Here is a 123,139-nt window from a genome sequence, read left to right as displayed (position 1 = left end):
GCATAATAGATTTACTCTATTATTTGTAGGAACCGTACAGTCTTTTGTGTATGTATGTACTATAATAACACATTTATCTAGCCCTTTTTCATAGGTTATTTCCAGTTATTGCCATGAAAAACAATGCTGAGTGCAGAAAGGGGTTATGGGAAGCTGTAGAAACATGACTCCTTTCTGCTGTGCTCCTAACTCCAATCATTCTGCCTCTCCTGAGACAAATAGCTTTATGAGGCTCTAGATACCTAGCCTCTTTATGAGGCTCTGTAGAAGTTCCAGCAAAGAGAATTTTGTGCTCTGTGGACTGGGGAAGCCAGCTGGAGAATCCCTACTACCCACAGTCCCCATCCCTGGGACTTTGCATAAAGCAAGGAATCCTGTGAAAACCTTTGTCTCGGAGATCAGTGGCCCTCAATCCCACATGAGTGTGCCACGTCTTCCTGGCTCCTGGGAGACCTAGAGGAAGTTGGCCCAGGGGGCAGAGTCCTCCCTGATCCCAAGACTGGGAGAGTACAGGATGATGGGAGCACAGGTGACCCCGAGGGGTCTGCAGCCTGCTGGCTTCTTCACTGCAGCCTCTCGGGAGAAAGAGCTGCACCATCTTCCAACACCTGTGGGAATGCTGTCTTGAAAACACTGCAGCAGCCAGTCATGAGCCAAGGAAGCAGACAAGAGCAACGAACACAGGCGTAAGATGGTCTGACAAAGAAAGGAAGACCACTCAGGTCAACCAGAACACATGCCCAGTAAAATCAAACTGAGGAGACACATACAAAATTGATCAAAGGAGTACTCAAGGAGATGTAAGTAATCAGACACACACACACACACACACACACTCTCTCTCTCTCTCTCTCTCTCTCTTTCTCTCTTTCTAGAGCTAAAAATGTGATTTTCCATCTAAACAATTCAGTAGATAAATTGAAGGAGATTTACTAATTGTCTGGTAAATCAAATTGGAGAATCATCTCAAAATATAGATAAAAAATTAAAGAGAAGAAAATCCTTGGGGAAGGGGTAAAAGACTTGGAGGGTGCATCAAGGGTATCAAACTAACAAATAATAGAAGTTCCAGAGGAGCTAAAGGAACAGATGGAGGAGAGGCAATAATTAAACAAATTAGAAGAACATTTCCCTGCAAAGAAGAAAAATCTGAGTCTGCAAATTGTAAAGGCTCACCAAGCTCCAGGGATGATTGATGAGAAAACATACACATTTAGGCATGCTAAAATTCTTGAATTCTAAAGATAAAGAGAAAATCTTACATGCTTCTAGAACAGAGGGAAAAATACTACCTACAAAAGAAAAAGAATAATATTCATATTAGCCATATAGATGACTAACAGAAAGAGCAGCAGCCCAAGAACCCTATGCTTGCCAAGCTCTCATTCATCTGACTGAGCCGGCAAAGCTGTTGATGGACATGCCAGAATTCAGAGTGCATATATTTCATGTAACCCACAACCCCCAGTATGGCATAAAACAGCATTTCTCAACTTTCATGTGCATTTAATCACCTGAGGATCTTGTTAAAATGCGGATTCCAATTCAGCAGGTCTAGGGTGAAGATCAGAGATCCTGCATTTCTAATAAATTCCCAGGTGCTGGTCCCTGCTGCTGGTGAATGGACCACTGGCGTGGACTCTCAGGGTGATCCTTTGGGTTCCAATCTTGGCTCTACCTCTTCCTGGACATGTGAACTTGTTCTTTAAGTTTTCTATGCTTCAGTTTCTTCATCTGCCTCACAGAGTTGTAAAGATTAAATAACACACGTAAACTTCTTCAACTGTGCCTGGCACAAAGTAAGGATTCGATAAATATTGGCTGTTAACCTAATGGCAGACTCTCTGGGAATTTGTAATACAGGTGTTAAACAACAAGGGGTTTTAGAACAGAAGCAGCATGCTGCAAAGGCAATTGTACTATTGTAAATCAAAGTATTAAATGATCTCTGCAAATCTCAGACAATGAGGAGGGGAGAGGGGCTGGGCACCAGTGCTGCCGAGGCCTCATCTGGGAAATACTGAGGGGAGAGGGAGGAAACAAATGTATTCAGAGCTATTTTAGAATTCGTCTACTGGGAATAATTACTGGCTTATTTTCAGATAGTAGAGAAAAATGTCTATGAGCATAGGAGTTGAGAAGGTGTCTGTTGACAGGATATAAAAGAATATTAGAATTTCCATATTACCACAAGAAAATAAAACGGACTGAACAGAAAATTTGTCAAACCAGCAAGAAAAGCTAAAGAGTAAAGTCAAATATTAATCTTCAGAATCTTGCAAGAAAATCTAAGAAATTGAAAGTCCACTCTAGGGTCAAAGGAGACCTTCTTGACTAATCTTGATAACACAGACACTGCCCCCACCCCACAGGCCTATTTGACTACACAGAAACGGCAAATTGGGGAAAATATTCATAAACTTATATAATAATGAGAGAGATTGGTTTGCTGATCACTAAATATATTTCCTTTCCTCAAGATATGCACTCCTTTTTCCCAAATCACATTTTTATAGCTTTACTGATGTACAATCAATATACAACAAACAACACATATTTAAATTGTACAATTTGATGAGTGTTGTCATATAACACACCTATGAAACCACTACCACAATCAAGATAAAGAACATAACTATCACCCCCCAAAGGTTTCTTGGTGCCCCTGTGTAATCCATTCTTCTCTCTCCACCGCATCCCCATGGGGCTCACATATAGATTACACTTTTTCACCTTCCCATAGGCTATGGCCAAGCACCTAGGTGCTGCGTAAAGGAATGCGAGTGAAAGTAAGAGCATTCCTCCAGATCTGGCCCAAGAAACCTTTCTGTATTCCCTTATGTGCTGGTTGCATGACGACAGCCCAAGGTGAACTAAGGAGCCACTGTTGAAGACGGCAGAGCCCCCAACAGCCTGGGTCTTTGAACAACTGGGTAGAGCAGAGTATCCCTATCTCATTGTCAATAAACCTCTATTCTGTTAAATCACTGAGATTTTGGGTATTTGTTATGGCAATGTAGTACTACCTTAGCTAATACAATAATAGTCACAGAGCTCTTACAAACGGATAAGAAATGACCAAACAACCCAACGGAAAAAGATTAAGAAGAGTCAACTCATAGAAGAGCAAATCCAAATTATAAACACATGAAACATATGAAAAATGCTCACATACTAGGAAGTATGAAAATTCAGTAAAGTAACATAGACTAGTATCCATTAAAGAGACTAACAAGACTTATTGGCAGGGGTAAAAGGGAAAGGATATTCAAACATTGGTGATGAAAATGTGAGTTGCTACAGACTTTTTGAAAAATTAATCTGGCAATATATAGTAAAATGAAAAACATAAATACTCTGCTTTAGTAATTCTACTCCTGGAAACCTAACCCATGGAAGTAAAGGATGAAGGATAAAAAATATCTTTGCAAGACAATGTTTATTACAGATGTGTGCACAACAAAAACAATTAAAACACAGCTGGAAACAAAACGAATACATATTAGTAAAGGAATGGTTGAATAAATGGTAAAATATCCTCTTCAAGGAAAGTTATGCTGCAAATTTGAAAAAAATAAATTAGAATTAAATCAGATAACAAGGATTTCCATGAAGTTTTGTTGAATAAGGAAAGGAAAATGCAGAAAAGTACATATAACACAAATGCATTTCCATTTAACAATGACCGGCCGGGCGCGGTGGCTCACGCTTGTAATCCCAGCACTTTGGGAGGCCAAGGCGGGCGGATCACGAGGTCAGGAGATCGAGACCACGGTGAAACCCCGTCTCTACTAAAAAAAAAATACACAAAATTAGCTGGGCGTGGTGGCGGTCGCCTGTAGTCCCAGCTACTCGGAGAGGCTGAGGCAGGAGAATGGCGTGAACCCGGGAGGCGGAGCTTGCAGTGAGCCGAGATTGTGCCACTGCACTCCAGCCTGGGCGACAGAGCGAGACTCCATCTCAAAAAAAAAAAAAAAAAAAAATGACCAAAACCTTCCCGTATATGTATATGTATATGCATATGCATATGTGTTCATGTATATGTGTTTGTGTGTGTGTATTTAAGAGTAACAGAAGACATTAAAACACGATTTTACCTAGTATGGTTGGGGGCAGGTAAAGTGGGATGAATTTTGGTTCCTTATAATGTCTACATCCAAATCCCCAAGACCTGTGATATTATATTGCAAAAGGGACTTTGCAGTGTGATTATGTTAAGGATCTCAAATAGGGGGATCACCTGAATTATCCAGGAGGCCCAGAACTGCAAGAAAATAAATTTCTGTTTTAAGCCACTACATTTGTGGCAGCTTTTTAAAGCATCAAAAGGAACAGGGGTGATATTGGTAGAGGATGTGTTAGGCACAAATCCAAGATGACTCTCCAACCTCGTACAATCCTCACCCCTTGAGTGTGGGTGGAACTTGTGAATATGATGAGATCTCACGCCTGTGATTATCTTACGTGGCAACAGTACATTTTTGCAGATGTAATTAAGGTTTGACTTTGAGATCATCAAAAGGGAGATTATCCTGAGTGAACCAAGTCTAATCAAGTGATCCTTGAGATCAGATCTGAGAAGTGGCAGAGACTTTTACTCCTGCTGGCATTGAAGAAGCTAGTCACCATGAGTTCTCCAGCCACTAGGGAGTGAATTCTGCCAATGATCACATGAGTTTAGAAGAGGACCCCCGAGCCTCGGATGAGCCTGCAGCCTTGTGAGACCCTGAGCAGACGACATAGCTAAGCCATGCCCAGACACTCGACCCAAGGAAACTGTGAGATAATAAATGGATATTGTTTTCAGCTACTGAGCTAATAGAGAGAGTGAAAAGATAAAACAATGGGAAGATCAAGGGAGGAAAGGAAACACAGCACTAAAAAGTAAGATTAATTATAGTTATATAAGACTGTATAGATGTGTATGAAGTAAAAATTAATATTTTAAAAGTGAAAAAGAAATCTAATATACATTTGAAAATCGAAAGAACAATTGTAGACTGAATTTAGAAGACTTTGGAGGAGTTGTGTATGAGAAAGAGAAGGTAAATATATTCATGCTGCTGTAATATGCGATATGGGGAAAGACAGAAGGGGAAAGGATTTTCAGAAGTTTAACTGCGGGTCGTAGGTAGAATTCCCTTTGGTGCATATTTTGGAGGTTTCCGTGGAGTTTTCATCGTATTAAATGATTTGGGGATTCACTGGTATTTCTTGTGGATATAAGACAATGCTGCGACTGCCCGGGAAGTAGCTCTTTATTCTACAGATTATACGTGGAGCCATCTTATGCGAGTGTATCAATAGAATAGATTCTCTTTTTTTTTTTTGAGATGGAGTCTCACTCTGTTGCCCAGGCTGGAGTGCAGCGGCGCAATCTTGGCTCACTGCAACCTCTGACTCCTGAGTTCAAGCGATTCTCCTGCCTCAGCATCCCAGGTAGCTGGGACCACAGGCGCCCGCCACCATGCCCCGCTAATTGTTTCTTGTGTTTTTAGTAGAGACGGGGTTTCACCGTGTTAGCCAGGATGGTCTCTATCTCCTGACCTCATGATCCGCGCGCCTCGGCCTCCCAAAGTTTTGGAATTACAGGCCTGAGCCACTGCGCCCCGCCGGATAGATTCTTACAAGTAGAATTGCTGAGTCCAAGAATATGTGCATTAAATTTTGATTAAATCTTTATATTTTCATCTTGGTCTTCATAAAAAGCCTGTACCAATCTATAGTCCCCTTCACATAGGGAATGAGAGAGCCCATTTTTCTATGGCTTGCTGCAGTATTATAAATATTTATAATATTGCTTATTATAAACATTAAAGATTTTTGCCTATAAGGCAAAAAAATGGTAGGAATACATTTTTCTGATAAGCACCAGCCATTTGTACTATTTCTCTAAATTGCCTGTTCATAGCCTTCCAGCCTGAAATGGTTGTTGTCAAACTAAAGGCAAATCATCCACTGTGGGACACAGCAATAGAAAAACCTTCCCCTTCCAGCAGTATCACTGTGGAGCAGTGAAGGACTAAGTATCACATCATCTAAGCTATTCTGTTACTCTCAGAAAGCTGCTTTGGGAAAAAATTGTGGTGAGTAAAACAGTAAAAATATTCCTGCCTACTAATATATGTGATGCAACACAAATGAATCATTAAAATCATTGTAAGAATAGCTCTCATTTAAATATATAAAAGTCAGCAGGGAATTTTTTTCAGGGTTTGCTATAATAATCTACATTGACTTAATGTCTTGTCTCTTGCAAGGTTCTAAAAGCTTTGCCAAATTTATATTGTTCACCTGCCTTGCTCTGCCAACTTTAGAAGGAGCTGGATCTACAGTGTCGAAACTTCATAGGGTAATATTTAGTTATCTTTTTCTTAAGAATCACTGGATAAACCAACATGGATGGCTCGTTCACTCGTTCAAAAAATATTTAGCACTGATTATGCACTAGGCATCCTGTAAGATTGAGGACACAGTGTTGGACATAAATGACATACGTCCTGCCTTCATGGATTTACAATTTACTGGGAGAAGTCAGTTAGGTAAACAGACCATTATTATATGGCGTAACAGTTGAGGAAATTCATTAAAACCCGAAAGATAATTGGAGGTGTCTGGTTTGGGGTGGCTACAGAGAAGCATGCTCCAAGCAGAGGAAACCACATGCCTTTTATTAAAGAATTATGACATGATCACATAATATTTCCTAAGCATGCACATCCTGGCATGGAATCGGTGACAAATTCTTGTGGACATTTTAAGAACCTCAATATAAAAGTCTCAGGATTGTTTTCAAAGTTTCTATTTCACCAGAATCTCTGCCCTGTCAGCCAGAAAAGGGTTTTACTAGGGCAGCTGGAAGTTCTTGCCTGCCCTATAATCATTCATTTGACATTTATAGAGCATCTTCTCCGTGCCTGTTTATGTGCTGGACATTGTGAATACCTAGCTGAATCAGACACCATTGCTGCCCTCAAGGGTCAATAGTCTCATCAGCAAGTAGGGAGGAGACAGACAAATAAATAACTATAATTCAACATAAGTACTATAGAAGAGGAGGTATATATATTATGAGGTGAGAATAAAAGGACAGAATGAACTCACTCCTCCAGGGAGTTCTTAGGAAAGAACTCACAGATCTTGATGAGTAGCTCTCTACCAAGACATCAAATTGGGAAAGGGTTTGTGTTTAGTTTTTTGACAGAAGGGACACAAAGGCTGAAAAATGAAAAATGTGTGCAGGAAAAGTTAACGATGTGGCTGTGGCTGGAGAATAAGGTGCATGGTAGGCAGTAGAGAGAAACAGAAAGATAAGCAGTAACCTCTTGGTAAGCATCCTGACTGGGTTTGTGATGATGGAGCAATAATGTTCTAACTGTTATCACCAAGAGGAGATGGTTAATGTGTTACCCAGGATGTGTCATGGCAACCAGGCATCTATGCAAAGGGCACATATTTTCAGAGCCCACTCCAAAGAAAAAGTAATAATTCAAGCCAAAAGATGTTTAATCCACTCTTCCCTCCCCACTCTTCAATTGTAGCTCCAAACAATGCAGATCCAAGAGGGATACTGCATACCCCAGAAGTTAATTAGATTTGCCCAAGACCAGTCATTCCTGAGGCTAAATTTCAGAAGCTAAGGATTATTTGCAAAAGTCATAAAAATCAGAGGTGAAAGTGAGCATTGCTGCACAGGAGCCTAAGAATCAAATAGTGAGAAATACGCAGAAGAAGGCTGGTAAATTTTACTACCAGTTTCTTAATGAGGCTCAACTAGAGACAAATATAGCAAGCTATTATATATCCCCTTGACGGGTAGCTGGATGTAACCATATATATAATAAACTTTGTAGAGTTCTCAGTTCAAAGTGTGGCTTTAGTCATCATCTTTGCCATCTTCATGAATTCCCTAGCTAAACAACTCCTCTGGATATTGTTTTGTATGTAGATGTCTGTCCTGAGCAGACAGCCAAGAGTCTAGTGCTCGGAGTGAAGAAAACCAGGTAACAAGGCCCCCGTCCAGACTGTTGTCTGGATGTGTTGCCTGCCATACCAGTTTGAGGTGCTTGGACTTTATCCTGCAGGCCAGAAATTCCTTATCTCTACAGTAAATGCTCTACACAGATATTGACCTCTCAGATCTTGGGATAACCAGGTAGGACTTGGGACCGTCACAGCCCTGGAGTGTTATTTTTCAGTCACAAATAAACTCTTTCATTTAGCTCAGTGTGTGCCTAAAAATATTACTGTTTCCTGTGTGTTGAGAGGTGAAAAGACCAGGAAGCACTCCTGCAATGGTGAGCTGTCACAAACTCTGACAATTCCCTCTATCACCCTGAAACATAGGTACCCCCAAATTTAAAGCTTTGGATGTCCCTTCAGACCAGGGAAATATTCATGTAGAAGAGAAGATCTGGGACCTCCACACTGGTATAATGAAGGCAGATTATCAGGAGGATTGAGAGCAGAGAGGTGAAGTCATCATTAAATTATCCTTTGAGATGCAATTACATGAAAGATAGTGAATAGCTGCTATCCATCTCTTCTCAGAAATGAAATGGAACTGTGTTTAAACTGCAGCCTAAGGAATTAATGTTAGATACAAAGATGCAACAGAACCAATTCCATGCTCCCAAGACACATGTGTTTATAGTATGTGAGGCCTACTTCTGTACCTATCATGGTCTGCTTTGATTTGAATTCATTGTGTATTCATTTGCCATGCTTATTAATGCTTGTAGCCACAGTGCCTAACTCAGTGCCTCACACGGAGTAGGTTCTCAATAAATATTTGTTGCATTGCATTAACTTGTTTTTTTTTTTTTTTTTTTCTTGAGACGGAGTCTTGCTCTGTCGCCCAGGCTGGAGTGCAGTGGCCCAATCTCGGCTCACTGCAAGCTCCGCCTCCCGGGTTCACGCCATTCTCCTGCCTCAGCCTCTCCGAGTAGCTGGGACTACAGGCGCCCGCCACCACGCCCGGCTAATTTTTTGTATTTTTAGTAGAGACGGGGTTTCACCGTGGTCTCGATCTCCTGACCTTGTGATCCGCCCGCCTCGCCCTCCCAAAGTGCTGGGATTACAAGCGTGAGCCACCGCGCCCGGCGCATTAACTTGTTAAGTGATGGTGATCAGGAAAGACAGGCTGGTGTTCTCTGAAAGTCATTAAGTACAGAACAGGTTTTCTCACTTGAAATGTCTTAGGAATCATGGACCACAGAACCATGATGTATTCTTTTACTCATTTTTATTTCTCACATCTCTGTCTCCCAAGTTCTAAACTAAGAAATTTATATTTCCTTCCATGGAGATGGTTGACTTGCTGAATTTTCAAGAGCAAAATGGTATCTATTATGTTCCTTTGAGCTTAAATCTATGAGATGTCCTTTAGTATAGATACATTCATAGTTGAAGATTCCCCATTCTGTTTGCTACATGTTTTGAGTACATTATGCTGTTCCTGATGATTCAGTTGCAAGTTTTTCACATTCTTGTGCTGCCATCTTGCCCCCTTCCTGACTACACACTCCACCTGAGTTGGACAAGGGACAAATTAATGTGTTGTTTTATCTATTATATGTACTTTCCTTATCTTGAAATAGGAAAAGAAAAATGGGAAAACATTGTCTTTGCTACTTACATGAATTTAAACAATCTTATAACTTTACTAAGACTTAAAAAAAAACCAAATCATTGGTGATCAATAAAACTGTAATCTGTATTATAATGCCACAAGTCTTAAAACCCGCTATATCAGTCAGGGTCCTGGCCGGGAGCAGATGACACACTCCAGGAATAACTGAGGAGAGTTTAATGAGGGGGTAGTTTCACAGAAATGGGGCAGAGTCATGGGAGCCAACAAGCAACAGTGAAGCACTCAGGAATGAGCCCCACTGGGGAGCTGTACCATCCATAGAATTGGAAGGGCAAAATGAAGGACCTGATGGAAGCTAAGCTCTGAGAGACGGGCTTCCTGGCAGGGGCTGTGGTCTTAAGTAGAGGAACACAATGGCCAAAGCCTGGCAGGAGGTAAATAACCCATTCCTCTCTCCTCGCACCCTCTAATCTTCTGACGGTGGCACCCATTGGCCAAACCCAGTAGGAGGCCTGCAGATACCTACCTCCTAGGATATAGAAAATGGGGGGAAAGGGTAGAGACTATTTCTAGAGGGTCCAAAATTACACAGCCAGTCACTGTATCTGTCATAGTACGGTGACAACCCCTACATGGCAAACCCCCACTTAGAATAACTCAAGAGGTCACCTGCAAAGCATCTATTTACAATACTGTGCATTATATAAGGAAACACAAGGGATAGGGCAGTAACCTGGAGTTAGTAGAATTGAGGCTGTTATCACTACAGCCCCAAAGAGACAAAGGGAGAATGCTGTTACCAGAACTTGGAAAGAGAGTATGTAGGGGAAGCTGCCTTGAGAGAAAACACCAAGCTTTGTCACCAGCCTAAGGGAGGGGCCAGGTGCATGGACACCCTGACCTACTCCTCATGTCTTCTAGGCTCCCACAAGGGATTCCTATTGGTCAAAGCAAACTGGAGGCCAGAAGGCAAGGGAGTCCTTGTGACCTGTCCATATAAGTCAGCACCCTCCTCCCCTGCCCCAGTGAAGAACATAGTGGAGAAGAGTGACCAGTGAATCTGGAGGAACCAAAGACATCTGGCATGCCAGCTTACATCCCTTCTTCCTACCCTTTCTTTCCTTTCTTCCAACAAACTTTATTAATCTTTGTGCCAAGCACTGTGCTAGATGCTCTCACAGCAATTATTTTTTTAACTCTTAAAACCTCCTTCGAAGGCAGGGGATGTTATTTTTCCCTAAACAAGCATCCTCTATTATGTTGATCTCTCAGTGGTTTTCAACTGTTTTAATACAAGAGCTCTTAAAAAAATAAAACCTCACGCCTGTAATCCCGGCATTTTGGGAGGCCGAGGCGGGCGGATCACGAGGTCAGGGACCATTCTGGCTAACACGGTGAAACCCCGTCTCTACTAAAAATACAAAAAAAAATTAGCCGGGCATAGTGGCGGGCGCCTGTAGTGCCAGCTACTCGGGAGGCTGAAGCAGGAGAATGGCGTGAACCCGGGAGGCGGAGCTTGCAGTGAGCCGAGATTGCGCCACTGCACTCCAGCCGGGGCGACAGAGCAAGAATCGGTCTCAAAAATAAATAAATAAATAAATAAATAAATAAATAAATAAATAGATAGATAGATAAATAAATAAATAAAACCTCACTGGAAACCTAATGTATGAAACCGATAAACCAATATTCCTTAGCAGAAATTTTAAAAGATAAATTTACATTTCCTTATTATTAGGTTTACCAAGGAGAATAGTAACAATATTTTTGATAAACACAAGTTTGAAATCTATTTTACTGCCCTAGGTTGGCATCAGCAACCACAAACATTGACAGTCTCCCTGAAACAGACTTTGACAATCACTGATACAAGTGACTGAGAAAACATGAAGCTTTAACTTTTCAAATCTGTAACTCCTCAGCAAAGCCTCTTTTTTTTTTTTTAATCAAAATCTGATTACTAAAACACATGAGATGCAACTGACAGCTATACTTTTCTGGTCACCTGTTCAGGAAATATCTCATCCCTTTGAAAACTCAGCCTTTACGCCTCAGTTATCGAACACTTTGGAGCAGATTAGCCCAGGAAATGAAGGCTCTTGTTAAAAACATAGAGATTTAGGAAGCCAGGACGTGATTAACCATGTGGCGTTTTGCCAAATGAGCAGTTAACAACCAGGGCCAGGAAAACAAGTGCTGATTAGTAATCCCTGAGCTTACAAAAGTGGTTTAGACCCAATCCTAACAATCTACTGTGACAGGCCAGAAAATTCCTAGCCTATTGTAGCTGGAACTGTGCTGACTTTAAAAAAGTATTAGTCTAATCAAAATGTATTCATCAGGGATTCTACGTGTTTTTTTAAAAAACTGTATGATTATTTACATTTAAATTTAGCACACTAGAAATCTCATAGGTGTTCTCTAAGAAACATAAAATTAAACTTTGGACCTACTCTATTTTTTATTTTTATAGATTTGAAAGGTAGACGTGCAGGTTTGTTACATGGATATATTGTGTAATGGTGAGGTTTGGGCTTCTAGTGTATCCATCATCCAAACAGTGAACACTGTACCCAATAGGTAATTTTTCAACCCTCACCCTCCTCCCACCTTCACTTTTGGAGTCCCCGGTTTTCCCAGTTTTATCATTTCCCTCTGTATGTCCATGTGTATCCATTGTTTGGCTCCTGCTTATAAGTGAGAAAATGCAGTATTTGATTTTCTGTTTCTGAGTTATTTCACTTAGGATAATGGCCTCAACCTCCATCCATGTTGCTGGAAAGGACATGACTTCATTCCTTTTTATGGCTGCATAGTATTTCATTTTATATATATCACATTTTCTTTATTCAGTCAACTGCTGATGGACACTTAGATTGGTTCCATGACTTTGCTATTGTGAATAGAATCTACTCATGATGTTTTTAATGGTTAATATTTTTTAATGCTTTGATGTTGAATTTATTCATTCATTTACTCATTTAACATATATTTGAGTGTCGGCCATGTACCAAGAAGTGTTCTAAATACTGGTAATAAGTCTCAATGGCCTAAACCAGGAAAAACACAGCCTCTGAAGTTGATCAGAATCGGGATACCAGTTTTGAATACATTTGAGTGCAAGTAACAGAATGCCAAGCTTACACTGGCTCAAATTATCCTTTTTACTTCTGTCCAATCAGTAGAAGTCTGGAGGAAAGTCGTTGCTGACTGTGATTCAGGGGCTTGGCCATGAGGGGCCACATCTCTGCAGTGCTCTTAACCTTTCCCTCATATTCATCACTTCATGGTGACCAGATAGCTGTGAAGGAAGCAGGGCCACCAGGAACGAGTTGGTGGTGGTGGCAGTGTTGGGAAGAGGAGTTATGCATGTTTTAGTTGGGTCATATTGAGTCAAGAGACTCCATGATGTGATGACACACGGCACATGTGTTCTGTGGACAATGAGAGATACAGAACTGTATTTAAGGACAGAAGTCAGAGTTGATGAGGCAAGGTAATGTGATCCCCAGTGTTGGAGGTGGGCCTGGTGGGAGGTGTTTGGGTCATGGGGCGGATTCCTCATGAATAGCTTGGGGCCATCCCCATGGTAATGAGTGACTTCTTCCTCTAGGTTCACCAAGACAGCTCGTTGTTTAAAAGGGTGTGGCACCTCCCCCCTCTCTCGCCATGCGAAGTGCCTGTTCTCCCCTCACCTTCTGCCATGATTGTAAGCTTCCTGAGGCCCTCACCAGAAGCCAAACAGATGTTGGCACCATGCTTCTTGTACAGCCTGCACAACTGTAAGCCACAATAAACTTCTTTTCTTTATAAATTACCCAGCCTCAGTCATTCCTTTATAGCAATGCAAAATGGCCAAACACATTCCCTCCTACCTAGTTCCAACGATAGAGGCAAAGGATGGCCATTTACACTTCTGTGGCCTTCCAAAGTCATCTCTGTCCACAGAGTAATGGGAAGTTCCTTACACTACTGCAGCACCAAAGGAAGTGGGGTGGTGGGGAAAAACCAGGCAAATTAACAGTGACTGAATGATTGTAGATAGAGGTTAGAGTTCAAGGAAAGTAGGAGATTGTGATTGAGAACACCATGAAGGTCAAACATGGTCTTTCAAGTGGAAAGAACAGAGCCAAAACATTGCTAAGATGATGAAATCAAATGAAAGCTCTCTGTCTCCCTGTATCTTCACTTGAGAGGAGAACTTTAACCTTTTCCTTAGGAAAAAAAAAAAAAACAGAGGTGGTTTCTCTAATCCCACAGAATTCTACGCTCTTAACATTGGAAAGTCACCTACTGGTCACCTAGTCCAGGCTGTCACCCCTTCCAAAACTGCCTTGGCAGCTGGCTGTTTGGCATCTCCCCGAGCACTCATGGGGTTGGATGCTCATCACTTGGTGAAGCAGTTCATTACTTTCTGGGCAGGCCTGATTTTTAGACAATTGTCCTTGACATGCAATTGTCACTTGCTTCCCTGTAGCTTTAATTTACTGGTCCCAGTTTTATTTTCAGGTGCTTCATGAGTACATACTTTCCTTTTCTCAAATGAAGGGCCTTCCAATGCTTTAATGCTCTTTTCAGATTTCCACTAAGCATTTCTTTTTATTTGAGATTAAATATCCTAGCTCTTCAACCTTCCCTTCAGTGACATGGCTTTGGAACTCCTCACCATGCTGGTCTCTATCTCTCAGTTGGTCATGCAAGCCTGAGGCACCCAGAGTGGGAGACAGCATTCTGTCTATAGGCTGAGCAGCATGGGGAACACTGGGACAACTCCCTCTCCGGAGTTGGACGCGGATGCTTCAACCACTATAGCCCAAGACTGCATTTGTCTGTCTAGCATGATGAGGCTATAACCCCATCTTCTGGGATTTTAGTGTACTACCACTTAGCTCTGTTTTCTTCTTGTGGCTTTGCATGGTACACATGAAATTTATCCTGAATTCTCCTTGTTTCATGACCTGAGTTAAATTCCACCCCAGTTTCTTACCCCTGGGAAATTTCTCATTACCAAGAACCATGATTTCTGCTTCTATTTACCTAACTGAAGTGTTAGTTCAGTTTAGTTTGGTGACATTTATTGCATCATGTGTCAGGAATTGTATTATTGCTAAGATGGAGTGAGGGGATACGGATGAATTAGAGCACAATTACTACCCTAGGGCAGATTGCTGGCTAGAGGGAGAAGACACCCACATACACACACTGTTACAATATGACATAGGAAGAGCTGTGCCACATAAGCATAGTGACTATGGGGGCCCAGATGGGGAACTCTTGGCCCAAAGTAGAAATTCAGGGAGAGAGTTCCAGAAATGGAAGCATTTTGAACAGTAAGAATTAAGGGGTATCGAGAAGAATGTGGAAAGACAGAAAAAAAGGAAAGAAAAAAGTCAAGGAGGCAGGAAGCACAATGGTATGTGTGAGAAGCTACAGGCTATTTGGCAGTGCCAGAGCATGAAGTACTAGAAAAGGAGGGGCAAAATCATGAAAACCTTACTTTCAAGCTAGGGCTTGACTCTGTAGGCAATGGGGAACCTTGAGATGTTTCAAGAAGATGTAGCGGGGGGAAGGGAGAGTAATCAGGTTTGCATTTATCACTCTGGTCTCTGTAGAAAGAATATGTTTTGATGTGGCTTACCTGGAGGTAGGCAAATGGGTTGGGGATACTTAGGAGTCTAATGTGTTATTTCAAGTAAGAGATGTTGAGGACCTTAATGAAGACAGTGGTAGTAGTACACACAGTATAACAGATGCAGTTGGAGGCCTTGGTTGTGGAAAGCTGTGAATGGCAGAGAGCAACAATAATAGCCAAAGTCCAGATTAATTCCTAGAGATCTAGATCAAATGGCTAGGAGGATGGTGATAAAACTAGCTGAGAGGGTGGAAGAGATGTTTGGAAATCATGAGTTCAAGTTTAGACATGTAGAACTTGAATTGCTCACTGAACATCCAAGTATAACATCCAGCAAATAATTGGATTTATAAATCTGACTGTCACAGGAGAAACCAGGCTGAGAGATGGGGATCTTCAGTTCCTCAGTAGAAGTTAAGATCATGAGAAGAGATGAGCTGGTACAAGGAGAATACGTAGAGGAATAGCCAAAGGGCCAGTGTGTACCCATTAGGCATACAGTTATTTAAGACAGATTTTACAAATAAGTTCAGCATGATTTCCTTGGTTGACAGAGCCAAATTAGACTTTGTCCCCAACATTTAAAAATCAGGGAATTTTACCTTAAAATGAAGATTTCCAGATTCTCTTAAGACCAGGAGCTCTGCCCACTGGGCTTGCATTTTCATGTAGCAACATTCTACCAGAGCTGAGTAGTAGTTTCCTTCTTTGAATGAGATACCTGTTCTTCAATTCTTTACTGTCTCCACTGTCTTTATAACACCAAGGCCAATGTCAACTTCTATTAATCCTTACATTGGTGCTGCTACTTATTATAGCTGTTTCATTTTTTAAAAATATCGCTTGCCTGGCCTGATAGGCATTTGAGTTTTTAATTCCTGGCATAAAAGATGAGCAAAGTTAAAAGGATCACGTTAGGGAGATGAAGAAGTATGGTCAGAGAAATGGGAAGAAATCAGGAAAGAAATGTTCTAGTTGTCAAGAAATTACAAGAATGAAAAGTTCAATAGTGTCAAGTACTAGAGAGAGGTTGAACAAGGTAAGAATCGAAGTGCCTGGATTCCTCAAGGATCTAGAACTAGAAATACCATTTGACCCAGCAATCCCATTACTGGGCATATACCCAAAGGATTATAAATCATTCTATGATAAAGACACATGCACACATATGTTTTTTGCAGCACTATTCACAATAGCAAAGACTTGGAACCAGCCCAAATGTCCACCAATGATAGACTGGATTAAGAAAATGTGGCACATATACACCATGGAATACTATGCAGCCATAAAAATGGATGAGTTCATGTCCTTTGTAGGGACATGGATGAAGCTGGAAACCATCATTCTTAGCAAACTAACACAGGGACAGAAAACCAAACACTGCATGTTCTCACTCATAAGTGGGAGTTGAACAATTAGAACACATGGACACAAGGAGGGGAACATCACACACCAGGGCCTGTGGCAGGGAGGGGGCTATGAAAGGGATAACATTAGAAGAAATACCTAATGTAGGTGATGGGTTGATGGGTGCAGAAAACCACCATGGCATGTGTATACCTACGTAACAAAACTGCACATTCTGTACATGTAACCCAGAACTTAAAGTACAATTAAAAAAAAAAAAAGAACTGAAGTGCCTGTTGGGTTTATCAATATGAACAACACTGGAGATCTTTAGAGAATCATTTTTAGCACAGGGATGGATGATGGAAGTGAGATCTCAGGGATGTGAGGAGTGAATGGGAGATGAGCAAATGGAGACAAGTTAATTTTCCTCTCCAGAAATTTTGACTGGAAAGGGAGGAACAGGGCCAGGTGCAGTGGCTCATGCTTGTAATCCCAGCACTTTGGGAAGCCGAAGTGGGAGGATGACGAGGTCAGGAGTTCAAGACCAGCCTGGCCAACACAGTGAAACCCCGTCTCTACCAAAAATACAAAAATTAGCTGGGCGTGGTGGCAGGCACCTGTAATCCCAGCTACTCAGGAGGCTGAGGCAGGAGAGTCACTTGAACCTGGGAGGCAGAGGTTGCAGTGAGCCAAGATCATGCCACTGCACTCCAGTCTGGGTGACAGAGCCAGATTCCATAAAAAAAAAAAAGGAAGAAAGAAAGAAAGAGAGAAAGAAAGAAAGAAAGAAAGAAAAAAAGAAAGGGAGGAACAGATCTTGGCAGTAGCCCAAGACATTGGAAAGTAAACAGGAACAAAAGAGATTGTCATTTTCTAAAAGGAAGGTTTTGAACATATTTATGGATTGCATGCAAAGAGCCAATAGAAAGGAAAAATGGATGATATATGAGAGAAGTGATAATTTATAAAGGAGGGTGTCAGAGATGGGAGGGAATGAGATCAAGGGTACAGATGAAGTGGCTGGATTTGACCAAAAGAGAGGAACTCTTTATCCCCATAAATGGTGGAGAAGAGAAAACCATGGGAAGAGGTGAGTTTGTAGGATCAAGTAGTTTATGTCCAGTCACTTTTCTTGATAAAGTAGAGGAAGAGTCATCTACTGAATGTGGGAACTGTGGATTGGAGTTAAAGATTTCAGGGAGAATGAAGGAGGGTTGGCAGGTTTCCTGGGTGGGAAAGGGAGTGGAGGCTCATGGAGGACCATCATCAGGATTGTTGAATGGCCCCAAAGACCCAGCTGAGGCTGGAGGTTGGGAATTCTTAGTGACACCAATCTGCATGGTTGAGTGATTTTCTCTAGCTCCATATACCTGAGAAACATACTCAGGTATGTAGCATATATTATAGCACATGGCAATACTCTCATTATGGCTGGCAAATATAATGGCTAAAAATACATAGTGGAAAAGCATGCATCAGTGTTCTCCACCCTTTAAGGTTGTGTCTACCATAACCTTAAATGTGTTAGCGTGTTAGAGACCTTAGCTTAACTCTTGGTGTCATCTTTTGTACATTCCTCAAGTTTTAGCAGCAGGAGGAAAATGATACTTGGTCAAGTAGCTCTCAGCAGTTTTCTAGGTTTCAGCTGACTAAAAGTGCTAATTCTGGTCCAGGATAAGTTAGTCATGCCTCAGGCAGTCCACAGCATAAGGCAGAGGTAGAGTCCAAAGCCTATCCCAGCCTTGAATTGAGAAGGTCCTATCAAGAAAGTCAGAGAAGAGACAACAGTAAGAATTAAGAGATAAGACTGGGGTGGGGTAGAAGCCAGGGTGAACAAAAAGAAAAAATACTACTATGTAGAAAAGACTGGGAGAAAATAAGAGAGGACAGAAAGAAGAGGGAGGGAGAGATTTGCAAGTACAGAGACAGAAAGAGAAGGAACCATGAAAAAAGAAAAAAAGTGAGGAATAAAGTGAGAAAGAGAAGGAACTGAGAATCCTGGCTGGGAATCAGAGGCCTCCCCTCCATCTGCCTTGAGAGCTAGGTCTGGGGTCCCACCTATTTCTCTCTGTTGGGGGACACACATATTCACTCCTTTCCTCCAACATGCTGCTGAAAGTCCAGGCCCTTTATTTTAAAGAATCTATGCCAATTAAATGAAAAGTGGTATCCAACAGAAGCCACAAGAATTCTTATTCTTTCTTCTTCTTCTTCTTCTTTTTTTTTTCTTTTTTTTTGTTTTGAGACAGAGTCTCTCTCTGTCACCCAGGCTGGAGTGCAGTGGTACGATCTCAGCTCACTGCAACCTCCGTCTCCCAGGTTCAAGCGATTCTTCTGCCTCAGCCTCCTGAGTAGCTGGGACTACAGGCATGCGCCACCATGCCTGGCCAATTTTTGTGTTTTTAGTAGAGACAGGGTTTCACCATGTTGGCCAAGATGGTCTCAATCTCGTGACCTTTTGATCTGCCCATCTCGGCCTCCCAAAGTGCTGGGATTACAGGTGTGAGCCACTGCGCCTGGCCTTATTCCTTCTTTTTAAAATGATTTAACCTTCATGTGAAAGACTAGGCCTAGCATCAAGACTTTGCTGACAAAACAAAAGGGAAAACAAACTGAGAGGTTTAAAACTTTCTTCAACCAGTGATCATGGGCCCCCCACCTATGCTGTGTTCTTGAAAATTAAGAAAAAATATGTAAACAAAGTTTCATTTAAATCATCATTCGACAAAATAACCTTCTCTGAGTATGAAAGTACCAAGACCTTGCAACACACTCCCCTTCCTCAAGGAGCACACTGACAAGGACACTGAGAACACGGGCGTGGCCACGAGGTTTTCGGTTATGCTGACATCAGCATGTTCCTTAGCTGGGGGCTGTTATCGCCCCCTAAATATCCCCCAGGTGTTCCTCCAGGGGTTTTTTGTTTTGTCTTTTGTTCTTGTTGTTGTTGTTGTTTAAATGGCAGCTTCATTGAGACCCACCCCAGTTTTTGTGTAGTACTCTAAGCCACCCCACCACCATCTGCCAACTGGATTGCCTCCTTAATTCCTTTGATTGTAGAAGTCCTAGAGTCCCAAACTGTGTCATGGGTCCCCAAGACCATCCCAGGTTTGGTGTTCACTAGAAGGACTCACAGGACTCAGCTAATAGTCACACGCCTGTGACTCATTGCAGTGAAATGATACAAAGAAAAGTCAGCAAAGGAAAAAGGCACACAAGGTGAAGTCAGGAGGAAACGAGGCACACGCTTCCAAGAGTCTTTTCCCAGCAGACTCACACAAGACATGTTGAATTCTTCCTGCCATGAATTGTGACAACACATGTGAAAATACTGTCTACCATGGAGGCTCATTAATGATTCAGCACCCAAGTTTTGCTGGTAGCTGGTCACACTGGCACCTTCTGCCCAGCACATACTGAATTTCAGACTCCTAGAAGGAAAGCAGGTGTTTGACAGAAACCATATTGTTTGCATAGACAGTTTAGTTACAGTGAACCATTCTTATCGCTTATGGAAAGTTTTGTGTCGGTCTAGGGAACTGTTTACTATTCAAGTTTCCAGATACCAGCCAAGGGTCAACATTGCAAGCAGCCAGTCTAAGCATTGCAGCCTCAGGCCTGCTATTGTTCATTCTTTTCTGCATACCAACATTAATAAGATATTGATTGATTACAACAAATTTACCTTGCATTACTGCCTCAGAGCTCTTACCACTAATTAAAATTATAAGGTATTATATGTATATATGCATTTAATTACCTACTTGTTTATTTTCTTTTTTTTTTTTTGGTGATTTATTTTTATTATGTTAAAGGTGACAGATCTTGGCTTAAGAAAAACCAGATTTGTGACTAAAGGAAACATTTTCTTGTAGCTTTTCATTGTTCTGGCTTAAATTTCCTTTTAAAAAGTAACTTTCCATAAGTTAGCACTTTCACGAATACTAGCAGAGTCACTAAATGAAATATTAACATCAAAACAAAAAAACATGATTAACGAAGAAGTATTTTATTATTTTGCTGCAAAGCTGTTGCTTCGCTGTATAAAAATAGCACCAGCAAATGCAGTGTACTGCAAAATTAAGATAGTGGTGTTCCTCATCTGACACTGTACAAGCAACAAAAACCTCTTCACTTCCAGTTATTTCCAATGGAAAGATCATTAAGTATTTCATCCCAAATCCAGGTATAGATACATGCAAGTTACAATATTATATAAGGCTTAAGAATAACAACCGTTATCTTTGAATTATGTAATTTTTATAACTAGTTTTTACCACGGATAATTTCATGAATTCTGAACACTACAGCCTAGTCTAAAAATCAGAGGATATTGTGAAAAAGATGCGTTATTATATTTATCTATAACCATTAGAAAGTTAAAGGGTATTTTCTTTCATTAGCAATGTTAACAGTAGTTTTTTTTTCCCCGTCGATAACGCTAAAAGTTGCTATTCTAAGTCTTCTGTCCACCACTAATTTAAGACAACTCTGCTGGGATGCATTATTTCATACTAGTTTATTTAGGAGTTCCATTTTCACTCCTCAATAGATTTTATGTATTTCTCATATGCTTCTTCACTCCTAAGTTCATCTAGTTCTGAAGGGTTACTCAGTGTCATCTTGATCAGCCAACCATCTTCATAACAAGATTTGTTTACAAGTCCTGGATTTTCTGCAAGAGCTTCATTCATTTCAGTTACTTCTCCTGATAAAGGAGAATAGAGTTCACTAGCAGCTTTCACACTTTCCAAAGCACCAAACTCATCTTATTTGTTCAATTTTGTCCCAGCTTCAGGCAGACTACAGTAAACAACATCTCCCAATGCTTCCTGTGCAAAATTGCTGATTCCCACTGTTGCAATGCCATTTTCTGTTGTTACCCATTCATGTTTCTCTGTGAATTTACGCACCGAGAGGAGAGCGGGTCCAGTGCACAGCGTACGGATGGCGCCCACCCCCAGCTGCCAGGGCCTCGGCGGGCAGGGCGCGGGGGGTGACGGGACCGCGCGCAGGGTGCAGAGCAGGGACCGCACGCTCCGCACCACTCGCAGCGCCATGTTCGCAAGCTACTTGTTTATTTTCTGCCTCTACCACTAGAATGTAAGCTCATGAGGGCGAGGACTTTGTCATATTCACAACTGTATCTTTAGCACTTCAAACAAGGCCTCCTCCATTATGGGCACTCAACAAATACTGATTGAAGGGATGGAAGAACAGATTAACAGTTCAGCCTAGGATAGAGTCAGATGTGAGATTTTTTGGAATACTCGGCAAATACAAGTCCTTCATGGGTGGCCATGACTATCAGATCAAACAAGCCCTGAGCTATGCTCTTCACAGGCAGTATTGCTACAGAGATTCCTGGCCTGGTGCACTTCTAAAGTCAGAGTCTCTGGAGATCTCACCTGCAGCTGTATGAAGAAGAAAACATAAGAATGTTCTCTATCTGCACATTCCTTTCCCTTTCTCTTATTAAAAATAAACATTGTGCTGGTGAGTTTTTCCTGCGTTCCTCCCCACTCTCAGAAACAGTTCTAATGTCCAGATTAAGTATTTCCTAAGGGGAGAAAAAACTGTATTTCTTTTGAAGAATGACCATCTGTGCAGCTTTGGAGAAACCCTAGAGGACTCATGAATGGAAAAGGATCTCCAGGCCAAAAATCAGTTCTTGCTTAATGTCTTCTCTGGCTATTGCTCTGGCAGTTGAATGGAGTCAGATTTTCATCTTATGTAATATGACAGGACAATTCAACTTCCATTGAGTGTAGCAAATATGCCTAGAGCGACATAGGACAGAACTAAGTGGTTACATAAACACATATGGAAACGTAAAAATTTTAAAGACAGGCTAAGCACTCCGAGGGACATGTTACGCCCAGGGGAAATTAACAGTTAGATCAACAAGCAGAGCTCTCCTCTAAGTCACACATGGATTTCATACAGTTTATGGCCATACTACTGGAGGGGAAAATGACTTTATGTACACATTTTTCATGACTTACTCTGAGAAGGAGAAAATAGGCAACACCTTTTATCTCAGGATATCAGGAGACAGAAAAAGGATGACCATGGGGCATACTAGTTGGGGTCAGAACAAACAATGTATTAATCAGGGATTCTGCAGGAAACAGCACACTCAAAAGAACTTATTGAAAGGGATTTCACTAATCGACTAGTTACAAAGGTATGGACAGGTTAAGGGAACCAACAAAGGATGGTGAGGCCTCCAGGGACTAACAGCAGCAGGAAACCTGTTCTACTTTAAGGCCTGAAGGGAGCAAAGGGCGGAAGTTGTGTTATCAAAACCAGCACAATCTATAGTCTTTGGAGAGAATTCACCCAATAGGAGCTACAGCTATGTGCAGACAGAGCCCGAACCATGAGGAAATTGGAGGGAGAGCATATGGAGATGGGGGGAACGAATATAAGTAGCCCAAACTCTCTTTCTTCCTACCTACCAGTTTCTTGCTGATGCTTCTCACTGGCCACAGGAAAGCACCAGGGGCAAGGAAGTCTGTGTAAGAAAGAGCACAGGGGTCAGCTTCCTGAGGCACAGCAGGTTACAGAAGGGCCAAGAATGGGCAGACAAGGAGGAGAGGGCATGTGGACAAAAATCAACACAAATAATGCCTACTAGCCCTACTAGTACTCGACTGCAGACAAGGGTTGACATTTGTTGGATGTGCTAGGCACAGTCCTATGCCCTTTACGTGAATCATCCCACTTAATACTTGTGATGCGATTTACTGTGAAATCAACTAAGTTGAAGCTTCAGGCGCCTCTATTGCACAGATACCTTTTAGGGACCTCAGAGGGACCCTAGCCATAAATTTACACGTGCTTATGGAAATTTTGCAAATGTAAGATATGTTTACCTTAATTAATTAAAGTTACTATCTCTTTCCAATCAGACTTTGCTGCTGTTATGTTTCCCTTCCCATCAGGTGGCAGAGTGTGGGAATTTTTTGGATATGGCTAATGGGATGTTGAGGTGGGATTACACTTAAGTTGGGTTTAGTAAGAGATTTTTAGGTGGTTTTCAATCACACCAGTGTAGAAACGGTGTCCAGGAATACTCCTTCTATCTACTGTGCTGATTCGTCATGGAACCAAGCTTCACGGCCAGGGATCGGGGTACGAAAGTGAGATACAGCACGTAATACTGGACATACGGCTACGGAGGAGACACGAGATTTGAAAAACTCGAGTCAGAAGCTAGCCTCTGTGGAATTCTTCTAATCATAGTACGTGTAAAATTGTAAGGGGAGGGTGGAATTCTCATTGATAACTAGACAATATGGAAGTTTTTTTCTTGGCAAAAATATACTGTAAAATTCAGTGCATACAATTGTAACAGCACTGTGCTTTTTTCTCCTTCTTTGATGAGAATTGTGTGAAGTAGAAGAGTAGAATTTCTGTGCCTGGAGGGCATATACCAATATCAGCACCACTTATATGCAAATCTTCACAAATTCTACATTTTATCATGTATTTTGTAAAATTGAGAAAAAGATATATGTAAGTATATTCTAAAGTAATGTAATAATAGCGAATATTTACTAGCATGTACTATATCTGGCATTGTGCTAAGCATTTTATAGGTATTAACTCATTTAATCTTCACAGCAACCCTTTGAAGTAGGTGCTATTGTTATCCTCTTCCTGGCTTTTCTTTTTTTTTGTTTTTTGTTTTGTTTTGTTTTGTTTTGAGACTGAGTCTCGCTCTATTGCCCAGGATGGAGTGAAGTGGCACGATATTGGCTCACTGCAATCTCCGCCCCCCCAGGTTCAAGCAATTCTCCTGCTGCAGCTTCCCAAGTAGCTGAGATTACAAGTGTCCGCCACCATGCCCAGCTAATTTTTGTATTTTTAGTAGAGATGGGGTTTCACCATATTGGTCAGGCTGGTCTCAAACTCCTGACCTCAAATGATCCACCCACCTTGGCCTCCCAAAGTGCTGGGATTGCAGGCGTTAGCTGCCGCACCCATCCCTGTCTTTTACTTTCAAAAGCCTAAACTTATTATTGGGATCAGAATTTGAGGTGAGAGAGGAGTACTTCTGGGGCGGTGTGATCAAACAAGACTTTTCTCAAGATGACGTCCCAGGGACTGGAACAGACCTCAGTGGCTGGGCCCAAGGGCGGCGCCATGGCATGCCAAGGATGACCAAAGATAAAACATAGTGTGGAAATAGCTGACTGCAGACTTCAAGGAAACACTTGGGCTGAGACAGTGGGGCATTTCAGCAATTAGTAGACTATTTAGCAGGGTGGCGGCCTGAAATTATCATTAAATTGATTTATGAAAATTAAAGAAATTAATTTTGTTTACAGAGTTTGAAGAATAAGACTTATATTTGCTATTTAATTTGAACTCTGTGAAAATAGAAACAAAGGAATTATACACCTTGGCTTCATCTCCTTCAAAAACTGAAATACCTAATAAAAAGAATATTGGTTTGGGGACCATAAATAACTGGCTTTGAATTCCAGCTGTGCTATTTATTAGCTAAGTGACCTTGAAAAATGCATAAAATTTCTATGAGCCTCAGTTTCATCAACCGTAAAAATGGGAATAATAGTGTTATTGTAGGAATTATCTTAGTGCATTTAAAATTCCTGACCTGCTACTTCATAACAGGCATTTAAATAATTGGTTTTCATTATAAAAGAAAATAAAATCTAAACACATTTTCTGGAAGAAAGCATTGCAGAAGCACAAATTACATACTACCCTTTCAATACCACCCAGCTAATATGCTTTATGAAGAAACCCAGCTGTAATTAAAAAAAAATTTTGAACTCACCCAACGTTTTTTTCCCCTGCTTCTAAAACTGGAAACCAAGGAGGTAACGTGTACCCATCTGTGCACCCACACCCTTTTGAATATGAAATTTAAATAAAAGTCTTCTCAGTCTGTTTATACAGTACTTCTTGGCTTTGAGGCAGATAGATCTGCTTCAATTAGAACCTAATCCTCCTCTCCTCATATTTGCCATGCTCTCACTAAAACTAGTGAGAGAGAAACAATAGTCCATTTAATTAAATTATGCTGAAGCCTGAATTCAATCCATCTGTGTATTGAGAAGTAAGATTTTGAATATCGATTATTCTTCCCTGCATGAAAACTTCACTATCTGCTCCGCATTCTCTCCCCAATAAGGAATGATGCTTTCCCTACCACAGCAGATTTATTTTAAAACAAATTAAATAGGCCCAGTTCTAGAAAAAAAAACAATGTTATTGTTTCCCCTTTTCCCTTCAGCTCTCCATTTCGGGCTTCTGGAACTTTTCTCTCTGTCCTTACCCCACCCATCTTGTCTCAGGTGGCCACTTTCCTCCAGCTGCCCATTGTGGCTTTCCATTCCTTGGCAGCACCCTGGGCTACTAGTGTCTCTCTCTTTCCTCCCTGCCAGCCATCTTTTTTCTCCTAACAATCCCTTAGGAAGGGTCTCGCTGTGTCTGGGACCTCACCCTGAGCAACACTAGGGATCTCCTCTTTTTTGCCTGCCCAGAAATTATACAAAAGGTGTGTATGGAAATCTGAGCGAACTGATGTCCTGCTTCTAACCTATTTGGGTTGATTTGGTGACCCATATAGAATCTGAACCCCAATCCAGCTCTCAATGAAGGTGTTCAATAAACGGACTACTTTCTACTCTGTGCAAAAGGGTAAGGGCCTACCCCTTGCCGTAATCAGCCAAGGAAGAAGAGTTGGGTCGATAAATTCAATTCATGATTAAGTGATTAAGGCAGTCACTTGCAACGCTGACTTTACCATAAAATAATTCAGAAAGCTTTTAATAATATTGAAGCCCTAGCCCCACTCCATCTGATTTAATTGATCTGGTGTTGGGCTCAGGATGTGTATTTTTTTGTGTGGTAAAAACATACCCCCCAGAAAACTTACCATCTTCCCTATTTTTAATTGCACAATTCAGTAGTGTTAAATATATTCACATGGTCATGAAACAAATTTCCAGAACTTTTTCATCTTGCAAACCTGAAACTCTGTACCCATTAAACCACAATTCCTCATTTCCCCCTCCTTTCAGCCCGTGGTAAGCACCATTCTACTTTCTATTTCTATAAATTTGACTACTTTAGATATTCGTATAAGTGGAATTGTATAGTATTTGTCTTTTTTGTCACTGGCTTATTTCACTTAGCATAATATCCTCAAGGTTCATCCATACTGTAGCATGTGACAGAATTTCCTTCCTTTTAAAAGCTGAGTGATATTCCATTGTATGTATATACCACATTTTGTTTATCCGTTTACCTGTCAGTGGACAGTTAGGTTGCTTCCATCTTTTGGCTACAGTGAATAGTGGTGCCGCTATGAACATTGGTATGCACCCTTGTTGGACATCTTTTGCCTAGATATGCAAGGGTTAATTTCTGAGCTCTCTATTCTATTCCATTGGTCTACACGTCTGTTTTTATGCCAATTTCACATTGTTTTGAGTACTGTAACTTTGTGATATGTTTTGAAATAGCATATTACAAAGTGTGTGTCCTTTAGAGTGTGATTCCACTAATTTTGTTTCTTTTCAAAATTTGGGGCCTCTGGAGATGCCATATGAATTTTCAGATGAATTTTTCTGTTTCTGCAAAAAATGCTATGGGAATTTTGATAGGAATTGCATTGAATTTGTAGATAGCTTTGAGTAATATGGACATCTTAACAATATTAAGTCCTCCAGTCTATGAACATGAGATGTCTTTTCATTTATTTGTATCTTCTTTAATTTATTTCAGCAATGATTTGTTTTTAGTATACAAGTCTTTCATGTCTTTGGTTAGGTTTATTGCTGAGAATTTTTATTCTTTTTGATTTCATTATAAATAGAATTGTTTTCTTAATTTTCTTTTCAGATTATACATTGTTGGTGTACAGAAATGTAGTCAATTTTTTCCATGCTGATTTTGTATCCTGCAACTTAGCTGAATTCATTTATTCGTTCTAACAGACCTTTTTGTGTGTGAATGGAATTTTTAGGGTTTTTATATATGAAATCGTGTCATCTGTGAACAGATAATTTTACTTCTTTCTTTCCTATTTGGATGACCTTTCTATCTTTTTCTTGTCCAATTGCTCTGGCTTGGACTTCAGTACTATGTTAAATAGAAGGAGTAAGAGCAGCTGTGCTTGCCTTGATCCTGATCCTGATCTTAGAGGCATGAGAATTTTTAAAATTTTCTTATTTCTGATCTTAGAGGAATGAGAATTTTTAAAAAGCTTTTCAAGTGATTCTAATTTGAATCCAGGCTTGAGAATTACTGGGTTAGGGATTCATTTCCCTCATCCCAGAAAAGCTGGAGCAGTGAAAATCAGGAAGGCACCTTAGGCCCCAAAGTGAAAGCTATGAAGGTAGGCTTCAATAGAATGCTTTTACTAGACCTGGTCATTGTCTCAAACCATTGGGCCTAGAGCATACAAGAAAGTTTCTGATACTGGTGACTAAGTGTTCATTGATTCTCGACAGGGCTGGAGAGGATAAACTTGAGCATCAGGGGTTAACTCTTTTGATAGCCACAGTTGGTGAGGGGATGGAAACATCAAGGGTGGGTTTTCAGAATCAAAAAGACACAAATACTAGAAGAGGTAATGGACCAAAAAAAAAAAATACTCCCCAGCATTCATTCTACTTCTGATAACCAGCTCTGATTCCTGTTTGTAGAGCTAATCTTTCCCCATCTGCTGCCCAAGTAGCTCTGATAGAATTGCCTCCAGCCTCTGTACCGAGGGTGGCCTGAGACTGAGGAATGGCTCATCAGAGCTTGTGTTTCCCTTGGCCACAGTAATTTCTTCAGAGACAGGCACATGGCTCCTTCAGAGCCACTGGGACACAAGGAAGCTTTTTCTTCAGATATCTGAAGCAAAGGCAGACTCTCTTTCTCTGTGCCTTGAACCTGAGGGGATGAAGAGTCTGAAGCTACTGTCACCATCAAGCCATGAAGTTTGAGGTAGAGATGAACACAGTGAAAGGCTGAGAAAAGGTGGAGTAATACTGAACCTGGATGGCTTCTTTTGAACCCTGACACCAGCACTACCCCCAATCTTTTCAGTTATGTAAGCACGAACAATTCCCTTCATGCCTAAGTCAGTTTAGGTTGGCGTTTCTGTTACTTGCAACCAAAAATCCTAGCTAACTGAGAAAATATGACAGATATAAAAAGAAAATAAGAGTAAATGGTCAGACAGCCAGAACCCAGGCTAGCAGTCCTGGGCATGAGCTTTCAGCAACCAGAGCATGGCCCCTTGATATTGCAGCAATGCTGCCCTTGAACAGAACCTAATCCCTGGCTGAGGTCAGCCAGCAACTGAAAAAGTTGGCCCACTCTGCTGACCTTGCAAGAATTGCTGCAGTCCCCACACCCTTCACACTTGACAGTCTTGCAGATTACTCTTCCTTCCTCTTCCACCACCCCTCAGGCTCTTAGCACCAACTCTTTTGCTCCCATCAACACTGCTTTGAGGAAAAGAACTAGTTAATTCGTTCACTCTAAGGTTTATATGACTCATATGTTCCTATTTGTTAAAATATCTACATTTCCAAAGGGTGCAAAGTATCCTTTAAATTGCCTTAGTTCATTGCACAGTCCTTGAAGTCTAATTCATTGCAAACAAATGAATTTGTCCACGCCTATATAGCTCTATATGACCCAATGATACAGTACTTTATTAATCATTAGAGAATACGGGAAGCCTCAGAGTTTACTTTCCTCCTATGCAGAAAAGTGCCCTAAAAAACATCAAGGAAACATCATCACCATCATCAATATTTATTAAACATTTATTATGTGTTTAGTATCGTAGGCATTGTTTTAAGCACTTTACATACATTATCTGATCGAATCCTCACTGCTACTCTATGAAGTAGCCACATCATGAATCACATGTTGCAGCTGAAGAAATTAAGGTGTAGAGAAGTTAAGCAAATTGTTCAAGGTGACACAGATGCTAAGTTGAAGAAAACGATGGAGCAAAAAAAACTATTAGAGGAACCAAGGTGGAGCTGGCTTCTAGGGCTCTTCATAGGTCTTAGGAGTTACAGCCAGGTATCTAATGAAATCATTGGCTGAAAATTTATTATATTTAACTTATATAATTTAAGAGCCAACTGGAATGTCCAGTGTTCAATTAAGATGAGAGAAAAAAGAGAACCAGTCAGAGTATCAGAAATAAAAATAGATCACATATCTGCTACTTTCCAGTCTGAGCTCTTTGCATTCATTTATTCATTCGTTCTATCATTCATTTGTCATAAGCATTCATGAACATAGAGAATGTTCTTTCACTACATATGGAAAATGTTGGGGCTGCCTACATTAAAAAAAATACAGGCATGCCTCATTTTATTGTGCTTTGCTTTGTTGTGCTTCACTGATATTTCATTGTTTACAAATTGAAGGTTTGTGGCAACCTTGCCTTGAGAAAGCCTACTGGTGCCATTTTTCCAACAACGTGTGCTCACACACAAATGATAAGAAAGTGAAACAGCCTTATTGCTGTTTAGTGGTCTTGATAGAAGATCAAACCAGCCACAACATTCCCTTTAAGCCAAAACCTAATCCAGAGCAAAATCCTAACTCTATTTAATTCTATAGAAGCTGAGAGAGGTGAGGAAGTTGCAGAAGAAAAGCTGAAAGCTAGCAGAGGCTGGTTCATGAGGTTTAAGGAAAGAAGCCATTTCCAGAACATAAAAGTACAATGTGAAGCAGGAAGTGCTAATGTGGAAGCTACAGCAAGTTATCCAGAAGATCTAGCTACAATCATTGATGAAGGTAACTACACTAAATAACAGATTTTTAGTGAAAATGAAACAGCCTTCTGTTGGAAAAAAAAAATGCCACGTAGGGCTTTCATAGCTAGAGAGGAGAAGTCAAGGCCTGGCTTCAAAGCTTCAAAGGGCAGGCCGGGGGTGGTAGCTCACGCCTGTAATCCCAACACTTTGGGAGGCTGAGGCAGGTGAACCACTTGAGGTCAGGAGCTTGAGACAAGACTGGCCAACATGGTGAAACCCCATCTGTACTAAAAAAACAAAAAATTAGCTGGGCATGGTGGCATGTGCCCGTAATCCCAGCTACTCAAGGAGGCTGAGGCAGGAGAATCACTTGAACCTGGGAGGCAGAGGTTGCAGTGAGGTGAGATCATGACACTGCACTCCAGCCTGAGCAAGAGTGAGACTCCATCTAAAAAAAAAAAAAAAAAAAGCTTTTCTTCCAAGGGCAGGCCGACTCTTTTGTAAAGGGCTAATGTAGCCAGTGACTTTAAGTTGAAGCTTGTGCTCATTTACCATTTTGAAAATCCTAAGGCCCTTAAGAATTATGCAAAATCCAGTCTGCCTGTGCTATATAAATGGAACAACAAAGCCAGGATGACAGCACATCTGTTTACTGCGTGGTTTACTGAATATTTTAAGCCCACTGTTCAGACCTACTGCTCAGAAAAAAAGATTTCTTTCAAAATACTACTGCTCATTTGTAATGGGCCTAGTCATCCAAGAGCTCTGATAGAGATGTAGAGGAGATGAATATTCTCATGCCTGCTAACACAGTATCCAATCCGCCACCCATAGATCAAGGAGTAATTTTGACTCTCAAGTCATACTATTTAAGAAAAATATTTCATAAGGCTATAGCTGCCACAGTGATTCCTCTGATGAATGTGGGCAAAGAAAATTGAAACCCTTCTGGAAAGGAATTGCCATTCTAGATTCCATTAAAAACATTCATGATTCATGGGAGGAGGTCAAAATATTAATATAGAAGTTTGGAAGAAGTTGATTCCCAACCTCATGGATGACTTTGAGAGGTTTAAGACTTTCATGGAGGAAATAACTGCAGATGTGATGAAAACAGCAAGAAAGCTAGAATTAGAAGTAGAGCCTGAAGATGCAGCTGAATTGCAGCAATCTCCTGATAAAACTTTAAGGATGGGATGAGTAGTTGCTTCTTATGAATGCGCAAGGAAAGTGGTTTCTTGAGGCAGAATCTACTCCTCATGAAGATGCTGCAAACACTGTTGAAATGACAACAAAGGATTTAGAATATTCCATAAGCTTAGTTCATAAAGCAGTGGCTGGATTTGAGAGGACTGATGGCAGTTTTGAAGGAGAGTAAAATGCTGTCAAACAACATTGCATGCTACAGAGAAATCTTTTGTAAAAGGAAGAGTCAACTGATGTGGCAAATTTCATTACTGTCTTATTTTAAGAAATTGCCGCAGCCACCCCACCTTCAGCAACACCACCCTGATCAATCAGCAGCCATCAACATTGAAGCAAGCGCCGCTACCAGCAAAAAGATTATGACTTGCTGAAGGCTGTAATGATTGTTACCATTTTTTTTTTAGCAATAAAGTGTTTTTATTTATGGTTTGAACTTTTTTTAGACATAATGCTATTGCATACTTTATAGACTACAATATAGCATAAACATAACTGTTATATGCACTGGGAAGCCAAAAAATTTGTGTGACCTGCTGTATTGTGATATTTGCTTTATTGTGGTGTTCTGGAATCAAACTTGCAATATCTCCAAGGTATGCCTCTATAAATATATAGGCAAAATAAATAAAGCTCTTTGTTCTCAAAAAACAATAGTGTAGGAGGAAAGGAGTTAAATCATTACCGTAATGCATGATAATGGGCTAATCAGCCATTTAGAAAGGGTGGAATCATCTGTCTAGAGGTGCCAGGAAGACTTCAAAGAGAAGAAAGAGCAAAAGCTTTCAAAGGAAACCAAAGCAGGGACGGGTAAATCTGGGAAGAAACTACACAGATGAGGACACAGGGGTATGAGAAGGTGAAGCTAGGAAGATGGACAGTTTTGATCATGAGGATTTTTTATGCCAGACTGAGGAATGATGCTTTCTATGGGTCTTGGGTGTTCTTGGTCAGATTTGCAATTATGAACAAATCAAATTTTTTAAAGTCTGTAGAGAAGAGGTTAGAGCTGGGTAGGAGTGCTAGGTGGGGTATTTTTCTTAATAGACTTTATTTTTTAAGAGCAATTTTAGGTTCACCGCAAAACTCAGAGGAAAGTACAGAGATTCCCCACCTACCCTCCTTCCCAACACATGTATAGCCTCCCCAGTTGTCAGTATCTGGGTGGGGGATTTTCAGCATGGCAGTGACCAGGTCAGGTTTGCTCTGGGTCAGAGTAGGAGTTGCAGTGGGGAAGGTGGGGGAGTAAGGGGAGGTGGTGGTGGTGATGCCTCTCAGAAGCTGATGGGAGATGGGTGGAGTTGCAGGGAGTCAGGTTCAGAGGCTCTTTTTGTTAGTCAGAGGAGTGCTCCTGAGTGCCTGAGCTGAGGCACAGCTGTGAAGATGGGGAACAGAGACGCATTAGAGAGATATTTAGGAAGAAAACTCACAGAGCCCAATTACTGATCAGGCATGAGGAGTGAAGAAAAAAGAAATGGTGTGTCTACTTCCCTGGTTTCTGAGCTGGGAGACCAGGTGGCTGGTAAAGGCTGCTGCCTTTTTTTCTGCAATTAATACATTCAGGTTATAAACAGTTCAATAATACAGAAGCAGATGAAATAATCAGCGAAAGTTCCCTTCTGGTTTTTCTCCTTCACATTCAATGCCATTCCCCAAGGTATAGCCACTGTTAACATTTTGGCATATTCCTCCAAATGTTTTTCCATGCCTATACTGAACTTGATTAGTTTCTCAAACACAAAGAGTACTTCTACTGCGAAGACATCCTGCCAAATCTTTGAAATTTCTAAAGAAGATGTTTGCACTTGACCATGTGTATCACAATGTTGGGCAAAGTTTTGGGCAAGGGGATAGTTTCAGCAATGAGACTTCTTCCAGGAACCACACCTCTGAGAGTTCATTGTGGGCTACATCATAGATTCAGCCCTGTTCAGCACAGTTATTTGTAGGACCAAAAAATTGCTACACGGTGCCCAAGTGTAACACACCAGTAATTAAATTGATAAATCTTCTTTATTACCAATTCTCCTATAATATAGGTACATTCATGTCCCAAAGATAATCACAAAATATATTTTCTTTGGTATTCAATGCCCTGGAAATGCCAACAGAATTGTGTCTGTATGTACATCAGCTTTTAGTTGGAAAATTAGCTATGGAAAATTTACTCTCTCCTCTGACCTGGAAAATATTACTCCTACAAATTAAAAATAAGGCAAATGTCATAAGGATGTGAGGAGATAACTTTGATGAGATAAGAAACTGCAGTTGAATGAGATCCTACATGCATATTCACAATACATTAAAGCCGCTCAAATTTTCAAAGAAAAAATGTCTGCCTTTTTTCTGGAGCTAAAATTAATCATATTGCATACACTAAATTGTGAGTATTCCTACAGGGAATTCATTGGTTGGAAGTTACTGCCAAGGACTAAAATGGAATAAAATAGCCCCACTTAAGAACTCTAAATCTTTCTAAAGTTATGTATTTCAGAGAGAACCTGTATGAAAAGATATATTAGAATGGTAACTAAGCATACTAGGATATTGAGCAAGAAATTGTCAAAAATTTAAGTCTTATGTTTAATGTTTTAAAATTTGGTATAAAAATAGGAACAAATATGTAGCAAGTGTTAATTCTTGGTCCAGCGGTTTTCTTAAAACATCCTTGATATTTTAACTGTTTCTGGTGAGGCATCTCCCCAGTTCAGAAAGTAATTATAATTTAAATAAAAATTATTATAATAAAGAATAGCTAACATTTATTAAGCATTTATTATATGCTAAGCACTATTTCAAGGTATTTATATTATTCCATTTCATCCTCACAGCACATTATTATCACTCATTTTAAACATATGGCTACTCCTGACTTTTAGAATTACTGGAGACTAAAGATCTGCTTATTTAGGGTGTTGTTTGGAGGTGACAAAAGATTCAATGGTTTCAAAACCTTTTGTGCAAGGAGGGAATTCTGGGAAGATGGCAAAGTAGGAAGCAACAGGAATTTGTCTGCCCACCTAGAAACCATTTCACTGGCAAAATCTGTCGGATGTAGCTATTTAGGAACTCTGGAGTCTGTTGAAAATTTGCAATGTCTAGGGAAGGCTTAGTAAATTGTGGTTAACTGTGGTCAGTTTCAGCTCTTAGTGCAGTAGCAGCTATCCATCCTTCACCCCCAGCCCCATGGTATGCAGGTGTGTACTTGTTCCCGAAGCAGCTTTTACACAGTTTGTGGGAGCCAGGGGACCCTCACCTCCAAACGCTGGGGATTTGTGCATTTGTGCTCTGCTTGCTGATTGCAGCTTCTTCTTCTGTTTTTTGTTTGTTTTGTTTTGAATAACCTGTGTGTGGATTTTTTTTTTTTTTAAACCAGGTCTTGCTCCATCACCCAGGCTGGAGTGCAGTCATGCGATCATAACTCACTGCAGCCTGGAACCTCTGGGCTCAGGAAATTCTCCCACTTCAGCCTCCCAAGTAGCTAGGACTACAGGCATGCACCAACACACCCAGCTAATTTTTAAAATTCTTTTAGAGACAAGGTCTCACTATGTTGCCTAGGCTGGTCTTGAACTACTGGCCCCAACGGATCCTCCCATCTCAGCTTCCCAAAGTACTCAGATTACAGGCATGAGCCACTGTGCCCAGCCATCACTGATTGCAGCTTCTGATCACAGAGGTGCAGACAAACATAGTTGGCCATTGTTGCTGCACCTCTCCCACTGTGGCAAGCCCCTCCCTGTCCAGTTGAAGTGACTTCCAAAGGAGTAAATGGCTGGCACCACTCTCCACATCCTTAGTTTTCTCTTTTTTCCCTTTTGGGAGGCAGACATTGAAGACTAGGACATTCAAAAGCAACTGCATATACATTGGCAATTAGAACAACTGTTCATGCCCAGAGAAAGACAGGCTCAGAAAAGACCTGAGAAGACCTTAATTTTACACCTCAGGCTTATTCTTGCACATAAACAACCTACCTAAAACAATTTTTTAGAAAATAAAAAAATAATGAAAATAGTATAACCTGGGAAAGGGAAAGAATATGATTTCCAGAGTTACTGCATTATTAGATTTAAATGTCTGGTTTTTGATAAAAAAATTATAAGGCATACACAAAGAAACAGGAAAATATAGTCCATTCAAAGGAAAAATAAATAAACAAAACAGCCCCTGAAAAAGATCTGATGGTGTCTGGGCACAGTGCCTCACACCAATGCCTCACGCCAGCACTTTGGGAGGCCGAGGCAGGCAGATCACTTGAGGCCAGGAGTTTGAGACCAGCCTGGTCAACATGGTGAAACCCCATCTCTACTAAAAATACAAAACTTAGCCAGGTGTGCTGGTGCACACCTCTAGTCCCAGCTACTTGGGAGGCTGAAACACGAGAATCCCTTGAACCCAGGAGGTGGAGGTTGCAGTGAGCCAAGATCATGCCACTGTACTCCAGCCTGGGTGACAGAGTGAGACTCTGTCTCTAAATAAATAAATAAATCTGATGGTAGATCTAGTTGACAAAAACCTTTAAAATTACTGTCTTAAAGATGCTTAAATAACTAAAGGGAGATATGGAGAAAGTCAAGAAGATAATATTTGAACAAAGTGGAAATAGCCATAAAGAAATAGAAAACCTACAAAGAAACCAATAAGAAATTCTGGAGCTGAAATGTACAATAAGTGAAATAAAAAATTCACTGGAAGGATTCAAAGGCAGATTTGAGCAGGTTAAAGAAAGAGTCTATGAACCTGAACATAGAACAATGGAAATGACCATGTCTGAGAAACAGAAAGAAAAAAGATTAACAAAAAGTGAGCAGAGCCTAAGGGGCCTGTTGAACACCACCAACATACATACTGTGAGAAAAGGAGAAAGGGGCAGAGGAAACAGTTAAAGAAATAATGGTGGAAACTTTACAAATATGATGAAGAATAGAAATGTAAATGCCAAGGAGTTCAAATAACTCCAAGTAAAATAAACTGAAAGAGACTCACACAGAGACAGATTATAATCAAACTTTCAAAAGACAAAGAGGGACTCATGAAAGCAGAAAGAGAGAAATAATTCATCATATGCAAGAAATCTTCAATAACATTATCAGCAGATTTCTCATCAGAAGCTTTGGAGGCTAAAAGGCTGATATATCCAAAGTTCTAAAAGAAAAGAAAAAAAAACTGTCAACCAAGATTCCTATATCTGGCAAAACTGTCCTTCAAAGTGAAGGAGAAATTAAGATATTCCCAGATAAAACAAAAGCTGAGGGAGTTTGTCATCACCAGCCCTGCCCTGTAAGACACGTTCAAGGGAGTCAGCCACGGTAAAATAAAAGGACACTAGACAGTAACTCACAATCTTATAAATAAATAAGAATCTCAATAAAGATACACACACAAGCAATTATAAAAGTCAATATTATCATAACAACAGTTTGTAACACTACCTTTTGTTTTCTACATGGTTTAAGAGACCAACACATTGAAAAAAACAATTATTAGTTTAAAAGCTAGGATTTTTGTAACTTTGGTTTGTAACTCCACATTCCATTATCTATGTAATTTAAGAAACTAATGTATTTAAAATGTTACTGGCATATATTTTGGCATATGCAATAGAAAAAGATGTAATTTTGTGACATCAGCAACTAAAAGAGGTAGGGATGAGGCTGTAAAAAAGTAGATTTTTTCTTTATTATTCAAGTTAAGCTGGTATAAGTACAAATTAGAGTATTATAACTTTACTGTGTTAAATGTAATTCCCATAGTAACTACAAGGAATATAGTTATAGAATATACACAAAAGAAAATGAGAAAATAATTTAAACATTTAACTACAAAAAAACCCAATGAAACATAACAGAAGACAATAACGCAGGAAATGAGGGACAAAAATCTTACAAGGTATGTTGAAAACAAATAGTCAAATGACACAACTAAGTTCTTTCTTAGCAGTGATTAATATAAATATAAATAGATTAAACTCTCCAATCAAAAGAAAGATTGGCAGACTAGATAAAAAAACACATAATTAAACTATATGCTGTTTACAAGAGACTCACTTTAGATCAAATAGATTGAAAAAGACATGGATTGAAAGTGAACAGATGGAAAAAGATATTTCATGCAAATAGCAACTAAAAGAGAGCAGAAGCAGTGATAGTAATATCAGACAGAATAGGCTTTAAATACAAAAACATTACAAGAGTCAAAGAAGGACATAACATTTTAATAAAAGGTTCAATACAGCAAGGAAAGATAACAATTATAAACCTTTATACATATCTAATAATAGACTGTCAAAATATATGAAGCAAAAACTAATCCAACTGAATGGAGAAATAGACAGTTCTACAATAATAGTCAGAGACTTCAATATCCCACTCTCAGTAATGGATAGAACAACCAGGCAGAAAATAAGTAAGGAAGTAGAGGACTTAAACAACACAATACACCAACTAGATGAAACAGACATATATAGAACACTTTACTCCCCAAATACGAGCATACATATTCTTCTCAAGTGCACATGTGACATTGCCCGGGATAGAATATAGAATAGGCCACAAGTTAAGTCTCAAGTCTCAATAGAATTAAACAGGTAGATGTCATGCAAAGTATCTTCATTGACTACAAGGGATAAAGTTAGAAATCAATAATTTAAAAAAGGTGGAAACTTCAAATATTTGTGGAAATTAAACACAATACTCTTAATCAATAGATCAAAGATGAAATCACAAGGGAAATTAGAAAGTACTTAGAGACAAATGAAAATAAAATACAACATATCAAAACTTACGGGACACATTGAAAAGAGGAAAATTTATAGCTAAATATTAGTCTTCCCTTATTCATGGAGGGTATATCCCAAGGTCCCCAGTGAATGCCTGAAACCTCAGCTACTATCCTATATGTATGATGTTTTTTCCTATACATATATAGCTATGATAGTTTAATTTGTAAATTAGGCATAGTAAGAGATAAACAATAATAAAATAGAACAATTAAGCAATATATTGCAATGAAAGTTATGCAAATGTGTCTCTCTCTCAAAATATCTTATTGTCCTATACTCACCTATTTTTAGACCATAGTTGACTGTGGGTAATTGAAATTAAAGAAAGTAAAACCACAGATGAGAGGGCACTACCATAAATGCTTATATTAAAAACAAAGAACAATCTCAAATCAGCAATCTCACTTTACAAGTTAAGGAACTAGTAAAAGAGGAAGTAACTACACCCAAAGCTAGCCGAAGGATGGTAATAATAAAGATTAGAGCAGAGGTAAATGAAAAAGAATAGAAAACAATAGAGAAAATCAGTAAAACCTATGTTGGTTCTTTGAAGAGATCAACAAAATTGACAAAACTTTAGTCAGACGAACTAAGAAAAAAATAAGAACACTTAAATTACTAAAATCAGAAATGAAAATGGGGACATTACTACTGATTCTACAGAAATAAAAAGGATGATGAATATAGTACTATGAATTAGTGTATGCCAACAAATTAGATAACCTAGAAGAAAGAAATAGATAAGCTCCTAGAAACACAAAACCTACTGTATTAGTCAAGATTATCTAGAGGGATGGGACTAATGGAATAGATGTATATATAAAGGGGAGTTTATTTTTTATTTTTATTTATTTATTTTTAAACATATTTGATGCATTTTATTTATTTTATTTTTAATTATACTTTAAGTTCTAGGGTACATGTGCACGACTGCAGGTTTGTTACATAGGTATACATGTGCCATGTTGGTTTGCTGCACCCATCAGTTCGTCATTTACATTAGGTATTTCTCCTAATGCTATCCCTCCCCCAGCCCCCACCCTCCAACATGCCCAGTGTGTGATGTTGCCCTCCCTGTGTCCATGTGTTCCCATTGTTCAACTCCCACTTATGATTGAGAACATGCAGTGTTTGGTTTTCTGTCATAAAGGGGAGTTTATTAAGGAGTATTGACTCACACAATCACAAGGTGAAGTCCCACAATAGGCCGCCTGCAAGCTGAGGAGCAAGGAAGCCAGTCTGAGACCCAAAACCTCAAAACCAGGGAAGGTGACAGTGCAGCCTTCACTTTGTGGCTAAAGGCTTGACAGCTCCTGGCAAACTACTGGTGTAAGTCCAAGAATCTAAAAGCTGAAGAACTTGGAGTCTGATGTTTGAGGGCAGGAAGCATCCAGCATGGGAGAAAGATAAAAGCTGGAAGACTTAGCCAGTCTAGTTCTTCCATGTTCCTCTGCCTGCTTTTATCCCAGTCGTGGTGGCAGCTGATTAGATGGTGCCCATCCACATTGAGAGTGGGTCTGCCTCTCCCAGTCCACTGACTCAAATGTTAACCTCCTTTGGCAACAACCTCACAGACACACCCAGGAATAGTACTTTGCATCCTTCAATCCAATCAAGTTGACACTCAGTATTAACCATCGCGCCTACCAAGACTAAATCATAAAAAAATAGAGAAAATTTGAATAGACTTATGACCAGTAAGGAGATTAAATCAGTCATCAAAAATCTCCTGACAAAGAAAAGTCCTGGACCTGATGGTTTCACTGCTAAATTCTACCAAACACTTAGAGAACTAGTATTCTTCTCAAACTTTTTCCAGAAAATGGAGAGGAAGGAACACATCCTAACTCATTCTATGAAGCCAGCAAGCACTCTGTTACAAAAGCCAGGCAAAGACACTGCAAGAAATTACAGACCAATATCCCTTATGAATACTGATGCAAAATTTCTTAACAAATAGTAGAAGACTGAATTCAGCAGCATATTAAAAGGATTATACATCATGACCAAATGAGATTTATTCCTGGAATGCAAGGATGATCCAATGTATGAAAATCACCAAATGCAATACACCCTATTAACAGAATGAAAGAAAAACCTACATGATCATCTCAATTGATGCAGAAAAAGCATTTGACAAAATTCAACATCCTTTCATAAAAAAAACCTCAGTAAACTAGGAAGAAAAAGCAACCACTTCAACATAATAAAAGCCATATTTTAAAATCACAGCAAACATCATATTCAATGGTGAAAATTTGAAAGTCTTTCCTCTAATGAAGCAGGATGCCAGCTTTCACCACTTACATTTAACATAATACTGCAAGTTCTAGCAAGAGCAATTAGGCAAGAAAAAGAAATAAAAGGCATCCATATTGGGAAGAAAGAAGAAAAAAAGTATGTGTAAGGAGGTCCTGTCCAAATCAAATATTTGGAACTGTTCCCTGGCTGAGAGTAAATTGCCCAGGTTGGGTACTGTATAAAATCGAACTTTAGCATTTGGTTCCACCCCTGACACACAGAGAATCTAAACTCAGAAACACTACCCTGGTACATCTTGGACTAGTCATTTCTAGCATAGGGTGGCAAATGTGGATGCCACTGAGAATTGCTTCCAGATCGCAAATTAAGGAAAGGGTGTGTATTAATATTTCCTGGGGAGTTGCAGTGAGTGGATGTGGATGCATGCATGAACAACAGCACGTGTATCTTCAGTGACCTCCTACACAATAGTTATTAAAAGTTGAATTTGTTGCTGTCAAAACAATCAGACAGACTAAACAACCAAAACAACCATGTATGTGTATCCATTGGAATCCTCACAAAGGCATTTTATTAAGTGAAAAATCCTAGATGCAGAAGGGTTTGCATGGCATATTGCCGTTGGCTTAGAAGGCAAGTGGTAGAAGGAGGATGTATTTACATCTATGCTAAGATGATCAGAAAATATAACAGGAAAGTTTCATAAGAAATTATCTTGGCAGAAGAGTGCCTGGGAGACTGAAGGTCACAGGTAAAAGAAGACTTTGTTTTCACTGTTTACTCTTTTACAATTTTTGAATTTCTAAAACCATGTGTATGTATTAACTATTTCGGATAAGACAGGTGACAGATAGACGGATAGATAAATAGCAATAGCTAGTAGGATTTCTTACATCTGCCCCTTCCATATCTATTTTGTTAACCTTGCTTATGTCTTGAGAGGCTGACGTCTGGTTTCCTGTTGGGTTTGGTCAACGGGAGCACCAGCAGCAGATCAGAGGAGAGAAAAGGAAAAGAGTCAGGTCGAGCTGTCTATTCTGTCATCTTCCTCCCTGTGGGGTTATGGTGCACTCCAGAAGTCAACAGAAGGGCATAGTTCTTGTCAGGTGGCCCTCTCCACACAGGCTTCTCTATCTGTAGGTTCAAGGACTATGCCCTCCCCAGCCCCCTTCAGTTCTGATAGGGACTCTATCATCCCTGGTAGTTTCCCTAAACCCCTCCCACATCTTTGTAAATTGTCCCTGTATTAAACTGTCCCTTTCAGATTATATTTGAGTGAGCCAAAGGTTCCTATTGGGATCCTAAGAGACAAACAACCAGAGAAATGAGAGAGATGAGGGGTGGGGAAGTGGGAAAGAGGTAACAAAAAGAAAAGAAACTGGAAGGGGATAGTGTAGAAGTGTTGCTTGACCAGAGGCACCACATTCCAGAGTCGAGCCCTCAGCGTTACAAGTTCATCGACTTGTTTTTGCTAGGGCTCTGAAAATGGGTCTCTTCCTACTAAGGTCACAAGAGACTGAAGAATTATGATGATGATGATGATTATTATTATTATTATTTTAGAGACGGGGTCACACTATGTTGCCCAAACCTCAAATTATCCTCCTGCCTCAGCCTCCTAGGTTGCTGGGATACCAGGCAAGAGCCACCGCATCTGACTGAAGAATTAATCAGAATACCAGTTTACTTATTTAAAGCGAAAACTAGAACTTCCAAAGGGAGTATTATTAGAGTGTCTTCTGCATCATCACAAAAATAAAAACATAGTGTGGCATGAAATTAGTAGTAGGTAGACATTGCCTTATACATATTATGCCCTCGGCAGAATCCCGGAATGCACCAAGTTGCCTCGTGGAGATTATTTAATCTAATAATTTTTCAAACAAGTAGGAGATAACTCCCCCCAAGAATTTCAGAAGTGCGAAGCCTTTAAAAATATCTCTACATCCCCAAAAGATATTAAAATAATCCCTTAGGAGTTATTTCCTCCCTTGGCTGCTTTCCTTAACCCGCTGAAAATCACCGTCTGTGATAAGAACTGTTCCTGGTGACAGTGTTCCTTATCTGTACCTGTATAGGCAGAGAAAAGGTCCAGAAGCACAAATCATGTCAACCTACTCATCTGAAGAAGGAAAAAAATGAAAGCCAAGGAGGAAGGTTAACTTGAATGTGGTCATGGTAAGTTAGCACTAGGAAGTACCTCTATTGAACCCAGGTATCTTGATGATACTGCTTCTTCCAAAACATACTGAATGTTTACAATAGAACAATTTTTGAAGGAAGCATTTCTTAAATTATAATTCTTTTGCAAACAATGCTCCCTGTATGTAATAGTATATATAACACCTATGTTAAACAAAATATTAAATTGACTTGAATATCCTGTTTTTCTATTCTAAGAAAAAGGTTAATTCATATTGAAAGAGGTTATTCATTTGCATGAGAAAATAACTAGAGAGTTATATGCTGAGTGGTGACATTTGAAGATATTCTAATTGTTTTATTTAGATATAAGTCACATATAGTAAAATTCTCCTTTTTTAGGTGTACAGTTCAAGAACTTTTGACAAATGTTTTCAGGCACATAATCCTGCCACAGTCATCGCTGAACAAAATTCCCTCCTGCCCCTCGGTAGGCAATACCCTCCCCCAACTTTCAGCCCTTGCCAACCTTTGATCTAATTTTTGTCCTTGATCTAAGCTTTGCCTTTTTCAGATGTCATATAAATGAAATCACTTATGATCTTTTGAGTCTGGCTTATTCCACTTGGCAAAAACCATTTAAGATTTATTCATTTTGGTGCATGTGTTAGTTTGTTCCTTTTTTCTCCCGAGTAGTGTGCCATTGCATAGATGTACCACTGTTTGTTTATCCATTCACCAGTTGATGAACATTTGGGTTGTTTGCATTTTGGGGTAATTATGAATAAAACCACTATAAACATTTATGTACAAATATTTATGTGGACTTTGCTTTCATTTCTCTTGGATAAATATCTGGAGTAGGATTACTAGGTCATATTTAAGTATGTGTTTAACTTTTAAAGAAACTGTTAAACTGTATCCCAAAGGGGCTGTGCCATCTGGCATTCCCACCAATATTCTAAAGGATTCCAGTTGCTCTGCATCCTCGCCAGAATTTGGTGTTGTCAGTTGTTTGTTTGTTTTCTAAATTTTAGTCATTTTAACAAGTAGGCTGTGGTATCCCATTGCAGTTCTAACTAATGATACGGAGCATCCTTTCATGGGCTTCTTTGCTACCCATGTCTCTTCTTTGAAGAAGTATCTTTCAAATATTTTGCCCATTTTAAATTGGGGTATTCATTTTCTTATTGTTAAATTTAGAGATTTCTTTATGTAATCTGTATACAAGTCCTTTATCATGTATATATTTTTTGCATACTTTTGCCCAGTGTGTGGCTTGTTTTTTTTTCATCGTTTAGTGTTTTTCAAAGAACAGAAAATTTTATCAACTTGTTTTTAATTTTATGGCTCATACTCTTTTTATCTATGAAATCTGTACCAGAGGAAACAAAGACCTTAGTCTATGTTTTCTTCTAGAAGCTTTACATTTTAGGCTTTATTCTTAGATCTATAATACATATCTAATAAACTTTGCATATGATATGGTTTTCCTTTTAAAATCTTTAAAATAATCTTTTTCATAATGATAAAATATTTCTTGTATAATTAATATGACAATGTCATCAGCTAGCTTAGCTTTCATTCCAGTAGAAGTGAAGGCACAGGGTGAAGCTTAGTTCTCCTCCATAAGGACTTCAGGTTTGTTGAATTTACATCTATTCTCAGTAGTGCCCATGGCTTGGTGCCCAGGCATTATACATCATTTAAAGACACAATGCCATGTCTGATCTAGCTTGCTGGTGATTGTCAGTACATGACAAGTCAAAGAGTTTTGGCTCCCAACTATGGTAATTGCATAGACAGTTCCCACTCCAGCTTAGGGTTCCCAGTGCTCACCACCTCCTTACCTAGCTGTTGCTGCTTATCTTGGAAAGAAACTTTATAGGTAAGGCATTCATAATCCCCTCTGGGGTTTCTTTGTCTACAACTGCCTTCACATAATTTTTTCAAATAAGGACTGCACATATAAAATATACACAGAGAAGTAAAAATTAATAATGATCTTATATTCCTTTCAATCTGAATTTCCTGGAAAATGACTCAACCTAGAAATTTTGTCTTGCTTTATTAGTGCTTAATAAAACTGTCTTGGCCATCAGGTTTAAAATATTTAGTTTTAATACTTCACTGCCCTAGTGACTGGCCTATATTTTACCAAAGGAACAGTATTATTTTTCGAAGGTACACAGATATGCACTTCATTAAGGATTTTCATCTTCTCAGAGATGGGCAAAGTATTTGTGCTTTATAATCAGACTAAAGGAGGAGAAAGTGTGCACATCTAGAACAGTTATGGTAGAAGATATTTGAAATATTAATTCATATGTGTTCTCTCCTCTCTACATGTCTGATTCCTTTATCTCTCCCCTGAGGGTTGGAGGCAGAAAGAGTCAGATCTAAGCAGGACACACATTGCTGCCTGCCAATTTGCTAAAGGTTACTGTAGCCTGGGAAAGTAAAAAGGAGGAAAGCACCCAGTAGTCAGAAGGGAGTGTATTGGGAAACTAAGCTGGAGCTAGAGTGGAAGTCAAGTCCAAGATGATTTTACCCAGTTGTGCTGCTATCCAGTCCTTCTCGTGGCCAGCTAGTGAGGCCTGCCCCCAGACAGCAGTCTTGACCAACAGCAACCCAGCTTGGGCTGTGCTCCAGGACCCAGTTCAGCCCTCCCTACTCCTTCTGCTTCTCTCCATGAAGTCAATCCCAGGAAGTTCAGCAGCCCAGGACTCTTATGGTTCCTCCAGGATAAGAGGGTGGGGCCCTGAACACCTGTAGTGACAGTATGAAAGGGCAATACCCATCCCTGATGAAGGAAGGACCAGACAAGGCCAGCTTGATTGAAAGCTCCCACTAAGCTAGGGCAGTGTTGGCCACAGAGGCCTTGTGACTGGGGACGGTTGATACCAACACATATATGTACCTCACATAGGGTCTGAGTAGCTACCACCTGTCCCTTCACTAGGCAGCCATCACAGTTGGTTTCACCCAGTTCCCTGGACCAAGAGCCAGATGGTGGGGAGAGCTGAAAATCAGTGCCTCCCAGCTTTCTTTAGAATGCACACAAATAGGAAGAAGACAAAACAAGTAAAAGACAAAGAAAACTTTGAAAACAGAGAACTGCACTTGACTGCTGGGAAGGAGAATGGCGACAGCTGGAGAAAAATTGAACAATAAATTTGGGCACTATAGGGCAGTTTAAGGCTTTATTGGTGGGGAAAAAAATTGCTTCCTTCTCAATTTTTGCAGACTGGCTTCCAGTGATTTGACTTGCGTCTCTCGATATTACTTTTACATTTTCAGGAGACACAATCTGGTTGATTTAGATGTCTAATCCTAATCAAAGTAGGCTAGAGAGGGTGGGTCACATTGTTCAAATGTGGCTGCCAAAGAGTTTATATCTGTGGTGTGTGCCTGTAGTCCCAGCTACTTGACAGGCTGAGGCAGGAGAATCACTTAAGCCCAGGAGTTCAAGACTAGCCCGAAAATATAGTGAGATCCTGTCTTAAAACAAACAAACAAACAAACAAAAGTTGGTAATCACCAAATCAAACTACCCCAAAATGTACTATTTTAGCACATCTATCCTAAGTTATATCAATGAGGAAAATTATTAACTGTTTCCCTGTGCTAGGAATGTGGTTTGCCTATTATCGTTAAAGGATGTGTCTTAAACTATGCCTTCTTTCTTCACCTCTTTAGGTTAAGTAACTTTTTCCTCCTTTCTGTAATAGCTCAGACATTCTGCTGGGTGAAGGTTAAGTATCAACATAGCCTTAATGTGAGATACCAACAAGAAACCCAGACAAATCCAAAGGTGTCACACTGGCTCTTTTTTTTTTTTTTTTTTTTTTTTTGAAATGGAGTCTTGCTCTGTCGCCCAGGCTGGAGTGCAGTGGTGCGATCTTGGCTCACTGTAAGCTCTGCCTCCCGGGTTCATGCCATTCTCCTGCCTCAGCCTCCCGAGTAGCTGGGACTACAGGCATCTGCCACCACGCCCGGCTAATTTTTTTTTTTTGTATTTTTAGTAGAAACGGGGTTTCACCATATTAGCCAGGATTGTCTCCATCTCCTGACCTCGTGATCGACCCCCCTCGGCCTCCCAAAGTGCTAGGATTACAGGTGTCAGCCACCGTGCCATGAGATCTTATTTAACAGACAGCATGGGCAGCAACTTTACTCCACTCCCTGGTTCCTCTCTGTGGCTTTTGTGTCAGAAGCACAATTCTTCCACTTATTCTAAATGTCTCCACAACCATCATCAGCCCCAAAAATCCCTGTACTGAATTCTCCCTCTCAGTCCAAATCCACTGCGGGTTCATCTGTATTCCAAGAGAACTTTGTTTTCTTTTTCTTCCTTTCCCTCAATCCTTTTAATCCTCTAGTTCAAGCAATTAGCTCTACAAATATTAGCTGCAATCAAGGTCTAGCACATGTGGTAATTTTCTCTCTAATAAATCAATCAATTCTTTCCATGGAGTGTTTTTTTCCCTTACAGTCATTAGAAAATTACAATGCTACTTGAGGATCACCAGCAACTTGAATTAGTCAAGGCACGTCAATCAAATTTGCCAGATTTTGCTTTAAAGATGAGAAAAATGGGGTAGATTTACAAAGGCCTCTTGTCTTAGAATAGGAAGCTTGATAGACCCTTGTTGAATCTCTCTTAGAGAGGCCTTGGAGTATAATGATCCATTTGGAGGAAAATCAAAATCAGTACTACCAGTGACAAATCAGACAAAACATAGAAGCTCTCATTAAATAATCTAAAAATTAATAATTGGAATAATCAGCCATGCAGTGTCCCTGGGCAATGCAATATTCTGTAATAGCTGACAGGTTAGCACAGCAAAGAAAAAAGAGACATAATCTATCAAATGGCGAAATTGTAGTTCTACGGCTTATTAAATTTTTTTTTCTTTAGTTAAAAAGAACCTGTGCTTCTCGAAGCTGTCTTTCGCGTTGGGAATAGGACACTGTAGGGATTAGGGAGCTGGGGAGCCCAGTGACAACTCCTTGACCACCCACCCTCCCAGTATAGCAGCTCAATTTTTGTTTTATTTCACACAAGAGTTGTGTTGAGGGAATGGTTTTTCTTCTTAAAAATGATTTCAGAATCACCTATGCAGCCCAGACCACTCTTCATAAACATGTAAAATTAATGCCAGAGAAGGAATTCTTAACTTAGTGATAGAGCTGGAAATAGACCCTGGACAGGATCTTCCCATGTCATGCCATACTGTCTCTTACACTTGGCGAACAAACCAGGTGAGAATTTGCATGCCTTTGGAATGTGGCTGCTTTTTTTTTTCTTTGGTTTTCAAATGGTTATAAGGAAAAACTGATGCAGCCAAGTTAGTGTGAGAAGAGGCACAAATGCTACACCGGAAGCGAAAACAGAGTCTGCAATTGTGCTCCTTTCTCTACAGAATCTCTAGTCACTCTGAAGAATTATATCATTATCCAGCACCTGGAAGGGGTCCGAGGAGGGGGAGGCCTAGTTCCATTTTCTTATGTCACCAAATGTATTCCCATTAAGATTGAGAGAAGTAAAGATTTCAGCAGGATACTTGGTGAAAACTTGCTGACATTAATGACTCAAATTCTCAGAGAGACTGCAAAGAAAATGGTGTCATCACTGTCATTCAAGACATTTAAGATGAAATTTCAAAAGAAGGCTGTCAGGCATAATGACTGCCAGGTTCCATTATATCATTCTCAGAGGGTGGATCACACACACTACTACGCAGCCTGTGGGTGGCTGATGCTGAAGTTTGAAAGGAAGCTGCATGGAGAAGAGGTGAGGGGGTGCTGCCTCACATGAACAGGATACAGCACCATTGATATTCACTTGGTGATTTGGGGGTAAATCTATGAATCGGGGCCTGGTCTTTAGTTGTGGATATGCTGAAACCTAGTGCTGAAAAAATGTAGGAAAGTTTGAGCTGTAAATGATAGTGCCTATTTATTAATTTGCTATGAGCATATTCCTCTCGAGCGACCCAGATGCTCATGTCTGTGTGCATTCCAGCACTGAGATGCCTGCAAAGCCTGGTTTGTAATCAGTAGATAGCTATGTGAAAAGGAGATAAGGGCAGTGGCTTCCAACCTTGGCTGCACAATGCAATCACCTGGGGTGATTCGACGCTAAGGCCATACTCTAAAATCAAATAAATCTGAATCTCAGGGATGAGGACACAGACATCAGTACTTTTAAAATCTTCTCAAGTGATTCTAATGAGCAGCAAAACTGAGAACCACTGTGTCAGAGCAAAGGGTGGGGTTTTAGGCCTCAAAGGGTGAGTCTCACCCTTTCCACTCAGGGCTCTTTTATGTCATAGACCAGTGTTTGACTTGGTTTTGTTTTAAATCAGGAGTAGACATAGGTTTGCCAGTTTCTAAATTTGTCAAATAAAATCATTAAAAATTCAACTACCATTATCTCATTAAAGAAAGAAAATTTTAACAATAAAAATTAGGAATGGCCTAATTTCAGGATATAAAAGTAACTCAGTATGTTGTATTTATTTTTCCCATGTCTCTACAGACAAGTGAACATGTCACTACAGACTGATGCAAACTGATGCAGCTGATGTGATCTAATTGCTCTCTACACCCATAATCAAGGCTTTCCTCCTTGGACAGCTTTAGATATAGTTGGCTGAGTTTGGGTTAATTAAACCACCGTCCTATGCTAACTATCCTTCTCTTGCCATATCCTTTAGTAGAGGTTATTAATAGTATTGATTAAGTTGTAGGTGATTTCTTCTCCCAGGCTTTGGAAATGTTCTGTCTCTTCCAATTACAGAATATGTTGATTTAGTAAGCTCAGCTCTGCTTAGACATCTTAAACTAAGTTTTCTGGGGTGACTGTGGCACATCTATGCCCAAATAACCACTTATTGGGGGCACTGGCACCCACTTGTTTTGCTAGTGGATCATGATAGCAATTATTCTAAATCCAGTGGAGAATTCATTGGAGGGTCAAATAAACTGCGATGAGTTGCTTATTCTGTGTTAAGTTATACAAAATAAAAAAGACTTACTAATATTGTAAACTTTATTTTAAGTGCCTCTTTGGAATCTTCTATATGCCCAGTTCTTCTGTGGCCATGTTTTATATTGCCCCTCTTCTCCCCGAAGGTACGCTGGCATTCTAGAATGACTTCTATACTTAGTTGTCTGTCCTCAACGAGACTGGCTATTGCAACTCCTAGGAGAGGCGAGCTGTGAGAGAAGTTTATCAGTACTCTGAGTCTATACCTCAAAATTTCCTTCAAAGTGTGCATAACGTAGAGACTTATTTATAGTGAAAATGGTGTGAAATACGTCTTCATTTCTTAATTTCCTCTAAGATGTCATGCTTAAAGGTGGATCAAAAGAATAGAAGCTAGCATACACATGTGCTTTTGGCCAACTGAAAATTTTCTATTTATTGATGTCTGTGTTCTTCAAACACTCAAGATGTGTAACTAATAATGGGCTAGTCTGCCCCTGTTACTCCCAGACGAACCCAACCCAAACTGAAATGTTTGCCATCTTTTCAAGGTCGGGGGCTTTGCTTGGAATAGAACATGAACCTCAGAAGTAGAAGACCTGGATTTGAATCCCGCTCCACTGCTCTCTTCAGCAAGTTGCTTAAACTCTCTGAGCCTCAATTTCCTTATATGTAAGATAGGAATAATTTCTTTTTCTTCTTCTTTCTTCTTTCCTATTCTTCTTCCTTCTTCCCTCCTCCTCCTCCTCCTTCTCCTCCTCCTCCCTCCTCTTCTTCTTCCTCTTCTTCATTACTTTATATGCTAATTATGAGAATTACATAAGATAATTTAGGTAGAATACTTCACATGTTGCCAGACATAAGTTCTTACTAAACATTAACTTTGTAGGTCAGCGCTCAGGACAATAACATGGCATATAATAAACATTCACTAGACACTTACACACACACACACACACACACACACACACAAACACACACACACAGAGTCCTGTGTCTGTAGAAGGAGGAATCTCATTGGAAATGCAAAGTTAAAAAGCTGTTACTGAATTCTGAACTTTAGTTTCCAGGTCTTGACCATTTAACCAGACCTACCTGCTGCTTAATCTTTGCTCATAACTGTCTCTAGTCTCCCAAATAGATTACCTTTGCTGAGACCTGTGCATTTTTATGATGAATCCATAGAGTCACCTATCTGACCACTATCCCTCTTTCCATCAATATGCCCTTATCTTTACAGATCCTGGTATTCCTTGGACCCAGAAACACATTCCCTTGCTATTATCCTAAAGCAGCTAAGCTTCTTAAAGGAAAGCATTTAGAAATCTAGATATTTGCTCCTGCATTTTCATATTTCTGTATGCCAAGAAAAATTTGAATCAAATTCTCTGTTGATACATTAGGTATAAACCATGGATCTGGGAGAAATTAAGTTGGAAGGACAAGGACCCATGGTTGATCTAGAGCACTTAATATTCATGTAGGACCCAATTCTGTTTAATATTTTTATCCTGCTGTAATTAAAAATTTTTGACATCAACTATCAATACAGGTACATACGTTCTCCCTACCTCTGCTAAAGCTCCTTCCCCCACCACTAAAAACAATAACAAACAAAAATAAAAACATCGATAAATGAACTTCTCAAGTTGCTGAAAATTTACCATCAGATTCAAGCCTGTTTCTGAAAGTTTCAACTCACCCAGTCAGACAAAAGGCTAAGGAAGGGAAACATTTATCAAGTTACACTGAGGACTCCATCTGTTATCTTAGACCTTTGTTACCAGGTGACACAGAGGAGATACTTGAAGGCAGTTTGAAAGACTTTTATTTTACAGATTCTTAGTCCAAAGATTTCCAATTAGGGAGAAGAAGCCGCAGAAAAGGAGAAAAGCCAAGTATGAGTGATGATGAGGCCTTCATCTACTGACATTTAACCTGGCAAGAACCGTCGATGGTGAAGTTGCCTTTTCAGCTGGGAGCTGTCTGTTCAGCTTCTGTAATAAACGCAGTCAAAGGGGCAGTCCCTTCCCATTGCTCACAAAGGTCTTGTTTTTGAACCTCGCCCTCAGAGAGGCCGCTTCTCATCATGCCAAGCCAACAGAAGAAAATCATTTTTTGCATGGCTGGAGTGTTAAGTTTTGCATGTGCCCTCGGAGTTGTGACAGCCTTGGGGACACCGTTGTGGATCAAAGTCACTATCCTCTGCAAAACAGGAGCTCTGCTCGTCAATGCCTCAGGGCAGGAGTTGGACAAGTTTATGGGTGAAATGCAGTACGGGCTTTTCCACGGAGAGGGTGTGAGGCAGTGTGGGTTAGGAGCAAGGCCCTTTCGGTTCTCATGTAAGTAGCAATTGCATTTGAATTATTTAATACTTTAGGCAGACCCTTCCCAGTGTTGCGAGGAATTATATTTGAGAATTTTGCCATGTTTACTGCAGAACTTTTTAAATCGGTGTGAACCATATGAAAAACCTATGATTCTGAGCAATTTCTTCTTCCTAGTTTTTATTATTTTATACTTGCTCTTTTTATTATAGAGTTAATTCATTGTTACATAATTAAGGTTTTTGGAAATATTAGCAATTAAGATGCTTAAGTATTAATATTTATGTAAAAAATTATGGAGTCTTTTTAAAAAACTAAACTTGGGGAAATAGGAAAGCTGTAAAGAATGATCTTTATGACTTTTGTTCTTTATAAAAAGAACCAAGGTCATGGGCTCCTTATTTAACCCTACCTGCTTTGCCACCTTTTTCGTGATTTTGTTTCCTGCTCCCCACTCCCTTCCATTATTCCTGCTAAGACCTTTCCTGCTGCTAAATGTTCAGTTTTCATTTTTAACTAATTTGGAATCATTTGGCTGTAGAAATTTTAAAAGATCTGCTGTGCTACCTGGGAAAGAAATGGATGCCTATTTAGTATAGAACATTTTAAACTGATTGACCTGCAAATCATGTAGAGAATATGAGAGAGATTTTCTTGTTGTGATTTTTGTGAAATGGAAGTGTAATCCACAGTATTTATAACCTGTTTATCTTAAGAAGAGAATTTTTAAAAATTACCATGTGAATAGGCAACTCATTAAATGAAAATTAATAGGAAGTCATTTGTTATATCTCTTACAACACACATTCAGAAGTTATTATTATTTCAGAAGGGCTGGTTTGCAACAATCTTATGAAGACACAGTCAGTAAATTACTGCATAAATCACTCTTCAGGAAAGGAGGTTACCAATTGAAGCATTTAAAATGAATTATTATTTTGCCCAGGTGTTTTTTTCTTTCTAGTATAGGTAGAAGGCTAAATTAATTGAATTTATTATTAACATATGCAGTGCCTAATTAAATTTCAGTGCTGGTCTATTTATATTTCTGCAACATTCCTTATATCTTCTTAGCAGTCATTGGACACCAACCTTCAGCTCACATAGGTTACTAAGTGATATGAATTTTCATAGGGCTCCAGAAAATTTCCAAGAATTAGTTGTTAGCTTTTTAATTGTTGAAGTGGATACCAGTTCTTTTCACTGAATGGCTTTTATTCATTAAGGTAATGGGGCTGTTAGAGTTGCTTAGTTTTCCTGGGGAAGGGGAAGGAAGAAAACAAAGCAGAATGTCATGTGATATGCAACTGTATTAAAAAACTGAAAAGGAAAAAAGATGAGAGAGATGATTTAACTATGAGTCACCGGCAGCCAAAGCATTGAGTAAAGCTTCTCACAAATGAATTTAGACAAAAGCGGAGAGGGTACTAGTAAATTTTCTGGAGCCTTTACATTTTCTGCAGTGAAATGGAGATAAACTTCACTCATGCTATACGACATGTTTCAAAATAATAATAAGATGTTTTCTGAATGCTTACTACATAGTAAGCACTTTATATGCTTTGTCTCATTTAATCCTTATACAGCCACATTCTTCTGGGGTTCAGCGAATGATTTTTATGGTTGTGTCCTATGCTGGTCCTGTCTAAGGATGAAGTTGTTCTAATTGGGTGCCTCTCCTTTTGCTTTCTGTGAGGACTCGCAGAACTGGTGGGGTTTAAACAGTACCCTCACTTATCTCACAGAATTGCATTAGTTCCCAGATACCCCTAACATTCTGCCCCTAGCCTAGTGAAGAAAATCTTCCATTTACTTGTTTGTTCTGCAGTGACAGCTCCATCTATATACAATAGACTATACATATTAAGTGTATTGTATATACCATACATGTTAAAATCTCATTCATTTTGGTGATGCCCAGCAAAGAATACTTACAGTAGAGCTTTTTTTTTTTTTCTAAGCATAAAAGTATCTTTTTCAATGCAGCATGAGAGAGAGTTGGGAAAACCAAAATAAATAGATCCAATGGACTCCCCAGAGAGGATAATATTCATTTAAATAAACATCCCTCTCAGCATTAAAACTTTCTAATCAACATGGCTTTGGGACCCGTTGCACCCTCAAAGTTTACACACCCATTGCAACGCAGCTTCATGGTTCACATTTTTTCCATTCAAAATGTCATTACCCTGTCAATGATGTTTCATCAACGTTTGCTTGGATGAGAATCCTCTGATATTCTTCCTGATAGAAATGTATAAGCTCTGTTCATATAAATGAATAAAAGGTCTAACCTTATTTTCTCAGTAGTGGCTTCCTTGGAGCAAAAATCAGGGACCTCCACAGAGCTCAGGTGGATGACTCTTTTCTGTTTCTTCCAGAGCTCAACTTATAATTAGTGCACAATTCATTTCCCAGAATGTCTTCTTTCTTATTGTGCTTTTAGAAAGTTATTAAGCAAACATTTGAATTTGCAGAATCTTACCAGCGTAGGAGGAATGGAAAAGGTAACTTATCAAGGTAAAAATCACTTCGTGGCCAGTTTTCTTGGCTCACTGCAACCTACCCCTCCTGGGTTCAAGCGATTCTCCTGCCTCAGCCGCCCAAGTAGCTGGGACTACAGGCGTGCACCACCACACCCAGCTAATTTTTTTTTTGTATTTTTAGTAGAGACAGGGTTTCACCATGTGGGCCAGGCTGGTCTCAGTTTTCTTTGTGTTGCTCTGCTATCATCAATTAATAGGAATTTATATTTCAGCTCTGTTAGGTGGATAAACACTATTTTGCATACCTAAACATTTCACTTATATCAGCACTGGCCAATAAAAATATACTACGAGCAGGCTGGGCGCAGTGGCTCATGCCTGTAATCTCAACACTTTGGGAGGCCGAGATGGGTGGATCACAAGGTCAGGAGATCGAGACCATCCTGGCTAACCTGGTGAAATCCCCTCTCTACTAAAAATACAAAAAATTAGCCGGGCGTGATGGCGAGTGCCTGTAGTCCCAGCTGCTCAGGAGGCTGAGGCAGGAGAATGGCGTGAACCCGGGAGGCTGAGGTTGCAGTGAGCCGAGATCTCGCCACTGCACTCCAGCCTGGGCGACAGAGTGAGACTCCATCTCAAAAAAAAAAAAAAAAAAAAAAAAAAAAAAATATATATATATATATATATATATATATATATATATATATATTACAAGCCACAAATGCAAGCCACAAGCCACATATGTACTTTTAAATGTCCTAGCAGCCATATTAGAAAACAAAAGTAAAAAGGAACAGATGAAATTAATTTGAATGATTTTTTTAAACGCAAGATATCCAAAATATTATCATTTTAACATACAATTAAAAATTTATTGAGATGTTTTACATTTTTTTTTCTTGACACTGTCTTGGAAATCTAAAGTGTATTTTACATTTACATTACATCTAATTCAGTCTAGCCACATTTCACATGCTCATTTTTGTGTGTGTGGTTTTAAGGAGCAGAGAGTTTAATAGGCAAGAAAGAAAAGAGAAGGCAGAAGGAAGAGGCTCCCCTGTACAGAGACAGAGGGAGGGGGGCTCCAAAGCCAAAAGAAGAGGTCCCTAAGTGTGGTAGACACCAGCCAGGAATATATGCAGAGTCTGGAGGAGGGGATGTCTGATTTGCATAGGGTCACATGCTCATTTTTATGGCTACTGTATTGGTCAGTATAGATTTAGATGGGGATTTGCTCTGAACAAGTTGGTCATTGATGGTGTTCATATTTTAATTGAATTTTTCCTGGGTTCTGCTGTACAAGTCCATGTGTGTTATTTTCACGTGCAATGCTCGTGTCACTTTTAAAACCCACATATATGGCATAACATGAGAATGAAAAATGGACCAGAAAAATAGTTTGGCAATGTAGTCATGTTTGCTCCTATTAAATGTTCTCTATCGACCACTCTATCTCTTTTAATTATAACAAGAATCTGCCCTGCCAGCATGCACAGTTATGCTGGGAAAACTTCTGCCTCATTTACTCTGGCTGATTCTCATCCACTTATGGGTCAGTGGTTCATTTTCTAGAGGTCACCAGCATTCATACCTAGCCTGCAATTTCATTCATTATAATGAAGGAATGTTTTCCCTTCAAAGAGACACAACTAGTGGGCTTAATTTTTCTTGATATGTCACCTGTAAAATTTTAATGATGATGTTTAAACTCTAAATGTAGCCATCAAGACAAAAACTGCACATTTTGAGCTCAGTGTGTGTGGGTGGGTTTCTGTTTCGGTAATTTGAAACATTGCAGAATATCATCAAAATATGATACCCAAGAATCATATGGTATCAATCATTCCTAGATATACTGATCTATTCATCGCCAAGATAGTTCAATGAGCTGGCAAAAACATATGGAATTATTTTCTTAAAATGTGAAAAATAAAATTTAACCAATCATGTATCACAGCTCGCAACTTAGTCATACTTTGAAAAGCATTTTAATTTGGACCTCATGATTGAAAATTTATAAAAAGCTGAACAGAAATTAGTTCACTTCATATTTTAGAAAAGCAGAGTTTCTTTACTAAATGAGGCATTTGACCCAGATTGGAGAGAAAATGTTGAAACTACTTCTGTGAGCAAGCAGGTGGCTTCTCAAACACATGTTGGGATGAAATGGTTGGGCCTCAGGGTCTCGGTGCCTGTCACTGAGAGTTGGCACTCTCTATCTCCATGGTTTCCTCCAAGTGTGACTCTTGTCTCTTGCTGACCTGACCTGCCCCAGGTGACTCACTGGTCATGACCCTGCACACCTTGCATCTCTCCTAACACCCTGCCAATGGCAGAGCTACAAAGGTCTTTGATGTAGCTCTGTCTGATATCCTGTGTCTCCTCCTACGGTCTGTGTGGAAGTAGGTATAGGGGTATGCAGAGGGGAAGCCTATGAAGTTCATCTGCAAAGACTGCCTGGTTAGGGGAAGAGAGGAAGAAGCCATATGCACCATTTCACCAGCAAGCATGGGCTCTTCTGCCTTTTAGCTTACGGGTCCTGTTGTCTAGTCTCACTCACCTATTAAAACAGTCCAGCAAATAGAGGTTTTGTTTACCTCCCATTAAAAAAGCAATTAATGGAATATAAGATAATAATGTATGAGAAGCACTATTGTGAAAGAAAAACCTTCAACTTCTCTCAGCCGAATAATTGCTTCCTCCTCTGTCCTTCCCAGACCTTGATGTTTGCTCTGTTACTTCAAAACAACTATATTATAAATATTTGAGAATGTGTATTTCTCTGCAAGGAGATCTTAATCCTCAAGAAGGCAGGAGCTGTGCATTATTCATCCCAGTGCTCCTTCAAACCAGGGCCTCAGACAGTGCATGGCCCAAAGAGGTATTTAATAAATGTTTGGTAAACTGACACTATTGAAATTAAGCAACCTGGATTTGAGGTGGGTCTCTGCCACTCACAAGAGATTACACTTTGAGAAAATTCCATCACTTCATTGATTTTCAGTTCTTGCATCTGTATATGGGAGACGATACTAGGTGATTTCTGACATCTCCTACCATTTAAATGCTCTGTGATCTATATAATGAGGGGCTGGCTGTTCTAGACAAGTTCCTTCCAGCTTTACAGTTGCATAACCCTTCTAATCTTAGTCACATGACGACTCCACTGACAGATTTTTGGCCACCATCATTGAACGTGCTGAGTTACGTGTGCCTTTGCTCTGATCCTCAAAACTCATGATTTTTAAAGTATTCTGAAATATCTACCATTTATCAGGATCCAGATGGATTTCATGACCAAAGTGGATGTTTCTTTTCTCTCTCATTACAATCTTTTACTTTTTGTGTGGGAAATTGCATGTTAAAGAAAGGGAAATTGAAGAATGGGATGCTTTGGAATTCTGGCAAGATGGATTAGTGGGTTCCAGAAAGTAGGGGCAGCCACAAATACCGAAACAAATGAGATGGTATTATTGAGAAAGCACAAATGGAAGAAGGTCAAAAGCAAGAGGAAGCTGACATCCTGCTTCCTCCAATTTTTGCTTTCTCTGTTTTTCCAAGAAACTCCTCTTCCAGCCTCACTGAAAAGCTCCACTTTCTTAAATCTAATTTCTTAAACTGATAATGGCAAGAAGTTAGGAATGACCAATATGTTTAACACTCCAAGAGTATTTGTTTTGTTTTGTTTTGAGACTGGGTCTCACTCTGTCATCCAGCCTGGAGTGCAGTGGTACAATCACAGCTCACTGCAGCCTTGACCTCTCCTGCCCAAGGGATCCTCCCACTTCAGCCTCCTGAGTAGATGGGACCACACGCATGTGCCACCACACCTGGCTAACTTTTAAAAAAGTTTTTTGTAGAGATGGGGTTGCCCAGGCAGGTCTCAAACTGCTGGGCTCAAGCAATCCCCCTGCATTGGCCTCCCAAAGTGCTAGGATTATGGGCATAAGCCACTACGCCTGACCTCTCCAAGGGCATTCTTTACCCAGAAGAGGAACTTGGCAGAAATTATCCTCCAATTGGTGAGGAATATGGAGAAAATGACTTGAGCAAAGGAACTTCTGGTTCTGCCAACCTAATCCAGAAAAAGAAGTTTTGTTTCTCCCTTCCCCTAGTAACTACCTTCCCATATTCATATAAAAAAAGTGCAGAATCAACATTGTTCAAGAATTATAATTTTACATGTAAGCACATGTGCACATGCACACCCATATATCTTCCTCCCCTTTAAATCATCCCACACCCTAATAGTAGTAAAGTCATTGACCCGAGCATACCTGGGAGAGGAAGAGGAGTCTGACAGGGGCAGGTACTAAGTGGCACTTCTGGAATGTAACCCTGGTGTATATGAACTTCACCTGTTGAAGGACGACTCCTCAACTGTTCTCACAATTTGCTGCTCTGCTTTCTTTTCTAATTTCTGAAGGTGACTCATCTTCCCCAAGGACTTTCAGACATCTCAGAAGAAAAAAATACTGGGTGGGTCTCTGCCACTCGCAAAAGATTAGACTTTTAGAATGATAAAAGTATATCAGTATATACTCATTAATATTGAATTACTTTAATTAATATTATGATATTGATATAATGATAGAATGATATTGATAAAACCAATATTCAATAATGAATATTATTTCAGCTGCCCATTTATTGGATGCCTCATAGGTGCCAGGCATTTTGTATGTATTATCTATAACCCTTACATGGGACAGGTTATGATGCTGTTTCTCTTGAAGAAATATGGAAACTGGAAACAGAGAGGTCACCACAACTTTCCAAAGTCACATAGCTAATAGGTGGAAGACTTGGGATTCAAATTCATATGCATATGGTAGATCATGCTCTTCCTCTGCTACATTTTGCCTCCTTAGAATATGAAAAAGGAATACAAAGAGATGAAGAAAATATGTAAGATTATCCTTCAATTTCACTATCTATTTTTTTAAAGTTTTTTAAATTGTACTTTAAGTTCTGAAATACATGTGCAAAACATGCAGGTTTGTTACATAGGTATACATGTGCCATGATGGTTTGTTGCACCCATCAACCCTCCATCTACATTAGGTATTTCTCCTAATGCTATCCCTCCCCTAGCCCCCCACCCACCAACAAGCCCCAGTGTGTGATATTCCCCTCCCTGTGTCCATGTGTTCTCATTGTTCAACTCTCACTTATGAGTGAGAACATGCGGTGTTTGGTTTTCTGTTCCTGTGTTAGTTTGCTGAGAATGATGGTTTCCAGCTTCATTCATATTCCTGCAAAAGACATGAACTCATCCTTTTTATGGCTGCATACCATTCTATGGTATACATGTGCCACATTTTCTTAATCTAGTCCATCATTGATGGGCATTTGGCTTAGTTCCAAGTCTTTGCTATTGTGAACAGTGCTGCAATAAACATATGTGGGCATATGTCTTTATAGTAGAATGATTTATAATCCTTTGGGTATATACCCAGTAATGGGATTGCTGGGTCAAATGGTATTTCTGGTTCTAGGTCCTTCAGGAATCGCCACACTGTCTTCCACAATAGCTGAACTAATTTACACTCCCACCAACGGTGTAAAAGCGTTCCTATTTCTCCACATCCTCTCCAACATCTGTTGCTTTCTGACTTTTTAATGATCGCCATTCTAACTGGCATGAGATGATATCTCAGTGTGGTTTTGATTTCATTTCTTTAATGACCAGTGATGATGAGCTTTTTTTCATATGTTTGTGGCCTCATAAATGTCTTCTTTAGAGAAGTGTCTGTTCATATCCTTTGCCCACTTTTTGACGGGGTTTTTTCTTATAAATTTGTTTAACTTCCTTGTAGATTCTGGATATTAGTCCTTTGTCAGATGGGTAGATTGCAAACATTTTCTTACATTCTGCGGGTTGCCTGTTCACTCTGATAATAGTTTCTTTTGCTGTGCAGAAGTTCTTTTAGTTTAATTCGATCCCATTTGTCAATTTTGGCTTTTGTTGCCATTGCTTTTGGTGTTTAGTCATGAAGTCTTTGCTCATGCCCATGTCCTGAATGGTACTGCCTAGGTTTTCTTCTAGGATTTTTATGGTTTTAGGTCTTATGTTTAAATCTTTAATCCATCTTGAGTTAATTTTTGTATAAGGTGTAAGGAAGGAGTCCAGTTTAGTTTTCTGCGTATGGCTAGCCAGTTTTCCCAACACCATTTATTAAATAGGGAACCTTTCCCTGTTGCTTGTTTTTGTCAGGTTTGTCAAAGATCATCAGATGGTTGTAGATGTGTGGCATTATTTCTGAGGCCTCTGTTCTGTTTCATTGGTCTCTAGATCTTTTTTGATACCAGTACCATGCTGTTTTGGTTACTGTAGACTTGTAGTATAGTTTGAAGTCAGGTAGCGTAATACCTCCAGTTTTGTTCTTTTTGCTTAGGATTGTCTTGGCTATTCAGGCTCTTTTTTGGTTCCATATGAAATTTAAAGTAGTTTTTTCTAATTCTGTGAAGAAAGTCAATGGTAGCTTGATGGGAATAGCATTGAATCTATAAGTTACTTTGGGCAGTATGGCCATATTCATGATATTAATTCTTCCTATCCATGAGCATGGAATGTTTTTCCATTTGTTTGTGTCCTTTCTTATTTCCTTGAGCAGTAGTTTGTAGTTCTCCTTGAAGAAGTCCATCACATCCCTTGTAAGTTGTATTCCTAGGTATTTTATTCTCTTTGTAGCAATTGTGAATGGAAGTTCACTCATAAGTTTGCTCTCTGTTTGTCTGTTATTGGTGTATAGGAATGCTTGTGATTTTTGCACATTGATTTTGTATCCTGAGACTTTGCTGAAGTTGCTTATCAGCTTAAGGAGATTTTGGGCTGAGACGATGGGGTTTTCTAAATATACAATCATCTCATCTGCAAACAGAGACAATTTGACTTCCTCTCTTCCTATTTGAATACCATTTATTTCTTTCTCTTGCCTGATTGCCCTGGCCAGAACTTCCAATACTGTGTTGAATAGGAGTGTTCACAATCTATTTTAAGAATAGTATTGAAGCCTCACAAAAGCTGGTTCTCATGTAACCATCTGACAGTATTTGGCCTTATGACTTGAATTCATTCATTGCCTTTTTATTTCACATTTTAGTGATCCTGATGTCTAAATCTTAATCTTTCATCCTTGCAAGGTAAAATAGCCAAGTCAAGCCTGTTTAATAATATTGGTTGAGGAAGTTACATGCTTATGATCAATCTTTGGGTTATGTAATTATATTACCTTAATGTTGGCAGTTTAGGTGTAAGGCAGAGATATCTGATCACATGTGTGGTTAGCTAATTTAAGATCACTGCCAACTAAAATCTTCATGGTATGATCTTCAAAGTTAGCTACTTTGACCACAGCAATGATTTCACCACAGCAATTAACAAAATGGCAGACTCTTTGCTGAGGTGGCATGAACAGTTTTAAAACAAAGTCAAGGACCAAAAGAAAAGCAGGCACACAGCATTTGATTCATTTCAAAAACTAGTATTGTATTAAGAGCCAAGGGGATAGAATTGTAGCATCAATTAAAATCTGTTTGAAAAAAATAAAAACAAACGTCCATTTTTATCTCTGAAATATATTAGGGATTTCATAAAGTTGTAGGGGTATTTTTAAAAAAACAAAACTCATATACGTTAAACTGACAAATTTGCCTGTCATCTCGTCGTGCAGCTGAATGCAATTGTCTATGGTGAGATACACTCTTATTAGAGGTATGATAGAACTGACTAATAGCAAACTTTGTACCTGGTAGTCTAATTTATGCAGGGTTCATATTTCGCTCCCTCTCAGCATGTTATAACTGTGGCAAAGCCATTCTCAGGAGATTACCCCAACATAATCATACCCCTGTGGATGAGGAGCAGTTAAACGGGTCCCGTTATCAGAGACACATATGTGCCACAGCAGCTGTCATCCCTAAGCCACCATGGGTGATTAAGACTCACTGATGGGGCTGCCTCTGAATAGGCTTGAGTGAGGTGGATACACTTCAGCTGAGAGAAATTCAGGTAAGGAGGTGAGAAAATCAGATTTTGAATGGTTTTATCATACCATCAGGTCTCCTTTTAAGTGCTGGGGTCATGGATTTCATTCAACCTGACCACATAGCCTTTGGAAGCTTGGCTCAATACCTGAGTGTGAGATTATGGGTGATATTAAAGGAGATGAATGCATTGAGCTGATGTCAGAGAATGTCTTTTACTGGATTTTCATAATGACTGGCTGCAGATGGGCTGAGGGGAAAGTCAGATCAAGAGCATTTCTGTAAGAAGAAAGAAATCTTCCCTCTTATTCTCTTTCAAGAAAATGAATAGCTGAGCACCAAGAGGCCAAATACTTTTTTAAAAAACACATCCTTTTATGTAGAGAAGGACAAGTTGAGACGAAAAACAGGACCTCTGAAACTGCCTTTATAGCTTTAATCTAGGAAGAAATTGCTGCACCGTTGCTGACATCATTATCAGAGGCTGCCTTAGTTCTGAGAGCTTCACAGATGGCCTTTTCTGTATTTTACATCTGGCCAGATGAAGGCAAAAAGGTTGATGAAATCAAAACTATTAGATCAGTGGTCCATAACTCTGGCTGCACTTTAGAATCATCTGGGGAGTCCTTAAAACTACTGATCCTGAGGCTCCATCCCAGACCAATTGAATCAGGATCTCTGCGGGTGGGACCTGAGCATTGGAATGCTTTAAAAGTTCCTCAGGGACTCTAATGTGCAGCCAAGGCTGAGGATGACTGAGGTGGATGGTGGCCAAGACAGGTGAGGCCAAGAGTTAGAAGCCCTTACTCTTAGGGAAGGCAGAAGCCACAAGGAGGAGGGGAGGGGGAAGGAGCAGTATTTAGCACTTCTTCCACACAGTTGGGGGGTTTTCTGATCAAAATTAAGCTGGGATCTTTTGCTTCCATTTTTCATGAAGGTCTTATACTTTGTCCACAGCCACCTGGCCTCAGGGCAGTGAGCAATCTGATTGATGAATTTGCAGTAAGAAACTGAGCATACTTGGCTGTCGGCCCCAGTGGCTTCCCCTGTTTCCAAATCTGCCCACCAGTTACAGGAGCCTGCTCACCAACTGGTTGGGTTAAAGGAGTGGGCTCTGTCCTTGGCAGGGAGGCCTTCAGCTGTCTGGCCCTGTCTGTGACTGCGTGGGTGAAGCTGCCTAATTTGGGGAACTTGATGGAAGATCTAAGCTATGTTCTCTAACAGTTTTATCAAAAATAAAGTTAACTTTTGACCTCCATCTCCCTGTCTCCTGTGGAAGGGCTCTGCTCCTTCCAAAGAGACTCTCAGGGGTTCTCCTTAGAGGTGTGTTATCAGTCCAAAGATCATTTTAGGCCAGACATTACAGAGGATGTCCAAGAAATTGCTCAAGGGAAATAGAAGCAAGAATGAGAGCAATTTATCAGACAGTAAGGAAAGTATGTGACTGGTTTCAAATAAGTAATTAACCATAAATCCAAAATTCCTGCATTATTTATAGCAATAGTCACCCACCTGGTCAGGAAAAAAAAGTAAAAGACTGAGCTGCAAGATAGAAAGTTTGCCTGAATTCACTCAAAACCGCTCAACTACATGGAAACTGAACAACCTGCTCCTGAATGACTATTGGGTACGTAATGAAATGAAGGCAGAAATAAAGATGTTCTTTGAAGCCAACGAGAACAAAGACACAACATACCAGAATCTCTGGGACACGTTCAAAGCAGTGTGTAGAGGGAAATTTATAGCACTAAATGCCCACAACAGAAAGCAGGAAAGATCCAAAATTGACACCTTAACATCACAATTAAAAGAACTAGAAAAGCAAGAGCAAACACATTCAAAAGCTAGTAGAAGGCTAGAAATAACTAAAATCAGAGCAGAACTGAAGGAAACAGAGACACAAAAAACCCTTCAAAAAATTAATGAATCCAGGAGCCGGTTTTTTGAAAAGATCAACAAAATTGATGGACCACTAGCAAGACTAATAAAGAAGAAAAGAGAGAAGAATCAAATAGATGCAATAAAAAACGAAAAAGGGGATATCACCACCGATCCCACAGAAATACAATCTACCATCAGAGAATACTACAAACACCTCTATGCAAATAAACTAGAAAATCTAGAAGAAATGGATAAATTCCTCGACAAATACACCTTCCCAAGACTAAACCAGGAAGAAGTTGAATCTCTGAATAGACCAATAACAGGTTCTGAAATTGTGGCAATAATCAATAGCTTACCAACCAAAAAGAGTCCAGGACCTGATGGATTCACAGCTGAATTCTACCAGAGGTACAAGGAGGAACTGGTACCATTCCTTCTGAAACTATTCCAATCGATAGAAAAAGAGGGAATCCTCCCTAACACATTTTACGAAGCCAGCATCGTCCTGATACCAAAACCTGGCAGAGACATAACCAAAAAAGAGAATTTCAGACCAATACTCTTGATGAACATTGATGCAAAAATCCTCAATAAAATACTGGCAAACCGAATCCAGCAGCACATCAAAAAGCTTATCCACCATGATCAAGTGGGCTTCATCCCTGGGATGCAAGGCTGGTTCAACATACGCAAATCAATAAATGTAATCCAGCATATAAACAGAACCAAAGACAAAAACCACATGATTATCTCAATAGATGCAGAAAAGGCCTTTGACAAAATTCAACAACCCTTCATGCTAAAAACTCTCAATAAATTAGGTATTGATGGGACGTATCTCAAAATAATAAGAGCTATCTACGTCAAACCCACAGCCAATATCATACTGAATGGGCAAAAACTGGAAGCATTCCCTCTGAAAACTGGCACAAGACAGGGATGCCCTCTCTCACCGCTTCTATTCAACATAGTGCTGGAAGTTCTGGCCAGAGCAATCAGGCAGGAGAAGGAAATAAAGGGTATTCAATTAGGAAAACAGGAGGTCAAATTGTCCCTGTTTGCAGATGACATGATTGTATATCTAGAAAACCCCATTGTCTCAGCCCAAAATCTCCTTAAGCTGATTAGCAACTTCAGCAAAGTCTCAGGATACAAAATTAATGTACAAAAATCACAAGCATTCTTGTACACCAATAATAGACAAACAGAGAGCCAAATCATGAGTGAACTCCCATTCACAATTGCTTCAAAGAGAATAAAATACCTAGGAATCCAACTTACAAGGGATGTGAAGGACTTCTTCAAGGAGAACTACAAACCACTGCTCAATGAAATAAAAGAGGATACAAACAAATGGAAGAACATTCCATGCTCTTGGGTTGGAAGAATCAATATCGTGAAAATGGCCATACTGCCCAAGGTAATTTATAGATTCAATGCCATCCCCATCAAGCTACCAATGACTTTCTTCACAGAATTGGAAAAAACTACTTTAAAGTTCATATGGAACCAAAAAAGAGCCTGCATCGCCAAGTCAATCCTAAGCCAAAAGTACAAAGCTGGAGGCATCATGCTACCTGACTTTAAACTATACTACAAGGCTACAGTAACCAAAACAGCATGGTACTGGTACCACAACAGAGACATAGATCAATGGAACAGAACAGAGCCCTCAGAAATGATGCCGCATATCTACAACTATCTTATCTTTGACAAACCTGACAAAAACAAGAAATGGGGAAAAGATTCCCTATTTAATAAATGGTGCTGGGAAAACTGGCTAGCCATATGTAGAAAGCTGAAACTGTATCCCTTCCTTACACCTTATACAAAAATTAATTCAGGATGGATTAAAGACTTATATGTTAGACCTAAAACCATTAAAATCCTACAAGAAAACCTAGGCAATACCATTCAGGACATAGGCGTGGGCAAGGACTTCATGTCTAAAACACCAAAAGCAATGGCAACAAAAGCCAAAATCGACAAATGGGATCTCATTAAACTAAAGAGCTTCTGCACAGCAAAAGAAACTACCATCAGAGTGAACAGGCAACCTACAGAATGGGAGAAAATTTTTGCAACCTACTCATCTGACAAAGGGCTAATATCCAGAATCTACAATGAACTCAAACAAATTTACAAGAAAAAAACAAACAACCCCATCAAAAAGTGGGCAGAGGACATGAACAGACACTTCTCAAAAGAAGACATTTATGCAGCCAAAAAACACATGAAGAAATGCTCATCATCACTGGCCATCAGAGAAATGCAAATCAAAACCACAGTGAGATACCATCTCACACCAGTTAGAATGGCCATCATTAAAAAATCAGGAAACAACAGGTGCTGGAGAGGATGTGGAGAAATAGGAACACTTTTACACTGTTGGTGGGACGGTAAACTAGTTCAACTATTGTGGAAGTCAGTGTGGCGATTCCTCAGGGATCTCGAACTAGAAATACCATTTGACCCAGCCATCCCATTACTGGGTATATACCCAAAGGACTATAAATCATGCTGCTATAAAGACACATGCACACGTATGTTTATTGCGGCACTATTCACAATAGCAAAGAGTTGGAACCAACCCAAATGTCCAACAACGATAGACTGGATTAAGAAAATGTGGCACATATACACCATGGAATACTATGCAGCCATAAAAAATGATGAGTTCGTGTCCTTTGTAGGGACATGGATGAAACTGGAAAACATCATTCTCAGTAAACTATCGCAAGGACAAAAAACCAAACACCGCATGTTCTCACTCATAGGTGGGAATTGAACAATGAGAACGCATAGACACAGGAAGGGGAACATCACACTCCGGGGACTGTTGTGGGGTGGGGGGAGGGGGGAGGGACAGCATTAGGAGATACACCTAATGCTAAATGACGAGTTAATGGGTGCAGGAAATCAACATGGCACATGGATACATATGTAACAAACCTGCACATTGTGCACATGTACCCTAAAACCCTAAAGTATAATAAAAAAAAAAAAAAAAAAGAAAGTTTGCCTGAATTCCATGTACTTCAAGGACTCCTATGGAGGATTCCCTGGTCCCAATGCAGAGACATGTACTCTGACCACCCATGGGCCAAATCCCTCTTACCCACCCTCAATGATTCCTCCTGGGACCCTCACTACATTAAGTTCTTATATTCCCCACTCTTTTCAGGGGAAATACAACCCTTCTGCTCTTCTCATGATGTTAAAAATATTTAGACAATTACTTAAAATTTACAGCAATCTTCCACATAAATGATCTCACTTATGTTTCTTGTAAGCTCTGTGATTTATTTCTATTATCATCTATGCTGATAGTTAAGGAAACTGAGATATAGAGACCAACATGCATAGTAAATGGCAAAACCGGATGAATTTTAAACTTTCCTAACTCCAAAAGCCACATTCTGCCCACGCCGCCATGCTGCCGCTCAGTTAATCCCTGGCTGTTTGTCTCCCCACCGGCCCCTCTACCCATTGTGCTTTGGTGGCACATTGTATTCCAACTGCCTGAGACTCCTGGTTAATGCCATTACGTATAGACTTAGGTTGAATTTACTAGGATGTTTAAGATTTGTAGGATAAGAGATATGACTGTTAGACTGGTATCAGTAATAGATAAAGGGATAACAAAGTTTCAGAATAAAATATAATAGAAAACCCCAGCAGATAGAAGTAAAGTGAATGTTAGGCAACTGAAATGAAAGCCATACATTTAGAAATATCAAATAAAACAGATTAATGGCAGACAATAAAGGAACATACTTCGCAGTTAGTGAAAACACTTTTTATCTTATTCTTATTACCCTCCAGTAACCGTTTTTTTTTTTTTTTTGAGACAAAGTCTCGCTGTGTCGTCCAGGCTGGAGGTAGTGATGTGATCTCGGCTTACTGCAACTTCTGCCTCTTGGGCTCAAGAGATTCTCCTGCCCCAGCCTCCCGAGTAGCTGGGACTATAGGGGCCCATCATTGCACCTGGCTAATTTTTGTACTTTTAGTAGAGATGGGGTTTCACCATGTTGGCCAGGCTGGTCTTGAACTCCTGGCCTCAGGTGATCCACCCGCCTCAGCCTCCCAAAGTGCTGAGATTACAAGCATGAGCCACCAAGCCCAGCCGTAACCTACTGAAAATAACATTACTTGACATGTGAGAGAAATTATTTGTAAGTTAAAGAGTTTATGTGCCTTCAGTGCTCCCACCCCTCCCTCCCCTAAAAAGATTATTGAGTGCCCGTGATGTGCCTAAGCCTTCTGGTAGACTCTGAGAATGTGAAAGGAATTAGAGGATACTTGTTCAACAACCCAGAATCTAGCAGAAGTGTTTTGAAACGACCAGCCACTTGGGAGAGCTATACTAGCATATCATTCAGGATGGGCTGGGTTATGTTTTAATAACAAGTAAGTTTGAACTTTATAGGTTTGAAACAACAAAGATGTGTTTCTTGCTCACAGTTCATATTTTTTGGAGATTGGCTGGAGCTTCATTCCAGGATACGGCCACCATCTGGAATGTTGACAATTACTGTAACAGAGAAAGAGTTGTGGAGGCTCTCACACTGGCAATTAAATTCGCTGACCTGGAACTGACACATGCCATCTCCATTTATATTTTATTGGCCAAGGCTTGTTACACAGCCACATCTAACTTCAGAGAGGTCAAGATGAGCAAATCCTACCATGAGCTGTAGATGGTTGAGTAGCACTCATTATTATCACAGTTATTTTATTTGCTATAAAAACTCCAAGAAGGAGAGGTACTCTATGTGAGGAATAGGCATAGGAAAATCAGAGAAAGTTCTTAAAGGTGAGCTAGATTTCACTAGATGGCATTGAAGAAACATTCCAAGTAAATGAACAGCATAAGCAAATGCGTGAAGAACTTACTGTGGCCCTAGTACAGTCGATGCGTGAGAGTGTGGAGGAGGGAAAAGGTAAGACTGGAGAGGAAGGCAGGAACCAGAACAGGACAGACTGTGTTCGCTCTCAGGCAGTTAAGTTTATCTTGTAGGCAACATGAAGCCTTTTAAAGAAGGCAAGCAGCTATGTGACAGGACAGAAGATGGATTGGAAGAAAATCAAAAGAGAAGTGGGGACCAGTCATAAGTCTCTTCCAATATTTGGGGATCCAAACCAAAGCATTGGCAGAGAAATAGAAAGGAAGGGAAATATTTCCAAAATATTCAAATCAGAAACCAAGAGAACTTGATGACAGAAGATGAGCCCAGGTTTCTGCCGGATGGACAGTTGTTACATTCTCTGAGATAAGGAATACAGAAGGAAAAAGTTGAGAGGGAATATGAAATTATTTTTAATCATGTTTAATTTGATCACTTGCAGAATATCAACCAGAGATGTCCATCAGTTACACCAATTTGTACATTTTGAGAGAGGCCTGGGGTAGAGGCAGAGAAGTGCGAATCAGCAGATTAGAGGCAGTAGTTGGAACCATAACTGAAGATGAGATTTCCCAGGGAGGGGAGTTGAACAGGAAGGTAGACAAAGGCTGGGTGCAGTGGCTCATGCCTGTAATCCCAGCACTTTGGGAGGCTGAGGTGGATAGATCACAAGATCAGGAGTTCAAGAACAGCCTGGCCAACATGGTAAAACCCCGTCTCTACTAAAAAACCACAAAAATTAGCCGGGCGTGGTGGCACACACTTGTAATCCCAGCCTCAGGAGGCTGAGGCAGGAGAATTGCTTGAACCCGGGAGGCAGAGTTGCAGTGAGCCAAGATCATGGCATTGCACTCCAGCCTGGGCGACAGAGCGAGACTCTGTCCCCCACGACCCCTCCAAAAAAAGAAGGTAGACAAAGATGTGTCCTAGAAAACACTAATATGAATGGGTAGAGAGGGGAGACTTGTCAAGGAGATTGAGGGGAGAGTCAGTGAGGTGAAACCTTGGAAGACAGACCTTTACCAAAGAAGTAACAGTCAACAGGCCTAAATGCCACAGAGATGTCAAATGAGAGACACCGGAAATGGTTCTTTGAATGTTACAGCCAGAACATCATAGGGGACCTTTTCCAAAGCAGTCTTGAGGAAGTGGTGGGGAAGGGAGGTCCCTTAAGGAGCTAAGGAGGGACTGAGAGATCATGACCCAGAGATAAGTGTTGCAGGTATAAAAGGGAAAGACTGAGGTCAGGAAATAGCCAGAGGATCCCTAAGGCCAGGCTGCGGGTGGGGTGGTGTGTGTGTGTGTGTGTGTGTGTGTGTGTGTATATACAATGGGAAGACCTTGAGTATAATTCTGTACTAAGAGGATAGAGCAGTAGAGAGGAAAAGGCTGAAGACAGATGGGAGGGTAAATAGTGAATTAGAAAGGTCCCTGCAAAGATGAGAAAGGATGAGTCTGAAAGCACAGGGAGAAGGGCCAGCCTTGGCTTGGACAGGAGAAAACATTTCTTTCACTAAGAATAAAGGGAAGGTTAGGTATACACCACGAAGAAGGTGTAGATGGGTGGCAATGGAGTTCTGTCAAGTTGAGGGCATTCCATGGTAGCCTCACCTTTCTCTGTGAAATGAGAGAGTTTAGTTTACAAGATATTTTTGAGCACTTTGTAAGCCAGGTTCATAGACTGAAAGAAATGGAGGTGGAGTGTGATAGGTCCTTAAGAATAGGGGAGGTTTGGAAAATCTGACAACGGACAGAGAGGAGAAAACTAGAAAAGGCTTTGCAGAATGGGGGCCCACAGATCAGAGGCTAAGGGGTCCCCATTTGAGCAGGAGAGTAAGGGCAGGGAGGCAAGGGTCGCAGCCCAAAATATAGAGCTCCCCACCAAATGACTGCAGGAGGGCAGCTTTCCTGTGAGAGCATCCCTATCACTGTTTTCACTCCAAGTCATTAACTTATGACTTACCCAGCTCTGTTTCGTAATAGCAGACTCGAGTAGTGAGGGTATGACAGCCTCTCTGCATGCCAATGTAGGCAGCGTGGATTTCCTTTTTTGCTTTCTCTCTCCTGTGGCTTAGGTGCCTTCTGTTCTGCTACTAGGATAGAGAACCCGGTGACTAGTTTCTTCTAGCTGTCTTTTTCTGACTAGGTATCTTGTCAGAAATTTCTGCTTACCAGACTTCATGGAGAGGGAATCAAGCTTTGAATCAGGGTTGAAAAAGTAGAGCTTAATATCTATATTACAAAATGCCACTCACGTTCTTGAGGTTACCTTGTATCTATACCACAACTAGCATTCTTTTAGAAAGCACCATTACCGGAGTAATCCCTTTCCTGGGAATTCACCCAAAAAGGTTATTCCCACTTATCCCCTATCTCCAAAATAAAAAAGAAAAAGGTACGTGCTTAGAGATGGTCCTGGAAGCATGAGCTGTAATACTGAACCAACAGAAGATGACCTAACAGATTGCAGGGCATCCGTTTGGCAAAAAACTTACGCAGTTATCTAAATGATAGTTATGAAGACAATATGTATAACACAGAAAATGCTTATATTCTGAGTGAAAAGAACAGAAGGTGATTTCAAAACTGCATTGGGATAATAGTAATATAGGAAATAGTAAGATGAACAAAGATTTCAGAGGAACAAAAATAAAGAAAAATTTTGCATTTTATATTGGTAGGCATATGGGTGAAATTCCAATTTTAATTTTATAGTTATAAAATTGTTCATAAAAAAAGGTCCTCCATAGACAGTTGGGCTTTGGGACAAACTAACAGAAACAGGGTAGGAAGAAAATTCATCTTCCTTCAATCCCCTTTCTCTGCTTAAAACAAAACAAAAAAGAGCTTTGTCATGTTCGGGTGTGCAATGAATTCTTTTTCCAAATCTGGAACTTTAAACCTACTATTAAACAGGAGTCAATTTCCATGCAACATGTTAACAATCCCCCAACTGTGTTGGAATAATTTTTTTTAATAAGGGGATTTGAAATTCCATTTCAATTGCCAACCTGCCTCTTTCAACTTCTAAAAACACAGTAAAACAAAACAAAAACACACTGGGTCCTATCACCCCCTCTTGCTACTACTATTTTATCTCCATTGCCCTGAATTCTTTCCAAACCTCTTTCCACCCAGCTTTGATTTGTTTTCAGTTGGGTTTATTGAGGCATAATTTACATACAGTAAAATTCATCCTTCTTAGATTTAGAGGTCTATGCATTTTGACTAATGCATATTGGCTTATAATGACTACCACAACCAAGATGTAGAACACACCCATCACTCCTGGGTTCCCCCTGTCCGTTTTATGGTCCATCTCCTCTCCTACCCCCAACCCCTTGGCAACCACTGATCTGTTTTCTGTCCTTATCATTTTGCTTTTTCCAGAATGTCATATATAAGGAATCATGCAGCATGCAGCCTCTCGAGTCTGACTTCTTCCAGTTAGCAGAGTTATTTAAGGTCTATCCGAGTTATTATGAGTAGCAGCATCTTTTTATTGCTGACTAGTATTTCATCACATGGATGGGCCACAACTTGTTTATCCATTCACCTGTCAATGGATACTAAATTGTTTCCAGTTTTTGGCAAATATGAATAAAGTAAACATTTGCATACAGATTTTTGTGTGGACACATGTTTTCAATTCTCTTAGGTAAATACCAAGCAATGGAATTGCTGGGTTATATGTTAATCTATGTTCGGTTTTCTAAGTTCAGAAACAATTGGATATCTATATGCAAAAATACAAAATTAACCTTGACTCAAACTTGTACCATATACAAAAAATAACCTGAATGAGATCACAGATGTAAATGTAAACCTAGAACTAAAAACTTCAAGGAGAGAAACATAGCAGAAAATATTTGTGACCTTGCATTAGGCAAAGACTTCTTAGATTTGACATTTGAAACATTATACATAAAAAATCTTGATAAATTGGAGTTCATAAAAATAAGAACTACTCTTCAAAAGACACTGATAAGAGAGTGAAAATACAAGCCACAGACAGAGAAAATATTTGTGAACTTCTTATCTGATAAAGGGTTTGTATCTAGCATGCATAAAGACTTTTCAAAACTCAATAATAAACAATCCAATAAGAAATGCACAAAAGACACAAACACATCATCGAAAATGACCTATGAAAGGCAAATAAGCTCACAAAAAATTCTCAACATCATTAGACACTTGGGAAATGCAAATTAAAACAACACTGAGATAAACTACATATCTATTAAATGGCTACCACTTTAAAAACCCTGCCAAGTGCGGGCCAGAACGTGGAACAAGTAGGACTCTCGTACATTGCTAGTGGGCAGGTGAATGGTACAGCCACTTTGGAAAACACTCGGCAGCTTCTTATAGTTACACATGTGGACCTGGGGGTAGAGGATGGGTTGACTGCAAAGGGACAAAACTTCCTGGTAGGGGTGGGGAGAGTTTTCAGAATGGTAAAATTGTTCTATATCTTGATTATTGTGGTGGTTACACAACTGTATACATTTGTCAAAACTCAGAACTGTACACTAAAAAGGGATATTTTTATGCTCTGCTAATTTTACTTTAATCTTAAAAATAGGAAGGAAAAAATAAAATCAATGCCACAGTGTGACTTTGGGCAAGTTACTTCACTTCTCTGTGCCTTGGTGTTTTGAAATCTATACATTAAGGATAAAATAATACCTTCCTCATATTGTTGGAATTAAATGTGCTAATTTATGTTTTATGTATATAAAGTACTTGGCCGGGTGTGGTGACTCACACCGGTAATCCCGGCACTGTGGGAGGCCGAGGTGGGTGGATCACTTGAGGCCAGGAGTTCAAGACTAGCCTGGTCAACATGGTGAAACCCTATCTCTACTAAAAATACAAAAATTAGCTGGGCTTGGTGGTGCATGCTTGTAATCCCAGCTACTTGAGAGGCTGAGGTGGGAGGATCACTTGAACTCCAGAGGTGGAGGCTGCAGTGGGCTCCACCCACTGCCTGGGTGACAGAGCGAGACTCCATCTCAAAGGAAAAAAAAAAGTACTTGAAACATAGCCAATGTTTTATAATTATTGGCTTTTTTTCTTATTGTTATTACTTGCATTATTGCTGTTTGAAGAAGTTTGGTGATAATGGAGAGAAAAGGGTAATTAGGGGTCTGGGATGGTTTAAGGATGAGGAGACCTAGACACATTGACTCATAGAGTGAAGAAATCAAAGAAAAGAGAATGAAAGAAAGGGAGGGTAATTCTGAATGCACAAAGTTATGTTACTAATGTGGCATCAGCTGTGTGTTTTAATAAATAACTCCCTTTCACTTGTCAATGGCTAATCAAATACTTTCTGGAGACCAGAAGTGACTTGCTGGATCAATGACAACTCCTCCACAGATCAAAATGTTCAAATCCTTTTTCTGTGTTGTAATCCTAAATCTAAAAGAACAGAAAGACCAAGCAAATCTACCTCCCAACATCATTAAAGTGACAACTCTCAATATTTATTTGAGTGGTCTGCTCTCAGCTTCAACCAAGGAAAAGTCATATTAGTGTTGGTCAGAAAACAGAACGGTGTCACGACAGTTCTGGCTGATCATTACAGACTCGGGGATTTTTGATTAAAAGAAGAAGAAGAAGAAGAAACCTGATAAAGTGTAAATACAGCATGTGGGGATTAGTGTCCTGCTGGGTCATGTTCTCACAACAGTGAGAATTTCAGAGATTTCATAAGAATTAAACTGCTCCACATGACAATTTATTTTACCTTCTGGCTTTTCCAGGAGGCAAATCAGTGCAACTTCTTTCTACATTTGTTTCAATTTGGTAACAACCATCAATTTTAGGACAGACTAAACCTAGCCACCCTATCATAGATGATGAAGTAGCCATCTTTTTAATAGGTGGGGAGATGAAAGGAATCAGGGTGTGTTTGTTTGCTTAATAACTGCTAGTAAAAACCAAGTCAATAGCTGACTGAGTGTAAGGGAGGCTCCAGGAGGCAGGTTATCGTAGTATAGATGTGACTGGACTTATGATGATGTTACTTCCCGATAAACCCGTCATAAGTTGAAACATGATTAAATTGAAAATGCTTTTAATACACCTAATCTACCGAACATCATAGCTTAGCTCAGCCTACATTAAATGTGCTCAGGACGCACATTGCCTACAGCTGAGCCAAATCACCTGGCAACACAGGACACTGTAGAGTATAGGTTGCTGGCCCTTGTGATGCTGTGACTGACTGGGAGCTGAGCTTGGTGCTGCTACCCGGCATTGAGAGTTTCTTATCACATATTACTAGCCTTGGAAAAGATCAAAATTCAAAACTCAAAGTGCGGTTTCTACTGAATGCTTATAAGTTTCAGACCATCATGATGTTGAAAAATCAAACCATCGTAGGTTGGGATCCATCCTATAAGACGAACTACACTGCCAGAAGTATAAGACTGCTACCAGAAGATGGGGCATAGTGGACAACTGCAAGTACTGACAACAAGAGATCAGCATCTGCGACGTTTAACATCCACATTGGCACTACCACAGTCTTCCAAACAGAGCTGATGATATAGTTTGGATGTCGTCCTTGCCCAAATCTCATGTCGAATTGTAATCCCCAGTGTTGGAGGTGGGGCCTGGTGGGAGGTGATTGGATCATGGGGGCAGAGTTCTTATGAATGGTTTAGCACCGTCCCCCCTTGGTACTGTATAGTGAGTGAGTTCTCACGCGATCTGGTTGTTTAAAAGTGTGTGGCACCTCCCATCTCTCTCCTTCTCCTACTCTGGCCATGTGAAGTGTTGGCTCCCGCTTTGCCTTCCACCATGATTGTTAAATTCCCAGAGGCCTCCCTAGAAGCTAATGCTGCCATGTACAGCCTGGAGAACTGTGAGCCAATTAAACCTCATCTCTTTTTAAATTACCCAGTCTCAGGCCGGGCATGGTGACTGACACCTGTAACCTCAGCACTTTGGGAGGCTCAGGCAGGCAGATGATTTGAGGTCAGGAGTTCGAGATCAGCCTGGCCAACATGGTGAAACCCCATCTCTACTGAAAATATAAAAATTAGCCAGGCATGGTGGCAGGTACCTGAATCCCAGCTACTTGGGAGGCTGAGGGAGGAGAATTGCTTGAACCTGGGGGTCAGAGGTTGCAGAGAGCCAAAATAGAGCCACTGTACTCCAGCCTGGGCAATGGAGTGAGACCCTGTCTCAAAAAAAAAAAAATATTACCCAGTCTCAGGTATTTCAGTCTCAGGTATTTCTTTACCTGAGACTATGAGAGAATGGACTAATATAGCTGAGGAATTTTATTTTATTTTAAAAAAACTTTTATTTTAAGTTTGGGGGTACCTGTAAACGTTTGTTACATAGGCAAACTCCTGTCATGAGGGTTTGTTGTACAGATTCTTTTCTGCTTCTCTCCCTCCTCCCACCCTCCATCCTCAAGAAGATCCCAGTGTCTGTTGTTTCCTCCTTTGTGTTCATAAGTTCTCATCATTTAGCTCCCACTTATAAGTGAGAACATGCAGTATTTGGTTTTCTGTCCCTGTGTTAGTTTGCTAAGGATGATAGCCTCCAACTCCATCTATCTTCCTGCAAAAGACATGATCTCATTCATTTTTATTGCTGCATAGTATTCCATGGTGTATATGTACCACATTTTCTTTATCCAATCTGTCATGGATGGGCATTTAGGTTGATTCTGTGTCTTCAGAATTGTGAATAGTGCTGCAATGAACATTTGTGTGCATGTGTCTTTATAGTAGAATGATTTCTATGCTTCTGGTAGTAATGGGATTGCTGGGTCAAATGGTCATTGTGCTTTTAGCTCTTTGCAGAATCAACACATTGCTTTCCACAGTGGTTGAAGTAATTTACACTCCCACTAACAGTGTATAAGTGTTCCCTTTTCTCTGCAACCTTGCCAGCCTCTATTATCTTTTGACCTTTTAATAAAAACCATTCTAATTCGTGTGATGGTATTTCATTGTTGTTTTGATCTGCATTTCTCTAATGACCAGTGATGTTGAGCTTTTTTTCATATGTTTGTTGGCCACAGGTACATCTTCTTTTGAAAAGTGTCTGCTCATGTCCTTTGCCCACTTTTTAGTGGGGTTGTTTGTTTTTCTCTTGTAAATTTGTGTAAGTTCCTCATAGATGCTGGGTATTAGGCCTTTGTCAGATGTATAGCTTGCAAATATCTTCTCCCATTCTGTAGGTTGTCTGCTTACTCTTTTGATAGTTTCTTTTACCATGCAGAAGCTCCTAAGTTTAATTAAATCCCATTTGTCAATTTTTGCTTTTGTTGCAATTGCTTTTGGTGTCTTTGTCATGAAATCTTTGCCAGGTCCTATGTCCAGAATGATAATGCCTAGGTTGTCTTCTAGGGTTTTTATAGTTTTGGGTTTTACATTTAAATCTTTAATCCATCTTGAGTTGATTTTTGTATATGGTGTAAGGAAGGGGTCCAGTTTCAATATTCTGCATATGGCTAGCCAGTTATCCCAGCATTATTTATTGAGTAGGGAGTATCTCCTCCATTGCTTGTTTTTGTCAGGTTTGTTGAAGATCAGATGGTTGTAGGTGTGTGGCCTTATTTTGGGGGCTCTCTATCCTGTTCATTTGGTCTATGTGCCTGTTTTTGTACCAGTACCATTCTGCTTTGGTTATTGTAGCCCTATAGCATATTTCAGAGTTGGGTAACATGATGCCTCCAGCTTTGTTCTTTTTGCTTAGAATTACCTTGGCCATTTGGGCTCTTTTTGGTTCCATATGAAGTTTAAAATAGTTTTTTTTTTTCTAGTTATGTGAAGAATGTCATTGGTAATTTGATAGGAATAACATATAATGATATTGATTCTTCCTCTCCATGAGCATGGGATGTTTTTCCATTTGTTTGTGTCTTCTCTGATTTCTTCAAGTAGTGTTTTGTAACTCTTATTGTAGAGATTATTCACCTCCTTGCTTAGCTGTATTCCTAGGTATTGTATCATTTCTGTGGTAATTGTGAATGGGATTGCTTTTCTGATTTGGCTCTCAGCTTGGTGTTGTTGGTGTATAGGAATGCTAGTGACTTTTGTATCCTGAGACTTTGCTGAAGTTGTTTATCAGCTGAAGGAGCTTTTGGGCTGAGACTATGGGGCTTTTTAGATATAGAATCATGTTCTCTGCAAACAGATTTAGTTTGACTTCCTCTCTTCCTACTTGGATGCCTTTTATTTCTTTCTCTTGCCTGATTTCCCTGGCCAGGACTTCCAGTACCATGTTGAATAGGCATGGTGAGAGAGGGCATTCTTGTCTTGTGCCGGTTTCCAAGGAGAATGATTCCACCTTTTGCCCATTCAGTATGATGTTTGTGGTGGTTTGTCATATATGGCTCTTATTATTTTGAGGTATGTTCCTTTAATACCTAGTTTATTGACCATTTTTAACATGAAGCAGTGTTTAATTTTATCAAAAGTCTTTTCTGCCTCTGTTGAGATAGTCATGTGGCTTTTGTCTTTAGTTCTGTTTATGTGATGAATCACAGTCATTGATTTCCTTATGTTGAACCAACCTTGCATCCCAGGCATGAAGCCTACTTGATTGTGGTGGTTTAGCTTTTTGATGTACTACTGGATTCAGTTGGCAAGTATTTTGTTGAGGATTTTTGCATTGATGTTCATCACGGATATTGGCCTGAAGTTTCTTTTTTTGTTGTGTCTCTGCCAGGTTTTGGTATCAGAATGACGCTGGCCTCCTAGAATGAGTTGGGGAGGAGTCCCTCCTCCTCAATTTGTTTGGAATAGGTTCTGTAGGAATGGTACCAGCTCTTCCTTATACATCTGGTAGAGTTTGGCTATGAAGCCATCAGGTCCTGGGATTTTTTAGTTGGTAGGGTATTTATTACTGATTCCCTAAATAGACCAATAATGATTTTAGAAGTGGAGTCAATTTTTTCCTGGTCCAGTCTTGGGAAGGTGTATGTATCCAGGAATTTATTTAGCTCTTCTAGGTTTTCTAGTTTGTGTGCATATGGGTGTTTGTGATAGTTTCTGGTGGTTGTTTTTATTTCCATGGGGTCAGTGGTAACATTCTCTTCATCATTTCTAATTGTGTTTATTTGAATCCTCTCTTTTCTTCTTTATCAGGCTAGCTAGTGGCCTATGTATCTTATTAATTTTTTCAAAAAACCAGCTCCTGGATTTGTTGATCTTTTGAATGGTTTTTCATGTATCAATCCTTCAGTTCAGCTCTGATTTTGGTTATTTCTTGTCTTGTGCTAGCTTTGGAGTTGACTTGTTCTTGCTTCTCTAATTCTTTCAGTTCTGATGTTAGTTTGTTAATTTGAGATCTAACTTTTTGATGTGGACATTTAGTGCTATAAATTTAACTCTTAACACTGCCTTAGCTGTGTCCCAGAGAGTCTGGTATGTCGTATCTTTGCTCTCATTAGTATGAAAAAACTTCTTGATTTCTGTCTTAAATTCATTATTTATCCAAAGTCATTCAGGAACATGTTGTTTAATTTCCATGTATTTGCATGGTTTTGAGCAATTTTCTTAGTCTTGACTTCTATTTTTATTGTACTGTTGTCTGAGGGTGTTTGATATGATTTTGGTTCTTTTGCATTTGCTGAGGATTGTTTTATGTCCAATTATGTAGTTGATTTTAGACTATGTGCCATGTGGTGATGAGAAGAATGTATATTCTGTTGGTTTTGGGTACAGAGTTCTGTGGAGGTCTATTAGATCCATTTAGTCCAATGTTGAGTTCAGATCCTGAATATCTTTGCTAATTTTCTGCCTCAACGATCTAATACTGTCAGTGAAGCACTGAAGTCTCCTACTACTATTGTGTGGGAGTCTATGTCTCTTTATAGATCTCTAAGAACTTGCTTTATGAATCTAGGTGCTTCTGTGTTGGATGCATACATATTTAGGATAGTTAGATCTTCTTGTTGAATTGAACCCTTTACCATTATGTAATGCCCTTCTTTGTCTTTTTTTATCTTTGTTGGTTTGAAGTCTTTTTTGTCTGAAATTAGGATTGCAACCCCTGATTTTTTCTGTTTTCTGTTTGCTTGGTATATTTTCCTCCATCCCTTTGTTTTGGACCTATGGGTGTCCTTACATATTTTATCTTTGTCTATCCATCCAGCCATCGATTCATCCATATCATTTTTAACCAATAAGGACTTTTAAAAGCACAACCACAACACCATTAACATAACCAACAAAATCTATAACAATGATAAAATATCATCTAATACCCAGTCCATGTCCAATTTTCCCTCGCTATCTCAAAATCGTCTTCTTAGAAATGGTCTGTTCAACCACAGTGCAATCAAACTAGAACTCAGGATTAAGAAACTCACTCAAAACCGCTCAACTACATGGAAACTGAACAACCTGCTCCTGAATGACTACTGGGTACATAACGAAATGAAGGCAGAAATAAAGATGTTCTTTGAAACCAGTGAGAACAAAGACACAACCTACCAGAATCTCTGGGACACATTCAAAGCAGTGTGTAGAGGGAAATTTATAGCACTAAATGCCCACAACAGAAAGCAGGAAAGATCCAAAACTGACACACTAACATCACGATTAAAAGAACTAGAAAAGCATGAGCAAACACATTCAAAAGCTAGCAGAAGGCTAGAAATAACTAAAATCAGAGCAGAACTGAAGAAAATAGAGACACAAAAAACCCTTCAAAAAATTAATGAATCCAGGAGTTGGTTTTTCGAAAAGATCAACAAAATTGATAGACCGCTAGCAAGACTAATAAAGAAGAAAAGAGAGAAGAATCAAATAGATGCAATAAAAAATGATAAAGGGGATATCACCACTGATCCCACAGAAATACAAACTACCATCAGAGAATACTACAAACACCTCTACGCAAATAAACTAGAAAATCTAGAAGAAATGGATAAATTCCTCGACACATACACCCTCCTAAGACTAAACCAGGAAGAAGTTGAATCTCTGAAAAGACCAATAACAGGCTCTGAAATTGTGACAATAATCAACGGCTTACCAACCAAAAAGAGTCCAGGACCAGATGGATTCACAGCCGAATTCTACCAGAGGTACAAGGAGGAACTGGTACCATTCCTTCTGAAACTATTCCAATCAATAAAAAAAAGAGGGAATCCTCCCTAACTCATTTTATGAGGCCAGCATCATCCTGATACCAAAGCCGGACAGAGACACAACCAAAAAAGAGAATTTTAGACCAATATCCTTGATGAACATTGATGCAAAGATCCTCAATAAAATACTGGCAAACCGAATCCAGCAGCACATCAAAAAGCTTATCCACCATGATCAAGTGGGCTTCATCCCTGGGATGCAAGTCTGGTTCAACATACACAAATCAATAAATGTAATCCAGCATATAGACAGAACCAAAGACAAAAACCACATGATTATCTCAATAGATGCAGAAAAGGCCTTTGACAAAATTCAACAATGCTTCATGCTAAAAACTCTCAATAAATTAAGTATTGATTGGACGTATCTCAAAATAATAAGAGCTATCTATGACAAACCCACAGCCAATATCATACTGAACGGGCAAAAACTGGAAGCATTCCCTTTGAAAACTGGCACAAGACAGGGATGCCCTCTCTCACCACTCCTATTCAACACAGTGTTGGAAGTTCTGGCCAGGGCAATTAGTCAGGAGAAGGAAATAAAATGTATTCAATTAGGAAAAGAGGAAGTCAAATTGTCCCTGTTTGCAGATGACATGATTGTATATCTAGAAAACCCCATTGTCTCAGCCCAAAATCTCCTTTAGCTGATAAGCAACTTCAGCAAAGTCTCAGGATATAAAATCAATGTACAAAAATCACAAGCATTCTTATACACCAACAACAGACAAACAGAGAGCCAAATCATGAGTGAACTCCCATTCACAATTGCTCCAAAGAGAATAAAATACCTAGGAATCCAACTTACAAGGGACATGAAGGACCTCTTCAAGGAGAACTACAAACCACTGCTCAATGAAACAAAAGAGGATACAAACAAATGGAAGAACACTCCATGCTCATGGGTAGGAAGAATCAATATCATGAAAATGGCCATACTGCCCAAGGTAATTTATAGATTCAGTGCCATCCCCATCAAGCTACCAATGACTTTCTTCTCAGAATTGGAAAAAGCTACTTTAAAGTTCATATGGAACCAAAAAAGAGCCCGCATTGCCAAGTCAATCCTAAGCCAAAAGAACAAAGCTTCAGGCATCACTATACTACAAGGCTACAGTAACCAAAACAGCATGATACTGGTACCAAAACAGAGATACAGATCAATGGAACAGAACAGAGCCCTCAGAAATAACGCCACATATCTACAACTATCTGATCTTTGACAAACCTGACAAAAACAAGCAATGGGGAAAGGATTCCCTATTTAATAAATGGTGCTGGGAAAACTGGCTAGCCATATGTAGAAAGCTGAAACTGGATCCCTTCCTTACACCTTATACAAAAATTAATTCAAGATGGATTAAAGACTTAAATGTTAGATCTAAAACCATAAAAACCCTAGAAGAAAACCTAGGCATTACCATTCAGGACATAGGCATGGACAAGGACTTCCTGTCTAAAACACCAAAAGCAATGGCAACAAAACCCAAAATTAACAAATGGGATCTAATTAAACTAAAGAGCTTCTGCACAGCAAAAGAAACTACCATCAGAGTGAACAGGTAACCTACAGAAGGGGAGAAAATTTTCACAACCTACTCATCTGACAAAGGGCTAATATCCAGAATCTACAATGAACTCAAACAAATTTACAAGAAAAAAAAAACCCCATCAAAAAGTGGGCAAAGGATATGAACAGACACTTCTCAAAAGAAGACATTTATGAAGCCAAAAGACACATGAAAAAATGCTCACCATCACTGGCCATCAGAGAAATGCAAATCAAAACCACAATGAGATACCATCTCACACCAGTTAGAATGGCCATCATTAAAAAGTCAGGAAATAACAGGTGCTGGAGAGGATGTGGAGAAATAGGAACACTTTTACACTGTTGGTGGGACTGTAAACTAGTTCAACCATTGTGGAAGTCAGTGTGGCGATTCCTCAGGGATCTAGAACTAGAAATACCATTTGACCCAGCCATCCCATTACTGGGTATATACCCAAAGGACTATAAATCATGCTGCTATAAAGACACATGCACACGTATGTTTATTGCGGCACTATTTACAATAGCAAAGACTTGGAACCAACCCAAATGTCCAACGATAGACTGGATTAAGAAAATGTGGCACATATACACCATGGAATACTATGCAGCCATAAAAATGTTGAGTTCATGTCCTTTGTAGGGACATTGATGAAACTGGAAATCATCATTCTCAGTAAACTATCGCAAGGACAAAAAACCAAACACCGCATGTTCTCACTCATAGGTGGGAATTGAACAATGAGAACTCATTGACACAGGAAGGGGAACAGTGTGGGGACTGTTATGGGGTGGGAGGAGGGGGGAGGGACGGCATTAGGAGATATACCTAATGCTAAATGACAAGTTAATGGGTGCAGCACACCAACATGGCACATGTATACATATGTAACAAACCTGCACATTGTGCACATATACCCTAAAACTTAAAGTATAATAATAATAAAATAAAACTAAAAAAAAAGAAAACTGATATTTGCTAGAAAAAAAAAAAGAAATGGTCTGTTCAAATCACAAACCAGATTCAGAAACAATAGCCATACATTACATTTTATTAATATGTCACTTAAATTTCTTTTAATCTATTACAGTCATAGGAATTTTTATGTCTTCATTTATCCTTTCAAGTATTAAAAAAAGTATTTTTGTATTCATTGAATAGACAATGCTTGCGGAAAAGTAAAAAAATATATATTTTAGTACAAAAAGGTACATAGTGAACTGTTCCTCAGTCTCCCTTCCCAGAAGCAATGTTACCACTTTTGTACAAATAGTCTCTGCCTAGACACACATGTCAGTCCCTAAGGCGGCTGTAACAAGGTGGTTAAGAGTGAGAATATGAATTCAAATTCCTATTATGCCACTCACTAAGTATAAATCTTGGGCATGGTACATGGCCTCTGTGCCTCAGTTTTTAATAATGGTACCTATCTCATAGGGCTGTTGAGAGAATTAAATCAGATAAGTGCTTAAGTAATTATTAATATTTATTATTATTCACATTCCCTTTTGGCTTTTTTCCCAAATAGCAGAATGGTGCACATATGTCTTCATTTATGTGGCTTGTTTTTTCACCTCACATCACATTTTGATGAATAATTCCATACATGTTGTTATAGATTTGCTTCATTCTTTGACTAATACTTCATTGCATGAATATGCTATTGCTAAACATGCATGTTATTTCCAACCTCTTCTTATTATCAACAAATGCTGCAATGAATATCCTTGTAATACTTTAGTGGATTCATGTGCAAAAATATTCATAGGATAAAATCCTGAAAGTTAAATTGCTGAGCTAAAGGGTATGTGCATTTTAATGCTTTATAGATATTGCCCAGCTGCCTCAAAGGAGGTTATAACAATTTACACTCCCAAAAAAAACGCACAAGGGTCCCCATTTCCCTGTACCCTAGCTAACACAGGATACTGCTAAATGTTTTCGTCTTTGTAAACATGATGTGTTGAAAGTGGTATCTCATAGTTTTAATGTGCGTTTCTCTGATTGTGAGAAGATAAAGGAAATGTAGTGCAACTAAACCTCAGCAGTCAAATGACCTGGCCATGACTCCTGAGTGAGGACACTGGTAAACACCATCAGGATCCAAACACCTCTGTATTTATGAAGAGGATGTTCCCTATTGGATAGCACTAAGCTTATTTCATGTATGTACGTGTGTAGTTAGTTACATCCAGCAGTGGCAAAGGGCTTGTTCTGAACCAATCAAACTTTCTCTCCTGGCCCGCTTCCAGCATATGGTCAGGAGTAGAGTGTTGTGGCCATGAGGCATGCATTTGTACAGATGACTACTTACTCCTCCTTGAAACATTTTTTTTCATTTGCTTCCCTGCTGTCTCACTCATGGGTCTGCTCCTAATTCACAAATTATTCTTTTCCCAGTCTTCTTGGTTGGGTTTTCTCCTCTTCTGTGCTTGTAGACATGGGGGAGCCCCAGGGCTTCTTTCTTGAACTACAGCTTCTCCCTGGGTTCATCTCCTTGGGATGTCTATTCCAATGGGTTTAAATACCAGGGCTAGGACTAGGGAGAGGTCACTGAGCACCTAGCACATAAAGTTTAAGGAAACATTCTTTATCCGGCCCATGCAAGTGCAGGACTGGCCCTGGAGGGTGACTACCACCTTACCTTTTCCACCCTAGGCACCTTGTTTGCCTTACCCTAGTCCCAGTCCTCTTTAACACCCCCGTCTTCTCCCCGGACCTCCAGAAACATAAATCCTATTTGACATTTCTACTTGGAGGTTTTAAGGTAACTCAAATGTAAAATATCTAAGACAGAACTCTTGCATCACTTCCCATCCTGGGGCCCAAGCGTGTCTCTTCTACTACTCTATCTCAGTTAACAGCATCACCATTTATTCAGTTGCTCGGGAGAAAAATTTTGAAGTAATCGTTGACTCTTCTTTTTTTTCTGAGATGGATTCTCACTCTGTTGCCCAGGCTGGAGTGCAGTGGTGAGACCTTGGCTCACTGCAACCTCTGCCTCCTGGGTTCAAGCAATTCTCCTGCCTCAGCCTTCTGACCTCGTGATCCACTTGCCTCGGCCTCCCAAAGTGCTGGGATTACAGGCGTGAGCCACCGTGCCCAGCCTGGATTCTTTTTTTTTTTTTTAACAAGTCCTATCTTCCATCTCCAAAATGTATCCCAAATCTGACAACCTCTCCCATCGTAGGCCAGCCCCCATCTTTCACCTCTGAAAATAGCCTCCCTTAGATCTCTGGACATTTGTCCTTCCCCACCCCCTTGTGATCACTAGTCAGCACTCAGAATGATCTTTTAATATCATGAAGGAGACTGTGTCCCTCTCCTACTTAAAACTCTCTAGTGGCTTCCTAATAAATTTAGAATAAAAAGCAAACTCCTCGCCATGGTCAACAGGCCAGGATCCAGTGGGTACAACAATCTGATCCCAGCACAATAATCCCACTTCTGCCTCCCCACCATTCACCAGGCTCCACTGCACTGGCTCATTCCTGCCTCAGTTGTGCTTCTTTTCCCTGGAAAGTTCTTCCTGTAGATCTTTAAAGGGTGATTTCCTTCTCAACATTCAGGTGTCAGCTTGTGTCACTTTCCTGACCACGGCCATCCACTCAGATCACTCAAAATCCCATTACCCTATTTTAATTCTCCATCATATGTATCACTATCTGAAACTATCTTGTTGTTGATGCAGGCTATTTTCTTGACCCCTTCATGGGACTCCCAACAGGGGTACCCCATTTACTCGGCCTGCCCTGCTCAACCTCTTGCAGGAGGGAGCACATGAGTGAATGAGTGCAGGAACCAGCTGGCTGCTTTAGTGCCGTCAGGAGCGAACTCCATGCAGGCCCTGCGGCAGCATCCTGGTGGGGGTGCCTGCAACCCCAGGGCCCCAGAGGGTGTGTTACAATGCTCTCGTAGCTCTGCCATCTGTGGACAGCAGTGTGTTGTCAGCTCAGTGGGCCCTTTGCTTCATCATGTGGGGTGGCTGCCCTCTGCCAGTGAGGGCAAAGGGCCAGGGTGACAGTCTTTTTGGGTACCCACAATTTGTGCATCCTGAATTCTTGTTTGGTGCCCAAGAGGAATGAGGTCACACAGACAAACTGAAGGATGGTGAATGCAGAGAATTTTATTGAGCAATGAAAGTGGCTCTCAGCAGAGAGAGAAGCTGAAAAGGGAATGAGAAGGGCAGGTCACTCTCCCCTGAAGTCAAGTCACATCTCTCCAATGTCCAGCCACCATCTCTGAAGTCAAGTTGCCTCTCTCTGATGTCCAGCCACTTCTCTTCTCTACTGGCAGAGTCTGGGGTGTTTATAGGCAGAGGATAGGGGGTGGGGCGGGCCATACATAATTTTGGAAAAAGCAACATGCTATTGGTAAAAAGACATTATTCAGAAAGAACCAATAGGGAAAGAGCAGGCACACAGGGATGGAAGTCCTCACTTTGGGCTGTGGGTTTCAGGCTTTTCAGCTCAAAGGTGAGGTTTTTCCAGGGGCCTGCCCCTGTCTGCCTAAAATTTCTACACCTCTATCATTGTTACCACTGGATAACAGCTCTTCTATAAAGTTCAGGAGCTTAAAACAAAAATTTACTAATTCACCTGGACTGTTCTTGATAGGGCCTCTCCTAACTGTTGCAGTTACATAGCAACTGGGTTGGAGTCATCTATTCTGGGCTTGACATCCAAAACAGCTTCTTCCCTTGTGTGTCTGGTGCCTCAGTGCTCCTCCAGGCAGCCTTTCTCTCCAGAAAAGTAGACGAGACTTCTTGGCAACTCAAGCTTCCAAAAAAAACAGCAGAGACTGCTGGTTCTCTTATCAAACAGGCCTGGAACTGGCACAATGTGCTTCTGCTGCCATATTCAGGAGGTCAAAGCAATCAAAGGCCAATCCAAGTTCAAAGGCATTGGGGAAAAAATTCTGCCTCTTAAATGAGAAGTGACACATGTGTAAAAGGGGGAAAAACATTGATTATGGCCATCTTTGGAGATAAGCTATCACGTTTATTTGTTTGTTTACTTTCTAATGGTCTGTCTTCTCCCATTAGGTTATAAACTCTGTGAGACAACAGGAATCTTGTCCATCTTGTTTTATGGCTCTACTTCCAACACCTAGAATAATGCCTGGCACACAATAGGTGCTCAGTAAATAACTTAAGCACTTGATACATGTTTGGGGAACTAAAATGAACTGAATTAAACTTCTCCAGATTGGTCCTGCCAGATTTGCTGATGCCAAGCATGCTGATGCTTCACCAGATGAAAGAAGCCCTAAAATGTAGGGTTTCGCTTTCTCTGCAAATGAGAAAAACTTGCCCTGAACACAAAATCTAGAAATAGATTTGGCGTGTTTTCTACGTGGAAATATTTCCCATAGTACCAGAATTATTTTCCCACAGCTTTGTGCTACATTAAAATATTGAAGTTGACTGAAAATATCTCCATTCTTTAATCTTGGTGTAGACTAGAAACAATTTTTTTGTTAACAAAGTAAATATGAAAACTTCCTGATGTTTGAACTCCCCAGATATCTCCAAACTTAAAATATCATTGCAAGTTAAGATAGATTTTTTTAAGTAACTACCGAGAAAGGTCATTGAAAGCTTGGTTATTAAAATGTACAGATCTGGGTTATAAAGCCAGCAATTATTTGTTTAAATCATTACATATGACCAATATGTAAATATTTTTTTACAGAAAATAAATTACCTCAAATCTCCTCTTTGCTAATTTTTACTGGTAAACTCTATAAAATGATCCTATCTTTAAACCTTTTTGTAAACACCTTATAAATTAGTAAGTGAGAATGTATTCATCAGAAGGATTTTAGTGATGTTTGAAATTAAAAAAGAGAGATTTGATTTTTAAAATTATACTTGCAGACTACTGCTAATGAAACTTCTTCTAACCCTAGTTTTGTCTTATCTTCAGTTTTTCCAGATTTGCTCAAAGCAATCCCAGTGAGCATCCACGTCAATGTCATTCTCTTCTCTGCCATCCTTATTGTGTTAACCATGGTGGGGACAGCCTTCTTCATGTACAATGCTTTTGGAAAACCCTTTGAAATTCTGCATGGTCCCCTAGGGTTGTACCTTTTGAGCTTCATTTCAAGTAAGTACAAAATTCTACCTCTGAAGACAAATGTGCTTTTCAATATGTCAAAAAGACGGTCTACCTAAATATGAAGTAATAATCTTAACATATATACGTGGATGCACACTGTAGTATTATATATAATAACAAAAAGTGTGGAAATACCACACTTGCTCAACAGTAGGGAATTCAATAAATACTTTATGGACACCTATATGAATAACTATGATGCTGATATTAAATTATATTTTTGAAGATGTAATCAAGAGGATAAACGCTTGTCTCAAAAAGTTACATGGAAAAAGCAGTATGTAAACTTATGTAAACATTGTGAACCTAATTTGATTATATATATAAAATAAAGAGAATATACATATAAAATACATATATGTATATATGGGGGCTATATATATATATATATGAAAGAGATAGATACATGATAGGTAGATAGATAGATAGATAGATAGATAGATAGATAGATAGATAGATAGACAGAAGACAATAGAGACTCCAGTCTGTTGGTCGTGGTTGTCTCTGACCCATGACACTATGGGGGACTTTTATTTTTGCTCATACTTTTCAATATTCCTCAGTGTTCAATAATGTGCTATTATTTATACATAATAATAAAAATAAATAAATGGCATCAAAAAAGAGTAAAGGGCCAGTGTTCCACCCACATATGAGCAGCCATATTCAAGCCTGTAGACACTGTGTAGCCTAATGCTAGGTGTATCTGGGCAAGGATAAACTCTAAAGCCAGAAATTAGTTCATCAATAAACATGTGCTACTCAATAGCCAGGGCTGATGGAAAAGAATATAAAACCCAGTCCGTACCAAATGGTGCTTACTATCTGCAAGTGGGAGAAGGAGAAAGATGAGAAAATGAAAAATGTGTGTATGATTTATATGTAGCTGTTCTGTAGGAGATTTCTGACTTCACCTCATTCTAAATTTGCAAAAAGATCCAACACTTTGTCAGATTCCTGGGAGGCAAGTAATTTTATTGATGGTTTCATGGAGGGATACAGAAAGATAACAACTCACACAAAGCAAACAATGTAATGAAAATCTCTATTCGACGGTTTCTTTTTCTCCTGAAGTTGCCCTTTGGCTGCCAGCCACCAGGCACCAGGCTCAAGGTACTTTCTTGCTCTTGACACTACTCCCTTCTCTCACACAATTGAACCCCAGCCACAAACATGTATAGATCTCTCTCTCTATAAAACAAAGCCCTGTAGTTAACAGGAGGTCACTCGCAGTGTAGCCTCTGTTCATTGTTACTTGTGCACACTGCTTAGGGTCTCACCCCATCCACATCCTGCTAATCACATTATTCACCCAACTAATGTAGATCCCTCCAGTGGAGACTCTGCTAATATTTTCTTTAGATTTGTCACAAGTATATAATACAGTTTTAAATTGTACAGATGATTATCCTATAAGGGAAGTCTAAGCCTTTTACATCTTTGTATCTCTAACAAAAGCATTCAGCATGAAGCTCTATACACAGTGGACAATTCAATATGAATTTGCTGACTTGAAATAGCAAGCCTAGAAAGGAGATATTAACTTGGTCATTTAGACAGAACAGGTTTCAGCAATCAGAATTCAGATGAGATGGAACTGGTAGAACAGGTGCTTTGAAGCAATAAGACATGAGCCAGTGAGGAGAGGGATGGAATATCATAAACAAAGGCCAAGGGCTTTGCAATCAGAGCAGAAGAGCCAAGAGCACAGGCTCAGGGTGTGGGCAGACCAAATGAGAAAGTGATTCAATCACATGTGAAAGTCCAGATGAGAAGAGAGAGTTGGGATTACTTCTGCTCACCAAACATCCAAAACCAAACTGGTGGATCCAGGTGGTGTGCTGTTTTACTGATGACCATTACACACAATTTTAACAGAAGGAATGTAAAGCAGTGGTTCTCAAACTGGAGTTCCCAGATGAGCAGCATCTGCATCATCTGGAAACTTGATAAAGCAGCAAATTCTCAGGCCCTACCCCAGATCCACTAAATCAGAAACTTGGGGGTCTGGGGGAGGATGGCCATCTGTATTTTAACAAGCCCTTCAGGAGATTCTGAGGCTGGCTCAAGTTTGAGCTACAGGGAGTTGGTTCAACAGGTGTTGGTGGACTGACAAACAAAAAGGAGACTCCAAGGTAACTCCAAGACGGTAATGTCAGAAAGCAGCTACCACCCCTAGGGCTTGGGGGAACCAACAAAAGAGTTTGGCATTGCCATGACCTAGAAGCTTGAGGAGAGGCCCCAGAGCATTGTGTCTCAGACCTTGAGGACTTGGCACTGGCACACCATGAGGGGTTTCTGGTAGTGTGGGAAAGGGTTGGAAACTCCCCAGTTGCTGCCATCTGGGAGAACTACAAGTGAAGTGGAAGGTGTGGGCCTTTCTGCCTTTTCTTTTCTTGTCTTCTCTCTCCCCCTGGTGCTCATGTTTGACAGAAAACAGCTGAAAAGGCAGAACTAGTTTGGGGAGTCTTGACCTGGCATCATAAAGCAGAGAAAAGCAAAGCTGGAGTGAAGGTGAGACGCAACAGCTTATTAGCAGCACAACCGTCTAGCGCTCCAGCTTCTGAATGAAATTCTGAAGAACAGCGCATTTGGAAGACAAATTATTTGACAGATCTGACAGACGACCAAACTAACAGCATTTGAAAAGCAAGATGACTCAGAGAATACAGAATTTAATCCAAATCCCAGATCTTATCTCTGCCTTTGGCCAGACCTAATGCAAGGAGAACCTGAGCACACAAATATACGCTGGTATGATCAGGACCTGTGCCTGCATTCTATTCTGTCTCACCCACCTTCAAATTTGTTGTAAAAGCATGGGCTCAATAAAGGTTTTGTGAATCAGGGAAGGAAGAAGAAGGGAGAAAGGAAGGGAAGGAGCCAGCTCCAGATCTGTGTCTTGCAGAGGATAAAGGCCGAGTGTTTTTAGATCACCCAGTGTTTTCTTAAGCCCCCAATACTTATTTTTAAATATCAAAATGTTCAATAACTCAAAAAAAAAAAGTTACGACAACAAAACATATTTGAGGGTCAGATGGACTGACAATTTGTGACCTCTGGGGATAAACAGGCCACTTTGGAATCACAGACTTCCTAATTCCCCTTAAATCTCATATCGCACCCAGAAGCCCTTGGAACTTTGGAAGGTGTTTATTAACAGTTGTAATGTCCATGCAGACCCTGGCTCTAAGCCCCAATTGTGTAAGGGTAGGTTTGTAGCCCTTATCCCAATCATTGTAAATGTGAGCCAATGCATCACACACTCAGAGGCCAGAGACTGTATTAGGGGTCCTTTATTTCACATACGAGTCACGTTCCATTAAGAGACCCCAGAGGTCAGCTCTCTTCCACTGACTGGTTCTCCTCCCTTGTTTCTCTTGCCAGTGTGTGCTGCCCAGGTGGCAGCGCTCACCGTCAGCAGAGAAGAAAAATGCTTTCCTCCTTGGACCTATTTTCTCTTTTTCTCCGCCCTACTCACATTCAGGTTCCCTAAGCTTCCCCGCTCCTTGTGCTGAAGTCATTCTATGGTCATTTCTTCAACTATCTACTTCCCTGCTGGATGGGCACCCAAGACTTGGCATCCTGGGGCATGTAGAAGGGGGAAAGGGAAGGGAAGAGAAAAGAAGTCCTCCCAATTATCTATCTGGACCTTTCCACACTGCCCAGAGTACCGCTATGGGCATCTCCTTATGTCTCCCGATGTGGTGCATGCTAGACCCTGCAGGTAGAAAAGGAAAGAAAGAAACCCATTGGACCAGGCCAGCAATGGCTTCAGTCACACAGCTCGCCCATACTTATGGCTTCATATTCTGTTGCCTCCTGAACCAGACATTTCTTCCATTCTCATAACCTCCAGTTTAGTTCGTATTCCTTAGCATTCTCCATGTAATATTGTTGCATGAAACCCATGCAAGTCAGCCAGTTTGCTCTTTCTCATCTTGTCATTTATAAACTGATGCTGAGAAGTCTTTTTCCCAAGGTAGGATTTTAGTAATACCTTCATCATCCCCCATAGTTCATTTTGGGCAGTGATTCTCTTCTTTGACTGTACATTAGAATCATCTGAAGAACTTTCTAAAACTACTGATCTCGGGTCTCACACAACACTAATTAAATCATAGTCTCTGGGGGTAGGGCTTGGGCACTGCTATTTTACCGTAAGCTCTCTGGAGTCATTCTAATTTGTAGCCAGTGCTGAGGGTTGCAATATAAGTGAATATATTTCACATATTTGTCAAACATTGACTGAGTGCCCACTATGTGCCAGCCATTATAATAGGCACTGGTGATCACGGTGAATCAGGCACACAGTGCTGTCTTCATGGAGCTTGTAGTCTAGTGGGAGAGTCAAACAAAAGTGTATATCAATCATTAAGTGATTACAGATTGCAATAATTACAATGAGGGTGATGAACAAGTTGCTATGAAAGAGAATGGTAGCAGAGATCTGGCTTTGAGATGGTGGTCAGGGAAGACTGCTCCAATAGCTGAGTTCTAAAGCTAAGAAGGAACTGAGAACCTTCACAGAATGTCCCAAGTAGAAGAGAAAGCACACTGAAGACTCTAGGGAAAGAGGTCTGCTTGTTGTAGGAACTGAAAGAAGGCCAATGTGGCTAGGGGCTGGGTAGTGAGGGGAAATGGCACAAGGAAAAAATGAGGTTAGAGAGATCAGTTGATACCAGTTAATGTTGGACCTTAAACATTAACCATGGTAAGTCTTTTAGAATTGATTCTAATTGCAATGAAAAGCTTTTGAAAGATTTTAAAAAGATGTCTGATAGCTGATTTACCTCTTTAAGAAATGTCTGGTGAAAGACAATACTATCGCATTGGAGATGGAAAAAGATGAATGGATTCTAAAAACATTCTGAAAGTACATTCAAAATGTTTTTCAGGCAGCTCATGCAACTAATAAATAGTGGTGGCATTATGGATAAGACAAGAGAGGAGCAGGCTTGCAGTTTAGGGCAAGAAAGAGGTGGGGAGAAGAGCTCAGCACTAAAAATCATGTGTTCCTTTTGGGGCACATCGAGTCTGAGATGCTATGAGACCACCAAGTGGAGATGTCAAGTAAATAGTCAGTTACATGAATCTGGAGTTCAGTGAAGAGGTCTAGAAGAAAGACGTACATTTGGGCATTATTCGGATATAGATATTATGTAAAGCAATAAAAGTGGATGAGATCACCTAGGGAGAGAATGCGCATAGATAAAAACTGACCTAGGACCAATTCCTGAAGAACACTGACAGTTAATTTTTTGGTTTAGGAGGAGGAGAAGCCAGCAAAAGACACTGAGCAGCAATATCCAAAGAGAAAGAGGAAAAAGGAAACTGGGAGATTATGGGTGTCCCAGAGGGAATGTTTCAAGAGTACCGTCAGCAGTGAGCTTTGTGTAAAAGTGGCCACCTGTAATAGAGGTGCAGGCAGGAGAAGGCAGAATAGGGAAAAGGGGGTAAAAAAACTTCCCTCAAGATTTGTAATACAGTGGAAGAGAGAGAGAGAGAGAGAAAGAGAGAGGGAGAGAGAGAGAGAGAACTTAAGGAGGTAGAGGAAGACAGAGAACCAAAAAAGAGGGAGCTGAGTATAGAAGCAATTAGATTCATAGTTTTTAGTTGCAGCAGTGATATTTGAGTGGGGGCCTTTTATATATTCCATTCTAGATGTTTCCCAGTTGATGGGAGAGAGTCTTACCTAGATCTGCATGTAAAAGAGAGTAGGCCAGCTGGCAGACTTAACATGGATCAGTGGTAGAACATCCTGGTAGTTCTGTGAATACTCTCTGAGAATGACATGAAAGGTATTGGTTCAGGCCTTTTGGAGGTGATAAAAACCACCAAAATGTGGACTTATTGCAAATTGTATTTGTTACCATTTGCGATGATTATAATTATTCTCTTATATATAGGCTTTCTTACACACAGCTTCTCTTACACATAGCATCACGAGTTATGCCTTCTCTTACGTATACTGTCTGCTATGAGTTATGCCAAGCAGGGCAAAAAAATTGCTGCCTTTCTTTAAAAAGAGGATGCTCCTAGTATGGGCCTAATTAATTATGATAATTACAGCTATGGCATGGAACATAAGCACATTCATATACACAAAGTCAAGAAAATAAAGAACAGTTCAAAAACAGAATACTTACATTATATATCAGTTTCAGTAGGAATAATACCCTGGACTCTGAAATATGTCTGGGGCACATTATTCTGCAATTGGTGGTGAAAAAAATCTGCATCTTATCTCTACGCCAATTCTTATGAAGGAGCCGTTTTTCAGGAGTTCAAGAAAGAGACACAGGGATGTCCAGTCATCAAAGCCACAGAGCCTGAGGAAGGATAAAGGATTTGTGGCAGGAAAACCCAGTAATGAAAATATTCTGCTAGTTTCTCAGCATAGAACTTAGAAAAGAGGCCACAGAAGGAAAAGCGAAATAATGTTAGACAGCTGATGTTGGCAATGGGCAAAGAATTTCATTTTCATATGCAGGGCAGTGGCTAAAGGGGAAGTGTTGTGAAGAATCACATTCCAGGTCATTAATGTCCAGGGTGTGGTAGGAGGACTGTGTTTCATTTATTTTGTACATGGCCTAGCCATGACCTTGTGCAAGGAAATGCTTAATCATTTTCTATCACAGTTGCAAAGAGATTCTTGCCCTACTCAGAATGTAAGTCTTCTCTTCTGTTTCATTTAGAGTCGCAACCCAAGTCCTTGCTTTGACCTCCAAAGCACCACTTTATGTATCCACTTCAGAAACACACACAGACAACTCACCTATTTCTGTCCCTTACCTTCCTCTCCTCTTCACTCAAACCACCTACTTCCTTTGCATTCACTCTTCCTTCAGCCTGAAATAATCTTCCTCCAAATATCTACCTTCTCACTCCCTCACTTCTCTCAAGATACACTTAAATGTTATATTCCCTATGAGGCCGCCCCTGGCCATCCCTCCCCAGCCTTCCTATCCCCCCCTCTCTGCTTTATTTTATTCTCCCTAATATATATCACACTCTGATAAACCATTGAATGTACTCATCAAGTTATTGCCTCTCTCTCCCTTTCCATTGTCTCCGTCACTGAGGGCTCTGTGAAGAAAGGGATTGATAACTGTTTCATTTAGTGCTGTACCCCCCGTTCCCACAACAGTGCAACGGGCACTCAATAAATAGTTGTTGAATAAGTGAATAAAACAGAAGTAGCTGCATATTTTCTGGTAACAAATGACATTCTTCTGAAAATGTCATATTTTCAGACATAATTCTGAAAATAAATTCAAATCAGATAAACATTGTATTTTTAGACCACTTCTTCTTTGCATTAATCATCCTTCTCAGTAACATAACATTTGTAAAACTTAGGTTAGATATGGGCTCTTCAACTTTCCATTACAGAAGATAAAATGAAAAGGCTAGACCCAATGGTGTTATTCCTTCATCTACATCTATCCTTTGGAAACACATGACCAAATTGCTTGCCATCACAATCTCAAAATCTACTCTTTGGTATTAACTCACTTCACTTGTCCCTCTGTCTCTTTTTAGATGGTAGCCATCGGTCTCTGGAGCAGTGTAGAGTCAGAACAACTTCTATTTGGGGAAGAAATCATTGCTGGTGACCTTACTTTCAATTACTAACTTTCTAGTGACATTTACATAATTTTAGAGAAAATTAACAGCTACACTTGTAAAGTTGTGGCTTTCCCACACCTATTTATCATCTCTCAATATTCCTTGAAAAGGAAATTATCAATTTATCATTCTATATTGGCAATGAAATGCCCCTAATATCTGTCACCTATAAGACAATTGAAGATGATGCGTTGAAAGCTTTCTGAAAATGCCGATCATTACTTTAAATGGAATTGAAATTCCAATTTATTATTTCCCAAAATATGACCTTACTGATCATAGGATAACATTTCAGAGATTTCTTCCCCTTTGAGGACCCAAACCCATAGGACCTCTGGACTCCCACAGATCCTGGCAGGGTGTTCCCACTCATAAAAGCATAGGTGCCCTCAGGGTGATTCAGGGATGAAGAAGCAACTCTCATTGGCCATGTCCTACGTTCTCCATATAGTAAGGACTGGAGGAGACCAGTGCTCAATTCTGCAGTCTCAGACAGCTGTCAGAGGAGAGTCATGAATGTGCAGTGTCTAGCACATTACAAACGTTTGTTAATTGACTGATCATTCATGGTGTGACAGCCCTATAACTCAGCTATCCTATTCAGTCAGAAATTAACTCAGTAATCAAAGTCATTAAAAGGAAGAAAAAAAAACCTACAGTACCAGCCAGATGGTGGGGAAATCAGACAGATGAAAGGAAAAATGGCTGTAGGTCATTGAGTAAGACGCTGGGCAGCAAAACCTGGGCCTTGTGCCTGGTTATACTCCAAATTATAGCTCCAGCAAGGTTTGGCAGGATTTCCAAAGTCCTGGTTTATTCTAACCTTTCTTGGGAGCAGGAGAAGTGTTTGTCAGATGGACAGACACATAAGGAATCTGTCCAACTGGCACCATGTGAATTTGGGCTCTTGGTGTACATGGATAACTGGGAAAAAGAGGAGAGAGACATGTAGGACTGATCCTACCATTTGTGAAGTCTTGGGCGAAAGTATGAATGAAAACCCACTTCTCTTCCCCTGCCTGGCTCCACTGCACACGGTAAAGAGCCTCAATCATAGGTGTGTGGACATTGCACCATGTATCCAAGCTCTGACCATGCCTCTTGAAACAGCTATTCCTCAGCCAACCTCTGACCCTGGGAGGACTGACCCAGGAGAAATGACCACATAGGTCTTGAAAATGGGCTCAGGGCTATTTACGAAGTCAATTCCGGGGTCCCAGGAGTATGGACTAAAATGTGAGTCAGGCACGCCAGACGGGTATGTTCTATTGACTTCAAGGATTCCTCATGCTGTGGGAAGGAACCTCTCCAGAAGAGAGACAGAGCAGAACCCTCTAAATGTGGGGCACAAAGCAGGAGCCCCTCTTGCTGGATTCAAAGTGTCGTACTGGAAGAGTGCAGGTTGAGTCCTATTCTCACATCACTCATATCCCTGACACACTTCTTTTATAGCCTTAGCAGCCATGCCACAAAGAGAAACTCTTCATGCGTATCTTTTGGTCCATAAGTCATAAATAGTTATCCTTGATCCCATGTCTTTTTTAGAGCCATGGACAGAGAGAAGCAAAAATATCCCAAGTTCACACTGAGTTGTCTCCCTTCATATCTCTTAGCAGTCACTGAAAGGTTATGAGACTCAGGCTTGGTTTCTATCCTCTGTCCCTGAAACGACAATGCTGACCTCGTGATCAACCCTAGAATCCAGAGCAAGATCTCAGACTGTCCTCTCTACTACTAGAAGCACACTTTGTTTTGGGGGCTGTGTGCTTGAAATATTAGCTATGGCAAAAGGCTTTGAGTCTTATGACACCCCAAGTAACTTTTACTTTAGGAATTTGAAATATAGCCTTGCTGTAATGCTGTCTCCTTAACAAAGTAGTACCTTTAAAATATTTAACAACTTGAAAAGGAAACCGAGCTTGAATTTTCCTTTCAGGTGCTCAGGAAACAGTGTTTCACTTCTGTCTGAAATTCACCATCTCCTCAGACAAAGAAGGCTCTTATGGTAAAAGGAATGGCACTTTCTCCACAATTTTCGAATAAAAGATAAAGAGAAAACAGCACTGCAGCCTTTTTGTTAGGATCTAACAATAAAGAAATAATACGGTTTTGCCAGGGGAGAGCTCTGGTTTTAAGCTCAGAATACAAAAATAGGCTGACAAAATTTTACAAAGGAATATTCTCAGCTACCACTCTGAGGATGGTAGAAAGTGAAATTTCAAGAAAATTATATTATTTGATTATTTGATGATGATTAAGCTGATGGGCCAGTCCTATGTGAAATTCTAAAGTAGAAGAAACGTGATGTCGCCTTTTCTGCTCACCTCTCCCCTCATCCCTACCCCGAAATCTCTGCCTCTACCCCAAACCCAGCCTGACCTTTGGGAAAGGACTGGGGGCTGTCACTTGCACCGTAGCTCCTCCAGCCTGCAGTGCCCTCCCCACACAGTCCAGCCTCCCTCTGCTCAGCTAACTTTTCCTATAGCTCCTTCTGGCTACTTCTAAGGAACCTTCCATAATGCTGCCCACCCTCTCAGTAACAGCCCCTCTACTATCCCTTGATTACATGCACTGTAATTGGTTAGTAATTGATTTTATGTCCTAAGAGCAGAAATCATGGGTATTTTCTTTAATGTTTAAATCTCCACAACTATCCCCCATATAAGTCTAAAGAATAAATGAATGAGTGAATTAATGAATAGAAACTCAAGCCATTATGTTGCCACTCCTAGGATATTTGGATTAACTTTAACTGAAGAGTAAAAAGCATTTACCTGTCCTAAAGGAGACATAAAATTAGTGGGAGAGTATTTGGAGAAAAAAAAAGACACTGTAATACGTTCTTTTGTGTTGCCTACCCTGATGTAGTCAGGTGTTCCTGATACGGGGTGGGCTGAGGATTTGAAATAAAATTGCCTAATTTGACATAGTAAGTGGAGGAATCAGGATTTGAAACCAAATTGGTTTGACCTAAATCAAGCTATTATGATAAGGACTTGCAAGAAAAAAGGAATCCATAAAAACCATATGAATAGCTACCAATTAGTAAGCATTTATATGTGTCAATTACAACACCAAATGCAAATCACGCTTTATTTATATTAACCACCTTTTATAGATGAAGAAATTGAGACCTGAATATTAAAATTGCCTACTTTTACGTAGTAAGTAAAGGAATCAGGGTTTGCACCCAAATTGGTTTCACCTAAGGCAGAAAACCATTCCCAGCAAGTCTCCTATTAACTGGAACCCTATTGTGGTGGCCTGGGGTATAACAGTAGCTGTGGAAGTGCTGTAGAGTCCTGGCCATCCCGTGTGCTCCTGATCTGGTCCCTCCTGCCACCTGCTTCTGCTCCCTGTGCCATCCGCCCATCTGGAAGTCTCCCATTGCCCATCTTCAGGGGAGACACTCACCAGAGTTTCCAGCTTCCAGCCAGTATGGAGTGCCCCTGTCTCACAGCAATCTCACTGAAATCACAGCTACATCTGTTAAAATTAGGCTACCAATGAGTGATAGATGAAGGGGAAAAATAACAATAGTGTACTAAACAAAACAAATGTTTATTTTTCTCACACATAAAAATCTAGAGGTTGAAGTCCAGGGCTGGTCCAGAGGCTCCAAGGATCTGAGATTTAGACTCCTTCTTTCTTGTTTTTCCACAGCATATGGCTTCCATTTGGTCCAAAATGTATGCTGGCACTCCAGCCATTGCATCCATATTTCAGCCACAGGAAGGAGGAAGTGGGGAAGAAAGGACAGGCCCCTAATACCTGTATAGTTCAAGAAGACTTTCCCGCCCATACATCCCAACCACCCTTAGTTGAATAATGCTGTCTTAATTCAAGACACTCATATGTCTAGCTAAAAATCTGAATTCTGTTACAAACAAGGAGAATAGAGATGTGCGCCACCTCAACACCTTATCCATAGCTACCTTTGCTCAGGTTTTCCTTTGTGCAGCTGTGGCCAAGTGAAAGCTGAAGGAGCCGTGGTAACCCTTCTGAAGGGAGGCCTGGGGCCTTTCACAAGAGGCCGCATGATTGGTATTTATCCTGCATGGCCTGTGAAGTACAGAGAAATATTTTCTCTTGAAGCCACATCTAGCAGTGGCTGCTCTATAGCCTGATTCCACCATTATGCCTTTAAAGTGCCTAGCAATTCAGCCTTCACATCATGCAAAGAGGAATATCTCCCAGTCTTTGTAAGATCAGCTTAATTCTAACCACCTCCTTACCCCCCACTGCACTCCTACACACACACACACACACAAATCTTCTTCACTCAGAGCAGAACCATAACCCAAGCACTACCACCTGGAGACTGAAGAATCAGGCTCATGATTACAAATATGCAATAATTTTTTTTGTGGATAATGTAAATGGGGATGATGGTAAGAGAATTCCTTGGTTTACACATTGACCCTCTTCCCTGTCCCTTACAATCAGGAAATATTTGTCCCAACACATTGTTTCTTCTGTTGCAGGCTCCTGTGGCTGTCTTGTCATGATATTGTTTGCCTCTGAAGTGAAAATCCACCACCTCTCAGAAAAAATTGCAAATTATAAAGAAGGGACTTATGTCTACAAAACGCAAAGTGAAAAATATACCACCTCATTCTGGGTCGTTTTCATTTGCTTTTTTGTTCATTTTCTGAATGGGCTCCTAATACGACTTGCTGGATTTCAGTTCCCTTTTGCAAAATCTAAAGACACAGAAACAACTAATGTAGCTGCAGATCTAATGTACTGAAAGGCAAACCTTTCTATAATTTTACAAGGGAGTAGACTTGCTTTGGTCACTTTTAGATGTGGTTAATTTTGTATATCCTTTTAGTCTGCATATATTAAAGCATCGGGACACTTCGTGACAATGTTTACAAATTATGTACTAAGGATACAGGCTGGAAAGTAAGGGAAGCAGAAGGAAGGCTTTGAAAAGTTGTTTTATCTGGTGGGAAATTGCTCGACCCAGGTAGTCAAAGGCAGTTGACTAGAATCGACAAATTGTTACTCCATATATATATATATATATATAAAAGTGTAAGATGCCTTTCCATCAAAAAGAAATCAAAGGCACATGGAATATATTTTAATAAAAACAAATTATATTTCTAATATATCCACACATTTGTTGCCAGATTTCAGAAAACTGAGCTGCAATCGCTTTCCTAAGACAGTAGTGTATTAAATGAACATCTATAAAATATATCAACACACTTTTTAAAAAAGTTTGTTTAAAGTATAGTCTTAGGCCAGGCATGGTGACTCACACCTGTAATTCTAGCACTTTGGGAGGCCAAGGTGGGAAGATCATTTGAGTTCAGGAGTTCGAGACCAGCCAGGGCAATAAAGTGAGACCCTGTCACTAAGGACAAAATTAAAAAATAAAATAAATATAAAATATAGGTTTTTAAAAAGCATAGTCTTATTTAACCATGTCTGTTGGTCAAAATTTGCAAACTCTAAAAGAAGAAAAGAAGAAAAAAACAAGCTTAGGGTATTTTTCCTCCTGTGCCTGAGTCCCAATTACATTCACGACAGTACTTTCAATGAACATAATTGTTAGGACCACTGAGGAATCATGAAAAATGATCTCTACTAGTACATTTGATGCACAATGACTCATTGGGGGCTGTTTTTCTAGCTATAGTGTCTCAAGTACTAATATGCAATTATGAAAATTATATTAAATCTGGGATTATGATGGTATCACTGTGTCATTTTGGTCTGGCTGTCACCAAGCATGACCCAGGTCAACTTTTTTTTCCCTGAATTACCCATCAAATTGATCTGCAGCTGACTAAAGGCCACAGCTGAGCCTGGAACTGACCCTTCCTTCATCCTCAACCTGCTGTCCTCCAGAAAGCACCAAGGAAAAAGCAGAGAATGACAGCAAACAGATCACCAGGCCTCTGAACACAGGTGCTGGGTACTCAGCAGCCCTCATATAATAGGTTTGAAAGTACTCCTTAAAATAAAACACTGTTTCCCTTTGGAACTATTTACAAGAATGAAACAACCATATACCTGAGAACTAACTTGCTCTGGTGTCCATTCGCTATTCGACAACAGACATCAGGACACACAGTTTCCAGATGCTGGTTTTTCCCCTTAAATCAGGAAATACACCTGGAGAATTTCTAGAAGACTACAATTCAGTCTAGCCACAAAGGGGATGTTTTTTGGTAACAGGCTAGAGCCCAGTTCTGTAAGTCCTCAGCTGAAATGGTCCAGTACAAAAGCACTGGAAATGAGGAGTGGGCTGGGAGGACAAGGACCGTCTCCCGTGTGAGGAGTTGGCTGGAGGTCCCCAAGGCCAGGTACCCCCTGCATTCTCATGGGATTCCTCTCTGTTGTCTTGGAGTTTTGAAAAACTCCTTCGAACACCAGGCTTTTTTCTTTAGAAAACAAGTCTCCAATTGTTCTCTGTTCTGTAAAAAGAGAAAGACAACCTGGAGCAGCTGCTGGAAAATCTAATGAGGAGGAACTAAGAGGCAAACCCACCATGTTCCCTGGCTGGAAAGGAGAAGCAGGGCTGTGGCAGACACTCAAAAGGAGGTCCCTGCAGAGCACACCGCACACAAAATAAAGCAGGAAACAACCTGGCACCAGCAGCGCACCAGTCTCCCTCTCTTCTCGCAGATGAAACGCATAGTCCCCAGGTCTATGGGGAGCCCTTAGAAGAAGGGTCTGGCCAGGATGCTCACTGGCGGCTCCCACTCGGTGGGAATCAAAGGCCCCAGGAATGACATTCATTTTGCTGGGAACCGCCCTCCTTCCCCAGGTGGCAGCCAGCCTTCTCACAAGGTCGCGGGGCCCCCTGCTGGCCCTGGGGAGGCGAACACCATGCCAGGTGGGGAGCCTGTTTCATTGTCTCAGACACCTTCATGTCATCAGTGAGAACATCAGTGCTCATGATGCTGCCAGAAAGAATGGCAAGAAGAATGTATGAACATCATCCTAGGTTCGTCCAGGTGGACCCAGCCAAGGCAAGACGTGTTCACCGGAATAGGAGCAAGCTTCAGAATGAAGCGAAAACAGATGCAGATGGTGCATTAGAATGAAGAGGAGGGGCACTCCTTACATCTGGGTGTCTTACAGTTTGCAGAGGTCTTTTGCTCTTGTGGTCCCATCTGTTCCTCCAGGGAAGCTGCTTCCATGTCACATTCCAGGTATTCAGGGCCCCTCAATGAGGCCAGAGTATCACACATTTACACAACCAGGGCAAGGGACAGTGCTATTATTCTCCTCTCCCTCTGCCCCTTTACCTGGTAAGAGGCTAGGAGAGGGAGACCACCACCCCTTCCTAACCCTGGTGGAGACAGAGGGTGCACACTGGCAGCGGTAGGGTGCACCAGCTCCAAGGTAAGCATGGCTTGCCGCTAGAATGGATATTTGTCCCAACCATTTACCTAGAGAAACCTGAATGAGAACAGAGGGGTAGACTCCAGAGGGTGGAAATTGGGGCAGGGGTCGGGGGAGGATTAACTTGCCTCTCAATTTTCCTCACCCTCTCCCCTTCCAATAAGATCCAGTGTAGTTAAAACAGTGCAGCTGTTATAATAGAAATGCTGCTTCAAGACCAGGCCCAAGCCCAGCCATGTTTCTCTAACGGCCTTGCTGCCCCTCGTCCCTTCTATTTAGATATCCTGGGGCCTGTACTAGTTCCGTGCTCAGTATCTACTCTAGAGACGTGCCCATTCTCAAGCCCCGTCAACGTGGCAGTTGGTCCCGGCTCAGGGCTGATGGGCCACCACCATCAGTGACAAGGGACACAGCAATGCTGGTCAGTTTAGAGTAAAGGGCAGACAGAAAGACTGGGCAGGACTGGGGTTTCTGCTTTTGGGCCAAAATCTCCCCTCAGAAAAAGCCTCTTGCTCCTGTAAATATTGATGTAAACCAAATTAAATTATATTTTGATTTACAGACTTAGTGATAAATTCCCACCTAGGCAATCAGACACATCCATGGGTGTCACAGCTCAGAGCTGGGATTTACTAGCCTATTTGGAAAGTCCAAAGACCCAAGTCAGAAATCTCCAGACTCTCCCCTGCCAGTCCTGCTGGACAGTTTCAGGCAATAGTTATAGAGACCCCAGGGTGGAAGTGAGGTGAGGGTTAGCTATGGTGCAGTTAAAAGGCAAGTGTCTTAAGAGATTGTTTCTTTGCTTGAATCTTGGTCTGAGGGATTTTGACCCACTCTGAAAGCAGTAGACAGAATGAGTTACAAGTTGGTGCGCCCCTCACTCAGCAAAAGTCCACTCTTCCCTCTGTGAGCCACGAGCCCGATTGAAGAGAAGAGTGAGAGACTTGGGAATTCCTGCTAGCAGTGTTCTCTCTCTCTCCTCTGGTATAGTTTGTAAGAGGGTTCACAGAGGAGGAGGCTTGGGCCCCTCAAGTAATTTAAGCCAGTGCCCCTACCAGAAACATGCAATTTCAGGGCACGGCATCTGCCACCCTGTTGTTGCACTCTCCTCAGGTTCCAATTTATCACGAACTTTGCCCGTGCAAAAAAGTGTAGCATAGCTAATCCAGAGGTGTGGATTCCAGGATGCCATGGCTGTCTGATTTGCACTTAAATTTGCCATCTTTCTATTTAGCCAAGTGTAATGAATAGTGTGCCTTAATACAGGGAAGGACGGTGTCTGCTGCACATCCCAGGCCAGAAGCTCCAAGAGAATCAGCTGTATAGACTTTCATTTGCTGCCATATAGCTGCCCCCTTTGCCCTGCTCCTCTGCAGTCACCCTTTCCCCCATGGAAATTCTATGTGGTTTTCACGTTTCCTCTTCTCTGGCACACAGTTAAACAGCTAAACTACATTTCCCAGTCTCCTTTGGAGTTGGGGCCATGTGAGTATGGCTGTACCAATGACATGTTGGTTGAAGTGACCTGTGCCATTTTCAGGCCTGGCCCTGAAAAACATCCCATGCAATCCTCCAGCTCTCTCTTCTTCTGGTGCTGCATGCAGCCTTGGAATCTGTGAGATCCAGACGGAAGGCTGCAAAACTGGGGCGGGACTCCTGCCCTGCACTAGAGTACAAGAGTAGTAAATAAACTTTCTCTGTAAAGCCACTGATTTTTGGCGATTGTGACTGTAGCTTAGCCTAATTTAGCCTAGCCTAGCAAATAGGACCCCATTCTCCAAGAAAGCTCTTCTGCTGTCTGCCAGGGAGATGCTTCTCTAGGGCTCCCAAGGCATAGTCTATGCCAGTGCACCTTGCACCATCTCCACTTGCTCCTCTCTGTGCCTCTGTCCTTTGTGGCCCTCTGGTCACATTACCCATCACCTACTGAAATGAAGACTGGAGAGTGAATTGTCTACATCAGTAACTAAAGAGTAAATAAACACTTTTGCTTATGCTGCTGTCCTTCAAGATTCTTTCCAAATGTGGGTTAATAAACCCTTTTTCATTATTCAAAAAGGATTTATCTTGCATCTCCTACAGATGTAGCTGTGTGTAAGGCACCAAATATTGGGACAGCTAATGTAAAAAGGGTAAGAATACATTTTTTTTTCTTGTTTTTGGTTGAGAGCAGAGAATAATATCCTCTAAGACTTTCTATCTTTAGTTTCTGTTTAAAACTTCAGTATAGTATTAAGAAAAGGCTTTTTAAGTTTACCCATAACAGGAAAATCTGATGAAATTTTATAACAAAGGAAATCATTAAAAAAAAAATTATCCTAGAGTTTCAATTTTCACAAAATGCTGTAAGAACTGTTAACTTAATTAAATAATACTGAAAAAAAAACTTAAAAAGAATGTATCAAGAAGAGCGACTGGGAGATAGGAGGGAGGCTTCCATCACCATCCAGATCTGGGAGGGTTCCCTCTAGGAGGCGTGGCTGCTCCCTCCTCCCTAAGGGGCGGGGCATTCAGATGAGGAATTTTCCGCAGTCCTGCGTCAGACTACATGTTGAGGTCCAGAGAAATGCTTTTCTTGCTGGTTGGTGGAGAGGAGACCTGCTCCATGCTGTCAACTTAGTCCTCTTCTGGGCAGAAATGAGGAAGCATTGGGTGCTGACTCAGTTTCCCCAACGTCCTCTAGTGCTGGAAAACGATGGTACTTGTTCTAGCAGAGATTCTAGATTTATTCTAGGAGTACCTCCTCTTAAATTTCTGCCCATCTCCAACCCTTGGTATTTTCTAGCTTATCCTGCAATAATGTCACTATTTTAAACCTAAACTAGTGACTATTGAACTGAAAAATCACTTTTGTTCCCTGGATCCAGAGTCACCCACTTCTCCCCAAAGCTGATGAACAGTTACCTGGACTAAGCAGAGGTTTCTGGAGTATAAGGGAAGCAAAACAAGCACAGGGGAGCACGAGAGCATATCCAAAAGAACCAGTGAAATATCCTTTCACCACACACAGTAACTGGAAACTCCTTCTGATTTTTTCTAAGTATTTAACAAACTTCATAGATGCCCTCCACCCTACACAATATGCTTATGTCCTTTGAAAAATACGTAAATATAAAAAAATAGAAAATGCACGCATGTCCTGTCAATTACCTCACTATCCTTTACCACAAAGGAAAAGCTTCCTATTTTACTTAATGTTTCAGTCAGGAAGCATTTAACATGAGAAAAAAAATCTACCTAAACTATCCTAAGCAAAGAGCGAGAGAATGAGAATTAGAGACCCAATGGAAAGATACAGCAGCATCTCCCGTGGCACTAGGATACTAAGGGAGTAAGTGCATTCAGACCTCACGAAGGGGTAGATCCAGGAGTTGGAAAGTCAGTAGAAACAAATTTCCCTTCCCTCCCATTCCTCCCCTCACCACTGTGTTGGCATGGCATGCATGCGGGTGTGAATGTATGAGTGTGTGTGTGTGTGTGTGTGTGCGTGTGTGTGTGTGTTGGGGGGGGTCTCCCAGAAGAGGATGTGAGCTTGGCAGATACCCCAAAACTGTCCATCATGATTGGTAAAATAAAGATGTGATTCTGCATCCTATACATTAACATTTATAGGAGTCTTTACATACAGTTTTATGCCTTATAATGACTGACCAAATTGTCTTCCCAATTTCTAACCCATTTTATTGTTTTATAAAATCAGAGAAAGACATTGAGATTTTTCCACAGGGTTTAAACTTTTTCTGTGTATCTAATTCTTCAATATATCAGTTGAGTGACTGATACTTACGTAATTTAAAACAAAAACACTCTAGATGGTTTCTAGTGAGCAGACAAAGCAGTTTTATTAGTATTTCTAGACGTCTCTTCTATTCTAACATGGGTTTTCATTCTTTCCCTGGTCTTCCCTCACCCACATTATAGCAGACCTATGGCCAACCCCACACGTATATAAGGAACAGGGCAAACCAATTGGGCTGAGCTGAGATTATTCTGATCAAATTTACAAACTCACATTTCTCTGTAAGACACAGACATCAAGCCACCTTCTCCCCTCTCACCTTTCCCCCAGCTGTTCTGTGAATCACAATACATTCTTTTGCTCAGGAGACATGTGCAATGTCTGCCACACAAATCTAGAGATTCATTTATACCATAGCATACTTGTCCCTCATTATTTTCTGGAGACTCAATATCAATTCAGAAAGATTCAGTTGCTGAACTCAAAGTGACACCTCTTCCAGCCTCATGAGTGGTGTTTTGCTCATGACTTAGTCCTGCAGCACCGCCACAGAGCATCCTGATTCTGAAGGATTCTTAGAAACATTTCCTTCTGGCCTCAGTATCAGGATTAGCTGTTCTTCTGCCAAAGAAGGGTTTTGTTTTTGTTGTTACGTGTTTGTCCTAATGGATCATATCATCACTCGCTGTGGATTAGTCACTGCAAAGCCTGAGGTGACTTCTGTGGCTCACCTGTGGCAGCATCTAGAATTTCATGGGTGTCTTTTGTGTGCTGGGAACTAGATTTATTCCTGACTCAGTTGGGTTCTGATGCTTTTTATTCCATTTTTTTCTTACTCATCTATCTTTTCAACTCCTAATTTATAATCTTTCCAAGAATCACATACACCTTTGTAAGCTGCTTTAAGTTTTTTAAAGCAAGGGATACAAGTTTTACAAATCCAAATCTTACCATCATACCATACTAAAGCTACATGAGAATAAGAAGAAATGTAAGTAAATTATAACCCAATTCTCAAAATGCTTTTACGTCACATAAATTGTTTTGTCCACTGCTAAATCTTCTTCCCTAGAACAATGCCTAACATGTGCTGAGCACTTACTAACTTGAATGACTATGGGCCAATTTCAATCCTCCTTTCTGTTGCAGAGATCTGTTTCCAACCTCAGCTGAGGTTCCCATACACAGTCAGCTTCCTGCCATTGCCATTTTCCTTAACTTCCATCTAACTCTAAATCTGATGGAGTTTTCGCACCTTCATTTTGAAGGAGGTGACTATTTTGAGTCATAAGATCTATTGTCCTGCAATATCTTCCTGATCCTTTGCCAGTAACTGCCCACAGCACTCGAGAGAAGATGCTGATGCTTGTCCTAATGAATGAATCAAATGACTCATAAGATATTAAGCTTCAACCATGTGTCTTGCATGAAAGAAAAATACAGGGCATAGGCCCTGCTCTTAGAACTCAAATCACTTTCCAAAAATCACAGAAACTATACTGCTACTAAAGTACAGATTGTTTTCTCAGTAAGTAAATTCAAGTTAAACCAGCTTGATGAAATGGAAAGGGCACTAGGTTTAAGCCCAAACTCTTCCTCTCACCAGTTCTGTGAGTCTGGGGTGCCACCTAACTTTTCCTGAACTATGTTTACCTATGAGAAACTAATCTGAATGTCTCCAAACTGCCCCCATATATGCACATAAATAACCATCACACTAGCCTTAATTTCCAATTTTTGCCGGCTCTTACAAGCCCCTCCAAGTAGAGAACCAGGGCATTGCTCCCCAGCCCTGCCCACTCCCCACATGCCTCCCCTTCCATTCTGGAGTTTCTAAATCCTCCTGTGTACCCAGGAACAAGTCTGTCATCCCAGTTTCCACACCAAGGCAGCTCATAGCTGACCTGCTCCTGAGGCTTCTGTGAGAAGACTGCTTGGCTGCAGCAAAGGATTTGTTCACTGAGGGATGCTCTGCAACCCAGGGTTCTAGAATGCACTGCAGCCTGGGGTAGGGTGGGGTCGGGGTAAAGAACAGCTCCTCCCACTGCTGTGGCACTCCCAGTCTTCTGTGCCCCATCCGCCTTGCTTCTGTCTGAGATGCCACATGTCTGCTTGCATTCTGTCTTGTCACAGGTCCCTCTTTTCTCCTCTCCAGGTACCTAGCTACATTTCCTTCTATGATCAAAAAGGAGAAGCCTCATGCCCATCAGCTCTCATTAATGTCTTATCAATGCATCCAGAAGGGTCCCCAGCCCACATTGTGTAGAGTCAGGATTCAATACACAGTTGGATTATCCACTACATGAAAGAGGATCCACCCAAAAGATCTCTACAGGGCCAATGATTCCAAGGAATCCTGTACTTCCTTGGGAGCACTGAACCACCAGATGGTGCAGCGCATCGTAGGAGCGTTTATTTCCACTGTGCTCTTGTGAGCAGAGGGGTCCAGGGCCCACCATAATCAGTTGGGCATTCGCAACTCCGTTTTGTACATTGTCCCACCATGCAGACCAAGGAGACAAGAAGATGAGCAGTCAGTATTTTAAGCCTCACTATGCCCTACTCATTGTTAAGCTTTCTTTCTCCCTTTTCTCTTCTTCTTTTATATTAGCATGACTTCTCTTTTTTTCTTTAAGCAGTAAAAGGTTGATATCATATTTTTAAAATGGCTTGCTTGAGAAATTGGAAGTTTCTCTGTAGGGCACCTTGAGGGCTTTCCAAATCTGCTCCCTGCCCAGAAGTTCAAAGCTATATCTTCAGTACCTCATGAGTTGCAAATACTCTGGATTCTAAGTCAAATTAATCACTGTCTTCAGCTGAAGTATCATCCTGACACCTAGGGAGGACTGTGTTGATTTAGCAAGCCGATAGAGCCAAGGAAGGCACAGGCAATGCTGATTTAAATCTATCCAACCGTGGAGAAGTGCTCGGTGTTCTGACGGAGGCTAACTCTGCAGCAGCAGCACAGAGGATGCAAGCACAGATCCTGGAAAGGGAGGCCTTCTGCATGTCGGAGTTTATCCAGCAGATCACTGAAGGAAAATGACATAGTTCGATTTGCATTACAGAACAACATGCTGGGGCCTGTCAAGGAGGGGTAGGAACAGAACCTAGTCAACCAATGAGAACATTTTACAGAAAGTCACCCAAAAGATTATGAGAGTCAGACTCAGACAGTAGACGGATGCAGAAATGTGTATCATGTAAACGTGTAGTCGAGATTTGATGATGGATCAAATGTAAAGAGTGAGGAGCAGACTATTTGAAGTCAAGCTCTGTTCTGAATTGAAGTCTCTCCTACTGCAGTAGCTCAAATATTAAGTTGATGAAAAAGTAATTGTGTTTTTTGCCATTACATTTAATGCCAAAACCCACAATTACTTTTGCAGCAACCTAATAAAATCTGTCTTGCTGTTTTTAATGAGTGTTCAATGAAAAAAAAAAATTCTATTATGCACAGACAAGCCACCCAAATGTTACAAGTGGATGAGGAGTGAAAACACTGAAGGTAGAAGTGAAGCCTCAAAGTGGGACCCAAAGTTCAGTGAGGCAATCGGAGATTTCATGCAAGAGTTCAAAATGCTTGGGTGGTGCCTCAAAGGGCTAGGAGCAATAGCCAGCTGAATGAGGTAGAGTAGGGTCAAGGAGCCAGGTCTTCTGCCTTCAAACCCAGTGTAGCTAAGCTTGCTTGGTACTGCAGTGTGATGTGGCTACTTACATTTGTGAGGATGCCCCTATGTGGACAAGCACACAAGCAAACTAAGTAGCCCCTTGCATCACGCGATGTTAAGCAGAGGTGTGGGGAGTTGAAAGCTCTTCACTTTCTTCAGAAAATCCACTTCCTCCTCTCTTTCCCAATGTATACAATTTCTTTATCAGAGAAAAATATATTTTATTATGTAATGGAATTAAGGCTACACAGTCACTCTGGGAGAGGTAGAGATCTACAAATTCTCATTTTTTTTTTACAGTGTCAGTGATTGCTGTTGGAATCTTTTTGAATGACTAATTTTGATTGGAGAAAGAGAATGGAAACAAGGAAGAAACCACAATTTACCTTTCACCCTGAGGGGGTGAAAAGGGCACAGATTTATAAGACTAAAGCACCAAATATTAAACTTTGTCAATTTTGCCAATAACAAAATTGCTTACTTAAGGCTCTTGTAAGAAAGAGAAATTACTCTAACAAATTTAAGCAAAGAAATGAATGTACGGAAGGAATAAGGTATTTCTCAGAGTATGAGGACTTTTGACCTCCAGGAGTCGGGAAGGAAGACTCGAGTACCCCAGGTATGTCGGCGGTCTCTCTACAGACCTCAGCCACTAGTAGGACTCTGTCATTGTTATATGACCCTTGAGTCAAAATGCTATATCCCCAAAAGAAATAATCAAGCTTGTTAGGGATAAGATTCCATGCCTGAACCAATGAGCTGTGGTCAAGGTTGGGGTCCTGTGCAGATTCCTGGGGCTCCCTCTGTGAGAAAGGAGCTGGTCAGATTGGGGCAAAGTACACAGCACACTGGAGCCTCCTCCCTGCCCTATTTCTCAGCCATGTGGCTCTTCACCCTTTGAAATCCCAAGTCTCCATGACTTTCTTTGAATCCTCACAATGATCACATAAGGTAGGCTAAGCAGGGACTCTGCTTTGATGCAATGATGCCTTCTTCAGAGGGAGGAAGATGAGGCTTACAAAGGTTAGTCAACTTACCCAAGGTCGCAGGTAGACTAAATAAGGGAGGCAGGACTTATCCACATCTCCTGGGCTGCAAAACCAGTTATGTGAATGTGGATATGGGGGACAAGTGACTGAACCAGTAGAAATACACGAGCAATAGGTGAGTGGGCGTCCATATCAGAACCACCAGGACTGAATGAATGTGCTTACTTGGGCCCCCCAACCAAGCTGTTGACAAGAAGGCAGGGAGAAGGGGAGGAAGGACAAGAATACAGATGGAAGAAGGGGAAAGGCAAGAAATAGGCTTAGATCAAGAGGAAGGTTTCTCGAGTCCGCATATAAGCACATCTGTAAGGCATCCAAGGCAGAGGCTATTCATGGCCCCCCATCAGTTATCTTCCCTTTCCTATGCAGTAATAGTATTCTTAGTAGAATGGATGGCTGTCCAACCTAAGGCTACATTTCCAACCTCCCTTGCAACCAGCAGCCACATGATTCTGGCCTAAGGGATATGAGCAAAAGTAACATGTACGAATTCGGTGTCATGCCCTTGTAGGTCACATCCTTTCTCCCTTTACCCTTTCTACATTCTGGAATGCAGAGTTAATGGCAGGAAACAAAGCAACTATATTGGACCATGAGATGCAAGCCAAGTATGAGGATGGCAGGGAAACAATGTAAGGAGCCTGGATGCCTCATAATTGAGAAACCATCACACCAATCCTGTCAACCCAGACTTACTTTCAAGTCTAAGAAATAATTTCATAGCAGTCATAGTAAAGAAATAATAAAATACCATATATCATGCATGGTGTTATAGTCAACATCCCATAATTGCTAAATGCTTTCATGATTAATATACTGGCTAAAAATACAAAATAAAAAGTAGGTATAATTGGCCAAGCGTGGTGGCTCACGCCTGTAATTCCAGCACTTTGGGAGGCCTACGCGGGCGGATCACGAGGTCAAGAGATAGAGACCGTCCTGGCCAACATGGTGAAACCCCATCTCTACTAAAAATACAAACATTAGCCAGGCGTGGTGGCATGCACCTGTAGTCCCAGCTACTCAGGAGGCTGAGACAGGAGAATCGCTTAAACCCAGGAGGCAGAGGTTGCAGTGAGCAGAGATCGCGCCACTGCACTCCAGCCTGGTGACAGAGTGAGACTCCATCTCAAAAAAAAAAAAAGTAGATATAATTGATTAGGGAATAAGAATTTATCTGCTCTTTATTTATATATGTAAAAATTATAAATGACTATATATCGATAACAATTATTAATAATGTATATTCAATCAATTAAAATTTTTAAATGCTTGAAACTTTTGACACAACTGTTCCTCTTCAGGAAATTTTTTCTCATAGGGAAACTTCTTCCCAGGTATTTTATAAACCCAGCTATGATGACTGTAATGATATATTTTTGGCACTTACGTGAACTTTTTCATGGACTAAATTTCTTTAAAGTATAAATTTTTAATCACTGGTTATGGACATTAAATATTTTAAACTTTTTGTTATGGAAAATTTCAAATATATACACGATTATTGAAAGTAGTATAATGAATCCTAGGTACTCATTACACGTATTCAGCTACCAACTCCTGGACAATTTTTCCAACCCTCCCCATCTGGATTATCATGAGGCAAATCTCAGACATCATATCATTTCATCCATAAAATTGTCTCCCAGGACTCTCTTTTGAAAACATGATCACAATACCATTATCACACCTAAAAAATAAATAAATAATTTTTTATTATCAAAATGTAGTGTTTAAGCTTCCCCAATTATCTCATAATTTTTTTTTTGCAGGATCCAAATAAATTCCATACATTGCAATCAATTGATATGTCTTTTTTAGTGTATAAGTTACGAGGACTTTTGTTGGAAAGATAAATATGCTTCTAGCTCATTTAGGTCACTGTTCCTTGGGATCTCTCTATCACAACGGCAACATCCTAAGCCCACAACCATTGCAGCCCCCAGCTTTCAGGGCAAGCTCATGGCTCATCACTCTGGTTCCCAGGCCTGGGTTGACCCAGAGCAAGAACAGGAGGGCTGGGGTTCAACATCCAATCCTGTCTCTGGCCAACACACTTCCCAATCCTTTTCAAGACTTCGCAGAGGTACCAGATTCCCTCTAGGAGCAGCCCAGGCCTGGTTCACCTACAGCCTGGAATTTCTCAGGTTGAGAAGGAGCTGTGCTAATTAGTCAATTTTTAAAATAAAGTTACAGGGACCTAAGAGACGATCTAACTCAGGGATCAGCAAACTTTCTGTAAAGGGCCAGATAGTAAATATTTTAGGCCTGGCAGGCCATACAGTCTCCGCCCCAGCTATTCAACTCTGCCGTTGAGTGTGAAAGCAATCATAGACAACACATAAACAAATGAATGTAGCTGTGTTTTCACAAATCTTTGTTTATGGACACAAATTTGAATTTTATATAAGTTTCATGAAATATATTACATAATTATATGTTATGATATGAAATATAATATTTTATGTTATGAATTATTCTTTTGATTTTTTCCAACTATTTAAAAATGTAAAATCCACTCTTAACTTGCAGGCTATACATAAATAGATAGTAGAACAAATTTGGCCTATGGGCCACAATTTGCCTTGATCTAACCCAACCTTCTCATCTGTTGCTGAGATTTAAACTGGAGACCAGAGAGGTGAATTAATTCACCCAAAGTCACACAGCAAGTTGATGAGAAAGGCCAAAGTTAGAACCCAAGTCCTCATCCCTTAACATTTACAAAGGAATACTTTAATAGCAAGAACAGTATACTCATGAGCCATTTGAAAGGCCAAAGACAGAGAACCTGGGCTTAAATCCCAAGCCATATGGATATATCACGACAATAGAGAGCCTGACTGCAGTGCTCGTTTCCTAGTAACCACAGCCTCTCTGATGAAAGATTGCTCTGACTTGTTATTTATAACTTATTTCCCAATAGGGAGGGTGAGTGATTTGATTATATTTAGTCACAAGAGCCAGGGAAATCCTTATCTACCATCTTAGCATACTTGCAAACCTTAGAGCCACAGCTGCCAGGAGATAGGAGAAAGCAAAGAAAGCTGCAATGTACAGTGTTGTCCCTGTTACTAACAACAAGGGTCACATATAGCAATTACTGACTGCCTGACACAAATAACAGATGGTGTGAGGGGAGACAGGGAAGAAAGGCATGCATTCCTATTTATACTCTATGGAGGCAGTCATTATGAGAAACATTTCTGCACCTTGTTCATTATGCTACTTGGAGCATCTGTTAATTTAGCCTCCTTTTTTGACTTTGTCAGTACGACTATGCTTCTGGCTCCTAGAGTTGTGTTCTTGAGAATGAACTCTGCTGCCTCTTAAGGGGCTTTCTTGGTTCCATAGAAAATTGGATGATTTGAAGTTCAGAGAGGGAACACAAGGCATTAGAAAACCACAAACAGCCTATAAATAGAAGAGGTCTCATTGGCCTCTTCTAAGAGTCAAGAGATTCTGGGTGGAGTTAGGTAGAATTGACAAATTAAGCCAATGTCAGAGAGAGTAAGCCATGAAGGGCTTACCCAGAGATTATCTAGTGTTGTCCAACCCCATATTTTACCTCCTAGGGCCCAGAGAGGATAAGTGACTTACAAAAGATCACACAGCAGATTTGATGAACCCAGATCTTGTTACTCACTGCCTCATAACATTTCTGATACCTAAGCAGCTTCTAAAACAAGGCAAAAAATATCTCAAAGCAGGCAAATGGACAGATGTGAAACGCCAACATGATGAATCAATGCAAAGTCTTCGTTTCCTTCTGTCCACAAATTTAAATAGATAATTATGTGTCATTGCACAATTATACGAAAATAGGAGAAGAGGTGGCATTTGTTAAAAGAATAAGGAACAAAAAGACACCGGGGGAGGGGGGGTCACAAGTTGATGGAGGCATCCAATGGCTGCCTCAGACACATTACTTGTAGAATGTAGTTCTTAGGTTTAGTGTCTCAGCTGGGGCTCTGGAAGTGCACATGGGATGTCTGTTCTTCGGAAGAAAGAAACAAGAAATCACTCGGGAATGTTGTATAGTTTGTCTGAAGCAATGGTTGTCTTTTTCCCCATCCTGATTAATGATGTAATAAGATTTGGGGTGTATTTTTTAGTATATGAATACATACACATACATGTTTCAAGTGAACAGCTACATGTTGATTATAAAATAATCTGTTATTATTTTAGGAGCAAATCAAACACTGCCCTTACAATTTTCCACCGAGTGCTTTTCCCCATAATGCCCCATGTACACTTTAGACATGCAAGATGGATAACGAGGGCCAAGGCAACAAGGACTAGAAGAGAGGCTTCAGGAATGCTGGGCAAGCAAATGAACAGACCTGAGATGCTGGATAGCTTTTATACAGAATAAAGAGGAAGAGGAAAATAAAGCAGCTGACAGTATTCCAGGGGTGCCTGGCTGACCATCTGCTGCGGACATGGGAGGGGGAGGTTGACTAGAGGGCTTGTGTGATCCCTGCAGCAGTGACAGTCTGATTCCACAGGAGAAGACCACATGTATTTTCAGAAATAGCTCTTACATTATGTTTATGCTTTATTGGCGGGGAGTTCTAGTCTTGTTGTTCATGCTTTGTAAGAGTGCAGTGAGCCTTTTTTTAAAAAATATATATACAAGCAAACATCCACTACCCAGTCTGGTAACAGCTTTTCCATTTTCTATTGGAAAGCTGTTCTTCCTCACCCTTAGTCAGGGGGTGTAATGTTATCCTCCAGCTCTAAAAGTGGGCACATAAGCCAGGCCTGGCCAATTAGTGCTTCCCATCGCCCTGGTCACAGAGATTGGGCAAAAGACTCAATGAGAATCAATCTTGGGATTTTGCTAAATTTTCCGATAGGAAATAGGGGTATTCTTGCTGGAGTGGCTTATCTGATACAAGTAAGCCTGGAGCTGTCATCTTTCCTATCATGGGAGAGCCTTCCTCAAAATAAAGCCCACATAGAAGCAAGCCAGCCCAGAGGTGGAGGGAGACTAGATTCCAACAGTGTCATTTGAGCATGTGTGTTCAGTCATATCTAAACTGAGTTTTTCCTTTGCAATCAAATGAGACACTAAATTCCTTTTTTACTTAACAGTTTAAACTGAGTTTGGTCCTTACAGACAAGAGTCCTGGTTAAACAAGAAAGACAAAATAAAATGAAAGACAGACCCTAAAACAATAATCCATCTTGGTTGCATAGTCCTTTTCAGTTAGCAGAAAACTTCCAGGCCCCTGGAAGATTTATAGCAACCCCAAGAGGCCAACCAAGCAGGAATTGTCCCTATTTTGAAGATAAACACCAAAAAGTAATTGCACTCTTGCTATGTGCCACTGTTCTAAATGCTTTTCAGGTATTAATTGATTCCTCAAAGTGACCTAGTGAAAGAGCTGATATCGTTATCCACATTTTATAAGAGTAGAAACTGAGGCAAAGAGGTGAAATTGTTGGCCCAAGATCACTGCCAGTAAATAGATGTGGTGGACACACGCTAGGGTGACCCCACCCCAATACCAACCAGTGATGCTTCTGAGGAATCCTCTCTCCCGAGCGTGGGCAGGACCTGTGCTTGTTTCTTGCCAGTGGAATATGGCAAAGGTGATGAGATGTCACTCCCATGATTACATATGGCAAAGGTGAAGGGATTCTACAGATGTAACTAAGATCCTTAATCAGTTTGACTTTGAGTTAATCAAAAGGGAGATTATCCTGGGTGGGTCTGACCTCATCAAGTGAGTTCTTTATAAGAGCAGTTTCCCCAGGATCAGAGACTTCAAGCAGCAGAGATTCCCTCTTTCCTGCTGGTCTTGAAGAAACAAGTTCTACAGTCACAAGGATATGAGTTCTGCCAAGAACCATGTGAGCTTAGGAAAGGATCCCAAGTCTAGACGTGACTGCAGACTTTCACTGCTGTCTTGTGAGATCCTGAGCAGAGGACCCGGCTAAGCCATGCCCAGACTCCTGGCCCCTGAAAGCTGTGAGATAACATATGGGTAGTGTTAAGCCACCAAGTCTGTGGTAATTTGTTACACAGAATAGACAACTGTCAAAGAAGAGGAGCAGAGATTCCCACCCAGTGTGACTCCAGGAACTGTGTGACAAGTGCTGGTTACCAGGTTCTTTTGGACACCAAAGGAGAGAGGTATTTTACCACACCAACCAGTTTTCCAATCCCCCAACACTAAGTAGGTGTCCTACAATTCAATTCAATCTGACACTACCCAGAGTTACTGTCACACTCTCCCGGTGTCAGGGCTCAGTCCCACAGACTGCCTTCACTTCAGATGCCAGTTGCAAGGATCATGTCACCCATACCTCTGATAGACTGGCTGTGAATCAGGGGTTCCCATGACCCCCTGATAATTTGTTAATTTGCTAGACTGGCTCACAGAACTCAGGAAGCCACTTTCTTTACACTTACTAGTTTATTACAAAGGATGCAAATAAACAGCCAAATGAAGATGTATGCAAGGCCAGGTCTGGGGTGGGGGGTCCTGAGTGTAGGAGCCTCTGTCTCTGGTGGAGTTGGGATGCAACACCCTCCTAGCATGTGGATGTGTTTGCCAACTTGGAACTTCCCTAAACCCTGTTGTTTACTGACTTTCGTGGAGGCTTCATGACATAGCCATTATTGATTAAGCCATCGGCCATTGGTGATTAACTCATCTCCACCCCTTCTTTCTTCCCCACAGGCTGGGGTGTGAGCTAAAAGTTCCAAACATCTAATCAAGGCTTGGTCTTTCTGGGGACAAACCCTGTTCTGGAGCTGCTTAGGGGCCCACTAAGAGTAGCTCATTAGAATAAAAGATGCTTCGATCACTATCATCACTCAAGAAATTCCAAGGGTTTTAGGAACCAGGGAGAAAGACCAAATATAGATTTCCTATTATACCACACTGGTCTTTACGGCATTTGAAGGTGATGACTGGGGCCCATACCAACGACTAGGGGGCCAGCCAAAGGTCAATGACTGAGGCACCGGGTTGGGGCCAATGCCTATGTTTCTTCACTTCAGGACTTTTGATTTCTAACCGTGTCCCTGACTCATTCCGCCACTGCTAAAGTACACAAAGGCATAAAAGATAAAATGGTTTTTTTTCTCCAGAAAAAATAAAATGTTTAAAGGAGAAGTTTAACATATGAGAGCCAAGAAAATGTTGATTAAAGGTTAGGAGTTTTTATATAAGTCATATACATCATGACTCTATAAGTCAAAGAAGTGTGGAAAGTGAAGCTCAGAGACCCTAAGTGACTTCTCCAAGGCTATACAGTCATGGAGGAGGAGCTGGGATTTCACCCTGGGTCTGACCTCCACCTTCTTCCTCCTCCCTATAGCACCAAAGAACAAAGGGAGAATATTTCAGCCATCTTCTAGTTTCCAGTGGATTGGCAGAATTCTTCTAGGAAGGGATATAATCAGGAAATTTCCATCTCCACAGAAAGTATTACTAAAGAAAATGCATGGTAATTAAAGCATAAAGGATTTAACTTAATCCTAAGGAAGAGCTTTCCAGGGATAAGGTTAATTAAACGCTAACGAGATTTTGCTTTAAAAAAAATCAAAAGCGTCGAAAATTCTGCTTTCAGATTTCTGTTTATGAAACATCACATGAAAACAGCAAGAAGAAAGGTTGGGGATGATTGTGCAAGCTAGTCAAAATGCTTGCAAGCCCAAGGTTTTCAACTTTGACTATAAGGCTGAATTGAGTAAATAATTGTAAAGATCAGTCAGAGCTTTCTGGGAGACTATAGCAAATGTTAATGGCATTAAATTTTATGTATTAATTTCCAGGTTTGAAATACATACTAGCTTTTCTCATGATATCATTCATATTTTTAAAAATTATCCAAAAAGAAAGCAAACGGACTCAGCTGCAGATTTCTGCACTCACACAGTGCATCTCCTTTATAGGTGGATGATTTCGGACCCTCCACTATCTATCCCCCATTGCGGGGCCACAGAAACTCTCCTTCTCCACCATGGCCCTTGCTTCGTACTTGTGCTTTCTTTTTGCTGTTGCAGACCCCTTGCTGCCTGATACCCCATATTCAGTCCCAATCCTTTGCTGCATCAGGAGCAGTCTTGGGACAAGAGCTTTAGATGACTTCATATGCTGTAAGGAGGGAGCAAGGACATAAAAATGGAAGAGGGAAATCTCATATTCCACATATTTCTGTACCCTCCCTTGCCCCCTCTCTCCAGACCTGGTCCAGGATTCTCCAACCCCACCTCTGCTTCCCAACCTTTTTCTTACAGCCAGGCTTCCTGCTCTAAGTCTTTTAATAAAATGCCCCAAAGAATGGTGCTTTTCTCTGGATGTGGCTGAATTGCATTCTTAACCCTTGGTGTATTCCAGAGACCAGCCCTTTCCATATGAAGGACCTATATGAAAGAGGAGAGAAAGGTGGGGGAAGGAAAGACAACACTTTCTTTATTGAAAAGTGAGATCATGAATTCCCTGGGACAAAAGTAATAAAAGGGCTGGGCAAGAGATGATCACAGTGTTGAAACCTGGTAGTTTGTGTCAAATGTCTTTAAATGACCACATTATGTGATTCAGTCATTTCACTTCTGGGGATTAAGTCTAAATAAACAATGGGAAGACAAATAAGATCTAAACAAACAGAGTAATATACAATGCTCATAGAAGTCTCAATATGGTAAAGATATGAAATTATCCCCATTTCATAGATGAATAAACTGAGGCATAGAGAGATTACATAAACTGTCTAAGGTGGTATAGCAAGTAAGAGGTGAAACCATGATTCAAAACTAAGCAGTTTGGGCCAGAGCCCATGCTCTTAACTACCCTGCTGTCTTGCCCATCCTCTGTGCTCCTGCTGTTCCACTGCGTTTTCCTCGCTGCGTGTCTATTTCTTGCACTAGGAAGAGCAGGAACCACATCCAGTTCACCTCGGGAACTCCAAGTCCCTGGTGTGTAGGGAAGAGTCAAAATACATTTATTGAACTCAACAAGATAGTTTATTCATAAGTTATCTAATCATTGGGATTTATGCTTCTACCGTTACAGAATTCTCTGTAAATTAGGGCACAGATGTAGCCAAAAATACACAGATTTAATAATGAGTCTTAAAAAAATAGTTTCCTTAGCTGCTCCCCTCTTCTGGTTTTGGGTTGTTAAATAATTTAAATGGCAGATCCAGAATTTATTTTTTAATACGATTTTTTAAATAGGAAATTCCAGAACATTTCTCATCATATTATTTGAGAACAAGAATTATGTAATTTCTTATTTTTTTCTACACTGTGGGTGCCCAATAAATATTAATACTGATGCCACTATTAAAATTATAAAACTATAAACAGTAGTGAAGTGTCTTTTTTAAAAAAAAGATTTTATGGTTACTGAAGGGAAATAAAAAATGATTTATTTAGGCCTCTTATGTTTATAATAAACATAGTAAATCTGATGGACATTTCTGAGACCTGTGGAAATGAGGTAGTTAAACCACCACCAAAAATTAGTTGAAGAAACTGGTGGTGGAGCACTCCTAAGCAAGACTGTGGACACCTAAACCCACCTCTGGTTTCTTTAGTGCCTTGCTACGTTTCAAGGTCTTTGCAATATTATAAATAACCAGTCCCCTCAACCCTGACCACTCTAGTCACAATAAATCCAGATAGCCTCTTTGTCTTGACCTCTTAGCATTCCCAGGATTTTATATAACTCATGATTAGAAATGTTTATAGAGAAAACGACCTCCTATTGAAGAGGTTCAAGATTTATATTCAACCAAGTCAGAAGGAGCAAGAGAAAACTTTTACTGGTAGCCAGTATTGTTTTTGATAAACACCATTATATTAGGGTCCTCCAGAGACATGGAGCCAGTAGGCAATATATATATACACACGTACATATATACAATTGTGAGGGCAGTCATGCAATTGTGAGGGCTGGCAAGTCTAAAAATTGTGAGGGCTGGCAGTCTGGAGTCCCAGGGAAGAGTTGATGTTTCAGTCTTGAGTCCAAAGCCTGTCTGAAGCATTCCTTCTTCCTTGGGGGACCATTTTAAGGCCTTCAACTGATGAGATAAGGTCCATTCACATTGCAAAGGGTAATTGGCTTTATTCAAAGTCAACGGATGTAAATGTTAATAACATCTTTTAAAAAAGACCTTCACAGCAACATCTAGATTGGTGTTTACATGAGTACCATGTAGGCAACTCAGCCTAGCCAAGTTAACACATGAAATTAATCCTCAAAACCATCAATATTCTTTATTATACCAGTGACTGCAGCTATAATTCACTAAGCCAGTAAGAAGAGACATAATGATATAACTTTTGGACTTCTCCCTGAAACAAATCAGACCAGTTCTTCAACTGTGCAAGATTTCTGGGTACTAAACTCTACAGCAAATGCCAGTTGGCCAGTGTCTTTTTTGGCCTATATATTATCCAACAGTAGTTGATAAAGTTTTCTGATGTCAGCAGGATGGTTTTTACTCACTTTCGGCTATGCGTTTCTGCTCCACAAACACTTCCAAGAAGGCATTATAGCATTAAAAACTATCACATTCCACCACCAGCATAGTATCTCTCACCAATTA

The 123,139-nt window shown here is 40.4% G+C and overlaps 1 protein-coding gene and 1 pseudogene across 3 annotated transcripts; one reads left to right on the top strand and one right to left on the bottom strand.

Annotated features, from left to right (window-relative positions):
- Window positions 1–20,564: 20,564 nt before the first annotated feature.
- On the bottom strand, window positions 20,565–21,634 carry LOC129465454 (glycine cleavage system H protein, mitochondrial-like; annotated as a pseudogene).
- A 29,875-nt stretch (window positions 21,635–51,509) lies between these two features.
- On the top strand, window positions 51,510–103,246 carry CLRN1 (clarin 1). 3 transcript variants are annotated; one of them, XM_055247539.1, is made up of 4 exons: window positions 51,510–52,055; window positions 88,917–89,096; window positions 90,183–90,221; window positions 101,225–102,840. In XM_055247539.1, the coding sequence occupies exons 1-4, from the start codon at window positions 51,803–51,805 to the stop codon at window positions 101,488–101,490; spliced, it is 738 nt and encodes a 245-aa protein (XP_055103514.1). In that variant the 5' UTR covers window positions 51,510–51,802; the 3' UTR covers window positions 101,491–102,840. The 3 variants fall into 3 exon arrangements, with proteins under 3 accessions (XP_055103514.1, XP_055103515.1, XP_055103517.1); XM_055247542.2 differs by lacking the exons at window positions 51,510–52,055; window positions 90,183–90,221 and adding an exon at window positions 86,417–86,852 and having other exon boundaries at window positions 101,225–101,361; window positions 102,537–103,246; XM_055247540.1 differs by lacking the exon at window positions 90,183–90,221 and having other exon boundaries at window positions 51,658–52,055.
- Window positions 103,247–123,139: the final 19,893 nt, after the last annotated feature.

Source organism: Symphalangus syndactylus, chromosome 17 (genome assembly GCF_028878055.3).
Source record: "Symphalangus syndactylus isolate Jambi chromosome 17, NHGRI_mSymSyn1-v2.1_pri, whole genome shotgun sequence".
Classification (NCBI taxonomy): Eukaryota; Metazoa; Chordata; class Mammalia; order Primates; family Hylobatidae; genus Symphalangus; species Symphalangus syndactylus.
This window is presented reverse-complemented; position numbering and strand designations above follow the sequence as displayed.

Coding starts and splice junctions, on each gene's coding strand:
- CLRN1 (XM_055247539.1), top strand. CDS start 51,803: ATGCCAAGCCAACAGAAGAAAATCATTTTTTGCATGGCTGGAGTGTTA. Junction 52,056..88,916: donor AAGGCCCTTTCGGTTCTCAT/GTAAGTAGCAAT, acceptor TCTTATCTTCAG/TTTTTCCAGATTTGCTCAAA. Junction 90,222..101,224: donor CACCAGGCACCAGGCTCAAG/GTACTTTCTTGC, acceptor CTTCTGTTGCAG/GCTCCTGTGGCTGTCTTGTC.